This window comes from Chionomys nivalis, chromosome 14, assembly GCF_950005125.1.
Source record: "Chionomys nivalis chromosome 14, mChiNiv1.1, whole genome shotgun sequence".
NCBI lineage: Eukaryota > Metazoa > Chordata > Mammalia > Rodentia > Cricetidae > Chionomys > Chionomys nivalis.
This window is the reverse complement of record NC_080099.1, coordinates 42,865,921-43,010,099: the sequence shown is the minus strand read 5'-3', so window position 1 is coordinate 43,010,099 and position 144,179 is coordinate 42,865,921. Positions and strand designations below refer to the sequence as shown.

Genomic DNA, 144,179 nt, shown 5'->3' with positions numbered 1-144,179 from the left:
AAGGCAATGGCTTTGCCGCTTTGGCTGTGTAAATACACCCAGGATCTCAAAGCGGCGCTTCCCCCACCAGTCCACAGTGGGCCGAGCCAAACCTCAGGAATGGAAGCTGGACAAAAATGTGTCAGAGGAAAAATATGCCCTCCGAGTCCTCTCTCTCAGGTTCCGCGCCCATATTTCTACCAGCCTGTTGGACATTTCTAGTTAGACGACCCACGGCCATGTCTTCACCAAAACAACATGTCCTCAGTGATAGCTGACCCCTCTTCCCCGCTTCTGTGCCAGCCAAGTGAGAAACCCTGAAACCTGCATCCTCTACCCATCTGCCCTTCGGTTAGCAGGTCCTCTCTTCTGAGAACCCACAGTGATACAGGTCTTATTCCTCCTTTTTGGGCCTCCATGTTGATTGTTGGGGCCTCAGGACCCTTGCTGAGCTCCCAGGCTCTCTGAGCTAGCCTCCCCTCGCCAGTTCACCCCAGTTAGCTCTTTCTCTCCATTGAGAACTAGTACCCGACAAGGCGAAACATACATTGGCTCCCTTGAAACTCAGGAATAGAGGGAGGAGTCTTCCATAGCCATGCTCATCCGGCTACCTCCTTGGCTTCCTCTTGCCCTGAACACCCATCCCTCCAGCACCCCACACTTATTCCTCATTTCTTATTAGCTTTTGAGTAAGGTGTTCCCTTCCTATGAACCCTTTTCTACCATCATGTAACCTGGAAGAGAACCACTTACCTTCAAATCCAAACTGAAAGTCACCCTCTCCTTGATCCTCCCAGCCCGTTTTCAGCATGCTGTTAATTATAACTTGCTGTTAGTTTTCAGATTATTGTTTATGTATTTACAACGATTGCTTATGTGACCTTCCAAGACCATATATTATTCCCCATGGACTCCGTACAGAACAGAGTATGTATCCTAAAAAAGATGGTCAGATGGCATGGGTATTATGCACCCGTGGTACTGGATGGCAACGTAAACAATTGGCATGGCCCCTTACTGTTCCTTCAGAATGAAAGTACTAGAAGGTGGATTCTGCAGTAGGCTGTGTCGAGGCACCTTCCTCTTTAGCTGAACATGGCAAATCTTTTCAATGGTGACTTTCACGAACCTCTTACATTCTCAGCAGATCTCTGAAGGATATCTTTTTGGCCATAAAGAAAATAAAAGCAATGTATTCTGAATTTGCAGGCCAAGGGAGGCAGGGTGGGGGTTAACTGCCTGAGGCTTCAGAAACTCCTGTATCTCGGAGGAGCCGCTGGGAAGGACACCGTTATCAGTAGCTGAAAATGCTGGTATCTGAGGGGGCCATTCCCATGCCTGGTCATCTTTGCATGATATTTAGTGCCAGGGTTACACTGACCCTGGCACTCAACAGCCTTCGTTCTAATTTCTTCCACACTGAGTTTCCTTCCAAGTTTCTGATCATTGTTACTTTGAAAGGTGGCCAAGGTCCTGGTGGCAGCCACCACCATGCCGAGTCTCCAGGCCGCCTTTGCTTCAGGGGCTTTGGTGGCTCTGGGAATTCTAGTGTCTGCCAGGTGCTGCACACGCAGGGGGCAGGCCCCCAATCTGATGAGGCAGGCACCTCCTGCACGGGGCTCATTTTTTTCTCCATCTGCACAGCTATTTGGGCCCCGGGCCCTGTGACTCACCCAGTGGCTATCCATCTGCCCATTTACTCCAGAAAGGGAAAAGCGCTTCTTTGCGTGCAGTGAATCATCTGATGATATCTGAGTCAAGCCACCTGCCTGCCCCAGAGAGCCTCTGAGCTCAGAAATTCCCTTTGCATGCGGATGAATGGAACTTGTCTGCTATCCTCCACCCCCAAACCAGCCCAGACTCCCACCTCAAGCCGATAGAGCGGGAGGGGCTAAGGTTGCAGAGCCTCTAGCATCCTTTTCTGCACTTGTAGACACCCTGATTGGCCAATGTGAGCAGCGTGAGCCTGAGCGTGCCAGCAATGGGCCCTCACAGCTTAGCCTCAGACTTGGCCCACGAAACAGCTAGTCACAGGCTGAGGTCAGAATGGGAGGAGAAGTGTTTCCGGGTTGAGGACTGTGGTCTTAAAATGGCTGCATTTGTACTCTCAGATCATAGGTTACCTGACTTGGGAGCCTGAATAAAGAACGAGAGAGAGAGAGAGAGAGAGAGAGAGAGAGAGAGAGAGAGAGAGAGAGAGAGAGAGTTTTATAAGTTTAGTATAATGAAGCGCCACGAACAGGGTAGCTTAAACAATGGAAATTTACTGTTCCCTGTCTCTGGAGTCTGGAGTCTGAGCTTGGGTTTTCAGGCTGTGAGGGCGGCTCTCTCTTCTGGCCTTTCCACAAGCTTCTTTTGTTTCACCGTCAGACTTTGGTGGCCCTTGACTTGTAGAAACATCATTTTGGTCTCCATTTTTGTTTTCATTTGACTTTGTCCCCATGTGCTGTCTGCATCTGCGTGTCCCTCTTAATAAGGACTCTGTCTCCAGGTGACACTTGAACACTTATATTTGGGGTGACATAATCCAACCCGTAAGAGGCAAGGCTTTGTGTCTATGCTCGATTTTGCTAGTCTCTTCTCAACCCTATTCTGCCTCCTGCTTTTCTCCATAAGGCTCCTTTTTAGTCACACATATTAGTTATACATTCCAGTGGGCTTTGTTGTGATATTTCCATCCATCCTTACAGTGCACTGATCATACCCAATCCTCCTCTTCCCAGGCCCTAATCATCGCTGTCCTTAGGTCACATCGACTTGTTAAATCTCACATGGAAGAGAGAAAGTAAGGTCTTGTGCTTTTGTGTCTGACCCGTTTCACTTAACCAAGTGTTCTCTGGTGCTAATCACCTCCAAGTGACAGGATTTTATGCTCCCTTATGAGTGAAATTCCATTGTTGGTGCATGCATGCATGAATGTGTGCGTGTGTGTATATTTGTATGTATATGTGTGTGTGTGTTCCTGCGTAGGTGTGTGTATCTGCATGCCTGTATGGATGCCTGTGTATGTGTGTGTGCCTGCATGTGCATATGTGTATGCCTGCATGTGTTTGTGTGTGTCTATCTGCATGTGTGTATTTGTGTGTATGTCTTGGCACTCACAGTCCGTTTTTCTTTATCCACGCATCTCTTGGTGGGTACCCAGGCTGCTCTGTACTTTGGCCATCTCATGTATTCGTATGGAGTCTGCCTGGTCTTTTCTAAACCAGCACTGAACTGCGACTGATCACCTGGGGTGCCACTATTAACTGGTCTCTAGCACTGACGATTAAGGCCTTTCCATCTTTCCCTATAGAAGTTTCTGTGACTATCCTTGAGCACACAGAGTCCTGCTTTCAAGGGCAGTATATCTGCAGCATAATTTCTCAAGCAGCGCTGCTTCTTCCTGGGGTAAGAATTTGGTTTAGATAGTCATGAAGCTCTTTAAATGGTCATCTTTGTCCATGCCACACCAAGCTGCCCCCTCTGAGTCTGCTGACCGGAGACTGTGTCCCCGTCTCTGAATCCATACGCTGGGTCTGGGTCCAGATACTCTAGAACCTTCTTCATAGCTGACGCCAAGGGCTAGGATGACACTGGTGTGTAGCAATGGTAGGTAGGAGAAGGGGCAGTGAGGCTGGGAGTGGAGCCGCAAACGCAGGCCTAGTATGGACATCAAGGCCATTATGGTTTTCACAGGTACATTTTCTATGGAAGTACCTGTTCGGCTTGGCAAATGCTAAGTTTCAGTTTGACTTGCAAGGCCTCTGAGACTCTGAGGGGCCCAAACACACCTGAAATCAGCTAGTCAGAGCGTGACGAGGCACGGTCAACGTAACTCTCAGCTGAAGACTTTCAAAACTCCCCCATGTTTTGCTTGTTGTTAGAGACTAATTCTTGGATTATCAGAAGTTTTGTGCTTCTGGCTCTTTCTAGCTTATTCCCACCAGTTCTCAGCATGCGAGCCTCTGTGGTAAGGGAATCCAAGGTCCAGTCTTTGGTTACAGGAGATGCTCAGGCAAAAAGTGGGGAGGTGACCCAAGTTTGCATGACGAGGAAGAGCAGAGACTGGGTATGAACTATCCATGGAAACCCAGGAGCTTCTGTTGATGCCCCAAAGCGATGATTACAGCGGACCCTACTCCGACTCTCTGAACACACACAATCCTGTAAATCAGCCAGTCATGATGGGAATAGATCGCCTTTGTAAAATACGCACAAATAAGGAACTTATAACAGATAGAAGCCGTGAGTGCCTGGAAGGAGACGCTAAGCACGTTAAGCAGAGGGGGCTCCGAGAGGACCTCACGTTAGGCTGTGCCCCGCAGAAGTAGCCCCACTTCAGAGGTGGTCTTTCACCTGGTCGCCCTGCCTGGCTAAGGCAGACAGGACGAAAAGCCATTCCTCTCACTGATACAGGCTTAAGGAAGGAGAGAAGGCCTCTGAGGATGGGGAGGGGCAGCCTCCCACTCAGGCCTGTCATAGGAACTTGAAGGACAGTTTGAAAGATTCTTCAGGTGACTCAAGGAATGCTCCCTGACTGCCCCAGCTCTTCTGCCTCCTCTCTGGGAGGGGTGGAAATACCTTTGCCTTACTTCTTTGTTTGAAGAGAAAGCACAGAACCAGACAGGATGGCTACAGCTCTTCACATACAACCACTGCTTGCTCCCCGCCAGTGAGGAGCCCTGCTGCCCTCTGCTCCAGCCAGGAACAAAACGGCCATAATGAAGAGAATGTTCACACGTTCAGTCTGTCATTTCTTAGAGCCGGCTGGGTTTTTGTTGTGGTTGTTTATGAGTATATGTGAAGGCCAGAAGACAGCCTTGGGTCCGTTCCTTTTACTAAGGATGGTGTCTCTCCCTGGCCTGGAACGTGCTTCAGAGTCTGCTTTCTACAGACCACAGGTACCAGCTGTGGTACCTGATACGCTAGAGGGGAGCTTGGAGCCGTTCAGGACATGAACCCACGTCTGGGATCCAGAATGTCTGGCACTTTCTTCTGGGTCAGCAGCCCACAAGTGTACACTGACCTGTGTTACTAGAGCTAGCGAATGGGGAATGTGGAGGTGAACCTGCTCAGGAATCATCTAAAGTAGAAGCCGAAGGAGGCAGATCTTGGGTTCAAAGCCATCCAGGGCTACATGGAGACCCTGTCTTAAAAGAAGAAGGAGAAGGAGAAGGAAGAGGAGGAGGAGAAGAAGGAGGAGGAGGAGGAGGAGGAGGAGGAGGAGGAGGAGGAGGAGTTGGTGGTGGGTACAGGGAGGCATGAGTTCTCTGGCCTCCATTTCACATAGGCGCCATGTGGGGTTGACAAAATCTACCATTAAACTCAGATTACTGCAGGGGGTTGCAAAGGCCATGGGGCAGAAATGTACAGCCCACTTGGGTTTCTGTTTTAGCATAGTCTGTGTCTCTGTGGGTTACCCCTACATCAGGCTTCTTACCTGACTTGACAAAGAAATAAAACTTTGTCAAGACTTGGAAATTTCCACATCCATCCCTTGCTGTTCTTCCAATCAAATTATCTCCCTGATAGAAACTGCCAGCCTGACTTTGTGTGTATGTGTTTGCATGAGCACATATGTGCATGTATGTGTGTGTGTGTGTGTGTGTGTGAGCGCGCGCACGTGAGAGAGAGAGACACCCCCCCCACACCACTCAGGCACTGAGACTACAGGCAAGTGCCCTCACACCTGCATGCTCCTGACTCCTAACAACGCAGATAGACTAACTTTTCGTATTTTCATAGATGAAGACTTTAGAAATCACAGTCACACACCAAGGCTGCTTTCTATTTGAAAAATTAGAACCTGAAAACATTTCTGTTTTGCAAAGTTCTTTGTGACTACGTTTTAGCTGTTGCCTGATCTTACTCAAAAGTTGCCATAATGGAGTTCATGATTTTTTTTTTCTGCAAATTGATCTTTTGTAAATAAGGCCTTTGACTCTGGCTAGTGAAGTCTGGAATACAGAGGGTAGGCTAGAAATCTCAGACGTGAGCGGATGCTGCAGCCCACAGGTGGGGCTTCTTTATCAAATAAACCAATGCTCTCTCTCTCTCCAGGCCTTTCAAATAATTGGCTCTCCTCATATATGCTCTGAAACTTTCTGGGCTAATTTGCTTTATTAAAGACATGGGTTCTAGGCATTCACTATTACTTTTTTAAAATCAGCTTTATTAAAATGTAGTTTACAAGGGGTCTGATGAACTCATTTTCATTAAAACAGTTTAATGAGTTTCCACAAAGCTCCATTCTTGTAGCTTCTCCCTACCGCACTCAGGATGTTTCTAGTATGCCTCAAAATGCTTTCCTGCTTTGTACCCATTAATTCCTGCCCCAAGCCCTGGCCCCAAGAAACCGCAGATCTGCTTTCTGTACCTGTAGACAGTTTGTCTTATCTAGCATCCTGAATAAACGGAGTCCAGCAGCTCAAGCCCTTCGGGCCTCATTTCTTTCCTAACGCGTCTTTGGGACACACATCTTAGAAGTCATCCAGTGTTATGGCTCAGTATTTCATTTTATGAATTAGCTGGAGGGGGATGCTTATGAACATTTGGTTGTTTGCAATATTTTCATTACCATGAGCAAAGCTGCTATGAACATTTCATGTAAAACCCATTCTGAGGGCATATTTTTCCATTTCTCTTGACTAAATTTACATTTTTTTTGTTTGTTTTGCTTTTGTTTTTTGAGACAGGGTTTCTCTGTAGCTTTGGACCCTGGAACTAGCTCTTGTAGACCAGGCTGACCTTGAACTCACAGAGATACACCTACCTCTGCCTCCCAAGTGCTGGGATTAAAGGCGTGCGCCACCACTGCCTGGCCAAATATACAATTTTTAAATGGAGATCCACCAGCAACTTGCCTTATAGGATTTGGAGAGTGTTTGCCCATTCAGGGAGTCCAGGATGGAATTGCAGAGCCAGACCACCTCCTCAAGTGGGCAACCTTTACCTGAGTATGGCCAGCCCATCCAGATCCTCCCAGCTAATACAAGAACCATTTTAATGGCTGTCGTTTCGTTCTTGTATGAGTCAGAGAAAGGTCGTCTTTTCTGGTGTCACCTACCGTTTACAGGAAGCTAAGCTGATTCAGGAAGGATTTATTATGAATGAGAATAATGGTTAAGATTTATGAAACACTCAGGGTGCTGAACACTATAAAGTAGGAACTGTTTCTCCCCATTTGGCAGAAGCCTGGAGTGGTTAGGCAACCTGCATAAGATTGCATACCTAGTAAACAGTAGAGCCAGCCTCCGAAAGCTCCTGGGCCCGGACGTGTTTCACTCAGAATCCCTCGGCTTTAACTACAAGTAGGCAGGCCACGCATTCTGACAAACACCGTTCACCTGGCAGAATTAATGGCAGCCTGTGTTTAATTGTTGAGAGCTATCCAAAAGTTATTTGGGAGTATACTCAGACTATTCAGTGTTTAATTATATAGGACTCATCAAAAGCAAGTCTTCATCCGTCCCCTTGCCTGCCTTAGAAAGAAAAAGAAAAATCTTCCTTCCAGGGCACAGTTTCCAGTATACCATAGACCCGGCCACGCATGGCTCCTTCCCGCCTTCAGCAAATATTTACTGAGAGCTCTGTGGTGGACACCACGTAAAGCCTCCCATGCCACCTCTGTGAGGCTGATTGGCGCCTATGAGGAAGAGCTGACCGGTGTTAATCTACTGGGGAGGGCGAGCAGCTGCGAGCCAGTTTGGGCAATGAGAGGCGCGCAGGGCCTTCTGGGAAGGAGCTCGCCCCTCACGCGGTGCCATCTTGATGCAGCCTTTTCGCCACCTATGGAGAGGCCTGCTGGAAGGCGCTGGCCTGCCCGGGAAGGAGAGGACCTGGCGCGGAGTCCTGCCTTCTGCCGCAGCAGTTGCGTGAGGTACCGCTTCTCTTTTAGAGCTTTTAAGTGTGGTCAGTGCGGGATTTCCAGCTCTTGGGGCCGCTCAGGACCCACGACCTTGCTGCTGCCCTCAGACCAGTCTAGGTGAAGGCCATTGAGTGCCCTGTCGCCTTTCGCAGGCTCACGAACGGTTGCTGTTGAAGCAGCGGTGACGGGGCCTTATGTTTCCTTGGTAGCCAGGGAGAGGGCTTGCATCCTCGTAAGCAGACGCTTGCCACATGCGCACATCTGCCCTTCCTTGTGACAGCCCCCGAAGACTGTCTATGGCTACAGCGAACGCTTCCGTTTTATAGATGAAAGGCCTTGGGGCCTAGACAGCCCAAGTTCCCGTAGCTACAGCCTTTAAGACTGAAACTGCAGAAAAGTCCTTTAAAAGTCTCCTGCCGCTCTGTCGTAGACAGGTGTATAGGGGAGATCCGTAATGTCTTCCTGGATTCTAACTTCGCAGTGGCAGCGGGTAGGTCCGATTGTGGCTTCCATCATACACTAACTAGTTAAAGTAGTCTTGGCCTAAAATATAAAACCTTCCCCCAAAGTTGTGGGGCTGTAATGGGCAACATTTTATATATTTAAGTTGTATAATGTGATATTTTCTTATATTCGCATATCATAAAATGATAGCCACACTGAGTTGCTTCTTTTGCCCTTTGCCTGTGGCAACCACCACTGTGCATCTGCCTGTACAAAACTTGTGTCTAATGTCTGATACTTAGCTTTTGAGATTCGCCCATGTTAAAGCATATATTCCTTGTTTATTCTTATTACTAAGCATTATTCCATTGTATGAATATAGCACAATTTTTTTCTTTCATTTGTGGGTGGAATTTTTGATGTTGTACACAGTTTTATTTTAAACAATGATGCTAAAATGAGTTTTCATGTACTAGCTAACGTGTGTATATATATATATGGACATGGAGTATTCATGTACTAGCTAACATGAATATATGGACATGGGGTATTCACATACTAGCTAACATGGAGTATTTCATTTTATGTTGGTACAATGATCTAATTGAATGCCTAAATCACATTGTAAATATATATTTGATTTTTAAACAACTACTATATAGAATCTCTCTCTCCCCCTTCTCTCTCGTATATATATATGCACGCATATAGATATGAAAGCATATATGTGTGTGATGCACGCGCGTGCGCACACATACACACACACACACACACACTATATGGAAGTAGAAGGGGGCCTGTATGGGAAAACAGGAGTCTAAAGGGAGGAGAGAAAATGAGGGGATAGTAGGGGAAGACAAATTAGTTCATGTTTCATGTTTTCTCTTTTATATGGAATCTATATTGAAATATATATTTGTATACATACATTTATATTCATGATAGAGCAGACTATTTGAGTGAAAAAAGGAGCCAGCAGGAGGTCGAAGGTGGGGCAGGTGTACCCTGGTGGGAGGGTGCATTGGTTAAGCTTTTCTAGGGAAACAGAACTGATCAAATGAATGTGTGTGTGTGTGTGTGTGTGTGTGTTTACGTGTACAAAATTGGAGTGGCTTACAGGTTATGGTCCAACCGTTTGACCATGACTGTCTCCCAGTGGAAAGTCGAAGAATCCAGTAGTTGTTCATTCTACCAGGCTGGCTGTCTCAGCTGGTCTTCAGAACACACGGAAGTCTTGAAGGAGTGGGCTCTAATGTCTGTGAAGGAATGGACTTTCCAGGAGAGTGAGGACAGGCAGGCAGAGAACACGTGTTTCCTTCTTTGTTGTCCTTTATACAGGCTGTTACTGGAAAGTGTGGTCCAGATTTAAGGTGGGTCTTCCCACCTCAAGAGATCCTAATTTAGGGTGGGTCTGCCCACTTCAAATGGTTCTCTGAAGAAAAATCTCTCACAGGTGTACCCAGCTGCGTGGGTTATAGTCATTCCCACCTCTGGCCACATCGACAACCAAGAATTGCTGTCACAGAAGGCAAGTGTAAGAAGAGTAAAGTGATGTACATGAAAGTGTCATAAAGAAACCCATTATTTTCTACTCAGAAAACAATTAAAAATAAAGCCCTGTCATGTTTCCCCAGAGGGATTGTAGCATTGTGCGTTCCTATCAGTGGTGAATTGGAGTTCCTAGTCCTGCGCATGCTTGCTAACACTTGGTATGGCCAGTCTTTATAAATTTAGAATTGTAATAGTTAGGTCGTGGTTTATCATTTAATGTAGACTGAATTTTCCTAGTGGCTGATTACCATTTTTTATAGTTTTCTGTATCTGCATATTTCATAATTTCAGTGTTCTTTACAGCTGGACAGTATCACTGTGTACGTATAGATCTAGAGAGCCATCTTGCCATCCATCTATCAGTACAAGGGCATTCAGGTTGTTTCCATTTCCTACCTGTTGTGAAGAGAGCGACAGTGGGCATGGTTGAGCAAGTGTCCTCTTAAGTCCTTTGGGCGTGTTTTGAGGAGTGGTGTATCTGGGTTATATAGAACATTTACTTTTAGTTTCTTGAGGGCTTTCCATACAGGTTTTTAGAGTAGCTGGATGAAGCTTGATTAATAAAAGCTCAGAGACAGATATTGGGGTTCAACCTGAAGACCAGGAAAGCAATTCAGCCAGCCACTGGCTCTTATTTCTACCTTAGTCCAGAGTGATCCTGCCTTCAGGAATCTCAGGATGAGACTGAGTGCTGTCTCCTCCTGTTTTATAATCCTCTCTAGTTCTGGGATTGACGGTGTACACTACTACTGCCTGGCTTCTATGGCAAACTAGTGTGGCTACTTGGATTAAAGGTGTGTGTCATTGCTGCCTGGTCTGTAAGGCAAGCTTTATTTATTAAAAACACAAATGAAATGCCACTACAGCTGGGCCAGTTTGTAATTCCACCAAGAGTAGATGAGGGTTCCCTTCCTTCACGTCTTCTCCAGTATATGCGTCAGTAGTTTCATTGATCTTTGCATTCTGAGTGGGGTTACATGAAATTTCAGTGCTGTTTTGATTTGCATTTCTCTAATTCCTAAAGACATTGAGCATTTTGAGCTCTTTCTTAGCAAGTTTTATTTCTTTGTTTGAAAACTCTCTGTTCAAAACCATAAAACATATTATTTTATGGGTATGGATGTTTTGCCTACATATATGTCTGTAATGTGTGCATACAGTGCCCAAGGAAAGCCAGAGTTTGGGGGGGTCTAATCCCCTTGAAATGTAGAGAAGTTTGTGATTCACCACGTAGGTGCTGGGAATGGAACCCAGGTCTTCAGAAAGAACTGCCAGTGCTCTTAACCGCTGAGCCATCTCTCCAGGCATCATAGCTCACTTTTAAAAAATGGATCTTTTGTTTTTATGATTCTTTGTTTTTTGAGCTTTATATATTCTGAATATTAACCCTCTATCAGATATATATATACATTTGGCCCCACTTTGAGCTTCCTCTTCACTCAGTTGATAGTTTTCTTTTCTGTACAAAAGCTTTTTACAGCTGTCATTTCTCTAGTGTATGCTTTTGACATCTTTGTCAATTGTCAAATAACTGGAATTACAGTAATTACATATACTCATGTTTGGGTCTTATGTTTTATTTCATTAGTCTACAAATCTGTTTTTGTGCTGGTGCCATACTGTTTTTATTACTATGGTTTTGTAATATGTCTTGAAATCTGGAATGGTAATCTCTCCAGCATTGTGTTTTGTTTTGTTCAGGATTGCTTTGGTTATTTGCCTTTTTTTTCTATGTAAGTTCTGGATGTCCTGGAATTTACTTTGTAGACCACACTGGCCTCGAACTCACTGAGATCTACCTGCCTCTGCCTCCCAAGTGCTGGGATTAAAGGTGTGTACCACCACTGCCTGGCTATTTGACATCTTTTGTAGTTAAGGATTCTGTGCATTTCTTGTATGTGTATGTGTTTCTTTGGAGTTTTCTTCTATAGTGTTGAAGATCTGTGGTATGGGAGGTCCTTCTGTATATATGCTGCTTTTATTAATGAATAAGAAGCTGTTTTGGGCCTGCACAGGGCGGAATAGAGCTAGGTGGGGAAAATTAAACACAATGCTGGGAGAAAGAAGATGGAGTCAGGAGACGCCATGGAGCTGCCAGAGGGAAAAGACATGAACTGTCAGCTAAAACCTTGCCAGAAGGCCACAAGCCTCATGGTAAAACATAACAAAAATGGGTTAAATTAAGATGTAAGAGCTAGCCAATAAAAAACTAGAGCTAATAGGCTAATAGGCCAAGCAGTGATTTAAATAATATAGTTTTTGTGTGATTATTTCGGGTCTGAACAGCTGAAAACACACATAGGCCTCTCACAACAGCTCTGGCCTATGACATTGACTTGGGCATCTTCTTTCATGTATCTGCTTATAATATAAAGACTTGGTCTTTTTATGGTGTGCCACAGTTCCTGCATGTGTGCTCCCCCCTTGTACATGTGTTTTATTTTTATTTTAGGTATGTGAATGTTTGTCTGCATGCATGTCCGTGTACTGTGTGTTTGACTGATGTCCTTGGAAGCCCAAAGGCCATGGCAGCCGCTCTAGAACTAGTTCCAGGTTTTGAGCACCAATGCGGGTGGTGGGAGTAGAACTTGAGTAAGAAACCCAGTGCTCTTAACCTCTGAGCCATCTCTCCAGCCCTTCTTGGATGCTTTTAAATTTTTCATTTTTGCTTGTGTGACCTAATTCATCTTCTTTATCTTTGGTCCTGATAGTCTACCTTCTACTTTTAAGGTTTTCCCTTGAGTTTTCTTGTGTTGTTGTTTTTCAATTCTATTTTCATTTTAGCTATGCCTCTTCAGTGTTTATCTCTTTATTGAATTTGGTTTTCCAGTTCTTGATTGTCTTTGTCATTTCAGCCAGCCTTATGCTTGCTTGTGTTTTCTTGGACATTGCTCAGGTATTGATTCTCTTTAAGTTCCTTGGGATGTTTCTTTTGGTTTTCTGTAAACTTGAATTCTTTGATGAAGTTTTGTACTTTAAAAATTTTGTGCCCTGGGGATTACCTTGGTAATTCTAATTGAAGATCTGTCTGTCTGTCTTTCTGTCTGTCTGTCTGTCTCTCTCTCTCTCTCTCTCTCTCTCTCCCTCCCTCCCTCCCTCCCTCCCTCTCTCCTTTTCTCTTTCGTGTGTGTGTGTGTGTGTGTGTAGTTGAACAAGAATGTGGAGGCCAGAGGCCAACTTTACATGCTTTTCCTCAGCAAACATCTATCTTGTTTTCTGTTACCTTAATATTCATTGATGAAGTTAGGCTGCGTGATCAGCTGGCATTAGTGATTCTCCTGTCTCTGCTCCCCAGCACTAGGAGTTCAAGTCTATATCACATCTCACTTGTTTCAGGTCCTTTCACTTATGTGAGAAGTGCTTTGATGACGGAGCCATCTTCCCCAACCTTGATATTGCTTTTGTTTGTTTGTTTTTGAACCAGGGTCTTGCTGTGTACCCTTGACTGTCCTGGAACTCACAGAGGTCTGCCTACCTCTACCTCCAAAGTGCTAGGATTAAAGGTGTGTACTACCAAGTTAGTCCAATGTTACAATTTAAGATGGGCGTAAAACTGTGAGGAAATTCTTTATAGAGTTTACTGTAGGAACATCGACAGAGGTCTCTATATTCCTTAAACCCAGTCCTGGATAGTACCTATAGAATCAACACCCCTCCTTCTTAAAAACCTGTGTTGTACTTGAGGGCCCCATGTTGACACCATCATTGCCAATAATTTATACGTTGTCCTAGGATCTCTCTTGGTGCTGCTTACTTGGGCACACATAGAATGTACCCACCTTATGGTGGAGACACACTTACCATCCTACAAATCCTCAGTGCTTTGTGTTCCTTTCTACTTCTAAGCCCTGCTTCTAAAAGCATTAAACATCCTTCTTTATAGTTCTGCCTTTTGCAGAATGTCCTGCATTGGGAATCATACGGAATACAGTCCTTTCAGCTCAGTTTTCCCCTTCCGTCGTATATATTTAAGATTCCTCTGTGTCTTTTCATGGCTGATATCTCATTTCTTTCTAGTATTGAAGGGATGTCTTAGTGTTTCTATTGCCGCGAAGAGACACCATGAACACAGTAACTCTTGTGAAGGAATACATTTGATTGGGGCAGCGAACAGTTTCAGAGGTTAGTCCATCATCATCACAGTGGGAAATGGTGGCATTCAGGCAGATGTGGTGCTGGAGAAGAAGCTGAGAGTTCTACATATTGACTGTGGGCAGCAGAAGGAGTCTGTGTCCCATTGGCCAGACTTAAGCTTGTAAGACCTCAAAACCTGCCTCCATAGTGACATACTATCTCCAATAAGGCCATACCTACTCCACAAAGTCATACCTCCTAATAGTGCCAATCTCTGTGGGCACAGCATTTAAACAGAAGAGTCTATGAGTTCTTACCTACTCAAACCACCACAATGATATTCCACCATGCGGATGTGCAGGTTATCTCAATGCTCCCGTGTATTGATGATTATAAGTAATAGGTAATGTAATAGATGTTTCTATGTATATATGTTTTGAACTCCTGTCTAAATACACACCAGCACAATGATTAAATGGTAAGAGTACGCTGTATTTTGTAATAAACTACCGAACTGTCTTCCATCATGCCGGGGCATTTGGTTGGCAGCAAACAGGAGTTCAGGTTGTTCCACACTCTCCAGCACTTAGTGGTGTGATTGTTCTGGGTGGGGCATTCTAAAAGTATGGAGCCCTACCTCATTTTTTTTTTTTTTGCTTTAGCATTTCTTGAATATGCTATGATGGGGGTGTTTTCAATTACTTGCCACCTTTAGATTTTCTCAGGTGCTGTTTAGGGTCCTTGGTCAACTTTTACACTGGTTGTCTGTCTTCTTCTTTCTGAGTTTTAGGAGCCTTTGTGTTTAATATTCAATGAGGAAATATCTCTTGAACACATTTCCCCCAGTATATGGCTTGTCTTTTCATATTGTCTCTTGCACAGGAGAATTTGAATGGAGTCCAGCTTATTCTTTTTCATGGATAATGCCTTTGGCATTGTATCAAGTAGACTATCCTGTGTCTTTTAGGAGTTTTGTAATTTGTATTTCTCATTTAGGTCTGTGATCCATTTTGAGTTTATATTTGTTAAAATGTAAGGTTTGTGTCTGGATTCATTTTTTTTTTTTGGTATGTGATGCCCAGTATTTCCAGCATCATCTCTTGAAGTCTTTCCTTTGCTGGGTAACCTTTGCTCCATTGTCAGACATCAATTGACTGTATTTATGTGGGTTCAATTCTCAGCTCTCTGTTTAGTCTAGATGACTACTAAAATAACAATTTAAAAATAATTTTACATATTTATTGCCAGTACTAGTCTACCTTGATTACCATAGCATAGATTTATAATTAGGTTTTATATTGATCTGATACTCCAAGAAACAGTAAAGATGGTAATATTTTTGACTTTGTAGATCATATGGTCTCTGTTAGAATGACTTCGTTTTGCAATTGTGGGAAAGTTAGCTTGTTGATCTCTGTTGTATCCCATAGCCCTGCTCAACTCAATTATTAGTTCTTAAAAAATTTTAAAAAGTAATGTTTATTAAGGTAAAAGTCATATAACAAAATCAACTACTGAAAAACTAGACACAGTAGCCTAATACACTGTTATGTACCAACCATTTCTTGCCTGATTTCAGGACAGTCCTGTAAATGTAAAATCCTTACATATTAAGCAGTATCTCCCCATTCCCTTCTTTCCAAAGGCCCTGACATTCACCATTCTATAATCTATCTGTAGATTTAATCATTTTACATCTATCTGCTGAATGGGGTCAATCTATGTGTCACCATGTCTGACTTTTTAATCTTTAGTACAGATCTGTACTTCATTCTTTCCCAGGCTGAGTAACAGTTGCTTATGTGTCTGTGGCTTCTTTGTCCCTTCATCCCCTGAGGGCCATCTGGGTTGTTTCTACCTTTTGATGGTTGTTAGGAATGCTGTCATGAGTAAATATGTCCATACTTGTTTGGGTACATGGTTTCAGTTCCTTTGCTTATCTACCTAGGAATGGAATAGGGGGTCACATGGTCACTCTCTTCAACCTTTTGAAACTTAATAGCACCATTTAAGATGTCAATAAGAATTTTTACATAAATAATTATACTTACAAGTAAAGAGCCTTGGTTTTTTCTTTGTGACTTAGATGTCGTTTATTCCCATTTCTTACCTCATTACATAGTCTATATCCCTCACATAGAATTGTTAACAGAAGTTGTAAGAGTAGATAGTTACTGATCTCAAGAGGAAAGCTTTTTCAATTGAGCATGATGCTGAGAGGTGCCTTTCAGGAGATGAGTAAGTGCTTTCTATTCACCCAGTGCCTTTAATAATTAAATGTTGCATTTCACAAAATATTTGATATCCATTTAATCACAGTTTTACTTTTCTTATTTATTTATTTATTTATTTAGGTTTTTCGAGACAGGGTTTCTCTGTAGCTTTGAAACCTGTCCTGGAACTAGCTCTTATAGACCAGGCTAACCTCAAACTCACAGAGATCTGCCTGCCTCTGTCTCCTGAGTGCTGGGATTAAAGGCATGCACCACCATCACCTGGCCTCTTTTAATTTTTTATTATGAATTATACTTTGTGTATGTGCATATGTGTATGTCACTGCCAGCATGTGTGGAATTGACTCTCTCCTGCTATAGGTCCTGGGCATGGAACTCAGATGGGCAGGGTTGGTGCCAAGTGCCTTTACCTGCTGGGCTATCTTGCCAGCCCTGTCTGACTTTTAATGTTACAATAGCCCTGCACTTACGGGATAACCTCTTGGTCATGGTGTTCTCTCCTTTCAATATATTTTGTGGTTAACACTTTGTTTAGAATTTTTGCCATCTATGTTCATAAGGGAAAATAGCCTGTAGTTTTGTATAACTTCTTTAAATTTTCTGTCTGTTTAATTGAATTGAAGTTGTCAGGAGATTGATAAAGTAGACTGCAGAGATTCAGGATTATATTGCATTCCTCAAGCTACACAGTCAGCACTGGAATCGGGTTGAGAACACTCCAGTACCACTAAAGCCTCTTCATGGACTGACATCCATGGGCACGATGCCCTCCCTAGCAGTAGGCAGCCACTGATTAGTTTTTCAGTTGTATACGTTTGCCTTACGTCCTCTTTTGTGTCTTTAGCATGTTCTTGAGGTTTATGTGCATTTACAGAATGCATCATCTGTGTCTTAACTTTTAATGGCCATATATAATAATTCCATTGTATGATTATCTCCTCATCAACTGACAGACATTAGATTGTTCCTATTTTTTTGGCTGTTTTGCTAGTATGCACATTTAAATGTAGGTCATTGAATAGTTATTTATTTGAGTAGACAAACAGAAGTGGAAATTCTGAATCATTTGGCCTTCATCTTTAATTCCCTGAGGACAGAAATGTGTTCATAGATTTTTAGTAATGCCTTAGTGGTCTTTGAGTCAGACCAGCTATAAGCTTGCGTACATAATGGTTAACAGAACTGATCTGAAGTTATTCATGACATATTCTCATGTGAGCCTCTACTTTTTATGAATACTGTCCTTCCCCCTTTGAAGAACTTTTTTCTTGACTCCTTGTAATCGTATCAAATAACCCTGGAGATTTTACATGTCTGACATTTGTATTTCCATCAGAACCCCAGAGATATATTCAGAAGTACTTTACAGGAAAATCCACATTAGCAGACTAGAAAAACTGCGGCCCCAGTTCCCTTGACTCTCGTTAGCATTGCTGCTGTGAATATGTGTGCACTTTGCTGGAGCACCCATTTTTAGTTCATCTGTGTCTACATATATGAGCCAGTGACAGGGACAGACTAAAACAGCTTGAGCAAGAGAGACAAATTAAAAACAAAAATCAGGGCCAGTATAACAGTTCAACAGGTAAAGGTATTTGCTGTCAAGCTGGTCACCCTGAGTTTGATCCTTGGAACCTATATGGTGGAAGGAAAGAATCAACTCCTGAAGGCTGTTGTCTGACTTCCCCGTGTGTACTAGCATGGACATACCGCTCCCCTAAAATGATACATCACAAACTCAGATCCAGGGTGATAAATGGCAGGCAGCAGAACATGGAGGCTCATTAGTGGCTCTGTGTGTCCTTCGATTGCCACTGTTCCTGTTACTTATGGAGTGTGTGCAGTTTATTATGAACACAAAGCAAAGCTAAGGAGGAATCAAAAAACAAATTTAAAAAGGGGGGAACAAAACAGACAGACAAAACACACACACTCCCCAAAACAATGAAACATGTTCGGGTAAACAAAGGGAACAGACAATTGAGTTAAAACTTGAATTTCTACCAGCCTGCAATCAGGTGTGAGACCTGCCTCCAGGCTGTGCCACCACCCCCACCACTCTCTGGACTCTGTACCTCCAAAACCTACTCTGCCACCCAACCCCACACACCTGAACATCCTCCTCATGGCCATCCCTCCCCTGCAACCCCAGCAGACTACATAGGCACAGACACAAATCACATCAATTGGAAAAACTGACTACATAGGCACAGGCTCAAACCACAACAGTTGGAAAAACAGGCACAAGCCACACCAATTGGAAGAAAAGATGAGTAAATGCTGGTGTAAGAATACATTCAACAAGTAAAGGAGCCGTGTGGCACCACCAGAACCCAGTGACCCTACAACAGCAAGACCTGAGATTCCAGTGCAGCAAAAACACAAGCATATGCACTTTAAAATTTCTTTATGAAGATGATAGAGGCCCTTAAAGAGGAAAGGAAAAATTCTGTTAAAGAAGTTGAGGAAAAGACAATCAAAAAATGGAAGTAATCAGTAAATCCCTTAAGGGAAGCAAAGAAACCCAAGAAAAAACAAACAAGTGAAGGAAAAGGTTCAAGAAAACACAAACTGAGGAAATTCTGGAAATGAAAAATCTGAGGAAGCAAACAGGAAGCACAGAACAGCAACAGAGTACAAGAGATGGAAGACTCTCAGGCATTGAAGACGCAATAGAGGAAATAAATACCAGTCAAAGAAAATGTCAAACCCAATAAATTCCTAACACAGAACATTAAGGAAATCTGGGACAGCATGTAAAGATCAAACCTAAGAATAATAGGGATAGAAAAAAAAAAAAAAAGAATCTCAGCTAAAAGACACAGAAAACATATTCAACAAAACCACAGAACTTCCCCAACCTAAAGAAAGACATGCCTGTAAGGGTACAAGACGCTTACAGAACACCAAATAGGCTGCCCCCAAAGTCCCCTTATCACATAATAATCAAAACACTAAACATACAGAATAAAGAAACAAATCTAAGAGCTGCAAAGGAAAAAGGTCAAGCAATGTAGTATAAAGGCAGACCAATCAGAATTATCCCCAACTTCCCAATGGAGACTCTAAAAGTCAGAAAGTCCTGGGAAGATATTTTACAGAAACTATGGGACCATGTATTCCAGGCAAGAATACTATACCCAGAAAAACTTTGAACCTATGTAGACAGAGAAAACAAGATATTTCACAACAAAACCAGATTTAAACAATAGCTATCCACAAATCTGGCACTACAGAAAGTACTAGAAGGAAATTCCAACCCAAGGAACTCAGTTACAACCACAAATCTCAGGCAGTAGATAATTTCACAACAGCAAAGCCCAAAGAAGGGAAGCACACACACACTACTTCTACCATCACCACCAAAACAACAGCAACAACAAAACAACCCAAATTAACAATCACTGGTCAATAACATCTCTTACTATAAATGGACTCAATTTGCCAATAAAAAGACACAGGTTAGCAGACTGGATACTCGAAGGATGGAAAGATGATCCATCCTTCTGCTGCATATAAGAAACACACTTCAACTTCAAAGACATATATTACCTCAGAGTAAAGGGTTGGGAAAAGATTTTCCAAACAAATGGACCTAAGAAGCAAGTTGGTGTAGCTATCCTAATATCTAACAAAATAGACTTCAGACTAAAATTAATCAAAAGAGATAGAGAAGGACGTTTCATATTTATAAAAGGAAAAATCCATTAAGATGAAGTCTCAGTTCTGAACATCTGTGCCCTCCACACAAGGGCATCCACATTTGTAAAAGAAACATTATTAAATCTTAAGTCACACATGAAACTCCAAACATTAATAGTGGGAGTCTTCAACACCCCAGTCTTATCAATGGATAAGTCTGCCAGACAGAAAATTAACAGAGAAACAGGGAAACTAACAGCTGTTGTTACTCAAAAATGGACTTAACAGACATCTATAGAACATTTCACCCAAGCACAAAAGTATACCTTCCTCTTAGCATTTCATGGAATCTTCTCTAAAACTGATTACATACTTAGCGATAAAGCAAATCTCAACAGATAAAAAAAATGGAATAACTTTTGTGTCTTACCAGATCACCATGGGTTAAAGTTAGAGTTCCAACAACAACACAAACTACAGGAAGCCTACAAACTCATGGAAACTGAATAACTCTCAACTGAAGCACTTCTGGGTCAAGGAAGAAATAAAGAAGAAATTAAAGACTTCCTAGAATTCAATGAAAATGAATGCATAATATACCCAAACTTATGGGACCCAGAGAAAGCAGTGCTAAGAGGAAAGTTTATAGTACTAAGTGCCTAAATAAAGAAAGTAGAGAAATCTCACACTAGTGACTTAATAGGACACCTGAAAGCTCTAGAACAAAAAGAAGCAAATTCACTTAGGAGAAGTAGATGGCAGGAAATAGTCAAACTCAGGGTTGAAATCAATAAAAGTGAAACAAAGTACATTACAAAGAATCAATGAAAGAAAGAGTTGGTTCTTTGAGAAAATCAACAAGATAGACAAACTCTTATCCAAACTAACCAAAAGGCAGAGAGATAATATCCAAATTAACAGAATCAGAAACGGGAAAATAACAACAGACACTGAGTAAATCCAGAAAATCATCAGGTCATACTTCAAAAACCTGTACTCCAGAAAATTGGAACATGTCAAAGAAATCAACAATTTTCCTGATAGGTATCACATACCAAAATTAAATCAAGACCAGATAAACAATTTAAATAGACCTATAATCTCTAAGGAAACGGAAATAGTCATTAAAAGTCTCCCAAACAAACAAAAGCCCAGGGCCAGATAGTTTCAGTGCAGAATTATATCAGCATTTCAAAGAAGAGCTAAATCTAATACACCTCAAATTGTTCCACACAATAGAAACAGAAGGAATAGTGCCAAATTCTTTTTATGAGGCCACAGAACCCTGACACTCAAACCAAACAAAGATACAACAAAGAAAGAAAATTACAGAATAATCTTCACGAACATCAATGTAAAAATACTCAATAAAATACTGGCAAACTGAATTAAAGAACATATCAAAAAAATCATCCACCATGGTCAAATAAGCTTAATCACAGAGATGCAGATGTGATTCAACATAGGAAAATCTGTTGATATAATCCACCATATAAACAAACTGAAAGAAAAAAAATAAACACCACCATCTATCTCATTAAATGCTGAAAAATCTTTTGATAAAATCCACCACCCATTCATGATAAAGGTCTTGGAGAGAGCAGGGATACAAGGAATGTACTTAAACATAATAAAGACAATATAAAGCAAGCCAACAGCCAACATCAAAATAAATGGAGAGAAACTCAAAGTGATTCCACTAAAATTAAGAAAAAGAATAGGCTGTCCAGTCTCTCCATATCTATTCAATATAATGCTCGAAGTTTTAGCTAGAGCAAAAAGACAACAAAGGAGATCAAGGAGATATGAACTGGAAAGGAAGAAGTCAAACTTTTGCTATTTGCAGATCATATGATAGTATACACTAAGTGACCAAAAAAATTCTATCAGGGAACTCCTACAGCTGATAAATGCCTTCAATAATGTGTGAGGATACAAGTTTAACTAAAAATAAACCAGCAGCCCTCTTATATATAAATGATAAGTGGACCAAGAAAGAAATCAGAGAAACAACACCCTTTACAATAGCCTCCTAAAATATATATAAAAAAATTGGGGATAACTCTAACCAAACAAGTGAAAGACCTATATGAAAAGAATTTTAAGTTTCTGAAGAAAGATATTGGGGAAGAGATCAAAAAATGGAAAGATCTTCCATGATCATGGATCGGCAGGATTAACATAGTAAAAATGATGATCTTACCAAAAGCAATCTACAGAATCAATACATTCACCATCAAAATCCCAACACAGTTCTTCACAGACCTGGAAAGAATACTCTTCATATGAAAAAGCAAAAAACTTAGGATAGCAAAAACAATCCTGTACTATAAAGGGACTTCTGGAGGTATCACCACCCCTGACTTCAAGCTGTACTATAGAGCTAAAGTAATAAAAATAGTTTGATATAGGCATAAAAAAAGACACATGGGTCAATGGAATCCAATTAAAGACCCTAACATAAATCTACACACCTATGGACACTTGATTTTTGACAAAAAAGTGAAAAGATACAATGAAAAAAAGAGAAAGCATCTTCAACAAATGATGTTGGCATAACTGGATATTGGCATGTAGAAGTATGCAAATAGATCCATATTTATCACTCTGCAAAAAACTTAAGTCCAAGTGGATCAAAGACCTCAACATAAATCCAGTTACACCGAACCTCATAGAAGGGAAAGTGGGAAGTAGCCTTGAATGCATTGGCACAGGAAACCACTGCCTGAATATAACACCAGTTGCATAGACACTGAGATTGACAATTAATAAATTGGACTTCCTGAAACTGAAAAGCTTCTGTTGTGTGATATTTTGTTTGTGTTCTGACAAATAAAGCCTGCCTGGAGATAAGCAAGCCACTGATTAACCATAGAAGCCGGGCAGTGGTGGTACAAGCCTTTAATTCTAGCACTTGGAAAATGAAGACAGGAAGTGATAAGGTGGGATAGAGACAGAATCTCAGGTTTCTGGGCTAAGGAATAAGAGAGGAAGGAAGCAACTGGTGGCTTTCCCCTGTTCTTTGATGTTCCAGTACCCACCTCATATCTGACTCCTGGTTTTTATTGATAAAACTCATTAGGATCACACTTCAAGCTTCTGTAAGGCAAAGTACACTGTCAATAAGACAGAATGGCAGCCTACAGGATTGGAAAAGATCTTCACCAACCCTACATCTGAGAGAGGACTGATATCCAAAATATATAAAGAACTAAAAAAACTAGACATCCAAATACCAAATAATCCCATTAAATATGGGGTAGAGATTGAACAGAGAATTCTCAACAGAAGAATCTTGAATGGCAAAGATACACTTAAAGAATTGTTCAATATCCTTAGCTCTCAGGGAAATGCAAATCACAATGACTCTGAGATATCATCTTAACACCTGTTAGAATGGTTAAGATCAAAACCGCTAATGACAGCCTGTATTGGAGAGGATGTGGAATAAGGGGAACACTCCTACCCTCCTGGTGGGAGTGCAAACTTGTAAAGCCACTTTGGAAATCAGTATGGCGGTTTCTCAGAAAATTGTTAATTAATCTACCTCAAGACCCAATGATACCACTCTTGGGCATATACCCAAAGGATGCTCAGTCATGCCACAAGGGACACTTGTTCGGTTATAGTCACATATTCATAATAGCCAGGACCTAGAAACAACCTAGATGTCCCTCAAAGAATGAATAAGGAAAATGTAGTACGTCTACACAATGGAGTATTACTCAGCGGGGGGGGGGGGGGGGGGAATGACATCATGAAATTTGCATACAAATGGATGGAACTAGAAAGAATCATCCTGAGTGAGGTAACCTAAACCCAGAAAGACAAATATGGTATGAACTCACTCATAAGTGGATATTAGCTGTAAATCAAAGGATAACCAGGCTGTAATCCTCAGTGCCAGAGAAGTTAGGTAACAAGGAAGACCCTAAGAGGGACACATAGATCTCTCAGGGAAGAGCAAATAGATGAGCTGTTCTGGCTAAACAGTGGGTGGGGGAATGGGACGAAGGGAATGTGAGGGATCAGGATGGTTGATTTGAGGGTGGGATGGGGGGAGAGTAATGAAAGAGGTATCTTTATAGAGGGGACCATTATGGGTTAGGGCGAAACCTGTTGCCAAGGAAACCTCCAGGAACCCACAAGAATGACCCTAGCTAAGACTCCTAGCAATAGTAGAGAGGGTGCCTGAACTGGCCTTCTCCTATGATCAGATTGTTGACTATCCTAATTGTCATCAGATAGACTTCATCCTGTACCTCATGGAAACAGATGCAGAGATCCACAGCCAAACACTGGGTCAAGCTCCAGGAGTCCAGTTGAGAGGGAGGAAAGATTATATGAGCAAGGGGGTGGGCACGTCAAGATAATGATGGGAAAACCCACAGAGACAGCTGATTGAACTTGTGGGAGTTCACTGACTCTAGACCGAAAGCTACAGAGCCAGCATGGGATTGACCTAGGCCCTCTGAACCTGGGTGACAATTGTGTAGCTTGGTCTTTTGTAGGACCTCTAGCAGTAGGACCAGGACTTGTCTCTGATGCATGAGCTGGCTCTTTGGAACCTATTCCTTATGGTAGGATATTTTTTTCCCAGTCTTGATGGGTGGGGGGAGTGGGGGCTTGTAGTTCACGCTTCTGTTCCTGACACTACCATTTAAAAACCTCCAGAGACTGCTGTTGCCCAGTGCGTCTACCACTATATCACTCTGATGATGGCACATGGCTGAGCAGAGTGTGAACAGCCCTACACCAGTGGGCCGGATACAGTGCTCAGGTATTTGGGCATCTGGTCTGATCTAGATGAATTCCTTTGTTTAAGATTCAGTTCCAGAAAGAAGCAGAGTAAATGTTTCCTTTACCCAAGTACTATCTCATTTGAACCATGAAACTGGAGGCTTGATGAAGCCTGTAGGCAGAGACTTTCAGGATAAAGAAGGTACTACTGGGAGGACTTAAGCTGTTGGGAGCCACTCATAAGATAAGTCAAATTCTACAAACCGTTAGCTGGTACGAAATGGCTCTGTATTTTCAACTTAATTGTTTTACATCCAAGGTTTAGTTTCGTTGATGTTAAAGTAGGGCCAGATTCAACTTGCTTCAGGTTTTTATTTGTAAACAACCTTCCTCCCCAGCTTAATGGTGATCTTTGCTGTGACCTCTGCTTCCTTTCGCCTGGAGCTTTGTTGATTTGTGTGAATGCTGTTAAATGACATAGAGATCCCATGCATTTTTGACAAATCAAAGGGTTTTTTTGAAATCTCTCTGGAGTTTGTTTTTCACCCTCAATCTCCCCAGGAATCCAAAAATAAATGATGAGCCCTGAAAACATACACAAGTCCTATTGTATAGACCGAGCAGGTCATGTTTATATTTATTTAGGAATGATTACACGCACACACATGTGCATGTCTAACAACAGTTAATGAAGAAAGGAGGCCATAAATTTGAAGAAGAACAAGAAAAGTTAATACGGAAGAGTTTGATGGAGGAAGAAGGGGGAAATGATGCAACTATAATATCAAAAAATAAATTTAAAAACTGATATTGAAGCAAACAGGATTGCTTCCCTTGTATATGTGAGAATAAAAATACCACTTTATAGGGCTGCAAGGATTAAGATAATATATTAAGTGATCAATGAAGCAGTAGACAAAGGAAAAACAGAAAACATTAGCTGTCGAGAGGATGTCAGAGCCTTGCTATCTGACACCGGGTAAAGAGCTTCATTCCAGAGGTTTCCATTGTAACTTTGGGCTACTAGCATCTCTTGTCTTCATTTATTCGCTGACTGAAGATTAACTGGTATAGTACATGTAAGGTACTTTACAGAAACAGCTTTGTAGTTGAAAGAAAATGGTACGGCAAGAATGGGTATGGGTAGTTGGTTTGGCTTACTAAGAACACTCATTCCTACACATGGCATCTGAGTGGGAATACCTAGAACACTCCCATGTAAACAAGCTGGTTGTAGACAACATTCCTGTAACCCCAGCACTGCGGGGCAGACAGGCAGGTCCTGGGAGCTCACCAGCCAGCCAGTCTACTGAACTAGTGAGATTCAGAGTCACTGACAGACCTTGTCTCTAGGGAATAAGGCAGAGAGCAATCGAGGAAGACACCAGTGCTTTCTTCCGGCTTCCACATGTGCATGAAAAGTATAAACACAGCAGACACTGGCGCCCATCAAGGGGATCTGTACTGCACCTGGAGACACTCTGGGCTTCCCAATCTAGGTCTTCAGCACTTCATATATTTATGAAATAGGCATGCAGTCAATAGTTGGAATATATTAGATAAAGAAAATTTACTTGTTCAGTTAGCATGTTTCTAGTGATTGCAGTATCCTGTGGAAAGGTATGGAAAACATGAGCTGATGTTTGGGGAGACACCAAACAGATAGGCTGGCTGGACGGCTTAGCACTCCACAGGCTTTATCTCCTGGATGTACATTTGCTGTGGATACTTATTTGCATTTCTTAGAGAAAGTGTGGATTTTAAATTAAGTTACTAATTTTTCTTAGATAACATTTGTTTACATAAAAGTGTCATCTTTGGGGATAAAGACTGTTACATTTGAAGCAATTACAGGAGTCAGTTTCTCCTGCATTTAATATCCCGAGAAATCATAAGCACATGAGCACTGGGAACATGGGTGAGACAACCTTTAGAGTTTCTGGCATCAGGGTTAAGCTCATTTTGAACAAATGTCATTTTCCTGTGCACACACTAGCTGTCACATTGGCCTCTAAATGTCCATCTTAAGTCCTAAAATGGGAACGCTGCTGCCAGTGGAATGAGAACAAGCAAGGGGTTGTGACTACGTAGTTCTATGAAAGCATGTTGGGAGCCACATAATGAAAAAGCAGATATTTTTATTATGATGTTTATCCATATTTGGCATTGCTGTAAATGGCTGACTAACATTTACTGCCAATTCAGTACAAATGTGTGGTTTGGTAATACCAGAACAGCAAATTTAAATGAAAAATAAAAGTTAAACATTTCCACACAAAATTTTACAGTCTGACATTTCACTGTGTAGGTAAAAAGACAGGTTTAAACTACAGGTTATTCAGCAAGAATAAAAAACTACAGCTTGTATTTTTAAACGGGAGTCACTGGTTTTTAATTTTTACACATTTAAAAATTACTGTGATAAAAATAATGAAAAAGCTCCTTAATAATGCCATACACAGTATAATATAGATTTGTCCCCATTATATAGCATTTGTTTAATATACAAAATAGAATATTGACACACTGAAATCTATATGTAGTTAAGCAGGTTATTTAGAAGGGTATTTTTATACAGCCATTTATCAGAAAATAAAATCCTTTCAGGCATGTTCTAGACAGAAGCCAACCCTTTCCTGAAAACCCAGTCATCACTTCTGATGGACCAGGCTGACTGAAAGTCTGGAAAATGAGAAAACTTCCATCTGAAGTGGTTTGCAGTGTCTCCTGAACACTTTTATTCCACCTTCTAACACTGAAACCAGGCACATAAGAAACACATTCAACTACAGCTTATTGTTGGGGTGACCAACCAAGATCTAAAGCTCAATGAAGGCTACCATGATCCTTGAATGTTGACAGAACCAAGCTTAATAGCATGATTCATCCCACGGTGCTATGGTCTCACAGTACAGAAGAGGGAGAAATACTGAGACCAGTGTCCAACTGTAATTCCCATCCCTGTCCTGGCCCTACTCTGCAGTGCTGGGGAGGCTGGCTTTTCCACATGCTCACCAAGTTCACCCTGTGCTCATCGTCAAGGATTCCACACACTAAACATGCCCCTGTCCCTCTGGGGGAGGTGGGGTCTCACTTGTTGTTTTGTCTTCTCTTCCCCAAGCTTCCTGTCTTCTCATTTCTGCTTATACAGGATCCCAAGTCAATGCCTAAAATATCCACAGTGTCCCTTTTTGTCCTACCAGTAATTAAAGATAGTTTTTAAGATCTGTTGAGTCATGGAGGCATTTCACCAACTATCACTGAAGTTCCTATGAAGCTAAATAGTTTGTAATGGTATGAAATCACACACAGAAATTGAAGCTGCTCTCAAACAGGACCACAGCCTTCTCACTAATACTCAATCAGGATAGATTTCTTCCTTCCCACATAGGGAAGGAACACAGCTCTTTATCCATTTAATGGAAAGCTTCCTATATTAGTTTTATGAATGTCTGCTGCCTCTGTTACTAACAAAGCACACAGATCTTTTTCTTTTCCTTTTTGGAGCTGTAATTCTTTTGAGAGTCAAGCTGGTTGGGACTAATAGATTTATGTGTGATGTGCTTTCTGGCTTTAACTATATAACATTCCATAAATGTACAATAATCTATTTTTGAGAAGCTCGTTTTGAAACTTAACACTGTCATTGATAATATTCAAGTGGTATTTCTTAGGCACCATAAATTTCACATCCAGCTGGGTTACAATTACCTTAAAGTAATCTGAGACCAATTGAAACCATTAAAAAGTGAACATTCCCTTTTAGGAGAATTCAAAAAGCAAAGGATTACACTTTTTTATTAAATAATTTCTGCAAAATACTGAAAAAAACAACATTCAAAAAGCATTCAAAGAAAACATAAACATGTCCTCCTTTTACTTGGAAATAAAGTATTGTAGGATGGAAAGGATTAGTGTATTATCGGTGACCTATGGGATTCTGTGCTATTTACATATTGCTGGTACCTCTACTCATATTATTGCCAAACTTCTAAAGCCTCTGTTTCTGTTAACCCGTGGGGAGGTCACATGTGAAAGTAACCCTGTTACTAGATGGTGCCTATCACTACATAAGCACCACCTTTCTGTCTTTATGTATGTTAGCGCAAGGGGAGATGTAATGAACTGACCCTGCACTGACAGGGTCGTGGTTGGACAAGGATAGTTAGAATGGGAGGTGGGGAATTAGTTCCCTATGATCTGATTGGGTCAAAGCTTCAACAACCCCCATTGCACACAGGGCCAGTCTCCATCTCCCTCTTCCTAGCTTAGAGCAAACCGGTTTTGGCTTCTAAGAACACTGAAGCCTGTATGGATGCTCTCACACACTATACATCATATAGGATATCCATCAACATTTCTTTGACCTCTACAAAAAATATATAACATGTCATGATAAAACAATCTCATCTAAAAATCATTCTTATTTTACACTATACAGCTATTTTACAATCATTTTAATAAATTGCATGTAAAGCTGCAGTAGCTCTTCCCTTCCCAGATTAGTGAATCCCAATATGATATATATCTGAAACTATAACTAAATAGAAAAATATATTAGAAGTTTCATATTTTTAATATTAGATTTTCAGTTTTCTATTACACAAATAATTTGGCCACCTTAAGTAGAAATCAATTTTTTTTGTGGCTTAGTAAGTGTATTAAGCTTTGAGTTTACAGAAAGTTGGTAAGGTGCACACAGAAAGGGCTACCACAGCTTCTGGTTTGTTTACATGATAATTCTCAGTGTGAAGAAGGTCACAAGACTGTGTTATGCTATGGCACATGTAGGGATGTCTAGCTGGACAAACATGGATGCCTGACATTCAGTTCTAAAAACAAAAATCAGTAGCTGATTTTCCTGAACCACCAGGAAAGCTAGACCAATTGGTGACAGGTGGGGTGTGAAAATGGGCGTCTAGCCATTCTTCCATATTAGAGATCAGTTGGGGGAAGTTAATGACAGAAGTTACTTGGTCTGATTTAAAAAAAATTTCTCAGTCTTGTCACATGATCTGGAAACATAAATTTTAAGATGTTACACAAACCACTCCAGAAGGTCCTGAAAGAGGTGATTTACAAACTTTTTTGCCATCTCGCCATTGTAGAGATGGAACATTAGGCGCACACCGGGCCTTTCGGTAGGGGCTGCCTTACAGTCAGTCTTCTGTGACCGTCTCCATGGTTTCCCCAGTGGTCACTGTACTAGGTAGGTGCTCTACACCATTTAGGACGGTAATCTGCACAACCTATCTAATTCTCCATGGAAGCAGATATATACAAAATAAGAGCTTTTGACAGGAATACTGGAGATCTGAGTCAATTTGTGTGGTCTTCTGACAGCTAAGTGCCATCAGGGTAGAAGCACCAACCCATTTTCACACAGAGGATTAATGTTTAGAGTTTAGGAAAGCTATGGACTAGCTGCCCATCTTAAACAGCTGTACAATAACTTGAATACAAAAATTATTTAAGAAAAAACAAGCAAGCATAGTTCACTGAATATAAAGGAAAATTGTTAAAACCAGACAGTAATAGCTATAAAAGGCACAACTTCCCTTTTCTGATATACACGTGTAAACTTTTTTCAGGTTTCCATGCATAAATCTCAAAAAAATGCTATCTTAACTATACATGGGAAAAATACACCAAGAGAAAGTCTAGAAGTTTTATCCAGCCAACTGAAAGAGCGAGCAGAAAGCTGATGACATGGACTCTGGGCACTGGTGGTTTAGATGCACTCCTTCCCCATAGTGGAGACGGTGCACACGCCTCCACGGAACTGTCTTTAGTTTCTGTGATACACCAACCAATACACTTCACTGTCTGCTTTCCCATCACTCAGAGTGATGGCTCAACTGCTTCTGTTGCCGAGTCTTGGCCCTTTATAAACCACATGTAGTGCGTATTCAAACAAAACAAGACAAAACCAAAAAGAACAACAAAACATCTACAAGACAAATTGATAAGTTTGTACAGTAAAAGCTATAAATTCAACTTTCTTTAAGGCAACCTTTCTTAGTAAGGCAGTCATTTCTGATGAAACAGAAGCTTTTTGATATTTCCATTTGTATATTTTGGTATCTGATTAGTGATGATTTCAGCTAACATCTCTGGGAATTCAATACTCATGGACTTATCCAAAAACGTTTGGAAGCAGTAGGTAAGGAGGTTCTCGACCACCTGCAAGAGAAGACACAGTACCGATGAGGCTTTGGACCACAGCAGTGGGAGGGGCTTGTATCTGCTGCCCTTTTTACCCCCAAGGCTTAACTTTTATTTTTTCCTTTTTATTGAAAATAGATTCTTTCCTCATACAGTATACCCTGATTACAGGTTCCCCTTCCTCTGTTCTTCCCAGTTCCTCCTCCTCTTCCCTCCAGATCCCCTTACTTTCTGTCTCCCATTAGGAGAGAACAGGTGTCTAAGAGATAATAATAAATGATAACAAAATAAAATCTAATAAGACAAAAATAAATTATCACATTGGAGTTGAATGTGACAAACAAAAGAAAAGAGCCCAAGAGAAGGAACAAGATTCTGGGACACACTCGTTAACTCACTCAGGAACCCCCATAATAAACACTGAACTGGAAGCCATAATCTATATGCAGAGGACCTGGTGCAAACTGTGTTCATGCTCTGTTGGTCTTTTTTAAATCTGACCTAAAATATACTTATCTCTATTGGAATTCCCCAGAGAAGAAAAATCATTTAAATAAAATGAGCACAGAAGTACACCAGACATTTTACATTTCTTAAATTGTGTGTGGAACGAAAGCCTGATGCCTGTCATCCCAGCACTTAGGACACTGAGGCGGCAGGATCAAGGAAGATTGTGAGTTCGAGGCCAGTCTGGACTAGTACTGAATACAGGAAGATGAAACCAGCATAATTTAATAGCTCCTTTGTGTAGGGAAATCTACTTAAAAAATAGTGCTATTAAGCTCTGTAATATGGTATTTTCACAGAAATGACTAGAATAATAACACTTAAGAGAAATGTGTACAAAACTGAAGTTTACAAAGTTAACGTGAATCATCACTGAAATATATATTGGGGGGTGTGTGTGTATAGTACTAATTAAGATATACCTCATGTCCCACAAAATTCTTATGTTTCTCTCTGACTCTGGGTTTTTGAGACAGGATCTGTCTTCTACAGCCTGACTGTCCTGGAACTTAGAGATCTACCTCAGCCTTTGCTGTGATTAAAGGCCTGTGCACCACACCCAGCCTATGTTTCTCTTTTTGTGCTGTTTTGGCTTTGTGTTTGATACTTACATCATGCATGGAGTCCAAAAGTTTTGTCAGTTGATAAAAGCGCTGCCAGTTCTGACTGGAGTTTCCTTCCCTTTTGACAATGGCCTTTCCTAGCTCTTTGATATAGGTCATTCGGATCTCATCAAATAACTCTTGGCTCTTGAGACCTTCCTTAGGAACTAAAAGGTAAGATGAAGTCAGTTAAAGAATTTCCTTGCTGTACCTTGTCATGCACCAAGTAGGACATTTCATGCATACTTCAGTGTTACAATGCACTTTCCCAGGACTGGATGGAGGACCACAGTGAAGTGGAATAGGGCAATGAGAACTGGGGGTCATAAACATGGGCAAGACAATTATTGTCTATCTTATTAAATGTGAACTGGTGATGAAAAGCCTGTTTTGAAGATTAAATGATAATTGATGATATAGTTAACTTTGGCTGGTATTTTTCACTTTCAATTAGCTCTATTTCCAGGTAGAAGGATTTAGAAACAACTTTTATCCCACTAGCTACATGCTAAGCATATGTATCATACAATGAGTTAATTAGAACTTTAAATTTAGCATGTAACATAAAAATGTGTTAGCATACTCAAATTTTATATGATTCTAGTGTAAGAGGAAAGATAGTCTTTACTCTGTCATAGTCTACATACGGCCCTTTCTAGGGAGCAAACATCTGTTTCTGTGTGCTTTTAAGAACTAACCATACTTTATGAAATCTAGATTGTAATACTGGGGTATTTTTATTTTCCTATTACTCTTCAATACTCATTGCTACTAAGGCCTGATAATGGGCATTTACTCTTGTGGCGTTATAACTTCTGTAGATGGTTACATTTCTCAGTATGCTCTCACGAATACTGCTGTGCTAACAATGGTTAGGGGCAGTAAAAGTTGGGTAGTTTAATACAGAGACCCGAATCTGCAGCCTCCAGATTTCAGGTTAGGTGCTGTGTAATCCATGATTGCTGATGCCAGAGGGCAGACTGAGTAGCTGAGACAGAAATGACCATGCTGTAGACAGGTGCTGCTGCCTTTGCAGAAGTTCGCTACCTCAGATATTATGCAGTGTTACACATCCTTTTACTTCAGCTAGTCAATGCCTTCATTCAGTACTTCTGTAAATACCATAAATTTGGTTTTTTTTTTAAAAATCCAGTTTAAAATTATCCTTCAGCATTTAGTTCATCTCCATTTTTACTGAAACTATGGATATATTTGAATTTATTTGGGCTCCATTATCTGGCATCTCTTTTTTTTTTAAATTTAAATTTATTTATTAAAGATTTCTGCCTCCTCCCCACCACCACCTCCCATTTCCCTCCCCCTCCCCCAATGAAGTCCCCCTCCCTCGTCAGCCCGAAGAACAATCAGGGTTGCCTGCCCTGTGGGAAGTCCAAGGACCACCCACCTCCATCCCGGTCTAGTAAGGTGAGCATCCAAACTGCCTAGGCTCCCACAAAGCCAGTACGTGCAGTGGGATCGAAACCCAGTGCCATTGTTCTTGAGTTCTCAGTAGTCCTCATTGTCCGCTATGTTCAGCGAGTCCGGTTTTATCCCATGCTTTTTCAGACCCAGGCCAGCTGGCCTTGGTGAGTTCCCGATAGAACATCCCCATTGTCTCAGTGTGTGGGTGCACCCCTCGCGGTCCTGAGTTCCTTGCTCGTGCTCTCTCTCCTTCTGCTCCTGATTTTGACCTTGAGATTTCAGTCCGGTGCTCCAAAGTGGGTCTCTGTCTCTGTCTCCTTTCATCATGTCCCCTTGTGTCCCTCTTGCCTCCAAGTTCCTATCCTTCACTTATTGTCTTGCTAGCACCTTCCCCTGTGCCCACAAAAGCTGGGGATGTGCATACTCTAGTTGTCATCCTTGAAATCAGCGTCCACGCTTCCCAGATCCTCCTCTAGGTTTACTATGTGATTCTTCTGTATTTTAGTTGTTTTTAACCCACAAGGATATATTCTGTTATTTTATATATAGGCAAATGTCAGTTTAAATCTATGCATTCCCCACTACCTTAATCATTTATTTCTTAACAAACATGAGTTACTTTCCTTCAGCCTAAGTGTGAGAGTCCCTGGTGGCCAGCATTTTCACCCTGGTTTCTGGAGGAGACAGGCATTTTTTGGCTGTCTGTATTCGCAGTGCTTGTTGACAGAGCTGGTTAGAACCTGACTTGTCTCTGACTTCCTCTCCTCAGCATGGCTCTCCTTTGTTCCCTTCTAGCTTGGCCTCTTTTTGCACCTTCTGATTTTTTTTTTTAATTTAAGAAATTGTATTTACTAAAAAGCACAAAGGACGTCAGCAAGACAGCAATCCATTTCTCAGTCGCAGTCGCGTGTGATTATCAGAATAATTGTTTTGTGCACGTTACATCAGAGACACCTGAGGATGGAAACACTCCATTTACAACCTTACTGTACCAGCGGAGTTAGTAGCTATTGAAATACACCAGGACAGGGCTGTCTAAAGACATATTAGAGAGTATGGTAATGATTTCCAAGCTGGAGAGTTTAAAATCAGATCTTACACAGCCTTCGATTTCAGTTTTTTTTTTCCATAAAGGGAGCTGTTTAAGTACTGTATTGACAAGAAAACCTAAACCAGACCGGATTCATTGCTAGTCATCATCTTCAGTGCCCTCCGTTTCCTTGGCTTCACACTCTCTCTTGTACTGCATCCTTTCCCCTTATCCTGGATTTTGTTTTTTCATATGAAGTTGAGTTTTGATCTTTCAAGATCAGTAAACAAGTGTGTTGGGATTTTAATGGGGATTGCATTCAATCTGTAGATTGCTTTTGGTGGGATGGCCATTTTTACTACGTTAATCCTACCAATTCATGAATATGGGAGTCTTTCCATCTTCTGATATCTTTCCAATTTCTTTCTTCAAAGACTCGAAATTCTTGTTGTACAGGCCTTTCACTTGGTTAGTGTTACACCAAGGTATTTTTCTATTATTTCAGGCTAATGTAAAGGGTGTTTATTCCCTGATTTCTTTCTCAGTCCATTTATTGTTTGTATACAGAAGAGCTACTGATATTTTTGAGTTAATCTTGTTTCCTGTCTTGACTAAAGGTGTTTATCAGCTGTAGGAGTTCCCTGATAGTTTTTGGGATCCTTATATACACTATCATATCATCTGCGAATAATGATCCTTTAACTTCTTCCTTTCCAATCTGTATCCCTTTGGTTTCCTTTGGTTTTCTTCTCTAGCTAGACCTTCAAGTACTACTGAATAGATATGGAGAGAGTGGAGTCTTGTTCCTGATTTTAGTGGAATTGCTTTAAGTTTCTCTTCATTTAATTTGATGATGGGATCCCTCTTAAGAGATTAGCATCTTTTCTTTTAATAGTGTATGTCTAAGGTTTATTGATGTCTTTTCTTGGCACAATAGCCTATTTCTTTTCAGTGATGAATAATATACCATTATTGGATATATCAATTTATCCATTCACCTACTGGAGGACATCTCATTGCTCCCAGGTTTTGTCAAATACAAATAGCTTGGCTATAATATTCTTATTGACAAAATTTTTCAATTACTTTGTGTACTGATCAAGCAGTTGCTACATCAAATGGTGAGACTATGTTTGGTTTTATAGAAAACTGCGAAACTATCTTCTGAAATGGCCATTCTACTCTGCAGTTCTTTTAGCAACGAAGGAGAAGTCCTTTGCTCTGTGTCCTCACCAGTATTTGGTGTGCTCACTACTCTGGATTGGTGCATTCTAGACAGGTCCCTGCAGTATGTGACAGGCAACACCGTGTCATGCTGACTTTCTGTCTTTATCTCTTATAATAAGGGTTCTTTGCATATTCTCAGTCTTACAAACTGGGTTGTTGATTTTCTGGTTGATGTTGAAGAGTTCCTTATATATTTTAGAGAATGTCACGTAAGACCATTCTTCTTTTTTGGATTTTTCGAGACAGGGTTTCTCCGTAGCTTTTGGTTCCTGTCCTGGAACTAGCTTTTATTACTTATTCAAGATGTCAAATAACTAATATAGACAAGAGTCTTCTTATTTTTTGGATTTTTCTAGCTTGGTTATTTTTGCTAAATGAAAGCAATTTCATTAAAGTCTAAATGTCAGTAGTCTTGTTTAAACTTTTGGTTGATTTGACAAACTGTTGTTTTAGTTTTCTAGGCAATTCCCCACACATGGCAGTACTCACTATTCAAGTCCAAACAATAACGCAATATGAAACAGAATTATTGTTGGCATCCTTATCTAACACAGTGATGTACTAAAGATGGAAGGGTGGAAGGAAAGACAATTCTACACAGGTTTTAGTCAACTGAGATCTAGGCAGATCCCCACCCCTATTTCTACAATACCCATTTATCTTACTAACATCAGTAACACCTAACATATATACACTACTCACTTCTTACCTTTCTGAAAACCATCTGACTAGCAAAACACAGTAGAACTGGTATAATTACTCTAACAGATACACAAAACAATAGGTTTAAAACTTCCACACCCCATGCATTTGCCATATTAGACATGAATCTTAGAAGTGAGTAGGTGGTCCACCAACCTGAGGAGAGAAGCAGTAAGGTTTTCATACAGAGATACTCTTCATAGGATACCTGCAATCTTTGTAACTCAGAGGATACATACAGCATTTGTTTACATTGTTCATACATGCAGGGTAGAGTCATTCTCTGCCTGTGAGACAAAATAAAAGTGTGAGTTAGAAAGAAAAAGTGCTAGTCTAAAATAACAGCTGAAGTTTGGTTTGGTTTTCAAATTTATGAACTCACGAGTGAAAGCATACCTGTTGCTAGCGATAATCCCCTGGAGAACTAGAATGGTGGAGAACAAGAGACTATTCAGTAATACCCCTTTATACTACAGACACTAGAATTTTGTTGTTTTAGCAATGTGAATACTTTGCTATTAGAACTCATTAAGCTATAGAATTCTGGAATCCTAGCATACTTTATTAATGAATCATTAGGATTCACTTATTTTTACATACTTTTTAGTCTGCTTATTTCTTTTATTTTTTGAGATTATAATATAATTACATCATCATTTCTCCTTCCATTTCCTCTCTCTACGTTCCCCCATATTCTCCTTCAAATTGACGGTCTCTTTTTGCATTAGTAGTTGTTACAAACATGTATATTTATTTATATTCCTAAATACACAAGTACGACATGTTCGGTATGCAGGCTGTCACTGTGTATAGACTTCTGGGGCTGACTAGTCGCATTGGATAACTAATTGGTGTGTTCTTCCCTGGGCAAGACTATTTCTCCTGCTCTCAGCATTCCTTAGTTGCCTGTAGTTCTTTGTGTAGGGTTGAGTTCTTGTGAGATTTCCTTCATCCATGTGAACATATCTATTGTTGAGCTCCTGTTTAGGCAAGGGTACTAGTTTTCTTTATAAATGGCAGATATTATTTTATTTTCTTTAGCATTTAGAGTTATTACCAGTTACTCTTTTAAATCAACATTTGGCATTTGACTATAGTCAGATTTACAACATAGTTTTTGATCATACTATTTAAAGTCAGAAGCCCCTCTGATGAATAGTAGTTCATCCTAAAATCAGTTATGTGTGACGGTTATGCTAAGGGGCAGTATTGGCACTTGCCACTTTCTTGGTCTTCCATTTTATCTTTTGAGACAGTTTCTTACTGAACCTGGAGCTTATGTATAGGCTACGCTTTCTGGCCAGAAAGGCCCAGGGATCCTCCTGTCTGTAATTCCCTAGTGTGTGTCTCCATGACATGTAAGCAGCTAAAGAACAGGGGCCATTTCTATATTCGAATGGAGTTAGGGGTGAAGTCCAGTTGGGAGAGTGCTTTGCCTGGCACTGCACTCAGGCTCACCCCCATTCCCTTCCTTCTACCCAGACTAGGAATGCTATGAATTATTGTTTATCTCTAATCCACGATGGCTATTTCTTGGCCCTAGAACAAAATCAAACATCTGTTTCATGGACTAGACGATTTTGTTTGGCCGTTATTCGCTTCCCTAAACGCCACCACACCCTTGAGGGCCTTCTTTCAATTCCTCACCTGTGCCAAGCTCACCTCCATTCCTCACACTTGTTCCTTCTGCCATGAATGCCCTACACTTTCACAGGGTTTGTTTTTTTTTTTTTCTGTTTCTTTTGTACAGTGAATGATTAGCTACTCAAGCCCTCCAGGTTCCAAAAACTCCATCATCTCCACCCCACCACACTATTCATTTTATTTTATATCACGTTTTTTATAATAGTACTTGGCACTTGATAAGCACCACTACTTACAATATGGCAGGAGAAAATGACAAGTACCACCAGTGAGGAGACAATATTAACGTTCACTGGGATGATTAACTGCTTCAGCTAGGATTTTTTCCTACTACTTTCCAGCTATTGGGAAGTCTCTGCTGTACCTTCTGAGATGTGTGTCCCAGAAATTACCCAGCAGTAGCTCAAAGAAGAGGGTTCTGGATTCAAGGTTACCTCATAAGAATGGCTCTGACATACTCCCTAAGAATCTCTCCTTAAAAATACCTCGGTTATCTCATCTGGTCCCCACTAAACATGTAAGATAAAACAGGAGCTTAACTGTCATTGCTCCAGCCTCTCCCATTTAATGTTTAGCTCAAATAGATGCACTTCTGTAACTCCTACACTTTTTATTTCTTTTTTTAAAATCTGGTACATACAGTAAGGAACGCTTGCTATACACAAACTCTTTAGGATGTCCCAAATACTCTCCAATTCCTTTTTCTCTGACTCTTCTACGCATCAGTCAGCATCGGGTTCTGAACTCACTGCTCTTCTGGACACCTGTCAGGTGGTCACTGTCATCGCATGCATTGTACCTGAATGCTGGTGTGCTGATGGGGCTTTATGGTCTCACTACTTCTGGGAGGAACTCTTAGAAGAATCTATCAATAGACAATAAAGGATAATCTATTTTCTTCAGAGAAAACCCCTTGGACTCTGTGTATGAACTCATACGCATTCTAGGAAAGGACAAGTCACTGGCACAAAGGCAAGTGATAGAAAACAGAGAGCAGGAGCAACCAGGGCTCTATGGGAGAGGTTATATTTGGTCTTACATGAACTAACAGGGTGTGTTTGAGGAATGACCAGTTAAAGTGTCAATGGAAAGTGAGGATGTGGGCAATGGTGGCGCACGCCTTTAATCCCAGCACTCGGGAGGCAGAGGCAGGCAGATCTCTGTGAGTTTGAGGCCAGCCTGGTCTACAAAAGCTAGTTCCAGGACAGGCTCCAAAGCTACAGAGAAACCCTGTCTCGGGGGGGGGGGGGGAGAAAGTGAGGCTGCACTGGATGGTCAGTGGGTCAGAACTGTGCTTAAGGAGGAATGCATGTGTCACCACCAAGACAGTGATAGTGGTGGCACACACCTCTAATCTCAGCACTTGGGAGGCAGAGGTAGAGGTAGGCGGATCTCTGCAAGTTTGAGGCCAGCCTGGTCTATAAAGTGAGTGCCAAGGCAGCCGAGACTGTTACAGAGAGAAACCCTGTTTCAAAAACAAAACAAACAAACAAACAAACAAACAAAAAACCACAAACCAGTGATAAACATAGCTGCATGAGCAGTAGTCATAGGCACAGATACTGGCATAGACCTAAAGGATAAGACAATGGCTGAGTTATGAAACTGATGAGTTGTGATAGTTCTTCAGTTAAAAAAAATTACCATATTATGTATCCTCATATATATTTTTTTCTTTTTTTAGACAGGGTCTCACGTGGCCCAGGCTGGCCTCAGACTTGCTATGTAGCTAAGAATAATCAAAAAATTTTGATATTCCTATGTCCATTTCTTCAGTGCCAAGATTATAGGTATACACGTTGCACCCAGTTTATGCTGTGCTGGGGACATACACACTAGACAAACACTTTACCACTTGAGCTACACCCTGAGCACAGTTCTTGCAATGTAGGGCATAGAGGTTCTAAGCCTTGCCATGCAAACCGTTACTTCTTGTCTCCATGTCTGTAGCACCTCACATCTACTTAGTGGGCACATCCTTATTGTTTTTATGGGCTCCACATGAATTTTCTCATACTCATTTTGTCTTCTTGATTAGGGTTATATAAATTAAAGCAATAGTACAATGAGATTATTGTTATTATTGTTACTTGCCACACTGTATTGACATCAAGACTCCAGAGATGCCCAAGCTATAAAGTGTTTTTGTTTGTTTGATTTTTAAACCATGGTTATCTATTATGTAGCTTTGGCTGTCCTGAACTCAGTATGTAGCCCAGGCTGGCCTGGAACTCACAGAGATCCACTTGCCTCTGCCACGGGAGATGTGGGTTATTAATGGGGTGCCCTACCACATCCAGCTGGAGCAAAGGCATTTGTAAATGTTATCTCGAGACAGTAATAATGGGATATTTGCACATCATCTTAGAATTGCTCTACCTTGCACTGACTGACAAACAAGCCTGCTTCAAGTCTGTCCAGATCCTAGAGAGCTGGTGGGATTGATTCAGGACCACATCATTATGATAACCCAGTGGGAACATCAGCTGTTGAAAATACAGTATGAATGTAACTTACTCATTAATAATCAGATCAGGAGCAAAGCACAGCAGATTTGCACTTGCTTGTCTGTATGATCTCCAGCCCAGGGCAAAAGCCATCAGGAACATCCATGAGTATTGCAGGAGGGTCATTTGGTCATCCAGGTGTAAGTTTCGGAACCCTAGATTGGAAATAAAGGTATAAGGCAACACTCTGGTTATCAGTTGGCCTTGTTTGGGGGTGACCTTTAACAGATAGCATCTGTCAGATCAACACCTAGACACTCAGAACTTTTAAATGGTTTAACAAAATGTATGAATAGCTTGGATTTTTGTCACTTTTGCTTATTTAAATATATACAAAGTATATGGTAAAAGAGAAGGCCAAGAGTCTTAGCTTAGTATATTTCTTAATGGATTCAAACTTTAAAATTCCTTGCTACCTATCTTGTGTCCTTTACCAAAATGGTGGGGGTGATGGGTGCTTAGGTCACTTAGTCTTCCTCTTACTGTGTAGCCATAAGCTTGCCAATCCCGCCACCTGTAAAGTCAGGGCTGAGCTTGACACCGAATTCTACTACACCAAAATCCCAAGATGAAACTTGTGCTTAAAACTGCCTTACAATAAGATGAAAAATTATATTCAACATGTGATGTTTCATTTAATGAAAAGTGAAAATGATTTTGCGTTAGTAATTTTTGACAAATTCAACACACCCACTTTATCAATTTCAAAAGCAACAAACAAACAAACAAAATGAATGGGGTTTCCAAATGTTCTCCTCCAGGTGTCATAGTGAAGATACACGATCTTATCTAAAATGAAATGCTACGGGTGTCCAAATGGTGTCTATAGATCTCTCATTTGTCCTTATGAGTAAGAGAAACAACATTTTCTGTGTGATTAGGGTGATATAAATTCTAAAGAGCCCTAGAACAGCTGTATTTTTTTTTTGCGGGGGGGGGGGGTGACCCCAGGGTCTTGTGCATGGTAAGCAAATGGCATACCACTGAGTAATATGCCAAGCCCAAGCCAGAATGCCTTTGTTCATTCTGTACTCCTGCCATCCTGTGTCTTACCTGGTATTGCCTTGGCCCATTTCACTGCAGCAATCACTTGGCGGCCACCTAACATGTTGAGTGTGTTCATGATTCTCCAGGCTGAGTCTGGAACAGAGCTGTCGTAGCCTGCATATAACACCTCAGGTTCAATCACCTCCAGCAGTGACACCAGGGTAGGGGTGAGCTGTGGCAATGTCGCAGGAACTACTGTTTTGTTAGAATTTTCAGCAGTCTCTTGTGAGACTCCTGTAGTGGCTTGCTGAATCCCTTTTATCTTTTTCTTTGTTTTTCGAGCTGTGGATATTGGGAAAAATAGAAATGTACTGAATCAACTTTGTAGCCCAAACTTTCCAATTACAAGAGGGGTTTGATTTCTGAAACTATTATTGAAAGAAGTAAAACTATTTTTAAGTTTTTGGCATATGTGGTAGTTTGAATATAAATGCCCCCATAATTTTATAGGGAGTGGCACTATCAGGCGGTGTGGCTTTGAGGTCTTTTGCTTAACACAGTAGACTTCCTGTTGCTTGTAAGATGTAGGACTCTCAGCTACTCTGCAGCACCATGTCTGCCTGCCTGCTGCCTTGCTGAACTGTACGCCAGCCCCAATTCAATGTTTTCTTTAGAAGAGTTGCCATGGTCATGGTGTCTCTTCACAGCAGTAGGAACCTTAAGACAGCATGTATCTGTGAATGTTTGTTATGCACAAGCGTGAGTGTGGTGTATGTATACATGTGTATGGGGAGAAAACACATATACATAGAGAAGTTGGGTGTCCAACTCTCATTCCCCACCTTATTCTTTTTGAGGCAGGCTCTCTCACTGAAGTGGGAGCTAGACTAGCAGCCAGTGAACCCAGATATCCTCCTGTACCCACCCTATCTCCCAAAGTGCTGGGTTTAACAGGCAGGGGCATAACCATGCCTGGCTTTTTATGTGGGTAATGGGACCCAAATGTGGATCTCCATGCTTGCCTAGCAGGTGATCTTACCCAGTGAGCCCTCTCTCTAGCTCCAGAATTTTTTATTAGTAATTATGATGGCATGGCATGGAAATGGAGAAATTTTGTTTCTAGAAAGGAAAGATGCATTGGAATTCACTCCCATAATTTGTTTCCCCTAAAAGTTGGATCCTGACTCCTAAGTGCTAGATTATTTTTATTCTCATTTTTTATTAATTCGTCCAGAATTTCATACAATGTATTTTGATGATATTTACTCCTTTTTCTAACTCCTCCCAGATCTACACCCTCTTCCCAACTCTGTCCTCACTATTATCTTTTAAAGCCCACTAAGGACAATGTGTGCTGTCCATTCCCTCTTGGATGTGCATCCTTCCCCTGGAGAGGGGTGACCTGTCAGGGCTACACTCACTAGCTGCTTATCTAGGGTGTGGGCTTCTGTGCCCATTCCCCTCTCCATGCTGAGATTTGGCTTGAGCTTGCCCAGGTCTTGTGCATGCTGCCATAACTGCTGTTAGTTCTTATGTGCAGCTGTCTGCCACATCGGGAGAGCACTGTTTCTTGTAGTCATCCACTGCCTTGACTCTTACAGTCTTTTCCACCCTCTCTTCTGCAATGATCCCTGAGTCTTGGGAGGAAGAAGTTTGCTATAGGTCTGCCATCTAGGACTAAGCATTTTGCATTGAATACAAATATACACTTGAATTAATTTTTGTATCCATTGTAATTTCAAGAAACAGGCAACCATCATTTTATTTAAAGCAGTGTTTAATGTGTTAGTACTTGGCTGTTCATTTTAAACAACTTGGATGGACTTAAAGCTCTGGGATGGTCTGGAGGGCCTGGACTTTATATTTAGCAACACACTCTATGGAAGGTAGCATTAGGAGTCTCTTCCATCAAGAGAATGAGCTGAATACCATTCTTTCAATATCAACATCTTTCATTTAAATTAGTGCTACTCTTATTTCTTTGGTCTCTCAATATAAGATTAATCTTTTTTAAAGGTTTCTTTTCATTTTTAATTATGTATATGTGTTTATGTCTGAAAAGGGTATGAGTACATGATTGCATATCAGATCCCCTGGAACTGAGTTACAGGCAGCTGTGAGTCAAATGTGGGTGCTGGGGTGCTGGGAAGTGAACTTGATTCCTCTGCCATTGATCCATCTCCGGCCCAAAGATTAGTCTTTGTCATTACTGCTTATTTAATTCCTGCTCATTGTCTATATTTACAGTTTGCTCTACAGCTTCCAGGATGACTTCCCTAACCTTCAGGACAGAATTTGCTGGCCTTCCCTCTTGATCCTGTAACATTATTCCTTTTGTGGAATGCCACGTTATTTTGTGGTTGACTTTGTGCCTAAATAGAAAGTAAGCTGCTCAAACGCAGGCACTGGATTTGGATTCTCTTTCTACTTGCTGAGTATTTGTTAAATGAAGTACCATGATAACAGTGAACACTAATGTGAGTTAGTAAGACACCACTTTTCAGAGCTTGCTACTTCAACTACAGCAAACTTTTCCAGAGGAAAGTTTCTAAATGAGATTAAGTGTTGATTATATAACTTGTTATATAAACACGGATATCAAATTCTAACTTACAAGTAGTTTTAGTTTCTTTTATACTTAAACCACAAAACCATCCACTAATGCCTTAATTTTTTTGTAGAGTTGTAATAAAACATACATTTCAAGTAAAAGGTGTGCTTTTTTTGAAATGCCAAAGAAAGAGAGGAACATGAAATAGATCTCATACACAGTACTTTTTCAACCTTTGGGAATGGTTTTAAAAAGGAGTAAGAAGGATGAAAACAAACTTGCTTCAAGTTATGCAATTTTCAGTATTATGTAATTTCTTTATTTAATATATACCCTGGCTGTCCTAAACTCAATGTATATAACAAAATTGATGAATTAATACATAAATGATATGATCATGGAAAAATCCAAAATGTTATACAATATATTTTATTGGACAATAATATAACATTATGCTAATTAAGCATGTATAAACTGAGTTTATTAAGTGATTACATCTGCTTGCTTTGTAAAAATTGAAGTGATCAGTTTTCATGTGGTAGTTAGACAGTTCCCTTTAGGTATCTCCATTACCTTCAAGGTTCATTCCAGCCTGAAGACATTTTCGATAGCGGCATGCTGGGCAGTTTTTTCTTCGAATTTTATCAATGATACAATCATTTCTTCCAGCACAAAGATAATTGTGCTGTCCTAAAAGAGACAAAAGGGGCATCGTTAAAATTCCACAGATCTATAAGGGTATTTTTTTAATGAAGAGCCTAGTCTCTGTTTTTATGAGCAGAATGTGATCAATATACAAAGTCACTGATTAAGGAAGGCAGTGAAGTAGGAAGGTATCAGTGTGCTTGTCTACATGAAATCCAGTGTTAAGAGAACTTGTTCTGTTCAACAAATTTCAGAGTTAATTAAAACCAGCCTTACTAAGGCATTTCATATGTAGATGTGTACAAATCGTAAATATACTTTAAGAGACAGAATTGTATTCTGTAAGCCCTGTGCCAAAAGTCAGCACTTTAAAAACTGCTTATATAGTTCCTTTAACATTACAGATGGCATCTGCAATGTCTGGGATTGCTTTATTGCTATTTCTGACATATTGTTGACGTGACTAAAGAGAAAGCAGGCTTAAAAATATTTGGGAATGCCTATGAAAAAATGAATTTAATTCAATAGTAAACATACCTTCACATGTAGGTAAAAATGTCTTTTTTTTTTTTTTTTTTCTTTTTTTGGAGACAGGGTTTTTCTGTGTACTCAGGAGCCTGTCCTGGAACTCACTCTGTAGATCATTCTGGCTACAAACCCACAGAGATCTACCTGCCTCTGCCTCCCGAGTGCTAGGATTAAAGATGTGATACACCACCGCCTGGCTTTCTTCCCAATTTTAAATGAAGTGAAATGTTACAAATTGCCAACAACTGGTTACATAAATCACAAACTAAGAAAGCTCACAAAGATTAATATGCTTTTAGAATATAAGGATGTTTGGAGTTGCCTGTGGCCTCAAATGCTGACTGAAAACAGTGCTAGCATCTAAATTTTCTGGTACCCAGTATTGAAGAACTGTCATTCTCTCCTGTCGGAAAATTCCAAACATTAAAAAGGAAAAGACTAAACATGTTTCTGTCTCCACGTCCACATTCTCCTTGTCCTCTTGAAAGGCGGCGGGAGTAGAAATTTCCTACCTAAGACTTGACTGTTCACATAGACATATCAATAACTGACATTCCATGTTACTTATGCTAGATGGGATGGCAAGATGTTGAGAAAGGAAGGACATTTCTCATCATATTTAAAGAAATGCAATGATCAGCTCACCAGGCTGAACATATCTAGTCCTGGTTTCTAATAAGAGGCTTCTTTTTCTTTAATGACTAGGCAACTTAAAACGTGGATTAAAAAGTATTTTGTTTTCCTGATATGATAAATCATGATGCTCTTTTAAATACGAGTTTGGAGTACACAGTTAACTACCAGTTAACTGATGAGGCTACAGAGCTGACTATGGCTACACATCTCGCTCTATTTCAGGACTACTCTTCATGCCAAATATCTGTGCTCTCTGACATCCTTTCTGTATTATGTAAGCTTCCTGGCTTCTTGGACACAAAATGGAAGAACTAACCCAATAAAATCCTATTATATAGGACTGAAGAGATGGCTCAGCAGTTAAGAGCACTTGCTGCTCTGGCACAGGACCTGAGTTCAGTTCCCAGCATCCACTTGGGAGCAGCTCACAACTGTCTAACTCTAGTTCCTGGTAATCGGATGCCTTCTGGCCTCAGCAGATACCAGACATGTAATGGTGTTCTCACAGGCAGACATTCATATGCATAAAACTAAATCCTTCTTAAAAATCCATCATGCAGCAAAAGGAAAAAACCTGCCCAGATTGCACGCATAGCTGAACAGTAAAATTTCACCCCTTAAGAACATCTCCATATCACTGTCTTTCAGAATCTCCCCACACTAGTATCCTGCAGTTATAGGAGAAATTCCTTCTAGAGTAGAAGAGAGCCATTGTTTGTTTTCTATCAGCTAAAAGGTTCAGCTATGCATTTCTTTGTCCAGGGCATAGTGTAATGTGACTCTTCACCATAGGCTCAGGTTATCATAATAAAAGTATGATGTTGATTCCTTCCTTATTATAAAACAAGGGATTGGAGCTGGTGTTCAATATTTCACAAGGAATGAACATGCACTACTAATAGTAATTTAACAACCATCTCTTTAAGACAGGTATCTGGAGTTCCTGTTTCCTGCTACCTGGTAAATTTCCTTTTAATTTCTCAATACCAAGTGAAGAGCCTTGAGATCGCCGAAGCCTCTCAATACTGCTGGTACTGGTATTTTTGGCTAAAATTTACTTTTAGCATGTATCTGTGGCTTGCTGTTAATGATGGAGTAGCAGACTAAAAGATACCTGACATTTCCGTCCCCTGATACACAGTAATGTAGTCCCTTCCCAAATCATGCCAAGCTGACTTTTGTGACCAATAAAATATTTCATAGATCAAACTGGTATGGAAATAGGAACACAACAAAGATCATGTAAAATGTGCAGACTACAAACTGTCCTGGGATTAAATGTAATGCAATCTGATCAGTTTAAACTTCTCAGTACCAGTATGGTACATTGGGGTGCCAAAAAAATAAAAAATACAAAAATCCTGTTCTTGAAAACATTAACCTTTTGGAGTTTGTTCTCTGATGAAGTGTTGGGAAGTTTGTAAAATCTCAGAGGTAATTATGCAAATATCATGTTCAACACACCAGAAGTTACTCAGTGCACGGCAGCAATTAGTTAAATCTCTTGTAATTACTTTTATTTCAGAATCCGCCTATATTATAAACTGGCAGGTGTCAGAGGCTTGTCATATGTGTCTTTGAGAGTCAATGTCCTGACGCAAACACCTTACCTGGAGACCACTGTTGGAATCCCAGCTTTGCCACTTCCAACTCTTCAAACCTGATTGCTCCTCTGTCGGACATAGATCCTATTAGGATCTAAGTGCTCACAGGGCCATAACTGTTTTGGTATGTGTGTACTTCACATGTGAAAAATGAAGTCATTGATAATTGTCTACCTTATGTTAACAATAAATTTAGATACTGTGGGTAAAATGACATTAAAAAAAGGGACTGGCAGGGCAGAGGAGCATAGAAAAAAATGGAGAACTCCCAGGATCTTAAATTACAAAACAAAATATCGTGCCCAGTGGTGGTGGCACACACTTTAATCCCAGTAGTTGGGAGGAAGAAGCAGGCAAATCTCTGAGTTCAAGGCCAGCCTGGTCTGCGCTAGTTCCAGGACAGGCCAGTTCTGTTACAGAGAAACCCTGTCTTGAAAAATCAAAAAGAAAAATAGAAAGAAATAAAGAAAATATTTACTCTCAATATATCTTAATACATCTTATATAAATAATAAGTGCTTAAAACTTACTCATATTTATATTTGGGTATTTATAATACCAATATGGGGGTTAAATATAATTTCTAGTATGTGTTAAAATGTGATGTTAAATATATAATATACCTGTCTTTTAAGGAAGAAATGCTACAAACTATGTATAGGGATTTTACAAGTCTAGATAAAGATTTGAGTTAGAGTACCAAAGTGTATAGAATTTTAGAGCTGGGAAGTGCATTTGAGAACACTAAAATTCAAATAAAAGAGGAAAGAGAGCCAACTAATATACCCATTACACATTTAAAGGTTTTCTTGCTAATCATGGAATCTAGTCACCATACTCTGCTGAAATAATTAAATAATAAACATTTCTTAAAAAATAGTGCAGCTAATACTATTTTTTTTTTACCTAAAAATAAGTGAAAGAGTTAATTTTAAATAAGAATTAAGAACAGTGGACTGTAGTGATATTATATTTCAGAGGTTAATTTAGTTTTATTTTCTGGTTTAATTCCATTAAGAATTTAACTTTTAGGAATGGTATATAAACTATCTCTAATACTAATCTTTCTCTCTGGGGTGTGTACCCACCAGCACAAGGTCATCCTGTATCATTTTTACAGTGCAGTCACCTTCTTTAAAACATCACTGTTCTAGACTCTGTACTTGGAATTGTTAATTTGAACTTTATTAAGTGGACCCTGACCTCCCTGAAGGCAGATCAAGTCTTAATGGTATTTATAGTACTTAGCATGACCTCTTATTAGCAGAGACCTCCCATTTCCCGGTGTCCCTCATTTTTGTCTGACGGGTGGAGCTGGCAGCTTTGAAACCAACTTGCTTATGGGGAATGGAAAGGCACTGCTCTCGGACTGTTGAGACTCAGCAGACTGTCAGTTCACGTAGCAGTGTTCCACACAGTGTCTTCCTCAGTTCTCTCTCAGACTGAACTTTCAGCAGTTTATTCTATTTCTGCTCCTTCCTCCTGTCCTTCCCCTTCCCAATGGAGGACATAAGAGGCGCCATGCTTGGCCCTAAACGGATGTCTAGCTTTGGTGGACTTTGCATACAATGGACAGTCCAAAATTTACTGTGAGAAATAGAAACAAAATAGAGCAAACATGAAACTCTTCAAAACACACACTACCTTCCACTGCTCTTTTGAAGAAGACTTTACAGCTCCCACATGTCAACACGCCGTAATGGCATCCTGAAGCTTCATCAGAACACACCAGGCAGAGCTTGGGAGGTGGTCCCGCTGCTGTTGAGGAGCTAGATGGAGGGGAGCTCACATCTGGTCGCATTCCAGGGCTAAAGGAAGAGGAGAGACGGTGTCATGACTGTCACCACTATGAAAGGAATAGCAGCATACATTTCTTTTACCTTTTTATTCCACGTTAGTAAGTTCCCAATGAATTGTCCTTTAAGTACTAACAGGCATCAGAATGCCCTATCTAAATATATTTAAACACATATTATTTTTCTACATAAAATACGAAATGCAGGAATTGGCAAGACTGCTAAGTGGTTAAGATCACTTGTCCAGCAGACATGAGGAACTGAGTTCAAATTCCTACCACCTTCATACAAAGCAGGGCATAACTCTGCATGCCTATAATCCAGCATTGGGGTACAGAAATAGGTGGGTATGAAGGGCTCCCCAGACAGCCAGCCTAACTAAAACAGTAAGGTGTCTCAAGTCAGAAAGGTGGAAAGTGACAGATGATACATACCCTATGAACTGCTCTGGTCTCTACACACCTGCATATTTGCAGGCATGTATAACAAAAACATACAACAGTAATAAAATAAAAATAAAATATGAAGTGAAATAGCTAATGTTGTAGTTCACTTAGAATATAATTACTATTTAAATGTAATAATATGCATTATTTTCTAAGTGTGCAATTAGCAAGATTTTTTTAAAAAAATGGATTAGACCTGTAATTACCATTAAAATCAAGAAAGAATATTTCTACCACACCCCAAAATTCTATCCCATTCCTTAGAACATCAGTCTTTTTAGCTCTTAATTTTATGATCTTACATTAATTAAGAATCGTTAGCATTCTCTAGTATAGAAAATATTACACACCAGCTAATAAACTGATCTGAGCTGAAACAATAGTTTCTTATGACTAGGAAAAGATTATTCCAGAAACATTACTGTACATATTGGAAAAACTCTAGTTTTCAACCCCGAGAACGACCATCCTGCTCTCACACAACAGAATGCCCCAAGGCAAACAGTGCTGAGCAGGAGCGAGCCTGACCCTCTGACCAGGCCTCCCCTGCCACTGTGCCAACTTCTTACCACCACAGACTGTACGGTGTAGCACTTATTAGTTTAAAGTTCTTAAAATTTCAGTAAGAACAATGAATGCTTATCTTTTACCCGAAGCAATGAAGACAGGAGATTAACTATTAACTATTATATTTCATATTGATAATGATGGTTTTCAATACTGAACTATCTTAAGGAACTCCTATCACACATGCTGACTCTGAAACTAAAACTATATATGTATGTTTGTGTGTGTATGTATGTATGTAGCTAGCTAAAAAGAATTTCTAGGCTCCTGCTTCAGATGACACGGTCTATTCCTTATCTTCTTAAGTACTCTCAAACAGACTTTCAAAAACACGAACAGTGTCAACTTGTTGAGTGTGGAACAAGACTTCATGTTAAAGTATGCTGTTTATCACTTACATAAGACAGTTCTCAACATAAACACTCTTTCTGAACTGTGCTCACTCTATTCCCCAAAAGACAGGACTAAACTAGAGTGGGTATCGATTGTCTCTCCATCCTCCATGCACACTTTCATATCAGCCCAGAACAGTACTGCATTTCAAATGCAAAAAATGATTAATGCATTGACAACTGAAGCAGTTTATTTACTTTGATCTATTAGAAACAACAAGGACTGTCTTTCTGTTGCTAAATTTACTGAGGAATAAAAACTAAAAAGTAGTAGCTGTAGCTGGGAGTTGTTACTTGTCTGTCTGTCCTGATGCTCAGGGGATGGGATGGAACGACTGCTACAAACCTGAGACCAGTGTGCAACCTGCCAGTTCTGGGAAACCCTATGAGACCCTGTTTCAAGGAACAACCAAACAAACCAACAAAAATGTGTTATAATTCTAGTAAGTTAGTCATTAAGCCTAAGGTTCACCCTAAATTTAATCCTCAAATGAAGTTCCCTACATTTTGCCCAGTGTCTGTTTATCTAGTGGCTTAATCAATAGGACAGCATACCCACCATTTAGTTCTGGGAATGGCTCTACGTTTCACATTGTTCTCTGAGCACTGTCAACAGACTTTCTGTTTGCTCCATATCACAAGGTATTGATTCCTTGCTAGATTTGGGCAAGTGAACTGACTGCATACTGAGAGCCTCTAATAGGAGAGAATCTCCTGAGATGACTGATGTGGTTGGCCACACCCTCTGGTTACTGCAGATGTAAGGTAAAGCAGCTGCTTTGGGCCAGAGTTCTACACTGAAGTAGGAAGGTCCTGGGATGACACAGAGTGTAGTAATTTGCTAGGGGAGCAAAACTCCCTAGCCTCTGTTCTGAAGATGCTCCTATTCCTGCTCGGTCAATCTCAACTGACATCTATTTTTAGGAAGCAGCAAGTTGCTTGTATATTTAGTTTATGGAAAATGAGCACATTGTTTAAAGATTTTTAAGGTCAAGTCTCTAAAGTTTCCTTTACTAGTTTTACATATGGTAGGTATTCACATATGTATAAAATATATGTATATATCTGAATTTTAAACAATATTTTGTAGTATATTATGGCTTACTGCCATGAGGAGACCCTCATTTAACCTCTGAATAACCTTGTGCTAAGATGCCAGCATCTCCAGGTGAGGTCATGCACACAGTGGCACATTGGTGCTCACAGAGGACACTGACTTGTTTCAGATCTCAGCAGTCCCACCTGACTGCCTGCGTAGCTTTTGGAAAGTGTTGACTACTCTGAGTTTTAGTTTTCTCATCTTTAAGCTAAGAAATATTACTCATGAATATATTTTGAAACCAAAATAACACTTTAGAAGTCTAGTGTATAGTTCATCCTTGCAGCAAAGAATTAAAGCATATGTGTTCATTATTTTATTAAGGAGAATAAATCTAAAATCTAGAACAGAAGTCTCCAAATTATCACACAAATATTAGAATACATGAAAAATAATGTTTAGACTACTCAAATATGATTTAACGATGGGAAACAGTTAAAACTAAATGAGTGAAGAATCTAGAACCCAAGTCAGGCTTCAGGGAATCATCTGAAGTACATCAGATTAAGAACTCGGTACATGGAAAGCTGCATACCACAGACATCAGTGTGGGGAAAAATCAGCTCTTATCACTCAGAAGGGAACTCTTTATAAGAAACAGAAGAACACAGCTACAAGTGTTATTTGCTATGATACTGTCAAAAGGGCAAGGGGCTCAACAAAATGCTAGATCCCCAAGGAAAATAACTGAAATCTTTTAATAAAAAGGTATCACAGAAAGTATAGTTATACTGTAGTAACTGTATATTTCACGTGCTTTTTCTTATGGATACTATCAAATGCTAATAGCACAAGTATACCGTGGAACAATCTTTGCATACTCTAAATAAGTATTGCTCTCATCAGTTAATAAAAGCTGGCTGTCCTGCTGGTGGGCAGGAAGAGACTGGGTGGGAGAGACAGGCTAGGAGGGTGCTGGGAAGAAGAAGGGTGGAGTCTGAGAGCCTTGAGCCAGACACAGAAGCAGCAATATGAGAAGTTCACAGGTGAGGTAAACGATCCTTGGAGCAGCACACAGATTACTAGAAATGGGTTGATTTACGTTATAAGAGCTAGCTAAAAAAAAGGACTGAGATATTGGCCAAACATTTATAATCAATAGTTAAGTCTCTGTGTGGTTATTTGGGGAGTGGCTGGTGAGGCAAAAAAGTCCACCTACATAAGTATTTATATCTTTATTTTGTCACATATTAAAAACATACATGTGTTGATATTTACAGAATTAACCATTTCTTTGCTTTCTCAAGGATGTTCAATGGACTTGACCTCTGTTAACTATGAGGTGGTGGTGAATACAATGATTAACATCTGTTAAGCTCATCAGTGCAGGTATCGTCATTCTGAGAGGTCTTGGGGCTTCCATGGGTCCTTAGAATGCACTGTGAGAATTGCTTTCATGGAGAACACTGGTGATAATGCAATAATTTGGTAATGATGTAGTGTCTTTAAATTCTCAATTGTTCTGTTGTGAAATGGGATATTAATGAACTGAGCAAAAGGAAATGGTATTATATACTAAACTTGAGGGTTTCTCTAAAGCATAAGAATGTTAAACTTTTACAAACTCAAGTGTTATGGTTGGCTTAGCCTTCAAGTTAATTTAATCAATAATTTTTCAATGCAGTGCGAGATATCCACCTCAAAAAACAAGCGTTAACTACCATGGGAAAATCTTGGGAGCACAGCTGCCGTGCTGGTTTAATTTTTAACAAGTACTAATGGAGTAGGTGCGTTCTTTTCAGCTTTTCAGTGTTGTTCAAACGCCACAAGGCACTTCTCAATAAGGGGACAGTTTTGTTCCTAGGGGACATCTGGCAATGGCTGAAGACATTTTTATTTTTCACAAATGGGAGAAAGCTACTTTTGTAAGAGATAAAGGCCCAAGATGTGAAAAATACCCTCCAGTGCAAAAGATAGCCCCCAATAACAGACTTGCCTAGCTTCAGATGTCAGCAGTGCTGAGGTGGAAGCAGCTTTGCCAAAAGCTTATAGCACATAAATTGGTATGGATAAATAAATAAAATCTAACAAGAGCCAGAAACATTTTTAAAGTGTGTGGTGCTCATTCTTGACTGGTGAATCCAGAACACAATCCCTACAGCTGAGACTCACAGTATCTTGGGAGAGGGAAGAGGAAGATTGTAACTTCCAGAGGACACAGTATCTACTATGCGACAGTGTCTTCCATAGGGACAGAAGAGTCTCAAAGATATGGTTTCCTAAATAAGACTTGAGCAATGACAATGGCAGTTGACATGCTGATGTGGACGGAGAGTATCCCACAGGGTCCAAGGAAAAGCCACAGGCTATGACTGCTGGAAGAGTCAGTCTTTCTCAGTGATGGGCCCCCCAATCAGCTAATATCAAGTAGTCAGCCCTAAAAAATATACATCTGAGTGACAGTAATGTACTCAGGTTATACTTTTCCATATGTGTGCGTGAGTGTGTGCAAGTACACGCAAGCACACACCTCAATATTAACTGAAGAAAAACAGGCCATGAATTTGAGAGGGGCAGAGGGCAGACATGGTGGGATGGAGGAATGAGGAAAATTTATAAATACAGTAGTCATATATGAAATTTTCAAAAAATTAGTAAAAATTTTTAAAGGAATGATTGCTTTAGAGGTAGCCTCTGTAGTCTTTTAGTTCAGACAAGTCCAAACAGTGGCTCAAAATGGAGTTGAAGCCAGAGACTATGCAGGCCTGGTTGTCAACGATAGAATTAGCTTGAGTAGGTAATTTAATTTTTTCCTCTAGGGCTAGCAGTGAAAGGTGGATTTTACACATTAAAGTCACCTGTACTTTTCTTATCTTTGTTCACCAGGAGACTGTAGTTTCTGACTCTTTATCTTTGCTTTAGCTAAAAGATTACTGATTGTTTACTAATATGCTATGGAATAGCTCTCAAACCAAATATAAAGTACTCCAGGGGAAGATTTTCACCACACTTCTGTTCTATGATTTCAGTAGGAAACATTTTATCTCATTCTAGCAAGACAAGAAAACCTGGTTATTTATTCTTTGCTTTGCATGTATGGAGGAAGGCTTCCACTTTAGGTATATATAAAAACTTTCTGTAAGGTTTTGACAAAGTAGGGGGGAAAATCAATGTTTCTCTTGAAAATATTTAATTTCTCACTGGCTGCATGGATCAGAAAGTTATTTGGTGAGGATTCTGAAAACCAAATGATTTGTATCCACGATTAAAAGTAGAATGAGATCCAATCTCACTCCTAATCTTTCAGTTTAAGCTAAGAAATTATAGGTTAACATGGAATGAAATCATCTGTGATATATTATGTTCATTTATCAAATGAGCTGTTTGGATGTTGTCCATTTTTATATAAAAACATGAAATGACAACCCTATCTCCAAACTGTTCACCATTTACACCCACTTAAGCAAGTCAGAAGACAGAGTAGCAAACCTGTGTACAATCATAGGCCACAAGCATTGTCAGTGAGGAAGGGCGAACGTGGAAAGATCCTCTCTGACTTTGACACAAGGGCGTGTCATGTCAGTTCTCAGGCATGGTCTTAGCTAAGTCTCAGCTAATAGACACCAAACAAGCAGGACACATTTCCCAAGTTCTGAGTAGTAAAGGATACACTTCGATCTGTAAATGACTTTTGGGGTCCCGTATGTTTATTTGAGAATAAATGGTCAAAGTCTGATCTACTTCACAGAAAAACAATGTATTTCTTCCTCATGAACAGTCAATTCTGAGTCCTTGCCATTATGCTAAGTAATTTAGCGTTTAACACCTGTGTCATCTTGCATAGAGGAGAAAATATTACAAATCTTGTAAATGCCACACACTTTCTCGGGTTGTGTTTTCAGTTCTGTTAGCTTAGTTTGCAGTAAGGAATGTGAGTTTTAAGGAAGAACAATGATGTTTTAAATAGTACATCAAGACCAAGATTGGTCAGGAAGAAGATTGGAAAGGGAAGTTTTCATTACATGGTTATTTCTAGAATGTAAAAATTTTCTTTTCTTTCTGTTTGATGTTTCCTCACTATTTGGAACACACAGGATAATTAATGGTTTTCTAGGATCTGAACTGTAAATGGTTTCATACAGATTTTTGAGCATGCCATCTTCACAGAAGGCAAGAATATGATGGAGGCAATAGTAAGTTATTGCTAGCTTCGAATATATACCTTCACATCTTTGAAGTGTTTGTATTTCTACTTGAAATATAAAAGTACATGTCTGTGAAATCATACCAATAAGATCATCTTGCAGCTAACACTTTGCATGAACTTGCAATGCTGCCCCAGCTTCCTTCTAAGTGATGAGGATATAGGTGTATTCCACCACACTCAGCTTTCTTATTTGATTCCTAGAGATCTGAGTTTGTTTATTATGCTTAGAAGCCCACATATTAATGCAGAGATTTTGCAAACTTTAGTCATTTCTCATATCCTACCTATTACTTGTTGCTGCTGTTTTGGAGACGCAGTCTCATAGCCTAGGCTTTGCTTTTTATTCTTATATACTATGCCAACTTTCTCTTTCCTATCCTCTTTATAACCACCTTATGCCGCTTTAACCACTGCAGTGATTTGTCCTAAGTTGTCCTATTCTTCGCCTTTTCTCTTTCCATTCCAACCAATCTCTACACTGGCGAAACATCCACTCCTGTCCTAATTAAAAAGTCTAGGGGGCTTCTCCAATTTGTACAGTATAAGCACAATATGGCTCACAGTCTGGCCTCTTTATTTTTTCCAATCATATGTCTTTCTACAAACACAAACCATTTGGTGTGTCATTTCGGAGAACCTGTGTTTTATAAATATTGACAAAATGCCTAGTGCAGACCAAGTTTCTCTTGGGAGTCTTTGGTAAGACCCGTCCCCATCCTGAAGCATCTACTGTGGCATTTCTGAACCACAAGATCTTGGAACTCAAACATTCCCATTAAGATTTTACACTGGTGGCCTTGGTACTTTTTGATGTTTATGTGTATGCTCTTCCTACTAGATAACTCCTTTGAAGAGAGAGGCACAGACCCCATATCTTGTGTCTCTTTATACAATGAGCCTCTTGTACCTGGCTTTAATAAAGATATAAATATGCTAAATAAAATATCCTCTCCCATCTGGGAAAGAATTTGAAGCACCTAACACAATAGGTGTTTATATGATTATACCCAATACAGGTATAAGGTATAACCCTGCAGCTAAGTACTGCACAGGATTCTTTATGAAGAGGACTAAGTAGAATAGCATATATAATCTTATGACATGGACACTACTGTCAACATCACAGATTTAAACATATTAAATTTACAAAGTCCAATCGTGTCTTCCTGCTCTCCTACACACTCGTATGGTGTTTCCTACACTAAGTTAACCTTGTGAATCAGCACTATGACAAGGCGACAAAATTGTGGAACAACACTTTCTACTTCCCATCTCAGTAACAAAGAGTACAAACAGAAAATTCCTGTATTCACTTCTAATCCTAATTTGATTTTTTTTTAAATGGTAAAGAGTTGTCTTACAACCATGTTAAATTTTCAAATATTCTACAAACAAATGCCTACCCAGTTAGCTCCTAAAATATTCAAGATATTTCTAAGAACAAAAAGGATGGAATAATATGTCTACATGTAGCACAAAGGAAAGAAAGCATCCCTCAGAACAAGCTTCGACTTCATACCCACTCTACCCATCAAAGGCTAAAGCTTAATTCTCCTGCTAGCATGAGGTAGTAGTGTCCGTGGTCCCAATCTGCTAGCAAATGAGCCTCTTTTGATCCCTCCCTTCGTCCTGTCATATTTACAGTATTAATATGATAATAATATATATTTGATAAATAGAGAGAGGCACATTTATTAGAATTCCCACTACTAGATCAAGAAATAAATAGATAGCCTTTAGAATGGATGAAAAAATCTATTTATAGGCTGAAAAGATTTTCAGTAGGTTATAAACAAACCTAAACAAAATTCCCGTCACAGCAATAACCATATTGAAAATTACAGATTTGAATCCCATATGCCAAGATCCATAATTAGGAACTTACATAAATAGTACTGTTTAATTTACAGACTGAGAATAAATAAATTGAGCTATTTGTTTAGGAAAGTTGAATCATCAAATACCACCTGAATTTGAACCCAACTGCCTAGTTAGAATTCGGAGGACAGTAGCTTTTGAGGCTGATAAAGTTTTTATGATTGTGTGGGCACCAAGAAGATACCCCTGAGGTAAACATGAAAATTCAGTTCTAATTCATCCTCCCTTATCTGTGAATAGAGTACAAATTATTTATAAAAGTATATTTGTAACTTAAAGGTCCAAAAACATCTAGGCTGTTGACATTTCCTTAGATCCCTATCATGGTGAATTACTGTAATCATGGAGACCACACATCGAAGCAGCAGAAAGCAGACATGTCTTATGCACGCAACACCATACTTGCTCTCAGAGAAGCTCTGATGTGCACTATATGTTGGACTCATGTATTGGGCCCTGGAGTCTTTCAGAATAAACTAACGTATCAAGTTGGATATGAGCAGTTACAGGGAAGTCATTTTCTAAGCTAGAACAGAAATACTAACTGGTTAATTTAAGTGAAAGGAGCCTGAGCTGGAGAGGAATGTCTAATCACTGTCAGGTCTATGAGGGGAAGACGTATCTACTATTGGAAAAACAGTATGGGTATGTTAACTTGTTAACTGATGCTGAACAGATTGATAAAACAAAAAATTCTTATTATTCGGTTCAAAGGTTATTAAAGTACCATAATTTATTTATCCAACTCAACTCAAAGGTAACAGGTACCATTTATTTAGAAGTTTTGTGATGATACTTGGTACACAGATTCTGTGATCCTCATAAGCAACCTGAGACGCTGTTGCTGTTGACATTTAAGGGTGTGGCAGCTGAGACAGAGGGATGTTTTAAAGAACACCAGTCCCAGACACACTACATGGAATATACCAGTAGGAGGGAATATCTGAATTTGATAGTTTGATTTCAGGTTGGCTGCCATTTCACTTTTAGCACATGTCAAAAACAAATGTTTGGCTAACTACAGCAGAGTAACATAAAATATGTATGCACTTTTGGGTAACTATGGTAGAGTAATGTAAAATATGTAGAATATGGTAATAATTACAGGATGGAGGTCTCCTATTCCACAAAACTATACTCTGCTAAAGTCCTCCGGGTAAGTTATGTAAATATCAAAATATACAGAGGAAAATATTGCAGCATGTACATGTTACATATATGTACGTTAATGTACATGTATTCACACACATATATTCTCTATAATTCGGGAGATAAGCAATATAAGCTACCATGTAATTTTACTTCTATAAATTTTAAAAACAAGTTTTGTTTTCATTTCAGAGTCCACAAAAGTTTAAATTACTGTAGTTCAAATTAGAATATTTGTATGACAGCAACATCTTTCTTCTAAATCTAAATTCACTAACACTAGAAACATAGGATTGAAAAAAACTCAAAAATAGGTGACTGTGATTTTGTTTGAGACAATTTTTCTAAATGTAAACATTCCATGAGCACAGATGACGATTTCTTGAGATGGCACTGTTCCTGGCAATGCAATTGGAATGTGTGTCTGGCAGCTTTGGGGGTACGTGATAAACATTTATAAGCAAATAACAGTAACTCTGCTTGCTTTGAACTATTTTCTTTTCCCCCTAAAACTATTCTGAATATTTAAGAGTAAGCCCAGGGACCGGAAGGCTGACCCAGGACTTAGGACCACTGTGTGCTCTTCCAGAGGACCAGTTTCCCGCACCCACAGGGCAGCTCACAACCACCTGCAACTCTGGTTCCAGGGTTCCCTGTTATCACCTCCATAGGCACACCAATATACAAATTAATATTTCTAAAAGCAAATAAAATCCTATATTGTCTGAAACAAAACTTCTAAAACTCAAAGTTTATATCTTCACAGAATTATTAAAAATATTTTAAACTAAATCCTTTCCTGAAAAGTGTCACCAGAATGCCGCCTTATGTGAGTGGTTGGTTCTGTGCACAGGAAGCAAAGCTCCTGAACACTGCACTGTTGATAGGACATTCTGTCCACAGCAGCTCCCAGACCTGAGACCTTCTAAAAGTATGCTCTACTACTTAAAAACCGCAAAGCATTGTTTAAAATTGCAACTTAAAAAATCATCACTTAAAGTCACAATTTGAAATTATAAATAATATGCTTTGGTAGCAATGAGCATTTTAGTATTTAGAAATTCATGGCACAGCAAGCAGATGAAAGGCATGCTGGCTGCACTTTGAGAAGTAATGGCTAAAACTCCTTGTGCTCTTGGATTACCTATAGAAAGAATAATCTGCCATAAGTGGAACAGTAAGGAGGAAGGCTAATAGGGATTTCATTTACAGCAGGTAAGTAAAACATGGCTCTTTGAAAAAATGAAGGTAAGGTTTCTTCTGGAATCCTGAATCGAAAATAATACATGGTACAATTCAGCTGTATTTGGTTTAAATGGGCTTACTGGGAAATGTTATCATGTTTACTATTTTCTACAGAGAAAATATTTTCAAGTTTATCAAATAACTCAGTGAACTTTGGTATTATGGCCTTTTTGGGGGGGGGGTAAAGCTATCTGTGTAGTTTTTCTGTACTTGTACATAAAATGTTTTCACATTAAAATGAGTTCATATATGAAGTACTGCAGTATGCTATAATAAAGTAAAAAAAAAAACAAAAAAAAAAAAACAGAGGTTTTCTTGGCAGAGGAGGGGAGGGGGGAGATGGGAGAAGAAGCCAAAAGACAATGACTGTTCCAAAAATTCTATCCATGGTTTAAAACAATACAAAACCACTTGCTAAAACATGGATTATAAAATTGGTATATGAAGGACAAGTAATTAATTTAGCACTTACATCGTTGACATTTTATTATCAGTCAGAGAATCTCCAGCAAATCTTTACTGTTGAAAACTGACAACTTTATCACACGAAGCACTCCCCGGTGAACGGTCCACTGTTAGGCAGACAGTACTGCAAGAGTTAGGCTATACGGAAACCACTCAGTCTGAGGATTTATACCTTGGTGTTCTGTTTTTTTCTTGTTTTGAACTTACCCAAGACTTTAGGTAAGAACCAATGACTAAACCAAACTTGGTGGCATATAACTGTAACACCAGTACTTGGGAGGCTGAAACAGGGGACTGCCCTGAGTTTGAGGCCAACATTGGCTACATAATCACAAAACATGTATGATAACATCTGAATCTTTAGAATTAAGAGCATGAAGTATAATGGAAAAAACCCTATTTTTACATTACAATGGAGTGGTCAGGAAAGGTCCTTGGTAAACATCAGGAGGGAATCTGACTATTCCTCCTCTATGAACAGAGAAGAGGGTAGGAATCCTGAGGACCATCCATCCCTATTTAAAGTGTTACTTTTCCTTAGAGTGCTCAAGATGTGACCCAACCCAATATGAGAAAAAGTTGCTGTAATTGCTGAAATGGACATAAACCCTAAAGCTAAAAATAACGAGGAACAACAACTTAGGAAAAGCTCACAGAAGAAACAATGGGCTCATGTCTTGCCATGCAGTGGGAAGTTGAGATCAGCTAAGTAACTCTATCTATGGGTTACAGGATCACATTTTTAATAGCAGATAATTTACTTTCCTTCTTGCTAGCAACAAGAAATGCTATGATATACTACAGAATCGTACATGCCAAAGTAACTGCCATTTTCCTTCCAGGTAGGAAGAAAAACATGGAATAAATTCTACCTGTCTCCCTCATCTAGAAAGCATAAAATATTTTCTTTGTTTCTTTATAGCCAATCCACAATCCTACACCAAGAATATTGTTTCAAATCCATTTAGAAATATACAATGAGAAATAATGAAATAATCTACTAAATTAAGCTGGATTAGATAATAGCTAGAACATTTAGAAAATAGAGGGACCTCCATTCCTCTGTCAGAGAAGACCTGAAGATACTGACACACACAGAGTTTCCCGCCTTCCATAAATCTGCATGTACTTATCTGCTATAAAACTAGAGTGGATTGCTTTGTACCTCACTTTTTACATGTGGAACACTGGCATTTGTTTAGTTAAGGAAGTGTCTTTCAGCCATTTGAGAATATTCTCTGTCTAGTTCTGTACCCCATTTTTAAATTGGGTTATTTGGAATTTTGATGTCCAATTTCTTGTTCTTTATATATTTTGCAAATCAGTCCTCTGTCTGATGTAGTGAAGATCTTTTCCCATTCAGTAGGCTGCCTTTTTGTCTTACTGTGTCCTTTGCTTTACAGAAGCTTCTCAGTTTCAGGAGGTCCCATTTATTTATTGCTGCTCTCAGTGTCTGTGCTACTAGTGTTATATTTAGGAAGTGGTCTCCTGTGCCCATGCATTGAAGGCTACTTCCCACTTTTCTCTTCTATCGGGTTCAGTGTGGTGGGGTTTGTATTGAGGTCCTTAATCTATTTGGACTTGAGTTTTGTACATGGGGATAGATAAGGATCTATTTTCATTCTTCTACATGTTAACATCCAGTTATGCCACCACCATTTGCTGAAGATGCTTTTTTCCCCCACTGTATAATTTTAGCTTTTTTGCAAATCAAAACAGCTCTGAGATACCATCTTGCACCAGTCAGAATGGCTAAGATTAAAAAAACACCAATGACAGCTTATGCTGGAGAGGATGTGGAGTAAAAGGAACACACCTCCACTGCTGGTGGGAATGCAAACTTGTATAACCACTTTGGAAATCAGTATGATGGTTTCTCAAAAAATTGGGAATCAACCTACCTCAGGACCCAGTAATACCACTCTTGGGCATATACCCAAAAGATGCTCAATCATACTACAAGGACATTTTATTCAACTATGTTCATAGCAGCATTATTTGTAATATCTAGAACCTGAAAACAACCTAGATACCCCTCAACTGAAGAATGGATAAAGAAAATGTGGCACATTTACACATTAGAGTACTACTCAGCAATAAAAAACAATGACATCTTGAAATTTGCAAACAAATGGATGGAACTAGAAAACACCATCTTGAGTGAGGTAACCCAGGCCCTAAAAGATGAACATGGTATGTACTCACTCGTAAGTGGATACTAGCTGAAAAGCAAGGGATATTGAGCCTATAGTTCATGATCCTAGAGAAGATAAGTAACAAGGTGAACCCTAAGAAAAACATAAAGATCCTCCTGGAGAGGGAAAATAGACAAGCTCACCTGACAAAATTGGGAGCATGGTGATGAGGGGAATAGGGAGGGTGGAAGGGGAAGATGAGGGGAGAAAGGGAGGGGGAGATCTTGAGGGAATGAGATCATCGAGATGAAGGATAGAGATGAGAGCAAGGAAAGAGATATTTTTATTGAGGGAGTCATTATGGGGCTAGCAAGAAACCTGACACTAGAGAAATTTTCAGGAATCCACAAGGATGACCCCAGATAAGACCCTAAGCAATAGAGGAGAGGGTGCCCGAACTCACCTTGCCCTGTAGTCAGACTAATGAATATCTTAAATATCATCATAGAACCTTAATCTAACAATTGATGAAAACAGAGGCAAAGGCCTGCAGCAAGCACTGGGCTGAGCTCCCAAAGTTCAGTTGAAGAGTGGAAGGAATGAGAATATGAACAAAGAGGTCAAGACCATGAAGGGTTCATCCACTGAAACAGTTTACCTGAGCTAATTGGAGCTCACCAACTCTAGCTGGACTGGGAAGGAAACAGTATAGGTCCAAACTAGTCCCTCTGAATGTGGTTGACAGTTGTATGGCTGGGGCAGACTGTGGGGCCACTGGCAGTGACACCAGGATTTATCCCTACTGCTTATACTAGTATTTTTGGAACTTATTCTCTTTGGATGGATACCTTGCTCAGCCTAGATATAGTAGGGAGGGCCTTGGACCTTCCCCAAAGCAATATGCCTTACCCTCTCTGAAGAGTGGATGGGGGTTGAGGAAGGGGGTAGGTGGAAGGAATGGGAGAAGGGGAGGGACTGAGAATTGGGATTAGTATGTAAAATGAAAAAAATACTTTGTTTTCTTTTTTAAACACATAATAAAAATATTGAGAAAACTTATGTCAATAATAATAATATTAATTAATAATAATAATAATCTTATCTGTCCAGGGTTTCCAGCCCAAGCTGGCCTTCAATTCCCTAGGTACCTGAGGGTGACATCAAACTTCTGATCCTCCTAACTCTAACTCTAACATCCAAGTGCTAAGATTACAGACATGCAGTACTATGTGTGGTTTCTATGGTGTTGGGGAGCAAATCCAGGGCCTTGTGGATACTAAAGATAAATACTCCTTTCTCAAATCACATGATTCTAAGGGATCGGCTACAGTTTAATCTTTGTCCAGGTCATATTTTGCCTTGATTCTTTTCACCATTCTAAGTATTTTATACCTTCAGTTGAATTTCCTTAAGTTAAATTCTTATAAGAGTAAAGAAATTCAGTGAATCACTTAAGAATTTTCTCTATGTACTATAATGGTACTTTTTCTTGTTTCTTTCAGACTGGATCTTCCTACTTAACCCAGGTACACCCTGAACTCACTCTCTTCCTGCCTCTGCCTCCTGTGTGCTGGAATTATATGTACATGCAATGATGCCCTGCATTAAAAAAAAAATGCATTGTTAAGCTGACTCTCTACCAACCCAGAAAAGCAGTCAGAGTGTGAGTGCATACAGACCTTTGCCCACACTCACTTCTAAAAACAACAACAAAAGTGTATTGAACTTTCAGTTAATGAAATTGCCTCATTTTTTTTTTTTTTATTCTGGGGTGTTTGCCTTCACTTGTAAAGAAAAAGAATCAGATCATTCAAAATTTAATTGATTAAGGATATGTCATCTTCAATTTTAAAATATATCAAGTCTGATGGTAAATCTCTAATGCTTAGGGCCGTTACTATTGATATGAACAGATGGTACTAATATTTTTACTATTATTTGAAGTGTATGGGACCTTGAAAGTAAAATGACTAGACAACTAAGTCTCTATCTAAAAATGATACTATGCATTAATTAGCTCTCCCAAGAACTTATTAAAATGAGAGTAATGTCATTCGTCTTTATTCTTTGAAGATTATGGTTTCAAAGGCAGTCTATCCAAGGGTAGATGTGCAAGGAATAGACTTCTGGGATTTCTTAAACAGTAAACAGCTAGGGAACCTAACTATCAATATCAAAAGACTGATCAAGAGTTCGATTAGAACATTTGCAGGTTTCTTTTTATAGAAATAATAGGCTAGGTTACAGGCGTCTAACTCTTATGTGAAAAATTATAATGTTGAGTAAAATATGTATAGTTATCCTTAAAAGTACTTGTGTTGAATAAAATATGTATATTTACTCTTAAAAGTACCTGTGAGCAGACAAAGAATTAAGCTATATCTAAGAGAAAGAAAGCACTCCAACCACATAGAAATACTTTTAGGTCTAGCCAAATATGAGTTTCAAATTAAAGAATAGAAAACTTACTTGAAAAATGGACACTCTTTTTACTACCCCAAATAAACAAGATAATACAATATAAATACTTTATAAAGCAGGAACTCTAAATGACTAGCAAACAAGTGAGCAAGTTACTCAGCTTCATTAGTAACTATGCACTTTCAAATTTAAGCCACAACGAAAGTCCATTACATACTTAGCACCTTGGTAGAAATGAAACATTTGATAGTAAGAAGGAATGAAGTTTAAAGGGTACAATTAGTTTTAGAGATGATTTGGCATTACCTTGTGAAGTCTGGTGACCCAGCAACTCCATCAATGAATGAGTAGCCATAAACAAACAGAAACAAAGAAGCATACAACAAAACATATAAAGATGTTGGTAGTTGCACTTTCACTGTAAACTCAAGCTGGAAAGCAGTCAGATGCTCACTGTGAACTGATGTAGGAGGGTCTTCTATCTATCTGTTGCTTTCATTGGTTAATTAATAAAGAAAACTGCTTGGCCTGATAGGTCAGAACATAGGTAGGCAGGGAAGACAGAACAGAATACTGGGAGGAAGAAGGCAGTGAGGCAGACGCCATGCTTCTCCTACCCAAGACGGACGGTGGTTAGATCCATGCCAGTAAGCCACAGTCAAGTGGCGATACATATTAATAGAAATGGGTTAATCAAGATGTGAGAGTTAGCTAGTAAGAGGCTAGAGCTAATGGGCCAGGCAGTGTTTAAATGAATACAGTTTGTGTGTTGTTATTTCGGGTATAAAGCTAGCTGTGCAGGAGCCAGGCGGGATGAAAAGCAGGCCTGCTCGCCTCATCACTACAATTGGCGCCCGCTCACTTCATCACTACAGTGAGCTGTTGTGGTTTCTTCATATGAGACTGATATGTAAGAGGCAGGATATATAGATGGTTAGACAGCTGTCTAGTACACAGCTGTGAGCTTTATAACTATTCTTTTTTTTTTCTTTTTCTTTTTTTTTTCTATTTTTGAGACCGTAGCTTTTATTTTTTTTTTTTTTTTTGGTTCCTGTCCTGGAACTAGCTCTTCTAGACCAGGCTGGCCTCGAATTCACAGAGATCTGCCTGCCTCTGCCTCCCGAGTGCTGGGATTAAAGGCGTGCGCCACCGCCACTCGGCTCTATAACTATTCTTATATGTAACTATGTTTTGGTTCATAGAACTTTTATTAGTATAGTTTTTTGTTTTGTTTGGGAGTATTTATTTGAGACTCGGTCTCACTGTGTTGCGCTAGTTGGCCTGGAACTCTTAAGAGATCTGCCTGCCTCCCAAGTACTGAGATTTCTTACTACCATGCTGGGCTTCAATGACCTTTTATAATTCAAAATAAATAAGCAGAAAATCTCTATATTATCTCGTCTACCAGAGTTTTCATGACTTCCTTCCTTTTAGTCTTATTATTATTATTTTTTTTGTATTTTCTTTCTTAGATTCCTAGACTGCTTTTATTTTCCTACATTCTTTCCTATTTTCTATGTCTTTTATTTCTGGGTCATTTTATTTTTCTGTCTCACTTGTTCTATTGAACTTTTCAGTTGTGTAACTGCCTTTGAATTCCCATGGTCTCAGTGCAATCTCTGAAGGTTTTCTGTAAAAAGCATCACACTATTATTTGGTGAATGCAGTTCTTATGTCTCAACATAAAAATGCGGTTCTTATGTCTCAACATAAAAATGCAAAAATGCTAGTTTGAGGGACGCTTCCTTTTCCCTGCATGCTTTCTATTTTCTCCAGATGGGTTTTTATTTTTGTTTGATCTCTGTTGCCATCGCCTCACCCATGCCCACCCCCTGTGCAGGCAGGAAATTCAAGGTCTTTATCTATGGTGATACAAACCACAATGGTGGACAGAGACAGACAGATTCTACGCAGTTGAAGGTGGAGGCCTCTGACATAGGAAGGCCAAGTTCTACTCCTTGCTGAAAGCAAAAGCTTAGCATGTAGCAAGCAATTTACAGCTCTGAACATAGAATGAGCAAGGGGATAAAGCACTCATAAAGGAAGCAAATAATTTGATGTCAACTCCCCTTTATATAAGACTTCACTCAATCTGTGAACTCAGTAACTAGAAGCATTCTTTAATTTGTGAAGTTTTCCTTTGACTACCTTTAAAACCATGAATGCTGATAATAATACAGAAATAACGATTCACCACTAGCCTTTTAGGAGACATCTGCATACAAGGATCACAAACACTCCAGGTCTCTTTCAAATACAAGAAGGTAAGTCTTCAATTACACACTGTTCTAACAGAATATGGATCTGGTACTGAATATTTATAACCAGAGTTGAGATCAAGATGACATTATTCAGTATTAACGTGTTAATATTCTTTAGTATTCAAAAAGTAGAATTGTTAGGAAAGACAAAAACTATTTCAAATAAATTATTGCAGAATATAGAATGATTAATTTACAATGAATAATATGGGTAAGTGCCCTCAATGTTTATTATGAAGTCAACTGAAATATTAGTGCTATGGGCTTAATTAACTTTAGTAGAGTTTCATAGTAAGCAAAATGGAGATGAGGGGGAAGATGTATTTTATCACATTGTATTCTGGCACACACCCAGCTGATGTTTGTCCAGGATGATGCAATGGTTGAGTCAGAAGTGGTTCCAGTGACGCCATGTTCAGAAGTACAGCCACAGTCAAAACAGTAGTGACAACAAAGAGCATGAGGTAGGCAGAACTATGTTACGCTTAAGAATATTTAATTACTTTCCTTTTAGTGATTTCACTTGACCTGTTAATGAATTGATACTAACTCACCTTGTGTGGGGGCTGGCAAGGTATACATGCTTATAATCAGTGATCTTATTATTTTATCTTGACATCTCTGAGAATGGGTTGTGTTAACATCTCCATTTTGAGGATAAAGGTAAGACTAGTAAACAAGTTCCAGGGATCAAGGTCACCAACTTGGTATCTTCCTGACAACAGGAACCTATTTTCAAACCTACAGTCCAAGAGTTTATTGCCTCTTATTGGTGTTCTCCATGTTGATGCCGTATGGATCCAAAGTTACCATGGACATGTATTTGATAATCACTTTTGAAGAGAAGTTGGAGATCTCAAGTAAAGGTTTTATGGCAGTAAGTTACCAAAACAGTAACAACAAAAAGACCCCTCAAGCTGCTTTAGGGCTGAATCAGAAAGTCTTGAGCAAAGGTACCAAGGAAAACCAAGTTCTGTATCAGAAGTCAGGAAACACAGCTGTGTGCTTAGTACAAGTGTAATGAGTAAGACGAGTTGGTTTTTATGAAGTATCCGCAGTCCATTGTGGAAGACATAAGGACATGGTAAGATATATATATAAAATGAAAGGTATGGGGGGCTTAAATACCAGATGCTAACACAATCAATAAACTGAGCTAATTAAAATTAGGGATATTCTTTGGATTAAGAGAGGATAAAATACAAATGTCAGATTCCAATTGTGGTCAAAATAATGTTTTTTAAAATTTTTGGTGACAGGGTCTATATACTAGAGACTAGGCTGGCCTCGAACTCTCAGGAAACATGCCTTTGCCTCTCAAGTGCTGGGACTGAAGGCATGCACTACCACACCAGGCTAAGAAGAAATAGTCTTAAAATATGTCAGCAGTTTCCTAACAAAATAAAATGATGACAAGAGCAATCTCCAACACTTACAGGAAAGCTGCTGTGAAGACGAGGAACACTGCTGTCCCCAGGGCAGCACAAGGAGTGGCATCCTCACGAACAGAAAACATTCAGACTCTGATGACCAAGTAAGAGTGCTTGCAGGTGGAAAAGCCACCTCTGGCACTTCTAAACCAGTGCTAAAAGGGTAGCTTGGTATTTGACTGGTTTCTGTGATTTACAACATAGGTGGTGACTAAGAACTCTGCAGGGGACTTTCTAGAGAGAGCGAAACTTCACAACGAAGTTTCCTCCCTCAAAATGTGATATTACTTAAAATGCAGAAACTTACATGTTCAAGGATATGCAAAAAATATTTTATAATAATTATAGTTTCTTTGAATACCAAGGTAAAAATCTCATGGAAATGTAATTTGCAACATTTTTCAAGTTGCAGGCTTTAAGGTATTTTTATATAAATTTGTATTGATATGCATTAACAGCACAAAATAATGGTATGTACTGAAAAGTGATATAGCTAGATCATGTAGCAGTTCTGGTTCTTTTGATGTTATTGTTAAGAATCTACTGACTTCTGCAGTGGTTGACCTAATAGAGAAGCACTGGATCTCAGAGGACTTAGAGCAGGGAGTATGGGATAAGTCTTGTCAAAATACATTGTATGTGATTCTGGAAGAATTAGTCCAGTATTTAAAAGGAATAAATATTACTGCAACTCAAAGTAATCTTCACCTTATAACAATATATAAGAGCTACCCAAGCTGCCATCCTTGCCAGCACTTGCTTCATAAACACCATGTGTGCATGTGTACGTACAGATACACAAATACTGATGTTAGGCATCTTCCTCCATCGCTCTTCACCTTGTTTTACGAGACAGGGTCTCTTACTGGATGTTAAACTCACCAACCTGGCTTGAGTGCATGCCAGCAAGCAGCAGGGATCCCCTGTGTCTACCACTGCAGCCCCGAGATTCTAGGCACAGCACAGGCAGCATACTTGCCTTTTTCTCACGTGAGTGCCAAAGAGGAACTTAGTCTTCATTACTGCAAGGCAAGTATGGAGACATGCTGCTTGTTTTATTTTTCAAGGCTGAATAGTTTCTTATTTTAAAGACTTATTTTTGACTGGACTTGGACTCAAAAGAGTAGAAACTCAAGTGAGGACAGCCTACGTCTCTTGGCAATCTGTTCTGGGTGTACTTTGGCTTCCTTCATTCTCTAGGCTAAAAGTTTAGTATATTCAACAGCCTCCACCTCAGCTTTCTGAGTGCACTGTTCTTCAGAGCAACGTGTCCACATTTGTGCTACAAGACACTGATCTTAGGTGCTCTGGTCCTTGGCTTCTTAACTTCTTTCTTAAAGACTTTCTCACAGCATACTGTTGGACATCACCTTCTTTAGAGAGGCTGAAATGCTTTCAGATTCTTCTAGTTATTTTGGGACTCCTGAGCCACAACGGTATCTGTCAGCTCAGGAATATCCTTCTTTCCCCCCGGCCCCTTTCTTTCTGCAGTGGCCACATTGAGAACACCCAGACTGACATCCATGAACAGATTCGGGCTTCCTCTCTTCACTTCTCCTTGGTATGGAGCAGGGAAGCTCCTTACTCAACAGCAGGCACACTGTGCTCTGGGTCAAGATCTTGCTTCATGGGAACATCTCATTTGTCATTCCTGCCACTGATTCAGAACTCGTAACCTTTGCACTCTTCACCCAGGACGTCAAGCATCTACTTCTGCGGCCATGTGCTTCTCATTGAAACTATGAAGTTTGCATTTGTCATCATTTTGATAAGTTTCTGTCAGCCAGTGGCTGGGAAGGAGATACTCAGCTACATCTTGTCACACCCAATCCTAGGAGGCGTCACACACATGCTCGCATGCACATACACACACACACAATAGTCCTTTTCAAAAAGTCCTTGTCTATACATATATCTTTCAATGTTATCCTCTGTGTTTTCCTGTAGTAGTTTCAAAGTTTTGGTTCTTTTTCTTTTTTCTTTTTTTCAGAACTGAAAACAATGTTTAATGCTTGCAGGAAACACAAGTTCACGGTGAGAAAAACATTAGACAACATGCCTTTCACCAAAAATAAAATTTAAAAAAAGACACGTGAAAAGCCCGTTTTGGACTCCCCAAGTCAAAAACGATGCGAGGACTAAGACATCTATCACAGGTATTTAGTATACAGTATATTGGATGTGCTAACTCGTTTGTTTAAAAGGACATGAATAATGTACAACTTTACTGTTTTATGACTTTTTCCACAGCTTTTGACACTTTAGGCCTCTGTTTGAAGCACGACCTACATGAGAATACATGGTATAAACAGTGATTTGTTAAGGTATGGCTGGGGTTCTTAAACCAGGTCTTTGATCCATTTTGAGTTTTGTACAGAGTAAGAGGTAAAAATCAAGTTTCAATCTTTTACATGTAGATATTCAGCTTTCCTAATAACTCACTAAAGAGAGTGTATTTTTCGATGTATGTTTTGGCCCCTACATGGATCAGATGGCTATAGCAAGCTGTGTTTCTGCCGGTTTATTCTGGGTCCTCTATTGGTTCCCTGGACCACCGGTTCTATTTTCACACCGCTATCATGGTTTTGCTACTTTGGCCCTGTATTCTAATTTGAAGTGAGGTACTTTGTTGTCCCTTAGTATTGTCCCCTTTTCCTTTAAGGTTGCTTTGGCTGTCTGGGGTTTGTGGTGCTTTCCTGTTAATTGTAGACTGTTTTTGCTAGTTCTGGGAATAATGTCAATAGGGGTTTGACGGGGCCTAATTGCATCAAATCTGTAGATGACTTTCAATAATACAGTTATGCTGTTTCATTATTTCTAGCATCTCCGATTACATTTCTCTATTCTGTCCATTCATCTTTGCATTTGGTGAATTAATTTGCCCACCTGTCACAACTGCTTTTGCTCCATGGTTAACATGAGTTCTGGTCAGCAAAGCAGAAGGCCCTTTAGAGTTGGGGGATCATGATAAGGCAATGAAATGATGAGGCTGGAGCTGCATGTGGCTACCATGTTGAGTAAGGGAAGATGAGCGCAGGATACGAGGAACATAGCTAAACATAATAAAAGCAATATACGACAAGCTGATTGCCAACATCAAATTAAATAAGAGAAAGTCAAAGTAATGCCACTAAAATTAAGAACAAGACAAGGTTGTCCACTCTCTCCATACCTATTCAACATAGTAATTGAAGTTTTAGGTAGAACAATAAGAAAACTAAAGGAAACCAAGAGGATACAAGGGGAAAGGAAGAAGTCGAAGTATCATTATTCACAAATGATATAATAGTGTACATAAGTGACCCCCAAAACTCTATCAGGGAACTCCTACAGCTGATAAACACCTTTAGTCAAGTGACTGGATGCAAGATTAACTCAAAAAGAAAAAACAGTAGCCCTCCTATATAAAAATAATAAATAGGCTAGGAAAGAAATCAGGGAAACAGCACCCTTCACAATAGCCTCAAATAATATAAACTATTGGTATAACTCTAACCAGGCAAGTGAAAGACCTGTATGACAAGAACTTCAAGTCTTTGAAGAAAAATTTTGGAGTTATCAGAAGATGGAAAGATCTCTAATGTTCATGAATTAGTAGGATTAACATAGTAAAAATGGCCATCCTACCAAAAGCAATCTACAGATCGAGTGCAATCCCTATTAAAATCCCAATACAATTCTTTACAGATCTTGAAAGAACAATACTCAACTTCATATGGAAAACCAAAAAAACAAACCAAATTCTGTACAATAAAAACTTCCAGAGGTATCACCATCCCTTATTTCAAGCTCTACTACAGAGCTACAGTAATAACAACTGCATGATATTGGCATTAAACTGTAGGAGGAGGGCCTGCTTGCTCATCCCGGCTGCCTGGCTAGCTTAGCCCTGAAATCACCACACAAAAATTGTATTCATTAACTTCTTATTGGCTAACTCTTATATTAATTTAACCCACTTCTATTAATCTGTATATCACAACATGGGAGTGACTTACTGGGTAAAATTCCCAGTGTCTTGTCTCTGGCGACTCCATGGCGTCTCTCTGACTCTGCTTTCTTCCTCCCAGAATTCAGTTCCATCTTCCACACCTACCTAAGTTCTGCCCTATCAACAGGCCAAGGCAGTTTCTTTATTCATTAATGAAAGCAACGCATAGACAGAAGAACCTCCTGTACCATAAAACCAGACAGGTGAATACATGAATTAAATTGAAGACCCACAAACCTCTAGACACCAGATTTTTGACCAAGAAGCCAAAATTATACAATGGAAAAAAGAAACCATCTTCAACAAATGATGCTGGCCTAACCAGATGCCGGCATGTGGAACTGCCAAGACCACAGCATGAATTCAGATATGATGCACATCACAGAAAACACGATTTACATCACACAAGAGAATGTGGGAAACAGCCTTGAGGGCGTTGGCACCGGAAGGTGTCCTTTCTGAACAGGGCACCAACAGTATGGGCACTAAGAGCAACATTTAATAAATGATACCTCATGAAACTGAAAAGTTTCTGTAAGGCAAAGGACACTGTCAATAAGACAAAACAGGAGCCTACAGAACAGGAAAAGATCTTCACCAACCTCACATCCCATCCAACAGAGGTCTGATTCCAAAATATAAAATAACTCAAGAAACTAGATTGTTAACAAGCCTAATAATCCAATAAAAAAAAATGGGGTATAGATATAAATAGAGAATTCTCAATAGAAGAATCTCAAATGGCCAAGAAACACTTAGCCATTAGGGAAACGCAAATTAAAATGACTCTGAGATTCTATCTTACACCTGTCAGAATGGCCAATAACAGAAACACAAGCAACAAACATGCTGGAGAGGATGTGGAGCAAGGGAACACTCCTCCTTTGCTGGTAGCAGTGAAAACTTGTACAGCTACTTTGGAAGTCAAGTCAGTGTTGCAGTTTCTCAGAAAGCTGGGCATCAATCTACCATAAGACCCATATATATATATATATATATATATATATGGGACATTTATCCAAAGGATGCTCAATCATACCACAAGGGTATCTGCTCGACTATGTTCATAGCAGCTTTATTTGTACTGGCCAAAACCTGGAAACAACCTAGATGTCTCTCAACTGAGGAACGGATAAAGAAAATGTGGTACATTTACACAATGGAGTATTACTTAGCTGTTAAAAACAAGGATGCAAGGAAATGTGAAGGCAAATGGATGGAACTAGAAAAAACTTATCCTGAGTAAGGTAACTCAGACCCAGAAAGACAAACAGGTATGCACTCACTCATAAGTGAATATTAGCTGTAAAACAAAGGATAACTGTGCTACATTCCACAGACCGACTAGGTAGTAAGGAAGGCCTATGGGGGGATGTCTGGATTTCCCTGAAAAGGGGAAATAGAGTCTGTGAATGGACTGTGAGTGAGTGGGGGTGGGAACATGAGCAATCAGGTTGGAAGGGGATGGAGAAGAGAGTACTGAAAGAAACTAATAGAAAGGGAGGTATTTCAGGGTCAGGTACAAACCTGGTACAAGGGAATCTCCCAGAAACCTACAAGGATGACCCCCAGTTAAGACTCCTAGTACATCCTCAACTGGCTATCCCCTATAACCAGACAAAACTTCAAGTAGAAGTGGGAAACCAACCCAGCCACATAACCTTTGACCTACAGTCTGTCAGGCCTATGGGATGTGCTGGGGTAAAGGGTCTAGAAGTTGAGATAGTGGCCAATCAATGATCAGTCTAGCCTCAAAACCCATGCCAGGAGAATAAAGCCCACCCTTGACACTGTCTCAAGCACCAGCATCTGGCAGGACGACCCAGAGACCTAGGGTAGAATCAAACATGAGTGGAAGAAAAAAAAATGTCAAAGGCATAGATTGAGGAATCCTACATAAGTGGGGGAGAAAGGACTGTAGGAGCCTGCGGGGTCAAGGACACCAAAATGCACAGAATCAACTAACCTGGGCTCATGTGGTTCATAGAGACTGAACGGACAACCAGGGAGCCTGCATTTATGTTACACTTGTGTAGCTTAGTCCTATTGTGGAACTCCTAACAGCGGAAACAGGGACTGTCTCCAACTCTTTTGCTGGAGTTTGGGACCCTACTCCCCATACCGGGTCGCCTTGCCCAGCCTTAATACGAAGCGAGGTGTTTGGTCTTACTGCAACCTGATATGCCACGTTTTGTTGATATTCATGGAAGATCTGCCCTTTCCTAAGCAGAAAATGAGGCGGAGTCGATGGGGGGGGGGTGGGCTGGGAGGAGAGGAGAGATGGGAAACTGGTACCTGGGTGTAAAATAAGAGGCGAGCAAAGCACTCTGCAGGGGCGCCCTAGCAGAGGATCCCCCTCTACAGTCTCACCTTCAAGATTTAAAAGAACTGAAACTAGAGGCAATTCCACATCCCCTCTTCTATTTTAAAAACACAAAACATTGCCCCTGCAGACTCAGACCTTAAACCAGTGTCCGAAGTTGGAAGCCCGACTGATGATCACTTTAAGAGTATCACAGTGGCGAATGGCGAGTGTTCTTTACTTCTAATGCCAAGTGCCATTTCTAGTATCTAGTAGATGATACACAGAGACTCTTGGAGACACTCATTTTATTATACAAACAAATAATAACCAGCATAGTTGTTGGCTGTACATCTTTTGGTACTCAGGGAACAGCTTGAAAAAGCTGTTCTAATTACTTCCCATTTAGAAGCTTACGCTAAACTAACCTCAAGGCCTACAAATCGTTACTGTGAAAAGACAGTAAAGAGCTCAGGCAGGTACCAGTGTATATTTGATAGAGCTAACATGCTGCTTGTATGCAATCCCTCAAACTGTTTTTTTTCCCCTAAATTTTGTTTGGTAGAAAATAAAGTCCCTCAGTACAGCTTTGTAGTACAGCTCCACCATCTGTCCTGTTCACCTTTCTAGAAGAGCCTTCCTTTAAGCAGACACCAAGGTGAGGCATTTTAAACTCTTGCCTACTGGTGACTGTGTGTCAGAAACCTTACTTCCTACCTTGGGCAACATGACAGGTATTCAACATGCGGTTCTTTATTATTCGCCTCAAATCTGGGCTGTCAAAGGGCATTCTTAACCATTCCAGTTAGCAACCTTTTCCTTTAATGGTGTTTTTGAGATAGTTTCTCACTAGCCCAAGTAGGCCTTGAACTTTCAAAGTGTCTCCTGTTCAGCCTGTTAAATCCTGGATCACATGTGTGCAACAGATGTAACCTGGCTGCCAGATTATCAGCTAACTTGTGTGCTAGCACACTCTTGGAGCTCTAATTATAAGAATTGTGCGCACACCTTTAATCCCAGCACTCGGGAGGCAGAGGCAGGCGGATCTCCGGGAGTTCAAGGCCAGCCTGGTCTACAGAGCTAGTTCCAGGACAGGAACCAAAAAGCTATGGAGAAACCCTGTCTCAAAATAAAAAATAAAAATAAAAAATAAAAAAGAATTGAATGTGACTTCTAATAAAAGCTTTGAAAATGCCCACCAAAAGTATAAACTACAACACTCAATTATTAAAAAGCAGGATAATGTTAAAGCCAGGTGTTGACGAGTTTGTACAGTCCCAGCACTCAGAAGGTGAAGGCATGAGCATAAGGATTTCAAGTTCAATCTTACCTACATGGTGAGTTTGAAGTTAGTCTGAGCTAACTGAGACCTTGTCTAAAAAAATAACACATATATACATACAAACATATACAGGACAAGTTCATAAAACTGTGGCAATCCTACTTTTAGACACTATATAATGATCACTATTTTAATTATATTTAACCTTGATATCATACTTGCAAGTTGGCCTCTCTGCTAACATTTATTTGTAACACCCAAAATGCTCTGTCATTCAGGTTACCTGCAGATAAGAACAGTTGAAAATTCTGACTTCACTCAAGAACACATTCCAAACACAGAAAAGAGACACACTACCTCCCTGTTTTCAAGCTCTCATACTATAAATGTCTTTCTTGTGTACTTAGTACCACATCTAGAATTTAATTATCATGGATAATGAAAATTACCTACAAAGCTAATAAGATACAATGTTAAACACCTACTTAAAAGACTGTATAGATCTCAATCAATCCACATCTGTCAGCAAAGGACTTCACAGTGAAAGATTTTGGAGCCTTTTGCCATTCCCCACTTGAATTTTATAATCCTTTTAAAAAAATTCATTCTTAGTTCATGGTGATTGAAGGGCCAGGTGGATTTGGGACTACAGCTGCCAACTCCTGATGCAGACTTGGTTGTATTACCATCAGGAAATCGCCACAAAACACTACCTGGCTATGAGTAAGTTAGGATCTTAATAAATAAAATACGTAGTAGAGTAAGTCCTTCGTTTGCAGGCAGACACATTATAAATGTTTGACTACGGAGAAATAAAATATGAGAACACTAGTGAGATGAAGGAGGTCATAGAGGTCGAAGGAGGCAGAGAACCAGAGATTTGTACCACAAAAGTCTTAGGAAGAAATCTTTATAAACAGGTCATTGATGTATAGCACGGAGCTACTGCACAGTATGTCACCAGACTGTGTCCACTGAACTTAGTGACAAGAGGATGATTGGTAGCTCAGAAAAGCCAATGCCAATGAGAAGAGACAGAAACCAATAGTCTCCAAGATTAACCAACTGCCTCCCAAGGCCTTCCAAAAACCATTCTCCACTTCCTTTGCTGCCACTCCAGCTCATGCTCTCATGAGTTATCGGATCTTTGGCAGTCACTCTTGCTGTATGTATGTATGTATGCATGTATGTATACACACACATATACATACACAAGCGCGATCCCCAGCTGCCAGAGTAGTACTTCTAAGGTACAGCATGGAGCAGAGCAGTCTGGCTCAGAAGCATCATCGTTCGCTGTTGCCTTGATAAAGTGTGCAGCAACTGCACCCTTCTTCAGTGGGTTCTGCACTGTATCCTTACCATCCACACATACAGATATGATAGGATCATGGCCGTTATCACCTTAGCAGTCTTCACTGCCATCAGCTTTGTTAGGATGATCTTATGTGGTTCATAAGGTCTCACAATATTGGTAAAATCCAAACCCCTTTACATGATATTCAACCCCACCCCATTACTTGTCTCAATCTTCAAGTCCATTCATATTGCCTATGATTCAAAAATCTGCCTTAAAATTCAACCTTTAAAAAATTAACTATATTTAAAGAGTCAAAATATAAATTACAGTTATGCAGATGAGAATGATTTTCTTCTTAAGGTATGGGTCTGGGTCTCTAATAAGTCTGACAGACTGGATCAACAGCATCTAACAGAAAACTTGTCGGGAAATATATTCATTGTTGAAACACATGGCTAACAAAGGGGGATGTTCAAGAATTTAATGATGGATTTCATAATATTAATCTGTTACACAAACATTTCCATCCTGTTACCACTGGCTCTCTATTCTTAGCTGAGTAGAAAGACAAGAAATAAAGAAAGGTGCATGTGTGGTGCTTCCCCAGTGGAAGCAAGCAGCCTAACACACGACACTGAACGAGCTGGTGCCATGACTTCCCAGCTATAGAATTGTCACACATAAGACAACTTAACTCCAGATAGACCAGAAGCATCTAACAAATCTTAGAGGTGATAAGGATGATGTCATAGGCAAAGGATATGTTATATAATCACATACCATATCCCATGTCTTTAACTTTGTTACTATTTGCTATTGCTTTCCAGTATTTTACATAATCACGTGTGTTACATAAACCTCATACTGCAGTGGTGAAGGACTGCACTTGGCAAAGATGCTCCCCGTCTACACTTCCTCTCTGTGCTTGGTACTCATTATGCTATGACAGGTGTCTGCAAAGGACTCCTAGGATGGGTCACCAGAAGATGATTCTGCACGTGTAACAACTATGAAGAAACAATATATCTCCTTGCCAGAACTGGCACTTTGAAATTTTATCACAGTGAACCCAGAATTTCATCAAACAGCAAGAATGAGCTATCCCAGATGTATTTTGTTGGTTTATAAAGGAATGCCAAAAGATTTGTTCTTTCTTAATTAGAATATATTCTAATGTTATCAATTAGAGAAGTTACTTTCATTCATATTTTAGAAATCTAGTGTTTCCTTGATTTTAGCAAGATGTTCTTTAAGCCACAAAATAAACAGTGCAGACCATTGTTATCACAGCTCTTACTTGTCAGTCTCAGAACATTTTGTGTAGTGAGATTTCATTTGTACTTAGTAAATAAAACTTCCTGAAGACCAGACCACAAAACAGCCACACTGGTCAGCCATACAGGCCAGGCAGTGGTGGCACACACCTTTAATCCCAGTAGCCACACTAATCAGCCTTAGAGGCTGGGAGGTGGTGGTGCACGCCTTTAATCCCAGCACTAAAGAGGAATATAAGGCGGGAGGAGACAGGAACTTGCCCTCCTTCAGTCTGAAGATTTCATAAAGATAAGCACTCTCTAGTGGCTTGGCTGCTTTGCTTCTCTGATCTTCAGGTTGAATCCCAAAATCTGTCTCTGGGTTTTTATTATTCATGCAACAATTTTGAGGGCTCTCTGGAAGGCAATCTCCCAGTCTCTGCTTTGGGAAGTCCTGTGTCTGGTGAGGAATTCTGAGTTGGTGACGAGCCATGAGATCCACTTTGTCCTCACCATTGTCTTAGTGTCACTTAGAGGTGACAGAACATGTGCTTCATATGCTAAGTACTGGGGCAGACTACCAAACTAATTTCTGTTTGATGTCTCTGTCAGAATTACCTAGTTAAGTCCAATCAAGCTCAGCACCTTGATTTATGTCTTACACTGCCAACTCATTTGGACAAATTTGGAGGTCTAACAACTACTTTTTTAGAAGCATTTACATCATTACCTATACTCATTATGCTGATTTTAATAAGGCATTAGCATAAGCAATGACAATAGCTAATCAAATTTTGACCTACATGTCATGAATTTCCCCACCGAGGGGAATGGGAATGCTACAACTCGAGAAAGCTTGCAAAGAAGGTACAGAGAACAAAAATTAAAAGCTCACTAAAATATACTATATCCTCTAAAATTTATTTTCATATTTTAACACTGAGCAGATGTCTTAGTTAGGGTTTCTGTTGCAATGAAACACAAGGCAAGCTGGGGAAGAAAGGGTTTATTTGGCTTACACCTCAGCATTGCTGTTCATTACTGAAGAAAGTCAGGACAAAAACTCAAACAGGGCAGAATCCAGGAGGCATGAGCTGATGCAGAGGCCAGGGAGAGGACCTGCTTACTGGCTTACTTCCCTTGGTTTGCTCAGCCCACCTTCTTATAGAAGCCCAGGAACTGAAGTCCAGGGATGGTACCCCGTCTCCCAGTGATCACTAAATGACAAAATGCCTTATAGTTGGCTCTCAAGGAGGCGTTTCCTCAGCTGAGGCTCCTTCCTCTGATGACTAGCGTGTGCCAAGGTGACACACAAAATCAGCCAGTACAGCAGATAAAATGACCATCTAAACCCAGCGTCCTTTGTGTATATCTAGAGACTGTATGACTGTAAATTCACTGACAAGTACAACTCACAGTGCTTTAATTGGTTCTGATGGTCTAACCTGGTCTGCTAGACTGTCACTGCATGGAACAAAGCATTTAAAAGTAAAAGAGCTACAATGTAAATTACTATATTATAGCATGTTAAAAATCTTATTGTGAAAACAAGTGCTTTTCTTAGATTTCAGATTTTATGCATTTATAAGTTTCAATGTGGAAAAATTCCAGTCTCTATTTTACAAGTAAACATTTATACATGACCTTACTTCCTGTTCCTGTAAATAAATCCAAAGCAATCTTTAGAAAATTTTGAGTCAATAATTTGGTTCCATGAAATTCTCTTAGTGTTTCCTGAGTTGCAAAGTAAGTGATAAAATATTCAGGAATATCATTACCTTTTGACTAGTTTTTCAAACAAACAGCAACAACAAAAGAAAACTACCCAGAATGCTGGCTTCCGCTTTTTACGCGGGAATGACACTGGGCTGGCGCAGGTGGCTCAGCGGTTCACCAGCTCTGAACTAAGCGTTAGGTGGCATGTGTCTCTGACGACAAACAGCGAGTATTTTCCTTTTTTCAAGATATCTGTTTACTTTATCACAAAAAGATGGAAAATCCTCAGTTCCTAAATATCCTATTTTCTCCCTCAAATACCGGGTAGATAATAAATTGATATTAAAAACCGGCCAAAGAAGCTCCAAATTTGAGTGCAAGTACATTCAACAAGGAGGTTAAGCAGATTTCAGAAATTCCTTATAAAATACCAAAACTGTCTTTTTAAGAAACCTCATTTTCAATGTTTGAGGGGTTGGGTTCCAGTGAATTTACTAATAACTTCTAAGATATTTCTGACTACTTTGTAAGCACTACAAGATCTTGTAAGGTCCTTAGTATATTAGTGCAATTGTGCCTTCCCTCCCGTGTTTAAAGAAATGGAAATGAACAAGTTAAAAAGCATTTTCCTAACCCTGACTGTAAGTCACAAGCTTGATGCTGCCTGGAGCCAGCTGGCATTGGGCCCGTTTACAGTAGGCTGTTTACTCCCTGTCTACCAATCAGCACAGAGAAAGAATGCTTACAGGCGCAGTTGGAATGCTCTCCAAAATAGACCAACAGAGGTGGAAGGCTTAAGAACTTTATTAAACTTTATAAGTATTATCTGAAAACTCCAAAGCCTTGGAATCCACCTTTAACTCGGCATTTTAAAGTGATCCTCAGTGAACAATCTTAAAATGAACTCATTAGTGGAATGGGTATTTTTTTTTCTACATTTTAAGTAAATTTTAACTATAATTTTTAAAGATCACAACACCGATCTTAAAATAGATTTTAATTTTAGTTAATTTGATTGAAATTGCTATTATACTAGTTCTTACATAACACAACAGTAAGAAAGAGAAGGGCAGAATATGTGGAAAATAGGAAGGCAAGCTCTGATGATCACAAAAATACATCAGAAAACAGCTGAGTGACTTGGGTCGATGCCTAGAAGCTACGGTGATTGGTGTTAAGTCCTTGGAGAGGCTCTTACATCCCCCATTGTCTAGTTTAATTCAGAGAAAAACAGGTAATAAAAACCCTTTCTCCATTACAGTAAGTCCCAAGTTTGTCTTCTCAAGGTTACATACTATATTTAGCATCAGTAGCCACGGTAAACTTTAAAATATAACTTGTCTCAGTATTTAGAGAATGTTCAGATGACTGACAGGCAGGAGCTAATGTCTCAGGTATTTCATAGTTGTCAACTTAATCCTAGAATCAAATCAACAAATGTGAACAGATTTCACCCAAAGGACATTAGGAATAAAAACTACATTTTAAGCCACACATATGCAGTGAAAGAAGGATGGACATGTTCTGTAGGAAAACGGGAGCTCCCGAAAGCTCTGAAGCACCCACAGCTACTAGTGCAAGGCAGCCAGCTCTACCGTGCAGTATCTGGCGTCTCGAGTGTCCTTATTTTAAAGGATTTTTAGCCGGCTTATACACCTCTTGCTGTACTATAAAGGAATCATTCCACGATGTCTGTTGCTGTACATAAGCAGTTAGCTTTAGTAACCAAGTCCACACGGCAGCACAAACTGCTTTACTGGCACCACAAGGCTGCCGAAGTTAGTTCTGACCCCCTCAAGGCTGGCTGGGGTCTACGCGGCTCTGCTCCTCAAGCACATCTTTTACTAATTAGCCCCCGTAATTTGGTGGTTCCAGCTCCTGGAGTACGTTGGTCACAGTGTATCCTTTTCTGGTTTTACTTTTGAGTTCTTTTTACTCATGATTTGTTTCTTTCAAAAAGAGATCACATGCTAATATGGTTTACCTATTGCTAAATTATAGTAAGCTATTTTCTAAACATTTGTTTTCTGAAAAAGCTTATAGCTAATTATCATATTTAGATTACCTTTTCTTCCTTCCTTCTTTTCCCCAACCTCCCCACTCCTTTCTCATCCTTTTTCTCCTTCTCTTACCTCTTTCTACCCCACCCCCACGGATGAACTCCAGAGGTGTACATGCTAGGCGAGCCTGCACTTTGACCCTGAACCACATCCCTAGCCCATTCCTTTTTAGGAGCCTAAAAACAAAGAATACACACCTAAACTGCTGGGAGCTATCAGTAATACATACTGCATAGGCTATTTCTGAATTGTCACTAGGGTATACAATTTAAATAAAACACTGATTAGTAGGTAAATAAATAAAATTCTACCTAGTGCTTCAATAGTTAGTAACTTGTTTGTAAATTATAGTATTTTCATGGTCACGAATGTTGTACCTATTCAGTTACTAACTATTGAAGCACTAGGTAGAATTTTATTTATTTACCTACTAATCCATGTTTTATTTAAATTGTATACCCTAGTGACAATTCAGAAATAGTTAGTAACTGAATAGGTACAACATTCATGACCATGAAAATACTATAATTTACAAACAAGATTGTAAAATACTTTCATGGCAGGACTATAGAGATGGATGCTCTTCCAGAGGACTTGGGTTTGATCCCCAGTGCCCTACAGCAGCTCACAGCTGTGTATAACTCTAGTTCAATAGGATTCAATGTCCTCTTCTCGTCTCCCCAGGTACCAGGCATGCAAATGGTACACACACACACTTGCAGGCAAATTATCCAAACACATTAAATAATAAAATTAAATATACTACTACCTCAGCAGGGATGAAGGACTAAAGAAGCATCAATTATTCATTAAATCAGTTGAATGTTTTCTATCTATAATGTATTATTCGTATATTTGCTACAAAAAAGTGATTTGTCGACACTCGAATTTGCACAAAGGAAACTGAAATTTGACTTAGTAAATATAATAATTATAGCAGTAATTCCACTTCTTAGACACATTTCTAGCTTCTACTTTTCAATTTTACGCAATAAAAATCATGTTGGTAGTTGAATGAAAGAATATATACTTTATATATAAGATTGAGCATCACAGCATGAAAAGCTAAAACTGGATAAAACTGAAAGATAAGTGTTTTATTCAATAAGTGAAAAATTCTAAACAATTTTAGAAGAATTTTATAATCCTCAGGCTTGGAACTGAATTATTGAAAGGTATCTTCACCCCATCTCTTAAACTACAAATGGGGAATGCCATGCTCCGATTCTCCTTATCACCGCCCACACTTTTCCTCTTTTAGTTCTGCAGAATGCCACCTCTAAAATAGCATTCTAACACTCAACAGAACACAGAAATGCTGTGCTAATATCCTGGTTGTCTTCACTGAAAAATATATACTTTACAGTTCCTTATAATGTACCCCCTCTTCTAAGTAGTACAGCTACCAGAAGTTTCTGAGGCATTCTTAGACCCCTCTCAACTTCTTCAGATCCCCACTTTCTGCTGACAGTTAAGACTTCCAGAATCAAAATGGACTCTGAAACCTTGGTTAATGGCCGACTAAAGCCCCCAAGACACATGGCAGAAACCAGCAGATGAGGTGTTGATCAAACAGCTGACCAAGCCGAACGAAAGGTGCTGTCATCTGCCAACAGCTGAGACATCTTTCTGTTTAGCCTGCTTGTGTTACTAAGCAGGCTGAGATTTGGGTCTGTATCTCTTAAGACCCATTTTGCTTATAGCACCACCATTCCCATTCATCATTCCGGTACAGGACATTTGTTTACTCAATTAAAGTTTGCCCTTTCTTTTTATTAATCCTCTCAAACTTCTTTATGACTTTTAAAAACTTTTAAAAATTTTTCTGTGTATGGATGTGCTGCTTGCATGTTTCTCTGTAAGTACCACGTGAGTGCTTGGTGCGCACAAAGTCCAAAAGAGGGTGTCAGGTCCAGTGGAACAGAATTACACATAGTTGTGAGCTCCCATGTGGGTGCTGGAAATTGAACCTGAGTCTTCTGGAAGAACATCCAGTGCTCTTACCCACTGAGACATTTCCCCAGCCCTTACTGACATATTTAATAGACATTTTGGAACATTTACTATATAGAATTTTCTCTACCAGAGATTCTCCCCCATCAATCTTATCTAGCGAGACTGCTGATGGGTCCATTAGTAGACAGGTCAGAAGAGGATGGACACCATCGATGTCACAGGTGAGGCTGACAGCACTACATAAGGCAAGTTCTAAAACTAGCATACAAAGTCTGCACCTTTTCAAGACTAAAGTAACAGTCCCATAGAAAACAAAATGAAAGGCTATTTACAGCTGCAAAGAAAAAAAAATAAGTAGGAATAAATTTAACCAATGAAGTTAAAGAGGTGTACACTGGAAACCGTAAGACACCATGGAAAGAAATCAAAAACATAATGCAAAGATTGGACGTGTTCATAAGTGGGGTGAAAGCAATAAAGGTTTAGGGAAATCCATCAAAATTCCAAATTGTGGTAGTCATAGAAAAAGAAAATAATCCCAAGATTGGTATGGGGGCGGGGGAGCACACCTTCATCAACACTAAGAACCTGAGCTTCCCGACTGAATGCTGCGCTGCAAAACGGTGCAATAAGGCACTGAGATAAAAACAGGAGACTCACAATAGGATGGAGACCCGAGAAGGAAGTGAACTTTTGACAACAGCATCAAGAAAATATAAATGAGACCTGGGTACCTGGTTTCCACATGCCACCCCCAGTGGAGTTTTCACTGTGTCCTTACCTGATACACAAAAGTCAACTTAAAATAGGACCAAAACCCCCTATGATCAGATACAGAGGAAAAAGTTCTTGGCACTGGTCTCTGCAGTTACTGTTTGACTACACCATCAAATGTTCACGCTACAAAAGCAAAAGCACGAGGCAGGAGAGATGGCTCAGAGGTTATGAACACTGGCTGCTCTTCCAGGGGTCCTGAGTTCAATTCCCAAATGACAGAATAATGAATACATAATAAATAAATCATGCCGGGCGGTGGTGGCGCACGCCTTTAATCCCAGCACTAGGGAGGCAGAGACAAGCGGATCTTTGTGAGTTCGAGGCCAGCCTGGTCTACAAGAGCTAGTTCCAGGACAGGCTCCATAGCTACAGAGAAACTCTGTCTCGAAAAAAAAAAAAAAATCTTAAAAGAATAAAAGTATATAAATTTAACTTTATTATGTTATTCATAAGAAAGGGGGAAATCTCAACAAAATAAAAAAGCATCCCACAGACTAGTACAAAATATTTGCAAACAACATATATGATGATGTGATAACATTTATAAAGTCGTAAACCAGCATAATCCCTAACAATATAGGTATCTCTCCGTATACCCACAGGTAAATGTAGTCTTCATTCCTCATCAAAGTCACTCTCGCTGCAACAGACAGAGACCACTTCAGAAAACCACAACCAATCAAAATGCAGCCCCGTGGAGTCTGGTCCATACATCTGCTCCTCAGGCTCAGTGAACACTGGAGGAGGGGGCTGAAGGACTGCAAGAGCCAAAGGATCACAGAGTTTGCTATGAGAGTCTCCTCTAGTTGTGTCAAAAGCTACACCCATGAAGATTCACCAACAGGACTGCACAAACATGAGCTGAGCAAACACTGCACCAATGGACATGCCGAAGAGGATGGAGAAGAGCCGTGAGGCCTCATCCCTGAGCAAAGAAGTATATACAGCTGAGGAAAGCTGGCACAGTAGGGGGGTCTTCCTGGGGGAAAGCACACCAATGTAGGGGTTTGGAAAGAAGGGAAGGGAAAACGTAATTATAATCTCAAAGAGGAAAAAAAAAAAAGACTACTCACCAGCAGAACAAATAACCCAGTTTTAATGATGAGCAAAGACTACATCCCCACTCCCCAAAGGACATTATAATTCTTCTGAGAAGCAGGAAGACTGCTATGAGTTTAAAATCACCCTGGGCTAGCAAGTGTGAGCTAGTTTCAAGTGGGGAATGAAGAGAAGAGAGAAAAGGAAAACAGGGCAGACTAAGAGATATTACCTTACACCCTAAGGATGCCTGCTATATACTGCCGGTCAGGGTGCCGACTGGCAGAGCCAATGCAAAACAGTATGGACATTCCTAAACAAGTTACGGGGGGAACTTCTATGAGATCCAGCGATAACTTCCGGGTGACGGGATTAGCCTCTTGTGAAGATGTCTGCACTCCCACGTTCACGGCAGCATTACTCAGATAAGATGTGAGAGCAGCCTGAGTGCCCATCAAACTGATTCATAAATAAAGGAAACCTGCCACACCCCCAGACGACTATTCAGCCATACAAAAATGATGCTGTGGATGGTTATATTCTGGGTGGACGGTGAAGACATGCTAAACAAAACATGACGATGCAAAAAGTAAAGCTCTGCAGGATCTACTGATGGAAAAGAGGAGGTCTCAAATATGTACATGGGAGGAAGGGCATGGAAAGGTGGTGGTAGAAGGGCCAGTTAAGATTCCATGTTCAATATGAAGTCTAAATTCATCAAGATTTGATTCTATTAGATGTTGTTTAACAGATTGTATTGCTACATGACATACAATGCTATGTAAGATTGCAGATAGTAGTCATTTTATTTTCTATGAGTATATCTTTACCTTGTCTTATAAGTCTGAAATACACAATAAAATTTATTTTGAATAAACTCAAGGCAATCTCTGGCTTCTGCTTTTGCTCTCAGTATTAAACTAAGGACCTTATTCATGCTAAGCAAGACTTCTATTACTGGTTAAGCCCTCAACCTTTCTTTAAATTTTTTAAAGAGAAAGCAGCTAAATAGCCCAGGCTGTCCCCCAATGTCCTCTCCAGCCCAGGCAGGCTTGGAATGTTCAAGCTCCCTGCTTCTGCTTCCCAGAAGTACCTGAGATAAAAGGCCAGAGCCACAAGGCCAGACTTAAGTCTCAGGCTTTTAGCTTCCTTTGTTGGCCACTTCACTAAAATTAAGCCTAACCTAAAATTTTTGTTGGCACACGGGAAACACTTTTAATAAGAAAATAAAGAAGTATCTAATTACCTAGATGTCAAAAGAACCTTGAATATTTACTGTAAGCAGAACAATCCGTCTATGCATGTTTCTAGTCTCTCTGGTATCTCCTTAGGGACTCTTCAAGCCACTAACAAGTTAGCAGTGACTGCAAGTGATGCAGAAACACACGGCCTGTGGTCATTTGTCCCCACCACAGGCTGACAGCCACTGTTGTAGTGGACCTGAACTCTAGAGAATACAGCAACAAGGCAAAAGCATGCAGTCTAACGCAACACATCCTACACAAGAACCAAGGATGATGTAAAATGACCAAGTTGTAAGGCAATTCTGGATGAACACTTTGCTTGGCAGTGAACAGTGTATTATATTTTTAACTCAGAAGTGGTTTAGATCTATTTTCCTATGTGAAGACCTTTTCTTTTTTGATTGTAGGAGAAAATATCCCCGAATGAAGACAGCACAGGCAGCAACACAGGAATCTGCTTCCTTGAGTCAAATCTGCGGTCTGGGTGACAGCATAAGCTAGACTCCTTTACAATTTAAGAGTTGCAAAAGAAAAGGGAATAAAAGATAAAATTCCTGGAAGCTTTATACAACTTATTTTCTAGAAAATGAAGAATCATGACTTAATCCTAAAGAAATTCTCTATTTCTAAATACAGTGCATTCTTACAATCATTTGTGATTGGCCTGATGAATGCTCCATGTCAAATCTTAAATACAATACAAATTCACAGCATCCCTACTTATAGTTTGTTTAGACATAATTTCCAGTGATACATGTCCACATTTCACAGATTTCCACTCTTTATTGATAAACAAGCATTTCATTGAAAACATGGAATCTTGCTTTTTTGTTTTGTTTTTCAAGACAGGGTTTCTCTGTAGCTTTTGGAGCCTGTCCCACAACTAACTCTTGTAGGCCAGGCTGGTCTCGAATTCACAGAGATCCCCCTGCCTCTGCCTCCTGAGTGCTGGGATCAAAGGTGTGTGCCACCACTGCCCAGCTGGAATTCTTGCTTTTTAAAACAAAATTGACAGACTTTTACTATGTTGTTGAGGCTGTGCTATAATCCCCAAACTGGCGATCCTCTTAGTTCAGCCTCCCAAGTAGCTGGAGGTAAACTGTGTTACTGTGCCTGGAAAGAAACCATCTTCTCATTAGTTTTAATACTTTAAATTTTAAATCTTCCTTTCTTTAAAAAAAAAACCAACCAACCAACCAACCAACCAACCAACCAACCCACCCAGATTTCCCTGGGAAGGGGAAACAGAAGAGATTTTGTGGGTAGACTAAGGGTGGGAACAAGAGTGATCAGGTGGGGGGAGAGTGGGGGAGTCCAGAAAGAGACTACTAGAATGGGGGGGGGGCATTTCAGGGTCTGGTTTTTTACTAGCACAAGGGTAAATCAATATCAATATCCATATCTATCTATCTATCTATCTATCTATCTATCTATCTATCTATCTATCTATCTATCTATCTATCTATCTATCATCTATCTATCATCTATCTATCATCTATCTATCTATCTATCTATCTATCTATCTATCTATCTATCTATCTATCTTTCTGAGCTCTGGACATTAGATAGTTTTCTCAAGACTTTCACTGTACTTCCTACTAGTTCTTCAAAGCAGTCTGGAAAATACAAGTAATTGCTCAAATATCACCACACAGAAAGACAGCACTTCTATTTAAACTGGTTCCATCATGATATATTATAAGCTACGATAAGAAGCTTCCAGATCTGTGAAAGAATAAATTAGAAAGGGCATTGGGATGGTTGTTAATCTTCTTTGTGCCAATCTGACTAGACTGAAATTCACCTCAGAGCCTACTTCTGAAGCTCATGTGGGAAGGTATTCCAGAATCTAACTGAGGTGGGACAGCCCACCTGAATGTCAGTGGTACCTTCCCATGGGGAGGTTCCCAACTGAAGAAGAGACTGCCTGCGCATGAGCTTTCATCTCTCCCTCACTCGGGATGCAGGGGCCAGCCATCCTATGCTCTGACCACTCTACATTCCCTGCCAGCTTTAAGTTGCCTTTGTCAGGCATTTGGTCAGAATAACTAGAAAAATAATTAAGAGAGAAAACTAGTACCAAGATGCGGGGCTGCTGTGCTAACGCTGATCGTAAGGACCAGAGGCCCTCGGCAGTGGTTTGGGAGATGAATGTGGAGGCGTTCGGAGCTGCAGTCCAGACAGGCCCTGGGATTCTGTAAACAGCTTAATGGGCCATTCTTGTGGGGCTTTAGAAGAGCAGGATGCCCAGAGTAGTGGACAGCAGAAGTCTTTTAGTCTGGGGACATGGGCTAAGGATCATTCATGTTACATTCTAGAAAAGAATCTAGCTATATCCCACAAGTATCTTGAGCACCAGAGTGAGGCAGCATTAAAAGACAATGGACTAATTTGTCTGACAAAGATTTTAAAACAGCACAGCATTCAGGCCATGGCATGGTTACTGCTCATTGCTCTTTTCCAAATCCATAGTGGGAGCAAACCGAAAAAAAAATTTCAATGTGCAGTTTGGTGAGGAAAGGCTTGCAAGTTTAAGTTGCACAAGGCAGGGTGGAAACATAGTCTGTTAAAATGTTTCACTGTTAAAAATAAAGTTTAGCAGAATTAAAAAGAACCTTCCAATTTTACATTGGATAACAGGAAAGGTGTCAGAAGAAAACTCTATAGAATATGATCTCTCCATCACTTCCACTCAAAATCTGGAAATGAAACCCGGGTCACTGATAGGCGTGGGGGCAGGTACCCCAACCCGCTTAGTCATTCCACTGGATCCTGATTTTCCCTAAGAATAAACAGACATTGTGGTCCACATCCTGACTCAGCAGTAGCCATGAAAATCTCCTGTATTTTACTGGCATGGGAGGGTGGTAGAATAGGCCCCAGTCACAAAGAACTGTGATTATCTGTTCTGATCTATCTGGAAGCTCTATGGAAGATCCCCTCCAAAGGACTGTCTTTGTTTTGCTTACCATGAAACCGGCTTGATAAAGTACTACCCTCGGACAGGAGGGCTATTGACGACATCTAATAGAAGGCCTTATTGTGCGCACCCTGAGGTGACAGTGACACCTGGAACAAACAATAAACTAACTAAAACCCTTGTGAAGAAAAGCTGGAGACTCCACAGAGGCTCTGAAAAGGACTGGCATGTTCCTAGAAGTCTAGAAGCTACCTTCATGAGGAGGGCTGTGTTTATGGCCAAAGACCCGGACAGGCCCTGAGCTACAGATCCTTATCGATTGGAAGTAAAACTAAGGCAAGACTGTTGACTTGGGGGACAAGGCATAAAGTGTCACTATAACAACAGGACCCGCTGGCAGACTGGACGCTATTTGCTCTGGCACTTAATGAAATCTGTATACAACCGTGAGGTGGCCCCTAAGTTAAAGGAAAAGATGGCGGATATTTACGGTGCAAGTTTTACAGATGACCCCGAGAACAGGCGCAAACAATGTCTGCACCGCTTATCAGCAGCTAGTGCTGGGCAGCAAGCGGGAACCCAACTGTATGGCTGTACTACAAGCAAAGGCCCTCTTATCTGGATGTTGTGGGTCAAGAAGCATGCTGGCTTAAAATCTCTAAAACAAAGATATGAAATCTGAAATACTTCAAAGTCTGAAACTATCATGTTAGCATTCAAAAGTATTTAGATTTTGGGTTTAGATTAGTATTTAGGGATCAGTCCATATTAAAACATCTCATTTTCAGCAACAAAAATAAAAGAAATAAAACAATAAAAATACAGGATATAAAAATACAAGATATAAAAACAGTACAGCCTATGCACAAGAAAAAAAAATCAACGGAGAAATACTGCCTCAGAAGCTTATTACTGCAGTATTTCAAATATAGACTGATATAAAAAAACACTGTCTAGTGAACTGAAATATGAAACTGGCATCTTTTACACTGACAATATTGATACAGAGATGTATAAGACGAAATAGAACCAAAACAGACATGTTAAAGCAGGGAAGCGAAAAAACTACGAGGAAGTCCACTAGAGAGGACCAACAGAAGCAGCAGCAGGCAGGGGGATGACCAGTGACCCCAAAGAACTAGGGGGAAAGCTCTGCACAGAGGCTTGGAGATTTGTGGGCCATTACTACTTATAAGTAAGAGACAGCAAGTGTCACAATGGGAGGGGAAGCCCATCTGAAAAAACAACAAAACAACCCCACATATAATGGAACACATTCAAACACCCAACAAACTCCAAATATACTAGGTTTTAAAAGATCCACACTTAGGCACATCATAATAAAACTACCAAGTCTATAAACAGAGAATCCCGAAGGCAAGAGGAGACAATTCATCATACCCAAGTTCTGAGCAGCAGCGCCTCAGAGAAGACAGCTGGGTGAAATATGCAAAGTATGGAAAGAATTAAGTGTCCGAGACCGCTACACTCAGCAATGGCACACTTTAAAAGTGAAGGGGGTTAGAATATTCTAATTCAGGTACTTACAAAGGTTTATCATTTACAGATCTGCCCTCCATCAAATACTAAAGAGAATCCTTTAAACCGAAATGAAAGAAGAAAATAACTACTTCACATAAAGAGCACCAAGAAAGAGCTGGGTATATGACCCCATCGGTAAAAAGCCTGGTATATAACCACGAGTGGAGAACGAGGCATGGAGGCACACAGGCTGTAACCATGCACCTCTGGTGAAGAGGAGGGAATTCATTGGCAGCCGGCTAGACAAAACAGTGAGTTGATGCAGCTCTGCAGAGACACCTGTCTCAAATAACAGAGGTGAAGAGCAGATACACAAACACAGGAGACTGCAGTACACTTCTGGACAAACATCGGGGCACTGGAGAAACGAGAAAAAAAAATGAGTACTAGAATCAAACGTGACATTCCGGAATAACACATGGGACACAATAAAAACAGCACCAATAGGAAATGAGTGCCACACACTATAGACACAACAGATAATTTAATAATAAATCAAAGAGTCTCACAAAAGACGGACAGTTTAAAATCAATAAAAAGGCAAGAAAAAAATTACAAAATGAGTTCATCAATACATGAGCTGGAATCTGAGAGGACAGCACAAAGCATGGATAAAACAGACTGAGTCCTGGCGCTGGAGAGACAGTTCAGTTCAGTAGTTGACGATGCATACTGTCCTCGCAGGGGACCTGAGTTTGACGTCTGCACCCACGTTGGACAGCTTAGAACCGCCTGTAACTCCATCTCCAGGGGAATTTGATGCCCTGCACTTAAGTGCACATATCCACACACGCATGTGCACACACACCCACACACACACACACAAACTTGAAAAGAATATGAATCTAGAAAAAATGTTTAGATCTCTAAGGAAAAACATAAAGACAACCCCTGGTAATCCTTAAGCCAAATTCACTAAAAGACACTTAAAAAATATAGAGCCAAAAATGAAAAAAATAAATACCACTGAAATCCAGTGTTATTAGAAAATGTTTTAGAAAATTACATATCAATAAATTGAAAAATCTTAGAGAAATTATCAATCTTTAGACACATATGACATAACCAATGGCACCAAGATTAAAAAGTACAAACAGAACAATAATAAACGAGATCAGAATAGCAGCAAAACCCCTAAGAAAGTAAAGCTCAAGCCTACATGAATCTTCTGCTAAAATTTACCAGACTTCTATAAAGAACCAAATGTTTGTGCTCCATAAATGAGACTGCTGTTTCCAAAGCTCATCCTATGAAGATCATGTCACTCCGCAACCAGCTGACAAGGCAGAACAAAAACCCTGTACGCCCTCCTATGGAACCCTCAATAAAATACTTACAGAGTGTATCAATAGCACATTAAAAAGAACAAATACCACTGTTTAACACACACAAATAAACAGAATACACAACACAAATACAATCAAGAATACAGTTTATATGATCATCCAACAGACACAGAAAAGACCTTTGATAATATCTTAAAAACAGATAAATCTGACATAGCTAGATCATAAATCATGAAGACTATGTATGACCAACCTATAGCCGTCATCTTACTGAACAGTAAAATACAGCAGACATCCTCATTCCTCTGAAATCAGGAACTAGGCAAGGTGCTGATTCTACTGCTTTCATGGACTTTTAGCCAGACTACTAGGCTAGAAAAAGAAGATGAATCTCCAGAAGGAGGCTAATCTGCCCTGCGTATAGATGACACACTTCCATACCTGGAAGACTCCAGAAACTCCACCAAGAGACTTGCAGCTAATACACAAGTTCAGCAAAGTAACAAGAAAAAAACCTCAGTACCTTTTCTATACACCGATAATGAATTCACTGAGGAAGAAACTTGAAATAGCTGGGAGAATGGGGGTTACTGACAGGAAGAAGAAATGAAGAAAAGGGAAAGGAGGGAGGATGAGGTTGGAGAAAATGAGAGTAAATGAAATTAGGACTGAACCTAACTAAGGACGTTAAAAACCTTTACAATAAAAAGCTAAAAAAAATAAATAAATAAAAACCAAAAAAAAAAAAAAAAAAACCAAAACCCACAAAACACTGAAGGAAGACACTGAAAAACACTTGAAATAGAAAGGCCTCTAAATATGTTCCTAGATTTGGGAATATTTAAAATGACCACACTACCAAAAGTGACCTACAGATTGAACAAAACCTTCATTAATTCTTCCCAGAACCTAAAGAACCAACCTTAAAACTCAGATGGAAACACAAAAATGCCCTCAGCTAGCCAAGGCCATCTCTGTTTGCTCACTTGCTTCAAGTTACCTCAGTTCTTGGCTCTGCTCAGCCTGAAGCTCATTCTGTAGACTGAGCTGACCTCAGAGTTTAGTGATCTTCTGACCCTGTCCTTCTGAGTGTTGGGATTACAGGTGTGTGCCACCACACAGATCTGCCGAAGCAGTATTAATCATTAATCAATAAACGGAATGATACAAACATCACATCTCTGATTTCAAAATAAATTACACAGGGCACGGTAGCAAAAAACAGTACAGCACTGGCACAGGAACAAGCACAGACCCATGGAATAGAACAGAGGGCCCAGAAATAAACCCAAGATGCCCCAGCCAAGGATTCTTAGCAAAGCGTTAAGAGCAAACTTTGGAGAAAAGTCATTCTAACAAGAGGCGCTGGGGAGACTGGATAGCCACAGGTACAGACTATTAAACTATACTCCTCTGCTTGCCTAATATAAAGAATCAACTCAAAATAGATGAAAGACCCCAATGTAAGACCGCGAACTGTGAAAACAAGTTCCTCAAGCCTTTAAGAGAGGCAATTCCTGAACAGGACTCCGACAGCACAGGAAACAAAAGAATTGAAAAGTCAGATTATAAGACTCCAAAAAGTACCTTAACAAGATAGGAAAGAGAACTAAGAGACAGTTCACAGCATGAGAAAAATCCTTGCCAACTATTTGCATGACAAAGGATCAATTATGCAGACTATACAAAGATCTCAGAAAAACTTCTTATCAAAAGAACAAAGTAATCCAGTCAAAAGTTTGTCAGTCACCTCAACAGTCACCTCTCCACAGTACAAATGGCCCCAACATTACAAAACAATGCTCAATACCTTCAGCCAGCAGGAAAATTAAAATGAAAACCACACTGAGAGTCCATCTCACCCCAATCAGAATGGCTTTTACCCAAAATACGCAGAGAAAAAGACATCCTTATATACGAATGGTGAGAATGTAAATTAGCACAGCAATGCGCATGTTTCCCTAAGGTATAATGGCTACATGGTCAAACCATACCACTTCTGGGTATCAGAGCAAAACAAGCCTGTAGATGGAAGACATGCTTGCATCCTTCTGTGTAGTGTAGTATTCTTTAAGAGCAGAGCTGTAGGATCAGCCTAGGTACCCATCAACAGAGGAACGGATAAAGGAATAGGGTGTATCTACATGCGGTGTATCTCCAGAGTGGAGTATTAATCAGGTATAAGAAAAATACAATCACATCATTTGCAGAAAACCTACTAGAACAAGAGGACAAGGGTTAATCAAAACAAGCCACCCAGGTAAAAGCAACGGCTTCATGTTTCTTCCTCATAGCTGGCCACTTAAAAAAGTTACCCTGAAACCAGAAGAGAGGCGAGAGGGGAGACAGGAGCCACATGCTCCACCACTCTCACCTCTATCCAGGATCCAGCATAAATGACACCTTTTAGAGCTGTCATTGCGAGGTGTCCCAAATGTGAGTGTGCTACAGACTGGCCCCGCAACTGTCACCTTTGCGTTGATCTTTGCTGCTGTGGCCAAAGCAAACACTGCTTGCCTTATCCAACCTGCTGACTTCATCTCTTTCGCCACTCCTGTTCTTTTACTTTCCTCCAGGACTAAACTGCACATTTAAAATCCTTTGCAGGGTCCCCTATGTCTTCACGTATCTGGCCACTGGTAAGCTTATCTAATATGAACCCTTAAGCTTTCTCATAAATACGAGAAATTAAAACTGATGGACAAGTGCTTTTGTACGACCATCCCAAAGCTGCTTGCCCCATTCTGTTCTAAGTATAATTGCTGGCACGCTAGCTTTTCCCCACTGAGACAGAAGACTTCCAGAATCCAGCTCTCTTCTTCCCTACCTACAACCAAAGGACAGTTTCCAGGGAAGTTCATCTCACCAAGCAGGCACTTTTCAACAACTCTGCAACAATGTTTATCCTAAACCTAATCTCAATTTCTTCACTAAAATAGAATGAAGGGGTTAAAGAGATAGGGAAAGGCCCACCTTGATCTGTAAACTATTAAAACTGCTGTTTAGTAACATGAGAAAGGAAATGTTAGTGTTCTCCACCTCTGACACCCCCACGAGGGAACAAAGAGTAGTGGTCACTACTGGTACGGCAGCTCGGCAGCACACACAACTCCCTGAGCTTTGGGGTATCTAGTACTGTTGTGCTTACCTTCCAGCCTACACAGTCCATTTCTAGATAAAATTCCCTTGGGGATAAAACCTCAAGAGACATTTATCAGGAGACATTTTCATGGCATCACTGTCCAAAATAACAAACCAAAATCCCAAACAAACAAAACCGCTAGTAATGAGCCATTTGTCCACTAAGAACAGAGACATGTCCTATACTCACCCCCCAAAAATGTCTGTACAAATACACATCAGTTTACATGAATGGTGTTAGGAACATAATGTTTACAACAAAACAAACAAAACCACCAGGTTGTGACCGAGAGGGACAACACATGCCTGTAATCTTACCATTTGGGAAGCTGAGGCAGGGGAATCACTATGAGTTTTATGACAGCCTGGGCTTCAGTGCTAGACCCTATCTGAAACAAGCAAACACGCAATCAAGCAACACCACACACACATTTATTTAACATGATTCCATAACATAAAGTTAAAGCCACCTAATCATAGCTAATGGATTAAGTGGTAGTAGGTACCTCAAGTGTTGTTTATTATTATTTAAACAATACACAGAATTTATAGGCACTTTCCCCCATATGTATCATTAAAAACTAGTATCTCTGGTAAAACAGAACACAGTTTCACGAGGTCATCGGGCTCAGTAACTACTGTCTCCAACTTGCGCAGGTATTTCACTCACGGTACTCAGGATGGTCACTACTGATATTTGTTATCTTTTCAAACTTTCCCAAACCATCACTTACCTCAACCTGGTTGACCAGAGAATTTTACAGACGAGTAAAACCAAGTGATAAGAAGCAATGCAAGTGAAAAGAGCAAGAAACCATTGAATTTTATACTTGTGACTTGGATTCTCAAGCCGTATTTTGTAGCATCATCTACCGCTTTTCCTAAGCCTCTTGAACCTTCAGCAGTCACCTGTTTTCTACAGAGCCATCTCATAACTCAGGCGCACGCCTTTAATCCCAGCACTTGGGAGGCAGAGGCAGGTGGATCTCTGTGAGTTCGAGACCAGCCTGGTCTACAAGAGCTAGTTCCGGGACAGGCTCCAAAAAAACCACAGAGAAACTCTGTCTCAAAAAAAACCAAAAAAAAAAAAGAAAGAAATGTCACAAACCACAGGGCTCACCAACTTGATGTCAGTGTTAAGGCAAACACCTGGATTTAATGCACCATGCTGCTAGACTCCAGGCTGCCATCAAGACAACTGCTTCCAAATTATCTCACTTAATTAAAAGTTGAAGGTTTTAGAAATTCTGTGTACAAGAACTAATTAATACAAACTAATCAGGTGACATAGTCTAACTTAAAAAATAACAAGATAAATTTATAATTAATGCTTCTGATGATACTTAAGTCAATTTCAAAGCTTTTATAAATCTGAAACTATACACAGATGTGAAATAGTAAAGGTAAACTTGTGAGCATATACACACCCAAAAATCATGTACATACACGCATGCACGTGCGTGCACGCACACACGCACACACACACACACACACACTCAGTGGCATATACCTGTGATCCCTGATGTGGGAAGAGTTGAGGAGGAAGATCATGAATTGAGGTCAGCCTAAGCTATATAACAAACAAGCACCAACATACTCAGCAACACTGGAATAGTGCTAAATGTATATCTGGTTAACTTTTGAGAAAAAAGATTTATTTTGACATGGAAAGATGACCATCTAATTGCATAGATACAGTCATATTTTTTTTAAATTACCATGTAAAAATAGCAATAAGGCAGCCCTGTGCCTTCTTGTATAGGTAGCATTCCATTATACCTACTGTCTTTATGTGCCTCTTTATGTGCCCCAGTTGACTCTGGTTTGTGGCAGATAGATTATACAAAGGCAAGCCAATAATGGTGGGTGTCCCTTAAGAGCAAGAACCCATTAGCCCAGCTGATTTGGTCTTTATGCTTAAATAACTGGGGACAGGGATTACTTTGCAATTGCAGACTTCTTTGTTATGAATGCAAATCTTGGAACCATATCCTAGGCACTAGAATTTACTGGCACCCTCACTGTCCTTTAGAGTTATGGTTTCAAGTGTCATCCAAATTTTCTGAGGCGTTTCTAAAAATACTCACATTTCTGAGTTTTACCTCTGCAAATTTGTAACTCTTGAATGGGAATGAGGAAGGCAGGAGAGACCATATAAACAAAACAAATAACAACAACAAGAAAACCTATTTTCTTCAGGAATACCAGGAATGATGTGGAGCCACTAACTCTCATAGCCTTAAGTGGCACACTGCCTGTGACTTATGAACAGCACGGTGTAGAAAAGGCAGAGTAGCTGACTGGAGATGATAGTGGGGATGGAGAAAACACAAGCCAACTGTTGGTCCACAAAGGAAAAGAGGACGCTCTGCTCAGGTACATAGGAGGCTCTTTTGCCTCAATTATTTTTAGCCTAAAATTCCCTCATTATGAGGACTTTGCTTTCTTACACTGTCTCATTCATTAAAGCAGAATTATCCCTTAGTATTCAGCTTTTACCTTCTAATGATGAGGCAGAAATAACTTGTTTAAAAACAACAACAACAACTACAACAACAACAAAAACTGGCCACTGAGATAGGTATGTCTTTAGTGCCAGCACTCAGGAAGGATTTCTGTGAATTTAAGGCCATCCTGGTCTACACAGTTCCCAGATAGCCAGGGCTATGTGTTAAGACCCTGCTTTGAAAAACAAAATCACTGATCAGTTCACCGAAACACAGAAGGTTTATGGAGGGCAATGGCCTCCTACCAGGAGAAGGTACCAAGGTCTATGTGTGGGGGTCATGACTTATCAGTGCTGATTGTACAAGCATTAGAACATCTAGGTATGTCTCAGATGAGAGCTGACTCAGGAGAAATGTAAATGTTAATTTGCATAATGAAGAACCATATAAATATACATTGTCCGTTTTTTTATACTAGTTTCTCATTATGATACGAAGTCTACTATATTTGTTTTTTAATTATTTAATAACCTGTCATCATGACCCCTAGACAGATGCAAGCCCTTTGAGATGGGGAAAAATGATTTTTCTTTTTGACTTCTCAGCACCTAGCACAGCACTTTATCTTTATGACCCTCCATTTTAAGTCCTGGCCCCTACCTGCCCCTCGGATTTTCTTTTTTCCAATTATCAATCCTTCCCAAATTATGACTCTTTCCTCAGCAGTCTCCTGTAGGACTAAAACAACAATAAACAAAAAACATGCATTCATATGAAATTAGTATTGCTTGTTTGGGGGAAATATCCTTAGTTCCCAAGTATTTGGAACAGCTGATGTTTCCCTTGACTGATGGATGAACATGGTCCTTCTAAAGCACTAAATGAATTTTTTAAAAAAACAAAGACTGAAATCTATTCAAGCTGGTTTAACTCTCATAAAAATAATCAAGTAAGAGCTTTTTATACAATATTACAGTGGAACATTTTATTTGTCATTAACCAAAAACAACACCCAAACTTACTTTCCTTAGAATACTGTATAATTAAACAGTGACTAAGCTAGAGAAAAGTCATCTGGCATGCCTGTGTTCAGAGAGAGGTAACACCAGGGGAGACTCAGTATAGCTTAGATTCCTTTGAGAGTACTTACCTGATACTTGTCCTGACTGAGGCTTTAAAAGCTCACCCTTTCTGAGTCCAGATTCTGAGATATCTGGACCCTTATAAGCATTACATTAACTCCCTTTTTATTCTGTATGGGTTTCACTTTCTCCCCACTCCCATCCACCACCCTATCTATCTATCTATCTATCTATCTATCTATCTATCTATCTATCTATCTATCTATTTCAAGTCAGGTTTCTCTATATAGTCCTGGCTTTCCTGGAACTAGCTCTGTAGACCAGGCTGGCCTGAAACTCAAAGATTAGCTTGTCTCTGCCTCTAGAGTGCTGGGATTAATGGTGTGTGCCACCACTGCCAGCTGGCTTTCTCTTTCTTTTTTCATCTTTTTGAAGAATGAAGTGCTGTAGGATAATGCTCTTGTACACTGTAAAGATTTGTCACTCACATTGGTTTAATAAAACACTGACTAGCCAGTAGCCAGGCAGGAAGTATAGGAGGGGTAACCAGACTAACAGAATTCTGGGAAGAGGAAAGGAAGAGAGTCAGTCACCAGCCAGACACAGAGGAAGTAAGATAAGGATGCCTTACTAAGAAATGGTCACAAACCATATAGTGAAACATAGACAAGAACTATGGGGTAAGCTGTTAGAGCCAATTAATAATAAGCCTGAACTAACAGGACATACAGTTTATAACTAATATAAGCCTCTGTGTGTTTCTTTGGAACTGAACAGCTGTGGGACAGGGCAGGACAGAACTTCCATCTACAATGAATTAATTAATTGTATTAATTAATTAATTAATGTCTTAATTCCCACTCAATATGACAACTATCTATCATGCATGAAAAAGAAATCCATGCCATTTCATGTTTAGGTAACTCTTTTAAACATTTAAAGACAATTAACTGTCAACTGTTCATGTGTGGTATAATCTTTCCTGTCTTACATAATACTCTTTTTCTAATGGGTGATAATTCCCAATGTGGTATTAAGGCACCTATCTAGTTATGTCTAAAAGGGCCCAGAATTTTTTTGAAAAACAAAATAAATGTGGACTGTGTTAATATTACAACTCCCATCCTATGAATTATAGGGAACCCTACCCTAAAGTGATCTTAGGTTTATACCTCTTTAATATGTGTCTCCAACATCTATTCTCATAGGACAATATCCACCAATGGCCACGTCCTTCTGAGGTCAAACTAGTCAGACGTTCCTCTTCCATCCCTGACATATTTTCTCTTCCCTTTTATACAAGGAGGCCATCAAGTCTACACCTTGAATAAAGTGTAGGCAAGGTTTCCAAGAATAAACTCAATGGTTTAAAAAGACTTGGCAGATACTTGCCCTGCTTCCCCCATTAAGTACACAGAGAATCTGAGGTTCAGTTCAGGTATCCACTTTTGATGCCTACCAGGAAGATGACGTGACAAGCAGGACAGGGCTCTGGATCATGATAAAGCTGGAATTTGAACTTCCACTAGTATCTGACTTCTAAGTCCTTTTACCCTTTGGACCAGTGATTTGCATTTCACCTCAGGAAGCTGGCACGAACAATTTGACTGTCACAAACGAAAGGATGAGTTTTTTTTTTTCCTTAATGCATCTTAATCCTGTAACTATTGTGACAAATTGGGAAGAAATGAAACCAAACAAAATGACCAGAAAGCACAGCCTTCCTTCTGGCAGCCATCATTTTACAGCTCTTCAGTCTCCTGATTCCAGACCCTGAGGTTTTCTTCCAACCAACAGAATGTGGTTGACACAGAGTTGTTACAATATAAATTTATTTTTACATGCTTCTTCTGGCTCTTTGGGAATTCTACTGTTTCAAAAAGCTCAGGCAAGTGGGGCTGACAGTTGCCATTTATTGCTAAAGCAAATCAAACCACTGACCATAAATACACTGACTAAATCCAGCTGAGTTCAGATGAGCCTGGCCAGATAAGAACTGATCAGCTAACCTGGAGATTCATAAATAATAAATGAATGCTATGTGAATGCCACTATGTTTTTATCTGCTTTCTTTCAGAGCAAATATTAGCTTATACAAGTTATCAGACAAATTTACTTTGAGCAACTGAGTAAATAAAAGGTTGCTTCTGAAAAGCTTCAAACTGGAAAAACTTGATACTAAAGAGAATGACAAACCTTTGACCTAACAGAGTAAGGCTGAAATACAGCCCAGTTTACCCAGAACTTCGCATATGTTTCAATATGTGTATTTAATTTAGGTAATAACATGAACAGTTACATATATGAAAAACGAAATCAGGAAATAATGTTTTTTTTGTGTGTGTGTGTGAGCCACTATATAGCTGCTGAGAACCAAAACCGAGGTCTTCTGCAAGAGCAGCAAGTGTTCTCAGTCACTAATCCTCCAGGAAAGTGATGTCTTTTTTAATTGTGGAATTTAATTTATATTGAAGCATAAGAAAAAATGTAAACAGTCCTTTAACGAGGCTGTTTGATTAGACTTTCAAAGAATTATTCTCTTTAAGAATAAACTGAAGATATAAAAAGATCAGACAGCAAGCAGTGAACTTATTTAGAATATTCTAAGAATTTGTGAAGCTAGGAGAGGCTTGCTCTTCTTCAGAATGTTATTCTAATTTACCTTCCCTCAAGTGCCTACGAGGGTCAAGTAGAAGTGAGAGACTCTCCATAACTCATGTGGCAGAGTAGGAGGGAAGGAGTAGAATGGGGGAGTCAGACAGGAAGCTCTCCTTTTAACAAAACATCTATCACACATGCATTTTTCAGTTCCCCTTCAAAGTTAAGTCAAAATATAAATCTGATCACACTGCTAGAAATGAAAATCTCCAATTGCTTAACTATTCTACTTTGAAAGCTAAAATCATAACGATCCTGTCTTAAGAGCTATCACGGAGGAAGACTCACTTATCAACAGTGGCACAGTACAATGGGCCGAGGGCTCACACGACATTTAAACAGTAAGATGCTCTCTAATCTGAAGTTCCATCATTAAGAAGAAGCACTGCTGTTTCCTGACTGCTAAGTGTCAGCCTGTACCACATGGTTCACCAGCAGTAGCTCCTTGTGTCCATCTCAAAAGCGAAGAAACTAAGGGTGTCTGGGTTGTAAATTTGAACAAGGTCAAACAGATTTTAAACAGAAAGTCTGATACGATATTAACTGCACTAGGTCTGTTTCCTCCGATGACATAGTCAGATCCCAAGGCTGGCTCCAGCTAGAACTCCATGGGTCTACAACAGTGATAGAACACCCCTTAACGATTGTGTACGGGACTTACTGGTGAAGACTGGAACCTTACTCACTGGCACACAACTCACCATCTATCCGTTTCCTTCTAAATGCAGACAGAGAAGGAATGAGGTTAGCTGGCCCACAGTAAGTTACTCTTGGCCTGTTTACCAGCTCCCAGACTAGTATTCTTGGTCTTTCCCTCCAGTTCCTGCGCAGAGGAAGCACTGAACAAAGGGTTCTCCATAATCTCCACTGAAAAGACAATGAAACTGGACCCCTTCTAAAAACCATTTCCTACAAATGCTTCAAACGTAACGTCCACAGAACACAAGCCGGAGGCAGGTACCCACAGCCCTAACCCTGCGGTCTGCTTTGCAACTCTGAAAACCGTGGCTCACAAATAGGAAGTGACCAATATGGGTGCTGTTTAGTGATTCTTAGAATTCCAATTTTCCTTAAAAAAAATAAAGTACATTTAAGGAAAACCAATGCTATCTGTTCCCTCCTCACTGTGGATCTTGTTCAAACAACTAAATCACCTTACATGCTAAGGTGCTACAGTGAAAATATTCCTTGTCCCTACAAAGACTGGATGTAATTAAAAGGAGAGGTCAGACACAGACATGTGCAACAATGTGAGAGCGAGTGTGTGAGTGTTCGCACACGCGCACACATACACAGAGTTTTGGAGGTACACACCTGTAGTCCCTGTTGCTCAGCAAGCTGAGGCAAAGAAATCACTTGAACCCAGGAAAAAACCCAGTGAGACCACATCTCAAAAACATCTAACAGACTCACATACGCATACCCACATATATTTTCTATGTAAGAAGGCAGTATCTAAGCAGACAGCTGCTGGGCACGGAGGCAGGCGAGAAACAAAACCCTGCACTGTCAGCAGGTGCGGTAAGAGCAGCAATTCAGGCCTAGAAGGACAAGCTTCCTTCTACTCGAGAGAAGAGAACCTCTGGCTTGGCGGGGAGGCGATGCCTAGCATCCCAACTGGGCCAGGTCAATCATTTGGTAAGGGACCAGCCCTGGGAAGATAGGCTTATCTTATGCCAAAGAGTTAGGAGAAGTAATTTTTCCTTCAATGAGATAATGTACTTCTTCCATGACATCTCACCCCAGCACAGTAGCTTACAAAGCACACATTTCCTAAGTCTAAATTATTCAAGAAAAGGGTACCTTCTTTTCTTCTTTCTAGCCCTACTAAGCATGCTCTCCCTGTCACGGCACATCTGCCCTCCATGCTGGCTCAAACGGCATGACTTGCTCTTCGTTCGCCTCTAGGAAGCTTCCAGGGATCGGCAGTTTGTCTGTCAGGGTGCTTCTTTTAAATTCAAGAAAATCAGCCTGGAGTTTGAGTCCATTCTAAAATTCTTTTATTAATGAGACTAAGAGCCACAGGAGGGGCCTCCCAGACAACCTACCTTCCAGTAACATTGCTACAGGATGTGAGAATGGATTGCTGTAGCTGAGCAATGCAAGGGAAATGGACAAACTGTGTCATTAAGTTAACCTAAAAGCTTAGATAGCATCCAAAGCAGAGGAACAGCCTATATTCTAAACTGTAACATCTGTGTTATATAGCACACTGCTGTGCTAAAATCAACTTTGAAGCTTATGGCAAGAAACTAATTTGTAATCATGTTGTTTTTATTACAAAGGAAAGAACAAACATCACCACGTGCTGCTTGACTCCCTGTGAAAGGTTAAGTTGGAATCTGGTGTGGTGGCACACACCTGCAGTTTCAGTACAAGGAAGGAAGGTTGAGACAGGAAATCAAGAGTGTAATGCCAGCCTGGCCAACACAGAAAACACCACTATTGGCTGGGTACATCTCTTAACATTTTGATTACACAGAACTCTGACAGTAACCCACTTCTGGAATCTAATCTTTGATCAGGAGAGATGTATTAGAAAGGGTTTTCATTGGAGTCTGTGGTGGAAAAAAATCATCAACCAACCTGAATAGAACATTATACAATTATTAAATAGAATAGAATCCACACTTGTTGATCTGGAAGTCCAGGGTATATTTGTTAGGTAAGCAAAGCAAGCTGCAGAGAAATGGGGAGATGATCCCACTTTAACAGCACACAAACCAGAACAACTTATACATGTCTACTTACTACTGTGTGGTTACAGAGAAAGGCACAGGCACAGGAAAGAGGAAGAAAGAGGAGTGAGGTGGGAAAAAAATTACTTCCGTTATAATTTACCAAAATAAATAATCCCATTAAAAGTTAAATTTCGATGAGGCATTTGCTAAAATATTTAAAAAGAGCCAATGCAGAGATGACCTCTATAATCCACTTGCAAGAGAAACCAGGGAAGGCTTGCTATGTATAGTCCGGCATACAGGTGAGCAACACAGCCAGAGAGGGTTTCCTTGATTAGGGGGCACTATGGAAAAGCAGCCTTCTAGGAAGGTTATCTGGTAGTCGGCTGCAGCACGGATTAGAGAGGGAAGGGACAATCAGGGAGCCAGTCTGGCCCCCACTGATAGGAATAAACAAAGTTTGGAGGGAGGGCTTTGTCAGTTTTCCCTTGTTGTGCAGCTTCTTGGGGAGCAGGAACTAGACTCCTTCCTGGGCCGGACTCACTTCTCATGGTCTCACAAGGATGTTACTACCTATTTCGATGTTTTAACCTGTCTTCCAAATTGAAAGCTTTTAAACTATAAACTAATCACGTGCTTTGCTGATCCATTTGGGACTTAAGTTGTGAGAACATCTACATGCTTCAGGAACTGAATTCAACAGCACCCACTTAGGGAGCTAGAAAACTCCAGGCCCTATCTTTAGCCCAAGTAGATTCAGCATCCTGAAATACTCCCTCCCGCCATTTTAAGATCTTTGTCTCATAATTCTCCAGCTAGTCACTGAGAATTTTGGGGGGAGGGAGCTGCTTTCTGGATGCTTTCCAGACTCCTGTCCTTGCTCCATCCCCAAATTTTCCTTGAACACTAGAGAAGTTCGTTCTTAAAAGACCTCCTCTAATTTTCTTTCAATAGTTAAGCCCTACATTGCTTGGCTTTATTTAACTTATTATTATTACTACTGGTGTCTGTCTTTCCCAAATTAAGAATGAATTATTCATCTGCAATTCTTAGAAGGTACGCCCTTCTACTAACCTTTTAGGTTGATGATATTCACTACTGTGTAATAAATCAAACCCAAAACATCCATAAGCTGAAGAAAGACAACTTAGAAATTCAGAGAAAATTAGTTATTCTTCCTCTCCTGGAATAGTCAGTGTTTACAAACATAACTATTTAAAACAACAACAACAACAACACAGTTTCTTGCCTAATTTGCCCTATCTGCTAGGATACCCTGAGACTTAAGACCTGATAGCCATGCCCATACGGAAAGCTCTAACTGGGCTTGGTGGGTCACTTTTATAAACTGGAGGAAGGGAAATGTATTGGGAAAAGTGGTAGAGGGAGAGAGTAGGGGCAGGTAGATTAGGACATATCATATACATTTATAAAATTTTCAGAGAAAAAATAACTGTAAATTTCTGTGGCAGATTATATAGTGGGGAAAAAAGCAACCAGCTATATCAAACGCCCTCAAAAACATTTATAAGCACTGATTGCCCTACATTTGTTAAATGATATATGTATCTGATTTCTTCTAAGAAACTGCAAGAATCAGTCCAATTTAAAGCTTTAGAGTAAATTTAATGTCCAATAACAAATAAAATATTTTAATTATGTATACTCTATTTGCATCATTCTGTCTTAAGACTGACTTTTTCAGACTGAAGTATCACCCATACCCATTCTTTTTGATTTAGATGCCAAGTTTCTTATTCATCTATTCAGCATTTACTTGTTAGGGACTTACGCGATCCTACACTCTTCTGGATGTTGGGATATAGGGGCAGAGCAAGCTTATAACAGAGAGGACATAAAGATTCATAAGTATGTCAAAGGGGAGGAAACAATGTGTGAAAGAAAGACGTTATAATTTCAGACAGAGGTCTCTCTTATGCAAGCGATATCTAAGTGTGACCTAAATAAAGGAAGCCAGGGAAGCATGTGGATATTTGGGGAAAATATTTCAGACAAAACATCCCCAGGCCTAGATCATGTGCCAGGGGTCCTAGAAAGACAACCATATTCCTCTTAGAGACTACGGAGATACCCCACATGGCCTAAGAAATTCAGTGTTAAACTAGGAAGTGCAGTCCGAGGCTGCAATGCACACCTGTTCCCTCTGTCATGCATTGCACAGCGGGGGCGGGGATAACGGTGCAGTCATGCTACTCTATCCCACGGCAACTGAAGTCTGTCCCGACGGTAGGTCATTCTACCGGTTTCCATTTTCCTAGCACACGTTCTTACCCCTTTTCTCCTACTCCACATGGTTGGGCGGACTTTCACTACCCGTTCATCCCCACGGCTGCCCCCCACTCACTCCTCCTCCATGAAGAGACTCAGCCTTCTTCAGGTAAAAGCTTAAGAAGCAAACTGGGAGGAAGGCGGAGCAGGCATGAAGGTGACACTGTTCTCCATCAGACTCTGACCACTGCCTTCCTTACCGCTGCACGCTTGTGCCCAGTGCCCAGCTCAACAGGTATTTGCTGCTCAAGTAGAGCTCTGTGACCCTCGAGCAGACATCCCCACAGTAATGTGCCTCCTATGGTACGTCTTGTTCTTGTAGCTCTTCCTTTTGCCGACGTAACACCATCACTGGGCTTCTTACACATGGCCCAGTGCCCATGCAGAAGTGGAGACACACAGAAACCAAACAGCCAGGCCCCAGACAGAAGTTTAAAATTCTCATTTTCTTTTTTCATGGCTTTCTAACTTTTCCTTCTGGCTTCCTTATCGTCTCATTTGGATATGTCTTGGTATTATCAGAGCACCATGGCTCTGTTTTAATGACACTCTCTATTAAACGGTCATTTGTCCTCGGTCAGTCAGACTGCGAATTCTGTGCCAATTTCCCCTCTTCTTTAACATTTCTCCTTAGGTTATGTTAAAGTCCAGGGCCTAGAGACGCCAATGCTGTCACGACTCCCACATGATGGGGATGGCTCACCATCCCCTTTTATAGGCCACTGAAACCTGACATCATGTTTTCAGAACAATGAGTATTAAAGAAATCTGCTTGTTTTAAATACAGATATAAAAACGTTCTTAGACCATTCTCAATAAAGAAGTTCTCCTGGATAAACCCTCAGTCCTAACAGGACATAAACACAGCAGACATCCTACCTGAATGGTTCGGCATACGCCATGATTTCAGAGGCCAGGATGATTTCAAAGGCCAGGATCGACTCGTCTTAACATTCAGTCAACAGTAAACAGAAAAATAAATAAAAGTAGGACTTGAGATTAAAAATTCTTGAGTTACTAAATAACAGCCAGTAAAGCAAAAGTCTTTTCAGATTTTGAAGAATACAAGTAAAAAATATTTGAATTTCATATTGAACATGTAACTCAGACTATTTTATAGTATAAGTAACTTTAGTGCACTTGTTGCCATAGTGACCGTCAAATGGTTAATTCTCCAGGACATGGAGATGAAATGAGGACCTCAAGTACTTTGCAAATTACTGTAGGAATTCACACTGTATTTACTCCTTTACTCCGTATCTGCAATCACCAAATTCCTTTCAAGTGCAAGCCAAAAATGGCCCTTCTTTCCTGAACATAAAATAAACATGAGAGAAAGAGGGGGTAAAAAAAAAAAAAGAAAAAAAAAAACAGGTTTAGAAGTAATCTTTACTTTTTCTGCCCTATAGTAACCACTGAGTACCACCTGCTTGAGGGCAGTACCTGGGAAGCGCACTACAGACCTATTCTAGTGCCTGCACGAGCCAGCATGGTGGAAGGCTGGGGCAAGAGTGGGGGCAGCTGTTTTCAATTAAGAGTCTATTTTATAGAGGCGGGGGGACTAGGAGGAGGAGGGGAGAGAACACCTTAGCTGAACACTTTTAAATAATCCTCAACAAAAGCAAATATTATAACCAGAGACAGGCTAAATTTCTGAAAGTTATTCAGTTTAAGGTAAGGAGTCAGTACATTTTCTGATTAAGAACACGGATGTACTTTACTGTACATCATGATGTACACTGATGTACAGTTTAATGAGCTCAGTTTCTTTTTCTGGTTTACAAGGTGTCTCGAGATGATTGCAAAAGAAGAGCGTAAACAACACAGCCTCTCACGGTACGGACTTAGAAACAAGAACCTTCATTCTGGGCTTTCAATTTGGGGGAAATATTTTTAAAAATATCTATTCTGCTTTCATATTTTCTCCTTCATAAACTCAGCTGGATTCCAGATAAATGATTCACATAATGTTCTGATTAATTTTTCAATATTTTTATTTGTAAAACTCAGGTTTTACAATGATATATCTATCAATTTAAACTACAATTTAATTTTTTCCATATTTGGCAACACACATGAACACACACATATATGTATACACATATATATACACAGAGAGAGATGTATATATGTATATATAATGTGTATTTATAATTTGGTTTTAGTGAAACTTTTTAAGTGATTATTTTATTTTTGATTGTATGCATGCATATACAGGCAGGTTGCACACATGTGAAGGTGCCTGAGGATAGCAATGGTGCCAGATCCCACTGAAACAGGACAATAGGCAGTTTTAAGCTGCATGATATATGTTCTAGGAATAGAACTCAGGTTCTCTGGAAGAGCAGCTAAGTGTTCTTACTGCTGAGCCTTCTCTCCAGCCCTTATAGCGGCTTTGTCACCATCAAGGAAAAAGTTAGTAGATGTCTTTAAGCAAGTTTTCTAATCCTCCCAAATCTATGAACCTAGAAAAAGTGTTAGTATTTATGACTCTTAAAATTGAAAGCCTCTTGATTTTTGCATGCATGGTTACCTGAGAGGATCAGACAATAAAAATAGAAAGGGGACAGCCTTGCATTTATCAATAATGTGGTTTAAGTTATCGGTATAGCTACTAAATTTCAGATGGTAAACCTAACATGGAATAAAACCCACGGAAAGGGTTACTGATGGAGGTACGCCCCGTACAACAAGACAAAACAAAATCTTGAAAACAAATTAATACTAAGGTGACGGTCTGGGCTCTAAATACAGCAGTCTAGATAAAAGGGATTCGTGACCCTCTGGGGAATATACACAGTGGGAACTAAAAACGTTCCCAGTGCTTTTTGGTGGGCAACACCTACACTAGGGATGCAGGTATCTTCACTCTCAGCAAATGAGGGTCATTCTGGTTTAAACTGCGTATAATTGCCAGAGCTTTAAAATTGCCACCTTGCATTTTAATAAGTTTTTAATTTCCAAAGTAAGCTCACACTTACGAATTTGCTTAGGTTTTTAATTATTACTATTTTTATTGTACACGTGTGTGTATGAAGGGAATGTGGCCATGGCATCCCTGTCAGGGTCAGGGGACAACTCTGTCACACAGATTCTCGTTTTCCACGTTTACCTGGGTTCTGCGGTCAAACTCAGGTACCAGGCTTGCACACAGCCCTTTTACCTGATGAGCCATGATACAAAGACATCTACATATGCTATCAAGCAGCAGTGCTAGGAAACAGGAAGTGACTACGCGCATACATATGGAACAGAGCCTTGGTCATAATTCTCCTTTATATTGTGTTTTCAGACTCACTGTTGGTGGACAATTACCGTGAAAGATCGTCAAGGAATTTCTAGCACATCAAACAGAAAGTATTTCCTTTCAGACCAGTATGAAGGTTTCTGATTAATTTTTCTTTAAATATCTTAAATCTCCCACTCGTAAAATTCAGGTAACAGCTGCTTTTGTTCTACATGGGTCCTGACAGACTCAGAAACTTAATATAACAAGTAGAATAAAGAACGTCAAAGAAGGAAGACATCGAATGCGATGAACGTACAAGGGGTGGGGCGCATGAACTGCAGCAGCGTGTGCGTAGCATCGTGCTGCCGAAGAACGGAAAGAACACTAACGAGCTATACGGAGGAAGAAAGGATCAGTGGCTTTTATGAAGTCAGTATTATGTGAACTACTTACTCGCTTTAGACCTCTGGAGCAGCCCTGGATGCTAAGGCTTACACAGCTGCCAACAGGGTGGTTCCAGGCGACTGCACAACTAATGAGGTGTGGAGTCCTTCCCTAAACACTGGCCATGATCTCAATCTCTCATCTGAAATGAGGGGATGGAACAGATAATCTCTTATCTACTACATAAAACAAGCTCTGAGAACGCAAGGGTTCTTCCTGGGTCCAGCTACAATATTTACATTTTATGTGCTATCAAGAACACCATTTTAAACCTTTATCTTGTAAAAGTACACATCTAAGTTCATTTTTTGTCTTGTACTTGATGATAAACAAGGAAAATGTCAAGAAGCTGTCTTTAGGATACCCTGACCTACCACACAGTATTCACCTCATCAAATAGATAAGACAATTGCAGAATTTCACACAGACACACAGACCCACTAGGGTTTTGATAATAACTTGACACAGAGAAAGTATCTTTAACTTCAAAACACAATTACCTAATTACCTAGAATGATAGCTTGGTTTAGTTTAGCCTCAGAACACAGGTCTTTTTTCCTCCTTACCATTACTGCTATTGAACATCTAAATCAAATTATCTGAAAGGGATGTAGTGGGAGGGGAGACCAAATTTTACATACTAAAATGAAGAAAGCCCAAATTCCCAATTATAAAACAAAACATAAAAATGATGACAACATAGAAGTGTTCATAGCAAACCAGTAACGCATTACTCTTCATGTGACAATCATAAGGTCGTAAGTCATTGCATTGCCCCAACACGAAATACTAAATCATGAACTACACTGGATATCATTTCACAATAACTTTCAAAATTTGGCTATCAAATATGCTTTCATAATAGCCATGGCTAAATATTATTATGGAAACTTATGAAATAATCTAGAATAAAGGCTAATTTATTATTTAAAATGAACACTATAATAAACTGGAAGTTTTTAAGTGTCAAAAGCTGCACATTTATTAAACTCTCCAATTAGTAATTAAAAATAATGTAATGTGTAAGGAATGTAATGTGTAAACATGTGTCATAATTCAACCCTTCTCCTCTCCTTACATATATATACATATATATGTAAATTATACTCCCATATATAAATGGAAAATTCTAAATTAGCAGGGACCTTGTTAAACACATTGCATTAGAGACAATATAAATCTTGTTGAAGATTGCTAAAATTAAAAAAAAGTATTCTTAAGTACTTAAAATGAATAGCTGGTTACTCCAAATAAGTATGTTTAAGCACATAGTTCAATCAAGATAAGACATTAATATTTAAATTGGCTCAGAGATTAAATTAAGGGATGGTATGTTTTCATTCAAAATAGTTAGTTTTAAGGACTATTGCAATATAAATAGTTTAAGTGGCTGCCTAGTACTTACAGAATCCAGTAATTTATGTTATTTGCCTAATTTACTCAATATCCTAGCAAAAATCCAGATAACCCACGGAAAGAGTTCTACTCCACAGTGAGTTGGTAATTTATTTGCAAAGTGTACTATGAAATAGGAAATGGTTGTAACCACATGAGGTGCCATGATTATTTTAACTAAGCTCAAATCATTAGATTTTCACTAATAACAGCTTAAATTAAACTGGGACAAATATGAAATTGATTTTGGCAGAAATAAAAGTATGATGTAAATTTTGTCCTCATTTTGGTAATACAGCATCACACGAAAGAGCTCACTAGAGACATCGTCACTCTGCACTCTCCGCCCTCACAGGAAAGCTTCACTGCAGCACTGACATGAGCGAGCGTTCCTCCTGAGACACCTGACGATCAGCTGCTGGTCCAAAGGCTTGGTATACGGAATTGTCCTGAAATCCCAAGTTTCTCCCCATCCCATGCCTGTTACTTCTCTCTTTACCCTGCCCCCCACAGGGTCGGGGGTTGAAGCCACTAGCTTCAACTAACTTTCTAATGTATAAAAAAATAATATATAAAATAAAGACATCATTAAAGGTTACAACCAAGAGTCACTGGCATGAAAATGACCACATGATTCCGAAGGAAGGAAGGAAACATTTTAGAGAATTGTTTTAAAATGTAAATTTCCCTTAGGAGAACTTGAAAACTACAAAGCCAAGGTAGAAGAAAATGAGAGCAGTTGGCTGAATGAAGCTGGAGAAATAGATAATTGATCTCTTTTGTAAAGACCACGAGTTGATTTTTTTTTTTCTGGTTGTATCTTAATCCAATAAAACAGTCCTTACAAATTATTTATACAATGAGATTCACCAATTTATATTCTGCATACCTCAGAAATACAAACAAATGCTTATCAATTTGACAACTATTTATACTTTATTAAACAATGACTTTTGACAAAAATACTACCAGGATGGCTTTGGAACAATAAATACTACACAACATGAACCTCTTATGCCAGTTTAATTTACTCATACGAGAAGACAAACAGTCATAGTAATTAACTATGTACAAGTATTAAAGACAAATGTACTTGAAGAAACATGCTCCAGACCTAACCAAAACATAAATGAAGGCTTCCTAATATAACTAGGCTAGAGTGCACTGAGTCTTACATAACTCTCAGAGAATTTAGCTGTCTTTCACAGTGGCACTCGTGGAAAGCATACTATTTGATACAATCTCTCGTCAGCGAAAACCTCTAAAGGCTCCTAAAGTGACCTTTACCCTCTTACTAATTTATCTACTGCAACTTGCATTTCATCTACATCTGTGCAAAGTACATTTAAGAACAAGTCATAAAATGCATAAACGTTAATAGCATATGGAAAACGGTCAAATAATGTATCTGTAGCAAAAATAGACAAAACCAAAATAACATCACGAATACGAGTTGAATTGTCAATTACAAATATACAGGGATTAGCCAAGGAAATATTACAAGAATTTCATTAAGAGCTGACTAATGGCTTGTTACACATGTCTGTATTAGTCATTCCACACTAAACTGGTACACCTGGGTACACAATTGCTGAAATTTCTCTTAAAACCAATCATACTGATCTTTAAGAAGAAGAAATGATTCTGCCATAAAGGTAACAACATATAAGCAAATAAGTATATGCTCAAAAGCAAATCACACCCAGAAGTCATTTTATATAAATGGATAGCAAGAAACAGTAAGCTCAAAAAGCCACTGGAACGCCCACTGTCAGACTCGTCGGAGGGCCAGGAAAAAGGAAAGACATTAAACAAGCGCCTATCGAAAGAAAAGGCTAAGTGTGGCCCAAACCTACTTACTCTTTCCTTTATGTTCTGTCTCCTCCTCAAAAAAACATCTAGCCTGGCATTCATAGGCAAAACGAAAGAGGGACAGAATGTGTTTCACTCAGCCCATGCTCCTACAGTTTTGTTATTTTTATAAAACTTGACACAGACATGGCCAATAGAGAGATGTCTACATCTCCTTATGTTTTAGGAGCATCATTAAGCTCATCACCAAACCCCACACTCCAGAAGATTGAGCTTTTATCTTGCATTGTTCTTTTTCTTTAAGCATCCTACCTCTCAGGAAAAGGACTCTAATTCCTCTGAAACCCTTGATCCTCTCCACCTATTTTCTGCAGTGTACACCATTTAATGCTGAGGTGAAACATGGAGGAAGAAAATCAAATCACGCAGAAGCATGCCTGCTTCGATTATGCTTGCGTTAAGCTCACTGCATTTTACAGGGGACTGTTAGGGTAGGACGCTCGCGCTACTAAGAACGGATCTGAGCAGAAAGAATCTCTACCTTGTCTTACCACCCATGAACCTAAACCTTAAAAAAACAAAACACGAAAATCTTAATCACGATACTCCTAAGTTTACAATTTAATGTGCTAACCTGATGTCATGGCACACTGATATATTTGTAGAAATTGTCTTCTCCCCGAATATAATATGAAGTAGTTTTTGTTAACATTCTGAGGGGAAATGTTTTAGTTATTTAAAATTCAAATAAAAAGCATGCTTTTTTAAAAAAATACAGTGCTGCTAGCGACATCACTGGCTGCTTTCCTATCTAAAGCAGAGAAGACTCCATCCAGCTGTTGCCTCAGCGTGTTGACTTGGTGGCTGATGACTCAGGGTCACCGATCATAGCTAATGTTTGGCAACTACCCCGCATCATATAGAGAGAGCAACCAATTTTAGATCTGCCAGGGCCGCTGCTGGGAAACAATAGAAGAATTCAATAACGTCAGAAAGGAAACATTGTTCCAATTTATTTGGGTGAAGCTTGGTTCTGGATAATCACAGTTCCCAGCCCTAAGTGTGAAACTTGCAAGCACTGCCCCCGCCCATTAGGGTATTTTACTGTGCTAAAAGACACCAGTGATTAAACACAAAAAATCGTGTCAGTATACAACTGATCACTTCCTGGACAGGAAAGGACTTCTAAAGTGCCACATCATCAGGGCCCTGCCTACCTTTGTAAAGGCAGAGGCACAACAAAAACGGGAACCTTTTATATATCACTAAGAAAGTGTCAAAGTGCTTTAGCACTGAAATTATTTAATGATTTAAGGGTGAGATTTATTGTTCATATCCCAGATTTTATAAGACTTAGTGATAATTTATAGTGCATGCAAATTAAGTTTTGGTTCCATTGTTCTTTTTATAATAAAAAGTGAAGAGCTTTATGATGACTTTCAGGCCAAGGGATTTCCTAAATACATTGGTTTTCCTTATATAATCACATGTTTATAAATCAATTTAATAGCTCTCTATAGTTAATCAGATCAGCTGTGATTACTCTTTCATGAAAGTCAATGGCATGAAACCTATTGTCAAAAACTTAAGATTGGAAAATTTAAAACACAGTGCATCTCAACATTTGAAAAACATAAGTTTATGCAATAAGAAATTATTTAAATTTTGTTGTTGGAACTATCTTAAACCCCTAATTCAGAAAAGTTAAAATGCTGAAATAATTTTCCCCAAATAAGAGAGAACTAATTATGAGTACTAGATTAGTAGTAACTACCAATAGTCAATACAAACAGTAACCACCCATCTCTCGGGCTAGACAAGAACAAGGGCGATTTTCCCCCTCTTGCTAAGCTATAATTAAGCTGTTTAGAAAAATAGATCACAGTCTAAATCTAATTATTCCCCAATATCAGCTTCCTACACATGGAGGGAAGAGATGCCCTTTTCTACATCAATGCAGGATAACCTTCACGGAAAAGGGATGTGGGAAAGGTGCAGCTCCGTGAAATCACACATTGAGAACGTTCTCTTTGCGAGTGTTAAAATCTTCTCAAAGGGAGCAGTGAAGATCACTAATAGTTCAGGAAAAGTTGATGGGACTATACACAAAGGAAGGAAGAAACAAAGCAACCCCCTAGCGACTAATCAGCCTTGTATCACTACAATCCACACTTACCTAACCCTACCAGTACATTTATCTTAACTTACACGTTGTTTTCAGTAATTTCATTCTAGGGAACCTTGGTGAGATCAGACAGTAATGTCAGTATACATATACTGAGAAAAAAAGAAGAGAGACACACACGGTGCTTGCTAACTGAAGCCTGAAAAATTCTAATCATGAGTTACCTACCGGGGTATCTGCAGAAGCATCTGAAAGCATCGGCACCAGTTCCTTCCTCAAAGAGCCTGGTAAGCAGGCGCCATTGCCTACTTTCAGCTACTCTAAGCAATGGTCTAGGTCACTACACATTGCATTGCTTTAACCATTTCAAAACTCAGAATGTTGGTGGAACAGCAGGGCTCAGAGTTACTACTCCCAGTTCTTAACCCTTTAATTGAAAGGTAACACACAGGGCACATATAGCAAAGCAACTTTTAACTATGGAAGCATTTTTCTGTAACAATGCACTCTAAAGCAGTTAAAATTTGTATGCACAATTATGTGTTATATGACTAGATAGTATTTTCTTGATTTCATGTTTGCTCTACTCAAGCAATTCGTTACTGAGCAATTCTGATGTAAAGTTTTCACACAAAAATCTTCAATACCGACCAGAGAGAAACTATTACTATTCATCCAAACACCCAAAGTGCTTCTGCACAGGTGAGTCCTTCAGATTTTCTAACTTGCTTACTTTCAAAGGACCATTTCTACTCAGTTATCTGAAAGAGTATGCAAATCTCTAGAAAACACAACCTGATGAGTTCTAAAATGGATCACACTAAAATGATGGAACAGAACGGCATTAGCTTACCTTGAATAGCCATTAGAAAACACCGATCGGGCTGGGAAGTTCATAGTCCCCAAGGAAGCCAGATTATCCTCTCCAGATCCTTGGCACCTATTCCAGTTTTCAGAACCAACGGGAATTGGTGGAATGACGTTAAAAACAGGCTTCTGATCCTGCTGTTCAGAGAGCGATGCTGCATTCATGTCATAGTGGTACATCTGTCCTCCAGAGGTACTCACACCATGAACAGAAATGGCAGATATCTTATTACCAATTATATTCGTCCCAGAAAAGCTTGCCTGACAATAAACTGGGCCCAGTTTCTCTTGCTTAATTACCCCGGGGGTGCAAAGTTCAATGAAATCATCTTTTTCTGTTTTCACTTGGGGCAGCGTCACACCGCTGGAGCTTGGTAAGATCGGATCTCCAGTATCCTTAATTTTAGGTTTAGTGTCCGGTAAAATAAAAGGCTTACAGTCCTCATTTGCATCCCCTTCCAAAAGGAATGGATCATCATCTCCTGCCAAAGGAGAAAGCAAGTTTTCGTCTATCAACAGGTCTGCCCTCCAAGGACTCTGATTTGTTTCTTTACCTGGGGACCCAGCAGAAAACTCCAAATCCTGCAAGATGTCAAAGGTGCTTTGGTCTGTGGTATACAACTTCACACTGCCACCATTGGTGCCAGGCTGGCTTTTTAGATTTTGCTGTTCTGAAGATGCAGCAGAGTGAGTTTTGGGAAACTCCTTCCCTGGAGGGGTAGCACGTCCAGGAGCAGATGTTGAACTCTTGGGCTTCTCTGGAACATTGGTTGACCTATTGAGGTTTGCAATACTTTCTTCCAGAAGCCGAAAGTCTGTTTCCCCAGAGGACAGGCTAAGTTGGCCCTGTTGTGGGTATCCCAAGTCATTTCCCATCACTTTTGTTTCTGTCTCTCCCATGTACAGTCCCATGGACAGTGAAACGGCTTTGGACAAATCTGGCTGCTGCGCATTGCTTGCTGAGCCTTTTGGAAAATCCAGAAGCCTCTTCTGCTTGGAATCTGTCTGAGAAGCAGCAGCCAGTGAGGACGAAGATGCAGAAACCTTCACGGTAGCTCCTCCCCTTAGGGTTTTATGAAAGTCCATCACGTTCCCCCTCTCCCGGACAAGCAAGCTGCTGGGGACTTCTCTAGCAGGGGGAGCTAAGGCTTCTTTGGAGTCCATTGGCAAATATTAACTACAAAAAAGAGAGGACATAATAAGCTATAAAATCACATTATCTCTGATCTGATTAGTGAGAGACAGCCTATTAAATGAACCCTTTAGGTAACTCCCAATCAAAGTCCCCACTATCAGAGGAATAGTTTCTGTCTTCTAAAATAAACCTATATAGTCCCTGCTCCCACCCAGGGAACTACAGCTAAAAAACACAAGGCAGCTCATTTGCAAGGACAAAGTTATACTGAACTGATCTGAATTTGGCTGTTTATCCTGCTCACTAAATGTACAGCTTTGGCAACCATAGGAATTGTAATTTGTTATACATGATTATTCTAAAGGTTCAAGTTGATGTCAAAGTATTTAACTTTCTTTTTTTAAGCATGATCCTTAAAATTTCAACCCCTTCTCAATCAAGGATGATTGCCTTTCTGGAAACCAATAATAAGACATTTGATAAACGCTACAGTATAATTGTTTGCACCTTAGGATTCACAATTTCACCTCGTGCCCGTCCCCCCACATCCAACCCTTCCAAGGTACAACCTCCTGGAGGATTATGCACATTTTATTTGAAAAAAAAGCAGTGCTGTTCTGCTATAGGCAAGGGAAATGCTCTTATCTTTAACCTCCATTTCCAACCAGATGTGCCTGTTTAGTAGCATCCACCTCCAAACGTTGGCGATAAGAAATGATATGCATTGTACATAGCCTAAAATATGTACTTTTAAAAACAGCAGAATTTGTACTAGCTTCTTCACTGCAGTTCTAACTTATTTAAATAAACAGAGCAGAACTCATCAAAACTCCTAACACCAAAATTAATCGAGTTATATTTCTTTCTAAAAATTGTTTAATGCACTCAATACAAAATAGTTTATTTCTAGATTTAAGATTTTTTTCTTTCCAAATATGGGAATGCTTGGAAAAATAGAGAAACGGGTCTGTGGAATCACATATAAATTCAGACAAAACCTATCCAAGAAAATGCTCAGAATAATTTTCTCAGCAGTTTTCAACCTACATTTATTTAAATTGTATTTGTCCAGATCGTTAGTATATTACTAGTAAACAAAATGCTTTAAGAGGTTGTCAAAGACTATGATAAGTATATTGGGGAACCCCTCTCATAAAACGGTAAACTTTTCCGGTACCAAGACACTAAGAAATAGGATCATCTTCACTGAAAGGGAAACGTTAGAGAAGGTGGACCTTAGGAAGATTAGATTCCTAATCTTCCCTGTACGCGGTTTCTCTCTCAGAACCCACCCGGGACCTGTGTGTGCATCTCAAAAAGATCTCTAACCATGAGATATGAAATGGCCCCTAATGAATTTCCACCACACCTGCTTTTTTGACAGCTACCTTTCAAGCCCAAGACCATCACAATACTTTATAAAACGAGATGCTCCCTTAAACGACATTTATCCTCCAGTTAAAACTGTAAATAACCCTGGGACGTTAGTCGGCCCTCACGAACTATGCCAAGGGTCTTAAGTGGTAAGGCCGCAATGATCAAGCCTGCAACCTCAAACATGAAAGTAGCACTTGTCAAAAATCGCTGCACACACACACACACACACACACACACACAACCTGCGGCTAGGGAGGGTCTCTTACTAAAAGGGGACCACTCAGAAAAGTCGGGCGCGAAATCCTGCCCCAAAGCTAGTGCACAAGTCGTCGGGGGGAGGGGGTGGGGGGGAGAAGGAGGGAGAAAGGTGCGAGGTGAAGGGAGAAATGTGTCCAGACCTGTTGAGTTCTCTGCGGCACGCCCACTTCTAGCAGATAAGGCCGGGCGGGAGAAGTCTGGGTTGCAGGCTGCGAGCCCCGCGTCCACCCCACTAGCCCGCAGCCCGCAGCCGAGCGCCCTGAGCCCGCGGCTCGCAGACGCCGCTCTGCCTTCCCCAGGGAAAAGCGGCTGTCCGGGCGGCCCCCGAGGACAGCCCAAGACCCAAGGGCTTGCGGCAAAAAGCAAAACCAAAAAGCACGCCAGATACCCGCCGGGGCGCGCGAGGCTCCACGGCGGGGCAGCTCGCCGGGCCAGGGATGGCGGTGCGGGGAGAGGAAGCGCCGGCGCTGTCACCGCTGAGGCCCTTTCGTCACCGTCACCCTGCCCTCGCCAGCCTCCACCCCCAACCCCAGGGCTGACAAAAGTTTGCCAAGTCCCGCCGCCCCGGCTGCCGAGCCCCTCGGGGAGCGCCGCCAGCCCGACTCACCTCCGCTCGGGCGCCCGCTGCCCAGCCCCCGCTCACCTCGGCACCCGCGCGCTCGCCCGCCCGCCCGCGGCTCCCACCGCAGCCAGATAAACAAGTCGGCGTGCGGACGCGGGAGGCGCGCGTGTCACGGAGAAGGAAGTCAACAGTCGCCCCCTCTTCTCCATGGGGGAGGGGAGAGCCCCTAGCGCGGAAAGTCGCCCTCTTCCCGGCTGACAAGCCGAGCCCCGCGCCGCTCCCGTCTCCCGCGCGCGTCCCCCGTCCCGGCGCCGCGCCGCCCGGCTGCGGCGTCTCGTTCCACCCACTTAGAATCCGTCCCCGACGGGCGGGCGGCGATTCGGGCTCCAGGCACTGACTCGAGCTCGCAAAATGGAGGAGGCGGAGGTTGGGGGGGGGGAGCGCGGACACGCGAAAGGGCCGCCCGGCCGCGGCAGGCGAGCGGGACCGAGCGAGGGGCGGGCGGAGGCGGCGCCACGGCGCGCACACACTCGCACACACGCGCTCCCACTCCACCCCCGGCCGCTCCCCGCCCGAGGGGCCGCGCGGCGGCCGCGGGGAACGGTGCAACCTGTTGGCGACTGTCGGCTACTGCAAGGGCGCCCGCGGCCCTCGCCCCCTCGCCCAGCGTGCGGGGCCCCTCCAGCCCGGCCCCGACGGCGCCTGCAAACCCCGCGGCTCGCAGCCATCGCCTCCGCCCGGGCGAGCGCGCCTTCGCCTTCCCCACCCGAGGAAAGAGAAAAAGTGCGGCTGCGGCGGGGTGCCGACCTGGCCTGGGAGGCAAAGCGAGTTTCTTTAGTTTCTCTTCTCCCTGGCTCCTTCCCGCCCCGCCCAGCTCGGCGGCTTGGAACCGCTCGGGAACCCGCCCCGTGGGTCCGCCGCCAGAGCCCCCAAGGGTGACAGGCAGCCGGCCGAGCCGCAGGGGTGGTCCGCGCCGGCGAAGCGCCGAGTTGCGCGAAGTGTGTCACACTAGCAGAGGGGCTACAGGATGGCACGGAAACGGCGCAGCAGCGCCGCGGCCGCTCTCGGGGCCGGACGGCAGACACGCCCTCTGGGGAGGCTTGAGGAGGGGAGGGCAGAGGAGAGGGGTCAGCGCGTACGTACTGTGAGCCCGTGGGGGGGACTCGCGTGCCGGCAGGTCCCCCCACCCCCGCATCGTCTGGGCGGCCCCGTCTGCAGCCGCCGTGCGCGCGCTCGCTCCCTCGCTCGCTCGCTCGCACCGGGAGAAGTTGCAAAGCAGAACCCACCCTCCCCCGCGCCCCGACCGTCCCCCACCCTCTTCCCCGAGTCGGAGAGGAGGCGGCGGCGGCGGCAGCAGGAGGCGCCGCCTGCCAAGTTCAACCCCCACCCCTCCCTCCCAGCCTGCCAGCGCGCTCACACTCGGAGGAAGTTGCACGCCGAATGCAAAACCTCTAGCGAGCAGGATTTCTTTGCACTTGAAAAAAAAAATGTAATTAAGGAAGCATTGGGGGGCGGGAGGGAGGAGGGCAGGCCGAGAAGCAAGTTGCAGACGGAATAGTAAGTTGCGGGAGAAGTCCGCCCTCTTCTCACCCCAAACTCCTGACCTCTCTTTCCACCCCCTTCGGGGCCTGCTCCCAAGCTCCCCGCCGAGACCCTTCCCCCGAATCGTGACATTTGCTGCCCCGGGCTGGGTGCGTTGCCCAGCCCGCAGGGTTCCAGAGACCCCTGTGCTCTCCCAAATCAAACAAAACACGCAGCTCCAAAGCCCTCCAACGTCAGCGTCTAGCTCCCTCCAGCTGTTCCCGTACGCGCCTCCGGGTCTCCCAGAGAAACACGTGGCCGGTCTTCTCCCGAGGACTGAGAGGGGCACGGGGCGAGGGTGGCGGTGCTCGCCGGGCAGGGCAGGCGGGGGCGACGCGGGGACCCTGGGGTCGGGGGAAAGCGGGGCGAGGCGCGGCGCTGTGGCTCCGCGGTGCGGGGAAGTAACTTTGGTGCCCCCACAGGTGACAGCACTTGGCACTTATGACAAGAGCGGAGGCGGCCGCGACTCCACCGAGCGGGCGGGCGGGAGGGCGGGCGCGCGACTGCAGCCGCTCGCGCCGCTCCGCTCTCGGACTCCGAGGGCGGCCGCCTCGGCCTGACCTCCCCGATCGGCATCCCTGATTGGGGAAGCGCGTGCCGGAAGCCTCCCGCCGCCATCTTGGTAAAGCGCGATGAAGCCGCGCCGCCACCATCTTGGCGAAGGTGCTCCGTGGCGTCCCACCGAGACGCCCCTCCTTGGTAGGAAAGGGTCCAGGCCGCCCGGCGCGTCGTCCGCTAGGCGAGGGGAGATCGTGGCTGTGAGCGGGTCGCTTGGGCAGAGGTGCTCCACGGTCACTATCTCCACCGGCTCCGGGGCCGCCATCTTGGCAAAGGAACCGAGGCTAAACCTAGACCATCTTAAGCCCGTCTGCCCAAGAGTGTTTATGAAGAGCCCCTGAGCCACTTGGTGTTAATGAAAAATAAAATCAAAAAAGCCTGTAAAGTCTAGAAGAGAGATTCCTTCCTTCCCAAGGAGGATGAAGTCAACCAGGTCCAGGGTGGATATTGAGAACTTAAACCTATGACTCTACTTTCCTTGCCGGTTTTCCCACCTTCAGAGGCTCAAGTACTGCAATCAGATGTCTTGTGAATTTGGTCCCCTGACTACCAACAGACGCCTGAGATGGGTACTCGAGCCTACAATAAAACTCATGCTAAGATGATTATCTTTGATGTTTGCCTTTTACAAAAAGAGCTAAGGATGTACATATATATATTATATAATTATGTGTATCATTATACCATAAATCTTCTACATGACTGAATTACTCATCTAAAGAATCTAATTCACTTCTCTTTCATGTTTGAGCTGTAAATGGTAGGTGATCTTCATTTTTGAATAATTTATTTTTCAAAAATTTTCACTTAACGTTTCCTCTTTGCTTTTTTGCATGTCTAATAGCTCTTAATGTAGAAAAGTACCTCACTTTAAATTTAAAATTGCTTTTGCAAATATTTTCAATTGAACAAAAATATGAACTCTTCCTGTTCTTTCTTTTAGTGAACTATGCCTTAGTTTGTTACTTCAATAGAAAATCATCTCAGGCTTTTTAATCTGCCATATTTATTTTAAAATATGCTTAAACTTTCAATAAACATATTTGCACAGTAATAAAAATAGTATGAGTTTTGCTTAACATTCACTGACTCTTCTGCCCAATTTGACTGGAAGTGTTGAAAGAAATAGATATTTTCTATTTTACTTATTGGGAAGGGCTACAGCTCAAATCTGGGGTCTCCCACATGCTAGGAAAGGGCTCTGCCAATGTGCAGTGTTACCAGTTGTCTTAGGGTTACTATTGCTACGATGAAACACGATGACCAGAAGCAACTTGAGGAGGACAGGGTTTCTTTCACTGGCAGATCCATCTAAACAGTTCATTAGAAAAAGCGCTGAGGACAGGAACGCAAGCAGGGCAGGAACCTGCAGGCAGGAGTTGATGCGGAGGCCATGGAAGAGTGCTGCTTACTGGCTTGCTCCCCATGCCTTCTGCAGCCTACTTTCTTATCTCCAGCCCAGGGAGGGCACCATCCACAATGAGCTGGACCCATTTTTTTTTTTTTTAATCCACAAAGACCTTATCTACCTTTTTCATTATGTTATGTCTCTGGAACAGAGGTCTATGTATAACAGTCTTCAAGTAATATTTTGGAGACTTATAATAATAATATTGAGTCAATTATTCAACTGTTTAATTTTCACCTGGTGTTTTGCCTCTTATTAAAGAGTTTCAATATAGATTTAAGCACAAGTGTCAAAAAGAGACATATGTAAGAGGGCAGTTTAACACATGTGCAGGCACGCATGGACTTCTTAGGAGGTGGCAGACTCTGTATGTTCTTCATATTACATTATAAAATGCTACAAAGGACATTTGCTACATTTTTTTTTTTTTTTTGGATTTTTGAGACAGGGTTTCTCCGTAGCTTTTGGTTCCTGTCCTGGAACTAGCTCTTGTAGACCAGGCTGGCCTTGAACTCACAGAGATCCACCTGCCTCTGCCTCCCAAGTGCTGGAATTAAAGGCGTGCGCCACCACTGCCCGGCTCCATTTGCTACATTTTGTAAAATAGTATCAATATTAATTTTTTCTATCCTCTTGTTTAATTTTCATTTGAAACAACCCACAGTTTGCACACTTGAGTGGGTTTGGGACAACTTTTCAGTTTGTAGAAGGTAATATCCATCCATATATCTCAAAGGAAGTAGGAGTTCTTGAACTTCAAGAATTTTTCAGAAAAGAGGAGAGGAATACATATTTTTTGCATTATCAGAAAGTTGCAGTAAAAGTTCGAATTACCTTTACCCCTTTTCATTCATGTCCCAGATAGCCAGTGCAAAGGACTAAAAAGTTTTAGTCAAATTTTAACACAAGGCAACTTAGCCTTGTGTTACAGCTAGCTGTACAAGCTTGTAAAAGCTGCTTGTTAACTGTTCAGAGATTTTGTTAGTTACTAATCATGGCCATTATTAAAAATAATTTATAAACATACAACTAAACATTTCAACAGCAATGTTAATAAATGCCCAGGAGTGACTTTCTATTTCACTATTATTTAATATGGTGTAGTGCAATGGACATCTTCTGGCGTGTTGTAACATATGGACACCCTAGTCTCTGCATTCAAAAGTGTTATTTTGGTAGTTTAAAATTAACTATGGTAAAGTTTTTGCACCATAGAAATTAGACAAACTATAAACCAGATCTTTGTATGTTTTTTGATATCCAGACTTCAGTGCTATGGGATATTTTGATAATGAAGATAAAATTTCAAGTTATGTTTTTATGAATAAATAATTCTCCAGTACTTAAAAACCATTATCTAGTTCATATTCACAGATGGATTTGATTCTCAATATATATCTTCGTTCCTTCACTATTAGCACATTCACCAGTACAAAAATATCAGCCAGCCGGGCGGTGGTGGCGCACGCCTTTAATCCCAGCACTTGGGAGGCAGAGGCAGGCGGATCTCTGTGAGTTCGAGACCAGCCTGGACAGGCTCCAAAACCACAGAGAAACCCTGTCTCAAAAAACAAACAAACAAACAAAAAAAAAATATCAGCCAATGACCAGGTTAGAAGTTAACAGTATCTGTTTTGCTGAACTGAATATTAATCAAACATTTATTGATAGCCTGACTTCCCCAAGAAGTTGTATTGATTGTGTTGATAGGTTGGCTATCAACATAAGCTAGAGAGAGATTATTGAAATGATTCTTTGAAAATCAGTTGGCCATACAGAAGTCACTTTTCAAGACTATTCTACATTTATGTTTTATAAATTGTGCCATATATTTCCCGTGTGGAATGAATTTATATAAGTAGATTTCACTCTCTCACCTAAATAGCAACAGAAATGACGACAGATCAGAATAGTTAAAATAGGGACACTTTTGGAAGATGAAAAGAGGACAAATAGTGACTGTAAAAGAAACACCTGGTCGGGCAATGGCAGCACACACCTTTAATCCCAGCCTTTGGGAGGCAGGGGCAGGAGGATCCACAAGTTTGAGGCTAGCCTGGTCTACAGAGTGAATTCCAGGATAGCCAGGGCTACATAGAGAAACCTGTCTTGCGGGGGGTGGGGGGGAGAGAATGAAAGAAAAGAAACATCTGGATGGGAATGGAGGCAGGGAGGAACTCGGAGGAGTTGGGAAAGGGGAAACTATAATTAGAATATATTATATGAAAAAAATCTATTTTTGAGAAAAGAAACAGACTCAGAGGAAGGTCTTATGCTGAAGAGCGGGCTGCAGTCCAAGCAGGGTCAATGCTGGATAGGGCAGGAAAGGAGTCCAAAGGAGGGGTGCAATAAGAAAGCAATATTGGGAGCTCTAGGGCTTCGGAATGTCTCTGAAACACCGAGAAAGACTTGTTTCCTAGCTGTCGAATTGTCTTAACATATGGGCAGGAAGGGGAAGTGCCAAAATAGGATTCGTGTACTTAGACATTTCTTTCTCATCTAGAAACTAATTCATTTCTGCATGTATGGAGGAATTATTAGTTCGTCCTTATGATTTAATCCCATCTCGAATCATGCTAGGTTGTTTTCTATCACAGGCCTTTTTGAATTATAAAGTCTCAGCCTCTCTGGAACACACAGATAGTGCTGCAACTTTTTAAATTACTTTTACTTTGTTCCGTTTCTCTTACCTGTGGCACAAGACAACAACAACCATGCCAGAAGCCACACGGTTGTATTAGCTTACAGTCGTCTGCAAACTTCCATCTGGCTGTCATGGTGCTCAGTATAACTAACCTACATCCACACTATAAATCTTTTGTTTTCATTTCAGCAATATTTAGGGAAATTTATTAATTTCTGTGGTATTTTAAAACATATTTCACAAAAGAGCTGACTCTGCTCATTCACCCTCCTTAAGATCATAATGACCTGAGAAAGAGCCTCACTTACTTACTACCAAGAGCTGGCACTTTGAAGATTCCCTTTGCATATGTTAATTTGTTTACTTCAGTTTTCTGATAGTTAAATACTTTGTAGGTGGCTTCAGTGGATCACAGGATATTAGTAGGAGATCAGAGCAGAGTGTAGCATAGGAGTAAAGTACTTTTCTATTGTGTATAAGACCAACATTTAATCCTTAACAATGAATAATTAAATTTCTTTTCAGCTAATCTAATAGAAGGGGTTTTCTCAGCTAATTTCCTTTCCCATTCCTGATTGTTTTCATTCCTATAACTGTATATACTTTCAGAAAAGTAACAATTATTAAATATTAAGCTTTAGCTTAAGGGACATAAAAATGATTATGGGTTCAATTATATGTTTCCAAAACCAAAACATGTAATTACTCATCAATTAAAAAGATTATTGTACAATCTCTAGTCTAGAGGAGATAGAGATGGAGAGTGACAGCCCTTATCCCACATCGTGGACTTGTAGGAATGTGGCAGTAGTGACACAGACACTATAATATGACCACGAAGTCACCTGAGTATCAGAGGTAGACAAGCTAGTGTGAACACAGAAATGGTGGCCAGGTAGGGTTGCCTGCAGGTATCACTGATCTGAGTGATAAATCGCTTTCAAGTGGTTTGGCTATTTCTCAAGGAGAGGCACTCACGATAGAAGATTGCCGTTATTATTCCATGAGGGAATTTTAAAATACATTTATAAGACATCCAACTATTAAAGCAAGTTTGTTGGTTTCCTTAAAGTTCCCTTTCAGACACAGCTACATGTGAGCCAGAGGCTCACATCATGTCAAACAGCTTGAATTCTTTTAGCTTTAATTTTCCCATTTTGGTTTTATTCTTAGAAAGAGATTTTCTCCCTGGTGGATGGTGACACCTATATTAATATGTCCTAACATGTTCTCACATGTCCTCACATGCCCTAACATGTCCTAACATGTCGTGAAAATTCTCCTCTCTAGCAATGACCTCCATTGTCCTCTTGTTGAAAGAGGCTGTGTTGCTTTAGTTGGGCCACATGAACCAATAACCATGACCAAGGGATATTCAGCATGTGCACTCTGCATGGCAAGCCCTTAATCAGGTACTAATACCCAAGGAGCTAGTGGGAGGGAGGGAGGGAGGGAGGGAGGGAGGGAGGGAGGGAGGGAGGGAGGAAGGGAGGGAGGAGGTGGGTGAGGGAGAGGACAGAGACACAGGGACAGAAACAGAGAGAAGTGCCTCATAATTACTGGGGCTTTTAAAATGGGAATAAAATGGGTGCTGGACATAAAGAAATCTGCAGCTGTCCAACTTTGCAGTTAGAGTTATTTATCAGAATTTAACAAGGATATAAACATCACACTTAACATTTTACCTAAAATGTTTGTTGCAATGGAAAGAACCCTGAAAACTAAGCAGAGTTGTCACACGTGCTCTTGGTTTCACTTCCTGACGTTAATAGGAATCAGATGTTCATTTGTGCTTTGAAAGTTCAGATAGTACACAAATGAATTGACAATTGCTTTAGAGAAAGAATGCCTCCATTTAACCGGGCCCTTTTCAAGTGATGTAGTGATGTTTTAAGCTAGCATTCTAGTCTTCCATGGAAGGAATTTGTCTTGATTGACTGTGGTTTCAACAAACATGAGGGGTGCTGCTCTGAGCCTCTGCCTGCCATTCTGCTTTCTGTCTTGACAAGCTGAGTGTCATGCAAATCTCTCCAGCCTTGGCACTAGACAGGCAGGAAGCCAGAGCCAGTAATAGAAGCAGGAGGCAGTCTGTGAATACTTGCTGATTAATTTTAGCTCCATAGGCTTGATGGGTTTTCCATCCCTATAATTACCATCAGCAAATAGTTATTGAATGATGTCCAGCGTATTTTTATTCTCCTTTCTTTGGTCCTAACTTTCCTTTTCTATTTTACCTCTCAGTGTGAGTTCATCACACGTATTTCTGTTCATCAGACCCAGACTTTCCCGTGATCAGTGGGTAGGGACTCAGTTATATTCCTCCTACAAGATTATTTATATAACATTATCTGCCTGTCTATAATATCTATCTATCTATCTATCTATCTATCTATCTATCTATCTATCTCCTATCACTTAGCTACCTGTATAAATTACCTTGGTTATGAAGTGTTCCAAACACTCTGTGGAAGTGGTAGGAGAATACATTACATGTGCAGGAAGGTAAGATAGATGACTGGAGAGCTATTCTGTGCTGGCTGCTGTATTAGTAGATCCATATCTGCTTTATAAGTTGGTCTTTTTCTATTAGAAATAGGGTTGTAAGTTCTTACTGGACTTGATCCGTGGAGGAAATAGAGAGCAGAGGTGAGGGTATGAGAAATGAATGTAACACATGTCCAAAGACCTTCTACATGGGAGGTGATGGTTACCTCTGTGTTTATGGCATTAGAAGGATGAACTGTGAGACCATTTCTTTCTTAAAGCTTTTTAAAGTAGTAGGTACTAGAAAATGGTTGTGATAAGAGCCCAGACATGTACAGGGGAATGATGCATGACTTCCTGCCTCTCTGTAGTCCCATCTTACAGATATGATTAAATGTAAGAGTTAGCACATCCTTGAGTCTTTTGTCTGGTCATGGATTTATGCACGTATAACCCCACTGTATTTTTATTAACTATGTCTATGTGTATGCATAATGTGTTAGTGTAGGCCATAATGTGTGTGTGTGTGTACAACTCTGTGAAATGGTTCTCTCCTTTCATATTTATGTGGGTGGATTCAGGATATTGATCTTAGGTCACCAGACTTGCTTGGCAAGAATGTTTATCTGATTAGCCTGTTTTTCTCTTAAATAAAAGTAGGGATTTATTGCATCTATTTTTTTAAACTTCATTAGATGTCTTAGGTTTTTATGTCACAATTTCTATGTTATTATAAATTAGAATGCAATATTACTGTATGGTTAAATTATTTCCAATTTTTCACCATTGTAAGCCATGTTAAGATAAATAATTTTACATTTATACTTTTATATCATCATGCAAGTACTTTTGTAGTAAAGAACTGGGATGTGGCTCACGCAATGGCTAAGTACCCAATGTGCCATACTGACAGAAATGCTTGTCCATTACAGCTTATTTTTCTTGCTCTCATCTTTCTTTGGGTATTCTTGAAAAAATCCAGTTAGAAGAGCTATGAATGGCTATACAGAACAACTGATACCTGGACATCCCTGTGTCTATTCATGCCTTTTCTGGATCCATCCTTATGTTAAAAATAAGGTCAAGAAGATTAGTTTATTGAACTGGGAAAAGAAACCCACAAGGGATCATTTAGGGGCAGCATAATGGTTCTACTAAGCAGACTTCAGCTTCTCTGGACATTGCAGAGATGGGCACAGGGCAAGGGGCAAATGAACCATTCTTTTTTTTTTTTTTTTTTTTTTTTGGTTTTTCGAGACAGGGTTTCTCTGTAGCTTTGGTGCCTGTCCTGGAACTAGCTCTTGTAGACCAGGCTGGCCTCGAACTCACAGAGATCCACCTGCCTCTGCCTCCCGAGTGCTGGGATTAAAGGCATGAACCATTCTTCTAGGCATTCTGGGACTACTTAAAAGCTTATCTTAAAAAAAAACACAAATAAAACAAAAATAAAAACAAAAGGTAGCATGCAAGCTTGGAACAGCTGGAGTCTACCACTTAGAGGTACCTTTGGAATAAAGTAGGAAAACAGAGAAAAGAAACGGAAATCTGGTGATAAGATTCTCATTATTTCGTGTGAGTATCTGTGTCCTGAGTCTAGACTGCTCTGGACTTGACTGTCACACACTGCAGTAAGTAACAGTAACATGCCTCCCTTTCCTTCTTCCCCTCTTCCTTCTTCCCTTTTTCTTCCTTTAATTTTTTTTCTTTTTGCTCCACTCAATTGGAGTTGGATCTCTAACTTTTGCCCCTAGAAGAACACCGGTTGTGGAACCAGTGGTGAAGCATACAAGAATGCCACTCCTCCACTGGAGCAGAGAAGCAGCCCAAGGTTGCTGGGCATGTAAGATGACCTCAAGTTGGACTAGAGTTTCCTCTCAATGATTAATTAGGTGAGATGGGTAAACTCCTTATTTAGAACATGTGCCTAGTGCCGCTTCCACTCTTAAGTTCATTTTCTGATTCTGGCTCCATTTGCCTCACAGCTCCACTTTCAAAAAGAAATGCTGTAGAAAATGCTTCTCCATGAGGGGTATGTTTTAAAAGAAAAAGGAGAAGCAAAAGCATGGTGACCCATGCCAATGGATTGTTTAGCTTCACAGTAAAACCCTTAAGTTATTACTCTGCTTTGTGTATCTTTCCAGGATTATATTTTACTGCTTTGTTTACAGAAGACTTGATATGACTTAACTTGCACTTTATCTGTAGATATGATCTACTGGAATTATACAATAAAATATTAACATTTGTTTACCTCAAACCAAAGCCTGAAAGCTCTGCTGATGTGAAAATCAATATCAGAGTTTAATTCTATCTGTAATCTCTATGCAAACCCTATTCATATTTTATTTACATAAACTTTACATTTCTTTATATTTGTAACAGAAGCATATGGTATGACTGATAAGGTAGCTATAATCATTCAACATTTATTTGTTTATGAATAGCTGCAACTCCATCTGAAGTAGACCTCAGACTATGTATCTTAGCAGGCATGTATCCTTGACAAATCATTTAACTTCTCTGGGCTTTTGTTTTCTTATCTGAGGAATAATGAAACAAGAGTGTTTGCTTTAAAAGATACTTGTACAGAATAAATAAGATATTCCCTTCAAAGCCTCTAGCACTTACTGGCACTGAGCAGTGCAGAACAGAGCAACTGTTATTCCTACCAAGTGTGAGATGACCAACCCCACATACTCCAGATAAAGTATATGAGTGCATGACGTCAACTTCCTTTGCATGAAGCGCTATCTTCTTCATAACACGGACTGCAGTGTGAGGCTATTGAATACCTGCTGAGGATTCTGTAGAAAAAAAAATCCAGGCACTGGCTGGGAATTTTAATTTTCCCTTTATGATTTCCCAAGCTTATCGCATCTACAGAGTCTGTAAGTCTATAAGCCACACAAGTTTTTGTATTTCTGCAGTTTGATCGTTATGGAACCTAAGAAGACTATAGATTTCACTATCCAACTGAGAATGGTCAAATAAAGACAGATATTTAAAAGCACACAAGTTCATCATGTGCTCTTTAACCAGAAAATTCCTACAGTTAAAGGACATAAAGGCACAGGGAAACGGAACGATTTGTCTGAAGTCTCACTGACTTGCAAAAGACCAAGAATGAGCATGAAAACATTCTGATTCCTGGCCAAGTGGTTCACTCAGGATACATAATGACACACCTTCAGAGATCACTGTGGACCTAGTATGAAGTTATAGTGACATGTTAATCCATAAATTCACTTGTTTACGTTCATCAGCGTCCTCAAAAGGCCCTTTAACTGCAAGATCCAGGTTTGGAGCAGACACTGTGCTGGACTTCAGGACAGGGTTTTGTGCCCTTTCACCTCTCCCCTCCACTGCTTAAGAAGTCACCTTTTCTCCTTGTGACAGTTTCTCTTTCTCTGCTGCTTGGGTTTCTGGATTTTTCCTCCTCGTTGTTCTTATGGTTCTTTTTTTGTTTGTTTGTTTGCTTATTTGTTTTCGAGACAGGGTTTCTCTGTGTATCTCTGGCTGTCCTGGAACTCTGTAAATCAGGCTGGCCTCGAGCTTACAGAGATCTGCCTGCCTCTGCCTCCCAAGTGCTGAGATTAAAGTCCTGCATACCACCACCGCCCAGCTTGTTCTTAACTCATGTAGAGTTATTGCCCTTCTGTATCCTCAGTTGTCTTTGGGGCTCTCAGTGAATCCCAAAAGCTACAAATGTTTGAGTCCATTCTATAAATTGCTACTCTAAAACTTAATGGGAACACCAAGTGAGTGGTTGGTGTAGCACACTGCTTAACAAATGACAAGAAACATGTATGTTTGGTACAGGTGCGCATTTTTTTGTGGTGTATGGTATATGTGTGTATATGTTTGTGCAGGTGAATGTGTGCGTACACACATGTGTGTGCATGTGTGTGGAGCCTAGAGGCCAACACTGAGTGACTTCCTTATGTTTTTGAGAAACGGTTTCTTACTGAACATGGAGCTGGGCAGTTCAGCTGGACTGGTTGGCCAGCAAGCCCCATTGAGCCTCCTGTCTCTTTCTTCCCCAGTGCTGGGATTGCAGGCTCCAAGCCCAGTTCTTTTACATGGGTTCTGGGGGGTTAAATTGTTGCTTCCTTGTGCTTAGGAAGCAAGTACTTTACTGACTTGGCAATCCCCCATGCTCCAAGACATCACTCTTTTCCCTGAGTACTTTTGGTCTGCGATCAGTTGAGTTCATAGATTCACAACTTGGATACAGAGGACCAACGGTAACGATGCCCCCTCCCTAACTATGGCTGCAAAGCTTTGGCTAGCATCTCATGAGTTTCTCTTGTTAGTTTCTATGAAGGCACTGAAGATGAAGGTAAGTAAAATAAGCCCCTGTTCTGAAGACTCTCCCAGAATAAAAAGGTCAGGGAAACAAAGAGAGGAGGAGCTAATAAAGGATGTGTTAGGAGCCCTTGGGTGGGTGAAGACAGCGGAGATGGATGAGATGCTCATCTCCTGACAGATGGGCACCCACAACTGCAATCTGAAGCTAAAGGTAGGAACGCTCATGTTGACAGGCAGAACAGCACCAACAGCACTGGCTTGGGCGAGAGTAAAACTAGAAAGAACCAAGCTCCCCGTGTTCCTCGGGCTATGATCTTCTGGCTGCCTTGGCTTCCTTAACAGGTATAAAGTCTGGATTCCCTTTCACACTGTCGCGACCAGTCAATGAGATTTGTGCATGCTGATGTTAGCAGGGCATTTGGCACTAACTTGTTAAAGTAATGGTCATAGTATTACTCGTTTGTCTTCACCAAAACTCTCCTTCCCTCCCTCCCTCCCTCCCTCCCTCCCTCCCTCCCTCCCTCCCTCCCTCCCTCCCTCCCTCCCTTCATTCCTTACTTCCTGGAGACATATTTATAAACTGCTACCCCACTTTGTTGTTTTTGATATCATTATTATTATTATCACCATTATTACTATAATTTTGGGTTTTTTAGATAGTGTTTCTCAGTGTAGCTCTGGTCATCCTGGAACTCACTCTATAGACTAGACTGACCTCGAACACAGAGAATCACCTGCTTTTGCCTTCTGAGTATTGGAATCAAAAGCCTGTGGCCACCACCACCTGGCTGCATTTTGTTATTTTTTAAAAAGTGTGTGTGTGTGTGTGTGTGTGTGTATGCACGCGTGCTTGCTTGTATCTCTGTGCACCATATTTGTGCAAATATTTGCAGAGAAAATGGTATTGGATCCCCTGAAACTGAAGTTACTGGCAGTTGTGAGCTGGCATGTGGGTCCTGGTAACTGAGCCTGGGTCTTTCACAAGAGCTGCAACTCTTAACAACTGGACTATCTCTCTAGCCCCTAAAAATACTTTTAATAACGCTCAAGTACTTGAAGCTCTATTGTAGTGATATTTTGTTCATGATCTAACAAATCAAGCTTGCCTGAAGATCAGAGTGCAAAGCTAAGCTACTAGTTAGCCATGGAGACCAGGCAATGTTGCCACACACCTTTAATCTCAGCACTCAGGAGACAGAGGCAGATGGATCTTTGTGAGTTCAAGGCCACCCTGGGGGCTAAATGAGATTAAATCTGTCTGAAAAAAGAAAGAAGAAAGCTCACACAAAGGTGATCCCAGCACTTGGGATCCCATGCCTTTAATCCCAGCACTAGGGAGGTGGAGACAGGAGTGATGTAGATGGGCAAAGAGAGGACTACAGGGCAGGAGGAGACAGGAGCTCAGATGAAGTCAAAGGATTCAGTCTGAGCAGGCAGTCTGAAGTTTGTAGACACAGGATCGTCCCTTTGGTCTGAGCATTGGTAGAGGTAAGAACTCTTTAGGGGCTGACTGCTCTGCTTCTCTGATCTCTCAGCTCCCCCCACCCCCAATATCACAATCTGAGTTTATATTTATATTTTAAGACCAATTAGAATTTGTGCTAGGAAGCCTTCCCTAATTTGGCAGTCTCTTCTGAAACAAACACAGTCACAGGGTATCTTCCATCCCTCAGAGTCCAAGACCACAGAGACAGAGGGGGAAAAAGAGGATGGAGAGAGAAAGCTGGAAGATGAAGAGAACTGTGTCTGGCCAGCCTTGAGCTGCCTCAGATCCACACTGCTTCTGTCTTAGCTACTATTTATGCTGGAATTGAACTCGAGGCTTTAAACATACTAAGTCAGTGTTCTGCCAATGAGCTGTTCTCCCAGCTACAGGGGGATTTTAATGATATTTACCTCCAAAGGCATTAACTTGCCCCCCATAGTTTGGGCTCCTTTTTCCTCAGGAGGTAGAGAAACTTTGAGGGCCTTGACTAGTCTCCATCACCATCACCACAGAGATGCAAAGGCCAACTTTTGGGGAGGAAGGAGTCAGTTCATTTTGAGCTCCCAAAGTTTTTCTAATGCTTCTGTCACAGCCGGGTCAGCATCAGGATAGTTCACAGGTATCCCCATGTGTTTGTGTGTTTGTCCCCCACTTTTTTCTTAATTAGTTTCAAGTCGCTTTTCTAAATAACAGTATCAATAAATCTCACCCCTCAGTCTTTGTTTTCTTCTAGAAACAACATAGTGGTTAAGCAACTGGCTCTGGAGTGAAACAGCCTGGGCTTGAGTCTCATTCTGTTGCTTGTTGTCATGTGACCTTCACACGTTTCTCCATGTCTGAGCGCCTCGGATCCCTTTCCTGGTAAAATGAGGAGGACAGAATGCCTGCCTCGAGGTATAGTCAGGATCCAGTCTGGTCCCCAGTGTAGAGCGCATATAGCACAGCCTTCTAAACTGCGTTTCCTCTTGGCCCTTTCCATAGTTTCAGATGAGGTCACAAAAACTGCTACAGTCAAAGTTTCAGAATGCTCAAAGACCAAAAATTCAAAACTCAGTTCGCAATGACTGTGAGGTGTTTCTCTCAGCACCACCCCCATTGGATCATGTGACTTCACTACAGCCCTGCTTCTGAACACAGCACACAGAAGGCCAATGATCCTGCCTAAAACACCCTGACTGAAGATGTGAGGCTACGGCACATTAGACATCAGATTGTTTTTATTATCCAAGTTTTCCCTTCTTGTAGTAACACAATCATCTAGTTAGAGAAAGCAAAGACTTTTAATATTTTCCTGCCATAATTTTTCAGCATCTAAACGTCCAATCAGTATAATTTAGGGTTGTATTTTGGTTTTTCAACTTGCTATTTGAATTATTTGCTTGAATTTCACAGTATCCAATGAGTTTCAGCTTGGAATTAGGACAGAATTTCCATCAATTTCTGAAGTGATATTAAACATACGTTGTGCTACATATTTATGCAAAACAGTGCTCCGTGTACCAATGATTATAAAATCCAAATATTGATCATCTCTGAAAATCAGAAATGTTCTACAGCTGACAGCACCAAATATTCAATCAATTAAGATTGGATTATTTATGTAAAAAGAAGCACATTCGTCTAATTAGAATGCAAATGTTTTCTTTAATAAATTACAAGATTATATGTATACAGGGAATTGGGAATATTTCTTTATGATTTTTATATCTACAAATGTTTAATCTGTACACATATTTTATATATCTGCAATTGTGCGAATTTGGGGAAAATATAAGCAGCCCTGACTTAGATTAGTGTCAGCTGTCAATCATCTGAGTCATTCTTGCCCATAGGACTCCTGTATTCTCCTAAACTGTAGGGATGATATGTACTAGGAAGAAATAAATGCATGTTCCCACAGGGCAGATGACATGGTCACAGGCAAGGCAGGGAGCTGAAGTGGTTACCAATGGTCGGCCCTGCCTCTTTGTTAGCTGCCAGTGCCTAAGTTTCCCTTCCACCTTCCTGTCATCAATGCAGGGCTCCCCTCAGGTTCCTAGCATTTCTCCCCGAGCCTGCCACCATCATTCCAAGGCCATCCCTGCTTTGCTTTGGATTTTTGTGCTACTTTTTTTTCCATGATATTTATTGAGCTCTACATTTTTCTCTGCACCCCTCCTTGCCTCTCCCCTCCCTGCTTCAATCCTCCCCCAAGGTCTCCATGCTCCCTATTACTCAGGAGATCTTGTCTTTTTCTACTTTCTACTTCCCATGTAGTTTATATCTATGTAAGTCTCTCTTAGGGTCCTCATTGTTGTCTAAGTTCTCTGGGATTGTGGTTTGTAGGCTGGCTTTCTTTGCTTTATGTTTAAAAACCACCTATGAGTAAGTACATGTGATAATGCTACTTTTAAACACTGATTTCCATTCAAATCACCAGAGTTTGCTCAAACTGCAGTTCTCTGCTCTCCAAGCCCCTCCTCAGGGCAGAGTCCAGGAATCTTTATCTGAGGCACTGTGATTTACTATCTAAGAACATGCCCGAGAGAGCAGGTCAGGCCACAGAAGCTCTTCAGTCACTGTGGCCCAATTATCTGTCTCACCATCCCGCCCTCATCTGTAAAACAGTTCTGAAAGTGAAGCCATTTTTGCCTTCAGAACCAGAAGAGAGAAAAAACCAACCCTTTCTATAGACTAAATTACTTCACAACTAGCAGAGGTCTTTGTGCCTTCCTGACGTTGCCTTTCTTAAGTTGCAGCTTCATCTTTAGCTTGATGTCTTAAGATACGATTAAATCAAAACAATAAAACAATTTTTTTTATTTAACGAAACAATTTTTGAAGAACAAAATTGGGAGAGTTCAGACTTCCCAACTTTAAAACTTACTACAAACAACGCTGCATGAGAACAGGCCTTTAGATGATGGGACAGAATTAAGAGTCCGGAAATATCTTGGCTCATCTGGTTTTGATGAAAATGCCAAGACAGCCAACCTTTCTCAACAAATGGTGCTAAGAGAACTGGACAGACACATGCAAAATAGAATATTCTAAAATAAACTCAGAGTGAGTTGCAGACTTAAGTGGATAGGTGAAAGTATAAAATTCTTAGGCAAAAACATACAGGTGAAGTCTCTGTGAGCTTGAATCACACAACAGTTAGATGTAATACCCACAGCACAGTCAAATAAAGTTAACAGCCAAATTGAATTTCATCAAATGTAAAAAATCTCTTCTATCTCAAAAGAAATCATGAAGAAAATAAAACGTTGTCCAATAGAAGGAGGTAACTATTGCAAATTGTGTGTCTGGTAGAGTCTAGATCTATTATATATAAAGAACTGTTGCTAGTCAACAATAAAAAGACAACATATATTTTAAAAGGGCAAATGACTTGCATAGAGTTGTCTAAAGACATACAAATGACTAATAAACATATAAAAGATGTTAAAATATGCTCAACCTTATTAGCTGTGAATGGGTATAAGAGATATTCCTCTGTATCCACTAGGTTAGGAGTATTTTTAGAACAGGAACATGATGATTTGGTGAGGATGTGCAGAAAATGGAATTCTCCCACAGTGATAATAGAGTTTCAAAATGGATTCAGTCTTATGAAAAACAGGTTGCCAGGTCCCTCAAAAAGTTAAACCTAGAATTACTGTATGATTTTTAAAAAGTTTGCTGAGGAGTTCAAGAGACTCTCCAAAACAATATGGGTCACTGCCACTGCCCTTAGTTGCTTTCCAGAACTTGAAGATAAAACCCTATTACTAAAGACACACACATGTCATAAACAGGGCTTGGAGGAATTGAGCTGGATCTGACCTGAAGTCTCTTCCCTGACAATTAGCTCTCACAGTATAAGAAGGTGCTACACAAGCTGCTGAGGAAGAAGAGCAATTAATTGTCCTACCTAGACATAGAGCCTACAAACCACAATGGCCAGATATCTCCAAGGGTACAAGGCGGCATTTATATATTGGGCAAACCAACAGCTGTTTAATTGGACTCAATGGCGGCTCAATAGGAGGGAATTCATATCTGGTATTATAAACTTACCCAGCTATGCGTGGTTGGTGAGGTCATGGACCCCAGAGGATATTCTTGTGTTGCCACTTTCCTAGCCACTATAATTTCTAACTGCATCCTAAATATGTATTCCTACAGCCACAAGTAAGTATAGCTTTCACGTGTCATAAGAAATCTACTTTTGCAGCAGATGGAAAGTATTACAGTTAACTAAAACTGCTCAGAAAACACAGAAAAACTGATTATGGCATGCCAATCTCATTTGGCACATCTGTAACATAAGCCTCCACCGAAGGTTCAAGGAATATCATGAAGGAGAAGGGTGGAAAGATTATAAGAGTCCAGGGGACCAAGACATCTGCTATGATATAGCATCTTTCATACATGACAGGGAAGTTGCATTATAGTGGCATATTATTTTTGTTTTAATAAATAAAGCTTTCCTGAAGATCAGAGGGCAAAGCAATCACAGTAGTCGGCCTTATAGACAAGGGAGTGGTGGCACACACCTTTAATCCCAAGACTTAGGAGGCAGAGGGAGACGGATCTCTGAGTTCCGGGCTACACAAAATCAACCCAGAAACTGATCCAGGTGGTGGTGGTTCACATCTCTAATCCCAGCACTAGGGAGTTGGAGACAGGAGTGATATGGCTGGGCAGATAGAGGAATATAAAGGGGAAGAGACAGGAACTCAGTGGAGTGTGGAATCTGAGGATTCGTGGAGACAGGATCTCGCCCTTTCGGTCTGATGATTTGGTAGAGGTGAAAGGTCTCTCTAGTGGTTGGCTGCTTTTCTTTTCTGACCTTCAGAGTGTACCCCAATATCTGTCTCTGGGTTTTATTATTTGTGCTACACTGCATCTTTAAAATCTCAAAATTATAGTTACTCGAACAAGATCTGCACAATGACCAATACCAGTAGACATGCCAGCACAGATGGGGTGGGGGACTTTTACATGCCCACACCATTCCCAGATGAAGAGCTACGGGCAATTAATGGCCACTGAGAGAGAGAGAATTAATCTTCTCCAGGGACAAGGCCACTGGTAGGTTAACCAATCCCAAGTGGTCAGCTCTCAATACAGAAACATACCAGCAACGCTAAATGAACTCAACAAAAAGTTGTATGTATGCATCTTAGGGGTTCTGTTGCTGTGCAAACACCATGACCAAAAAACACATCAGGGAGGAAAGGGTTTATTTGACTTACATTTCCACATTGCTGTTCATCATTGAAGAAAGAACAGGAACTCAAGCAGGGCAAGAACCTGAGGGCAGGAGCTGATGCAGAGGCCATGGAGGAGTGCTGCTCACTGGCTTGCTCCCTACATCTTTCTCAGCCTGCTTTCTTATAGAACCTAAGACCACCAGCCCAGGAGTGGCACTACCCACAATTGGCTGGGTCTTCCTCCATCAGTCAGTAAATAGGAAAATGGCTTATAGCTGGATCTTATGGAGGCATTTTTCTCAGCTGAGGTTCCCTTCTTTCAGATAACTCTAGCTTTGCCAAGTTGATATAAGACTAGCCAGCACAGTATGTATGTAGTATGTATGTATGCATGCATTTGTATATATGTAATAATAATTAAAGAAGTCATTAATCTGAGAGTGGGAGCATTGAGAAAGTGAGGGGTAGAAAGAATGCACATACAAAACTCATGTAGAAAATTTTCAAAAAATTTAAAGAAAAATATACAAAAGAAGTCTCTTGTGTGAAGTTAAACCTTTCTACAAAACACATTGTTCTTGTTTGTTCACGGTGATGTCATTCCTACTAGCCAAATGGTTATGACTTAAATGTCTGTCAGGATGAGTGGGAAAAAAATAAAACACCTGGTTCACGCAGCAGGTGCTTTAGATCCACAGATATGAGTGATGTGCTGACCAGAGCACGCAGCGACAAATCTTTAACACATTGTTCTAATTCAGTGGTTCTCAGTTTGTGGGTTGTTTCCCCTCTGAGGGCCAAGTGACCTTTTCACAGGGGTTGCATATCAGATATTCTATATATCAGATATCTATGATTCATAACAGCAGCAAAATTACAATTATTGGTTGGGGGGGTCACTACAACACGAGGAACTGTATTAAACCATCGTAGCATCAGGGAGGTTGAGAACCACTGTTCTCAGTGGATGAAGCCAAACATAAATGACCACAGACTGAATGATTCCAGTTACCTTTCAGCACTTGATGGGGGAACTATAGAATTTGGGAATTCCTCTTTCTGTCTCCATGCGTTGCTAGATTTGTGCATACTGGGCAAGTCTTCTACCACTGAACTGCACACCCAGCTGTCTGGGAATGCCTTTGCTAGTGAGAAGGTTCTGGCCAATATGGGGGTGGATAGTGTTGTAACTAAAGGACATTCAGAGCTGATGATCTGCTGGAAACCTTTCCTAGCAGAGAGAGCTGTATTGGGTTATGTCCTCAAGACATTAGAAAGGGATTTATCTGCTTTTTCCCACACCCTTCCCTCCACTGATCGAATTTCTTTCTGTGACATGCCATGTCATACCGGTTAAATGGCTAACTCTGGTTAGCACCATATGTGTCCAGCTCTTTTCTCTACTACTCACTAGTTTTGTGTTCTGAAGTTACACAATCTCTTGCTTTCTATATGAAGAGGATTTAGCTATACTTTCTACTTAATAGACTTATTTTCAGGTTTAAACCAAGTAATCACCTAGATGGACTTATACTATGTTTGTTAAAACTAATAATAATAAATATTAACCACTGTGGCTGCTGGTACTGTTTTTCTATGGATGTTATTTATGGTATATTTGACAAAATGGACTGCGCACATTTGGCATTTCTATTCATCATTGAAAATTACTTGAGCAAAGTACAATGATACACATATATCTATCTATACATATCTATATCTATATCTATTTATCTATAATAAAGCTCCACACACTAATTATCAAGTAAATTAAAGAGAGAATTAATAAGTTGGGTTTTACCCTAGGGTATGAGTCACTTGAACTTCGAGTATAAGTCTGGCAGAGAACACAGACAATGTGTTGACAGGTTGGGGTTCCTGGTCCTGCTAAGCTGTGTATGAAATCATAGTCCTGACGTGTTCACCAAAGTCACAGCTGTTAGCTTGTGAAGCCCCTGCAGTCTCGTCCTTCCCTAAAAATGCCATCTCTTGGACTTTAGGAGGAGATGTCACAAAGGAAGGGAAAAAAGGCCCCTGCGGCCACGTAGTGGAAGGTGTGGGCCTGATCTCAAGAGCTGTGTTTTCTCCATGAAGTCACACCCCTTCCTAAAATGCTTCGCAAACTTCTTCCTATTCCTACGTGAAACTGAAGCAGTTCTGTGATTCCCAGGGTGCCCCTGGTTGGCTCCTGTCTGTCTTTCAGGTTTCTGTACAACCCTCCTTTGACTTCCTGTGCTCTCATCCAGAAATTGGCAAACCACAGCCAAGTTTTTTGAAGTTTTATTGGGACATAGCAACCCCATATGTTTGTATATCTCAGGTGGCTGCTTTCACACTGCAATTGGCAGAGATAGGCCATACAGACAAAACCCATGTGGCCCACAATGTGAGCACATGGTAACAGTTAATGAAACCTGGGAAATGAGATCTGGTTGGGGGTCCAAGAAGAAGGAATCGCTTTGTTCACCAGGTAAGAATGTTTGCCATAAAAGAAAAGCTACATGTACGGGGGCAGGGGCACTGAAGTCCTCAATGCCCCAACCATCCTGACTATCATACCCCCATGCCCATCAAAGAATCTTGGAACACACTCCTGCAGGCTTATGACTTTGGGGCACACACTTTGCAAAACACTGACTCCACTACTTAGATTTGGTATTTTGATCAAGGTGACTTTTGTATTTTTGAATGCTCTTACACCTATATGCTATAGACTTTCTCCTACCACAGTGCCTAAAGAACATGCAATAGAAAGCCAATGACTCTCAATCATTTGGTGTTGTACCAAAGCCACTTCTTAGTCATAAGTAATTGTGATACATGTAGCACTGCCCTATCTAATGTTCTTTGAGGAGGGAAGCATGCGTCCTCTATGTTACAGATGAGAAAACTAAGATAAAGAGAAGTGATGTAATTTGCCCAAGCTGTGCAATAATTAATAATAACTGGTTGGTCTAGAATTAAACAGCAGCTCTAACAACAGAACACAAATTAATTTGCCTTGGTAATGTATCTGCTTCACATGGTGACGTTAACACCTCATGTTGAATAGAAGTTTACAGTTTATTAAATAGATGAGAGAATCCTCATTTTCCAGACAAATAAATTGAAGGATGAAAAATTTAAGCAATTTGCCGATATTATGGAAGCATTTGTAAGGCAGAAGACTATCAGGGGGTTTCTCACTCTCCACTCTTCCTATCGCAAACAGGAGGTGAAGTGGAGCTGCACGCGGTGTCTTTGCCACAGGACATCCATGATTCTAGAACCCATTGAGTGTTAGATCAGAACACACTAGCAAGGATGCCCTAGACTGCACATGTACCGTATCTGTCAATCACATGTATACATCCTCTAAGCAAGAAATTCTCATCTTAAGGGAAGAAAAGGAAATATAATAATAATAAACATTGGAGACAATCTTACTATTAACCAGAGGACAGTTAGGTAATCATGCTTGGTTGCAAACACCTTTACCTGATGAGTCAACTCTCTAGCCTTGGGTTTCGAATACTACTTAGCGATTCCCGGGTAGCCATCACCACCAGCTGTGTGTGCCTTGACTCATCCAACTGCTTGCTTTCATAAAGAAGTGGGGAGGCGTGATGGTTAGTGTTAATAGTCAAGCTGCCAGGAACTGGATGGCTTGGGAGAGTGGTT

At 40.5% G+C, this 144,179-nt stretch overlaps 2 protein-coding genes across 6 annotated transcripts; one reads left to right on the top strand and one right to left on the bottom strand.

The window, feature by feature from the left end:
• Positions 1–26,631: 26,631 nt before the first annotated feature.
• Nr3c1 (nuclear receptor subfamily 3 group C member 1) lies at positions 26,632–122,138 on the bottom strand. 5 transcript variants are annotated; one of them, XM_057788487.1, is made up of 9 exons: positions 122,014–122,138; positions 117,525–118,715; positions 48,912–49,078; positions 44,431–44,547; positions 41,373–41,648; positions 40,330–40,474; positions 36,325–36,455; positions 31,797–31,954; positions 26,632–30,696 (listed from the first exon to the last, which is right to left on the bottom strand). In XM_057788487.1, the coding sequence occupies exons 2-9, from the start codon at positions 118,700–118,702 to the stop codon at positions 30,544–30,546; spliced, it is 2,325 nt and encodes a 774-aa protein (XP_057644470.1). In that variant the 5' UTR covers positions 118,703–118,715; positions 122,014–122,138; the 3' UTR covers positions 26,632–30,543. The 5 variants fall into 5 exon arrangements, with proteins under 5 accessions (XP_057644470.1, XP_057644471.1, XP_057644469.1 ...); XM_057788488.1 differs by lacking the exon at positions 122,014–122,138 and adding an exon at positions 120,916–121,341; XM_057788486.1 differs by lacking the exon at positions 122,014–122,138 and adding an exon at positions 120,952–121,341.
• LOC130887026 (uncharacterized) lies at positions 120,178–121,005 on the top strand. The gene is made up of 2 exons (XM_057789286.1): positions 120,178–120,196; positions 120,482–121,005. The coding sequence occupies exons 1-2, from the start codon at positions 120,178–120,180 to the stop codon at positions 121,003–121,005; spliced, it is 543 nt and encodes a 180-aa protein (XP_057645269.1).
• Positions 122,139–144,179: the final 22,041 nt, after the last annotated feature.

Bases quoted from the DNA above. Each gene is read 5' to 3' on its own strand.
- Nr3c1 (XM_057788487.1), bottom strand. From the start codon at position 118,702: ATGGACTCCAAAGAAGCCTTAGCTCCCCCTGCTAGAGAAGTCCCCAGC. The intron at 49,079-117,524 runs GTAAGCTAATGC...CTCTTCCTTTAG, and splicing joins TTTTCTAATGGCTATTCAAG to CCCTGGAATGCGACCAGATG. The intron at 40,475-41,372 runs GTAAGACACAGG...TTTCCAATCTAG, and splicing joins ATGGGCCAAGGCAATACCAG to GGTTCCGAAACTTACACCTG.